The sequence below is a fragment of the Somniosus microcephalus genome, chromosome 3, assembly GCF_052327205.1.
Source record: "Somniosus microcephalus isolate GS21.2 chromosome 3, FLI_Smic_1.0, whole genome shotgun sequence".
NCBI classification, from domain to species: Eukaryota; Metazoa; Chordata; class Chondrichthyes; order Squaliformes; family Somniosidae; genus Somniosus; species Somniosus microcephalus.
Window position 1 is genome coordinate 137,608,347 of NC_140989.1, and position 144,179 is coordinate 137,752,525.

Sequence of the window (144,179 nt, forward strand, 5' to 3'; positions counted from 1 at the left end):
ATATAGCTCTATTTCCAGGCATGTTTCATGATCTGGCTACCGGCTATTGATATAAATAAACTATATTGGCCAAGAAGAGAAATGGAAGCAAACCAGGGAAGTAAAAGGTTTTAAACTACAAAAGTCTGCTTTATTAAATTAATCAGTGTAACTATGGAAAGGCTATATTCGTTATTAAGCTCAGCAAGTGAGTTCAGGTTTACAAAAGAGCACACAAATTTAATTCTAATACAAAAGCAAAATACTGTGGATGCTGGAAACCTGAAATAAAAACAGAAAATGCTGGAAACACAGTCCTGAAACGTTAACTCTATTTCTCTCTCCACAGATGCTGCCTGACCTGCTGAGTATTTCCAGCATTTTCAGTTTTTATTACACAAATTTAATTGACTGGGCTATTGTTTGATCCCTAACAAGATTGAAATGTTTTGACAGGGAAATGGCTCCAGGAGACAGCTAAGCTAATTCAAACCAATAGTTAGCAATTTATAGTGGAAGAAAGTATGTGAACCTCCTCCACATTCTTTCAAGATAACTTCACAGGGTCAGTTAAGTAATGTACAATCTTGTGTGCTTGTAGAGTAGGCTCCAGCTTTCAATATTATCCTTGAGAGCAATATAAAACGGCTAAATATAAAAGGTGCTAAAAGGATGCTTTATAAGCGGGGCATATACAATGGCCCAGAATTTGCTGGAGTAGGGCATCTCGCAGCATGCCCTATTTATTAGTTTTTTTACCTCACCCTTCAGCTCAAAATTTTTGTGCACCACAAATTGCTGGAAGTGCGAGCTGCTAACGGGGCATCTGGGACTTTGGTGAACGACGGGACCAACAATCTATCTCCTTAACCAATGAGATTTAAGGATTGAGAAAGAAACAGAGGAACGACAGGGAAGAAAATATGGTGAATTAGTCAAATCAGGTACAGAAAGAGAAATAAAGAGAGGGAAAGAACGATCGGATTAAGAGAGAGAAAAAAGAGACAGAAAGGAAAAGTAAGAAAAGAAATTTTAAAATTTGACATTTTGCATTTTAAAAACCTCTAAGAACAATTTACTACCTGCAGGAATGAGACTCCACTGTTTTAATTGTTCCCTTTCTGGGCCAGAGAGGTGGGTGAATCTTGCCATTCGAAGAGTCCTTATGTCGTTAAGTACCAGCCCTAACTTCAGCTGCGAATTTGATTGGGAATGAATGAGCAGATACTGCAATTTCTTGAAAATCACGGGGTAGTTTAGGACGAGCACCCATTTTCGCAAAGCTAACGGTGGAGCGGCGCAAATCGTCCAGCAATTCGTGGCGAATCGCAACTCACAGCGTTTCTCTTCCTCACCACAAATTTCTGGATGATTTACACATTACTAACGGCATGCACATTAAACTCGCCGTTATTTTGCCAGCAAATTCTGGCCTATTGGGGGTGATTTTAGCCATACTTGCTCAGCAGAAACCTGGTAGGTGGGCAGTTAAAATCGCCCTGGTTCTTACCTGTCCGAAAGTCGCCATGATCGCAGCTTCTGCAATTTTAACCTGCTCTCCTGAGCAGGCAGCAAGGACACACACCCAGAACCAACAGGGTCCTTTTTTACATAGGGATGTTGCAGCCCGATGACATCATTGAGACCCGACTGTAATTTTAACTCAGGCCCAAGTGGGGAATCCACCTGGAGTTAAAATTGGGGTTTACGGTCTTCAAAATGAGACAATATTAATGCTGGGGAAAGGTGTCCAACATCAGCATCAAGCATTCTTGGTAAACTACACTTAGATGTGGAGCTTTTTGGGCATGGTGAACACTTTTGAGCAGTCTCAGCTATTCATATCGTGGAAATCACAGTGGACTCCTGACCATTGCCATATTAGGTTCCTTCAAATTAGTCATGTGGAGTTTTACTTGGAAAGAAAAGATACCACGCTGCTTCTAAATTAGATTATTAAAATATCAGAACGCTGGGCTGGGAACATAGAATGGCTGGCAACTTGTACAGGCAAAACAAACCTTAAAATTTCATGCTGTGCATGCTGAATCCCGCTAACTGAAATATGTCAACAAGAGTGATGATCCCTACAATAAGATCACCTGGAACTATTGCCTCCATCTCAGATTGGTATCCCATTGATGAAGCCTACATCAATTGTTCAAATTAATTGGGAGTCAGGAGTAATCAATTTGACTTAGATATATCAAGAACATGTTACACACAAAGCTTCTTCTTTCATTGTTGGATTGGGCAAGAGTGCTCATGATTCTAACCCAGCCTTCTCGCCATTTAAAAAATAATGCTTTTTTGGTTGCTTGCATAATTATTCAGATACTTGATCCGATGTACGTTTACCAAAATGATTTGCACATCCTTTCATGAGCTGAGATGATAGAGTCAGTGCAAAGGGCGGTGTAGATTTTAATTACCTTCAGTGTCACATGTTGAATAGAAGATTATCATGAATTCTATCAGGATCAAAAATATAATACTGCACATTACAAAATATTTTGTAACGTTGCATAAGAACTTTTAAAAGGCAATTGACATGTACTTTAAGAGGACTAATTTGGAGGGTTATGGGTAAAAAGCTTGGGTGTGAGACTAAATTGGCAGCTCTTTCAAAGAGCCAGCACAGGCGCCTCCTTTAATGCTGTCAGAATCTATGGTCAAAATGTTTACATTTGGACTCACCGGTAGCAGTGGTGGGGGGGGGGGTCGGGTTTTGCCCGGTAGAGCGCGGGAAACTCCACAGTGTGCGTGTGATGACACAGACAGGTTCCCCGTCCGGAAGTCAGCCTAATTGAAAGGCTGGCTTCCAGTTGGGTGAAGAACGCTGGACAAGACGCCGCAACCCCAGGTAGGTGCGAGTCCCGACCCCGGGGGGGGGGGAGGACGGTTTAAATCCAGGCTGGGGGGTCCGATCCCTGACCCCAGAAGGTCTGATCACTGATACCGGGCAGGTCCGATCCCTAACCCCGATTGGGGGTGGTCCGATCCCCGACCCAAGGGCCAACTCACCTCCTGGGAGCGGGTTGGCTGCCCGCTCCCCCCTCCCCACCCCAATCCCGTCTCCGTTAGAACTGGAAGTGGGCGAGTTGGAAGTGGGATGGGGGTCGGGATTCAGATTTTTAAGCTCTCACCCGACCCCAACCCACCAGTTTTTTGGGGTTTAAAATTCCACCCATGATTCTATTTTATGCACATTATACATTTGACCTAAGTGGCTATGCCCCACCAGTGTGAGATGTTACATATAGAATAATATAAGGCAGCAACAGGTCAAGCGACATTGCATGGGAGTGAAGCTCGAATGGTTTGCCAATATTTTTCACATTTCACGACGTGTTACTGGTCCATTAAAGGGTGTTGTTTATTGTGCATGTAAACGGGGTTTCTGCCGCACTTCTGACGAAGTTAGGGCGACGGAGTGGGAGCAGCTTCAAGGAAATTCCTCGCCGTTATCGCAGCTTTCAGGACACCTGCCATCAACTGCATGATGTAGTTCTAATGGTCACGTACAGTCTGCATCCTAAACCCTTCATGTTCATAGACACCATTGGATTGGTGAAAGGAGTTGTGATGGCCCCATGGTTTCGTCAATAAGCCCTTGCACATTTGGGAAGCCAGTATTTCTTAAAAAATGAAGAGCCCGGTCTTGCTGATGATCATTGTCCTTAGCAAAAGTTACCGGGGTATAAATTCAACTCAAGGGCCGTCCGTTTTGCACCTGAAAATCGGGCGGCCAGGAGTTGAAAATTGAGGGGCACCTTGGCCGCCTCATTGACGTCCAAAGCCTACCTGAAGCCATATCCAGACTCGCCTGTACATGAGAGAGCAGCCTAGCGGCCTGAAACAGGCAGGCATTGCTTTACAGTGCAAATCCTACACCCACTGTAGGACCTTGCTGCAAAATTCAGATACAAATGGGCGGAGCTTGTGCAGCACAAGCTTCACTTAGTTAGGAACATAGGAACAGGAGGAGGCTATTCAGCCCCTCGAGCCTGTTCCGTCATTCAGTGAGATCATGGCTGATCTGTATCTTAACTCTATTTACCCGCCTTGGTTCCATATCTCTTAATACCCTTGCCTAACAAAAATCTACCAATCTCAGTTCTGAAATTTCCAATTGACCCCCAGCCTCAACAGCTTTTAGGGTGAGAGAGTTCCAGATTTCCACTACCCTTTGTGTGAAGAAGTGCTTCCTGACATCACCCCTGTATGGCCTAGCTCTAATTTTAAGGCTATGCCCCCTTGTTCTGGACTTCCCCACCAGAGGAAATAGTTTCTCTCTATCTACTCTATCAACTCCTTTAATCATCTTAAACACCTCAATTAGATCACCTTAATCTTCTATAGTCAAGGAATACAAGCCTAGTCTGTGCAACCTGTCCTCATAATTGATCCCTTTTAGCCCCGGTATCATTCTGGTGAATCTGTGCTGCACCCACTCCAAGGCCAATATATCCTTCCTGAGGTGAGGTGCTCAGAACTGAATGCAGTTACTCCAGATGGGTGTTAACCAGAGCTTTATTCAACTGTAGCATAACTTTCACCCCTTTGTATTCCAGCCTGCTTGAGATAAAGGCTAATGTTCCATTAGCATTTTTGAGTATTTTTTGTACCTGTCCACTCCCTCCTAATTTTCATTTTCATTGGAGTCAACGAGAATCGGGAGAGCTGTTTGACGGGTGGCCGAGCTGATATCGCCCGTTTTTCATCATCGTTAAAAGTTACCTCTTGGGTTCTGTGTTCAGTTCTGGTCACCAAGAAACAAGGGAGACATTCAAGTGCTGGAGGCACGGTGGAGAAGAACCACAAGGCTGTTCCATAGTGCCAAGATGTAACACAGGAGGCTTCTCTTCCCATGCCCACATCATTACCTCTGGTGTCCCCCATCTATTCTTGGCCCCTTCCTATTTCTCATCTACATGCTTCCCCTCAGCGACATCATCCGAAAATACGACGTCAGGTTCCACATGTACGCTGACGACACTCAGCTCTACCTCACCACTACCTTTCTCGACCCATCCACTGCCTTTGATTGGTCACGCTGCTTGTCCGACATCCAGTATTGGATGAGCAGAAATTTCCTCTAATTAAATATTGGGAATACTTAAGCCATTGTCTTAGGTCCCGACCACAAATGCTTTTCTCTAGCTACCAACTCCATCCCTCTCCCTGACCACTGTCTGGGGCTGAACCAGACTGCTCGCAACCTTAGCGTCCTATTTGACCCTAAGCTGAGCTTCCGACCCCATATCCTCTCCATCACTAAAACCACCTCAGCTCATTTGCTGCTGAAACCTTCATCCATGCCTTTGTTACCTCTCACCTTGCATCTTCTAAACTTGAGCTCATCCAAAACTCTACTGCCCGTATCCTAACTTGCACCAAGTTGAGTTCACCCATCACCCCTATGCTCACTAACATACATTGGCCTCTGGTCCAGCCACACCTCGATTTTAAAATTTTGATCCTTGTTTTCAATTGTCTCCAAGGCATCGATCCTCCTTATCTCTGTAACTTCACCAGCCCTAAAACCCTCTGATATCTCTGCACTCCTCCAATTATGGCCACTTGCGCATCCCCAATTTTAATTGCTCCACAATTGCGGCCATGCCTTAAACTGCCAAACCCTAAACTCAAGAACTCCATCTCTAAACCTCGCCGCCTCTCTACCGCTCTCTCCTCCGTTAAGACACTCTTTAAAACTTACTTCTTTGACCAAAACCTGTCCTAATGGCCCAGAAATTCGGGTCGGGGGCTTCCCGCGGGTGCAAGCCCCTGACCTACACTTACCTAGCGCGCTGGCAGTTGACCTCTTGGCCTGCGTGGAATTCCTCTCCGAGGCCTGTCCCAGAGGCCGGCGCGCTATGCTGGCGTGTCCCAGGGGTGTAGTTAGTGCGATGCGTCCCCTGGGATCATGTGAGCAACAGGCAGCCAATCAGAGCAGGGAATGCTCCATTCATAAGTCTTGACAGAGAGACCTGTCAAAACGTATAAATGCTGAGGCTGTAAAACTGTACTTTACCTTCAAATAATTTTTTTAAAAAATCACACTTTGTAAATAAACTATAAATGACATTAAATAACTATTTTAAACAAAAATTTAAATTTTTGAAATTTTTTTTATTAAAAAATGGGGCTAAAAATAAACTTACCTTGCTTTAAAGTATTTAAAAGTAAAAAACCTGTGGAAAAAATGTTTTAATTTTAAATAATTGACCACTTACCTTTGAAAATGAAGTCCTTACGGCTGCTTTTTACATTTCTAAAATGTACAGACTTACCCGCACATTAAAACCTGTAAAAAAAAAAGGAAGTTCAACGCTCATGCGCAGACTCCCGCGCGCACGCATTCGACCTCTGAACCCCTGAAGACCTTTCATCAGAACTGGAAAAAAGCAGGAAATGGAAAGCAAGTTTAGGGGCTGGGAAAAGGGGGAGGGGACGAAAGAACAAAAGGGAAGGTCAGTGATAGGATAGAAAGCAGGAGAGATTAAGAGATTTTAAGAGATATTTAAGGCAAAAGGAGGGATATGGGGAGAAGGCAGGGACAGGGTACTGAATTTGGATGATCAGCCATGATCTCACTGAATGGCGGAGCAGGCTCGAGGGGCCGAATGACCTACTCCTGCTCCTATCTTCTATGTTTCTAGGAGCTACAGGTCTAGGTTGGATGCAGCCCGTGGGAGGTGGTTCGCTCCGGCTGCCCGCCTCTCTTCCGCGGTCTTGTCCGCGTCTGGGTGGCCCTGGAGAAGGAGCACGCAAAGCCCGCTGGTAGACTTGAGGCCTTCCGTCCGTACTCACGCGTTGGGACCCGAATTTCTGGGCTAATATCTCCTTTCATGGCTCGGTGTCAAATTTTGTTTGATAATGCTCCTGTGAAGCGCCTTGGGACCTTTTACTACGTTAAAGGCGCTATATAAATGCAAGTTGGTGTTGTTGATTACTGTTTCTATTTCAGATTTCCAGAATTTGCAGGGATTTATTGTTTATTAAGACGATAAACTGATTTGTGGCAATGTTGACATTATTTCACATTTTATCCCAACAGCAGAAAACTTCTGATCTGAATATTCTTCGGAATTTAAAAATAATTGGTCATTAGGTGTATTTTCAAAATCTGCAAGGAATGCAGCCACCCGACGAACCGATTAAACTTCCCCTGTCCCACCCCCTTTCAATTAAATTGCATCTGAAGTACTACAGGTCTAGAAATAACAACAGAAAATGCTGCAAAAACTCAGCAGGCTAGGCAGCATCCATGGAGAGAGATAACAGAGTTAACATTTCAGGTCGAAGACCTTTCATCAGAACTGGAAAAAAGCAGGAAATGGAAAGCAAGTTTAGGGGCTGGGAAAAGGGGGAGGGGATGAAAGAACAAAAGGGAAGGTCAGTGATAGGATAGAAAGCAGGAGAGATTAAGAGACATTAAGAGATATTTAAGGCAAAAGGAGGGATATGGGGAGAAGGCAGGGACAGGGTACTGAATTTGGATGATCAGCCATGATCTCACTGAATGGCGGAGCAGGCTCGAGGGGCCGAATGACCTACTCCTACTTCTATGTTTCTAGGAGCTACAGGTCTAGGTTGGGTGCAGCCCGTGGGAGGTGGTTCGCTCCGGCTGCCCGCCTCTCTTCCGCGGTCTTGTCCGCGTCTGGGTGGCCCTGGAGAAGGAGCACGCAAAGCCCACTGGTAGACTTGAGGCCTTCCGTGACCGGTGGGCACCGCAGGGACTGGAGGGCATAGCGCACACTAGGGGGTAGAATTTTCGCTTTGGGCGCAATCCGCAAAGTGGATGAAAATTGCGCTTGAAATTGCGCTGGTTTTCTGAAGTGAAGTTATGGTTCAAGTTTCCGCACGAACTCATTTACATAATCACAAACGTAAAATCTCCCATGAACCAGTGCAATTGGCCAAAATAATAGAACAGAATCGTTTCTTTTCTTTGCATTAAAAAGTATTCCTTGCTATATTTAAGAGTGGTAACCTGGTGCAGTTTGATTAGCACAGCTGAAAATGAATTATCACAAAACAATAAGCATTTTTAATAAGGGTGCCCAGTCCACCACCTGCGAGTAACCCGATATTAAATCACTGAAAATGACTTTAAAAATCTACACAGAACCATTTATTAGTTTCATTGGTGTACAGTAGTTAGTTTCTTAGTAAATTAAATATTTTTTAACATTTAAAAACGTTTTAAATGTGTCCTTGCACCTAAAAAAAAGCTTAATTAGAAGAGCCGCCTCAAACGGTGCGAAAAGCGGAAACTCGCGGGCGATGATTTTGACGAGGGGTGCGCGCGTGTGGTCAGTTTCGTGGGCGGGGCCAGCTGCCAGCATCATGGTTTTTTAAGCCAGCGTTACAGATCGCCGAAACTCGATTTACGCTCGCCGTAACTTGTACTTAAAATCTCGCTATCGTTTGCACTGGTTTGGCTGATTTCAGCCAAATTGCACTGAAAGCCAGCGCAAACTAACAGAAACTCTAAGTGTAATATTATTATTTAAGTTTCCTTTTGTTTTTTTAATGGCTGAGTTCCTTAATAGTTGCTATTTTTTTTGTTTGATGACACTGGGGCAACCCAGTTCGTTAGAAAAGGCAGCTGAATGCTGAGAGACATTTACACAGACTGCATTTTTTACATATTTGAATGGCGATTTGTGCAGAAACGTAATCCAATCCTTTGCACCCTAGCTACCAGTTCAGAAAGAGCGGTGGGGGCCGGTGATGGGGACTGCAGATGCCCAGTGAACACACAATAGAAGGCATCACGTCCCCTAGCCGCTTGCAGAGGTGTTCCCGTCCCGAAGCCCTGGGAAGCGCCTCCCTCTCCACCCTCCCCTTAAACCCCGGCTCTTCCCACCTTTTCCCCACCCCAGTGATGGTTTATTTTCGAACAGCTTAAAGGTGATGAGGATTTTTCCGACTGGACGGTGCGCTCCCTGACTCTTGGGGTTGTGGGGGTGGGAGAAACCAGAGGATTGGAGGAGGTCCTTCCTCCCCTTCTGCCGCAACGCCGACTCGGCATCCGAGCAGGTCAGTGAAACCCACAAAGGGGTTAGTAGCGGGTGGTCGGGCAGAGCGGTGCGGGGTCTGGCCCGGGGTTCAGCATCACAGGAGGAGGGGGGAAATTCCTGGCGCACCGAAGCAATTGCGCCGTCAATTGTGTCTTAAATTTAAGGTGCAGTTTGTATACGTGTAGTGGGGCGGGAGGTGCAAAGATACAGAGTAAGTTTCGTGAGGAGGTGGGGGAGAGGTGCTGTGTTGTCATTTTTAGTGGGGTTTTTAATTGTCCCATAAACGCTTACTTTTGGGGAAAAGAAAGTTTCGTGATTGTTTTCTTCTTTGTTTTGCCCGGTCCTGGTAATGGGGTGTTTCTCAACAGTTTGAGCACAGTTAGGAGCTGAAACACCCTGTTACGTTCAGTTTATGGTACTGCCTGCAGTTCCATCTTTCTCTTTCTCTCAGTGGCGTCTGGCTGGTTGAAACCACAGGAAAAGGCTGCAGAGTGCAGATAATAACAGAGCCAGTGGGACACAATGGCACCTTGTGATAATTCAGCTCCACTCTTTCTGGGCACTATCAGAGCTCGTATTAACAGAAGCTTGGCTTAATGCAGGGGCAAGAGAATTATCACCTTCATGTACTTGGGAAAAGTTAGACTGGAAAAAGTTGGATCTTACCAGAGTTTATTTTTTAAAAAAATGCATTTTGCAAGTCAAAACTAATTCAACCGATTTGCGAAATTGCAGCATCTTAGTTCAGTTTCAGGGTTGTATCACTATTTGGATTGTTAACAACTCCCATCATATATAATTATGTTGCTACCAAATATGTAAGGTGGTGTTCAACTATAAGTTTGATTTGATCTGGACTAATTGACATGGGGGCTTTACAATTTGATGGTGCAGACAGGGGCCTTCGGTCATCCTGTAATACTTGGCTTCCAGACGTCAGCAAAATTGGTTGGTTAAATTGGTAAACGGTCACGATCTATCTCCTGGCCAGTGTAAACCTACACTTGGCAGTCACTGCGCTGGGAAATGATACAGAAACAGCAGTTTATTGAAAGCACAAGTTTGAGAAATAAAGATACAATTCAAAACTGTGCCTGGGCCATGGCTGGTATCTTTGTTGCATATTAGTTAACATTGTAGACAATAAATAAGTTGCAATCAGAGACAACCATAAGATAGATAGTTAGTTATATATACTGGAAATACAAAGCAGGTTGTACGCCATCTGACAAATTAATTTTTCATCAGAACTGATAAAGCAACACAAAGATGTTGTCCCATTTCCTTGGCAGGAAAACAGCTGTGAAATTCCTAGGAGCTAGCAGCTCAAAGCCAACGTGGGCAGAGGAGGAATTTGAGGCAAGGCTCAAGTTATGCCAATGCCAGGTCTCTGCCCCTTTTTTGTGGGCTGGGGGGAGGGCATGCACAATACAGCCAGACGTGCGGCAGACGCCTTTCACACCCACCTCCTTCGTCCCAATGCAGATATCACAGAAAAAGGCAAGGATTGGCCGAACAGCAACATCTGCCAGGGAGCCCATCAGCCCCACCTCCTTCGTCCCAATGCAATGTTCTCATGGAGCAAGTGAAGAGCATGCCAGGACCTGATTCTGATGCAAGTGGGGCCTGGTCCCAGTTTTTTTTTGTTAAAAGGCTGTTTTCTCCATGGCAATCTGTTGCCCCTCTAAACCAAGTGCTCCAGTTGTGCTGGAAGTGGTACAGGTGCCTGTATGCCCAAGACCCTGATCCTGGGATTTCAGATGGGGCCTGGACGCAATTATGGGATAAGTGGAAGATCTGCTTCCAGCCCCTCCCCCCTCCAATCCATCCCCAGGAGGCAGCCCCAGAGTCTAGGTTTGGTTCTCAACTTGAAACGTCAACATTTCTTCACCTTTCCAGATCCTGAAGAACCTGTTGGATATATCCAACATTTTCTAGTTTCATTTCAGACTTCTAGTATTCAGTTGTTTTTGTCTCTAATTAAGAGACAGATGTCTCACAATTTGAACCTAGTGGTTGGTGGGAGCACGGAGAGAAATTTATGGATTGAGAGCTCTTTTAGATATTCCTGTTTTGTGTCTATGGTCACTCCTCAGTGCTTTGCAAGAGCTTGAACTGCAGCAAGGATGTTTTAGTCCAAGCTTAAGGTGTGTGATGTTCATCTATAACATGTGGATCTCCTACGGTCTTGCTTCCAGTGAGTCAAAGGATATGGTACAAGTTTGTGCAAGGTGGCAGGAAAAGTTAGAGTACAAAATCAAGGAAGTTATGCTAAACCTTTATAAATCACTGGTTAGGCCCCACCTGAAATGTTGTGTCCTATTCTGGGCATCACACTTTAGGAAGGATGGCAAGGCCATGGAGGTTTACCAGAATGGTAGTAGGGATCCTTGACTTCAGTTATGTGGACAGACTAGAGAAACTGGAGTTGTTCTCCTTTAGCGCAGAGACGGTTAAGAGGAAATTTAATAGAATGTGTTCAAAATCATGAAGGGTTTAAAAAAATTAAATAAAGAGAAACTGTTTCCAGTGGCAAAAGGGTCAGTAACCAGAGGACACAAATTTAATGTAATTGGCAAAAGAACCAGAGGCGAGATGAGAATTTTTTTTTTACGCAGTGAGTTATGATGATCTGGAATGAACTGCCTGAAAGGGTTGTGGAAGCAGATTCAATAGTAACTGTCAAAGGGGAATTGGATAAATACTTGATAGGGAACATTTGCAGGGCTATGGCGAAAGGGCAGGAAAATGTGAATAATTAGGTAGCTCTTTCAAAGAGCCAGCACAGGCATGATACACTGAATGGCGGCCTTCTGTGCTCTATCATTCTATGATTATATGATGTGGTGAGAATTAGCGCAGTGGATAGTCAGTGATTTTTGGATTGGTTCAGAAAAGTGTGACATTTTTTGTGCTACATGTGCTGCTACAATTCGTGCTTTCTCCAGTACATTTCCTTTTTTTAAGTGGCTTGATGTCGCTTTCCTTAAGCAGACTGTTATCTCGTTTGAATATTAATCTGTGTCTTTTATTCTCTGGTGCACTAAACTAGTGTAGCCCAGGTCGAACAATCAACCCCAAATTATGTTAAATTGCTCACTGAAGAACATTTAAGATGCCCTCTGTCTTTTGTCAGTTTGGAAGACAAAATAGTTAGAGTAAGACCATTTATATTGGCTAAGCCACTGTCCAGATTTATTGACAAATAAGATGACGCACAGAAACAAATACATTGGCAAGATACTGTATGGCACAATCAGATATATGATGATTTTTAAAAGACAAAAGAGCTTAGCAGCTCCTTCTGGAAATCTCTTGGAAAGACTCATACACCCTCTGTAAACTTGAGCCCATCCAAAGCTCTGCTGCCCGAATCCTAACTCTCTCCGAGCCCCACTCACCCATCACTAAATACTAAGTTGCTGCTTAAAACCTACGTCTTTGACCAAACTGTTGGTCACCTGCCCCAATTTCTCTTTTTATGTAGCTCAGTATCAAATGTTATACTATGTTAAAGCTGATATATAAATGCAAGTTGTCGTTCTGGTCCTAGACTAGTAACCCAGTGGTTCAATTTAAATTTCACAGTGGCAACTTCAATAAATCTGATCATTTGTGGGCTGGCATCAGAACAAATGACCATGTTGGATTGTTGTAAAATCCCAACTAGTTCAGCTATGTCCTTCAGCACAGTGAACCTGCCAACACTAACCTGGTCTGGCCTAAAAGTGACACTAGTCCCGACAATGTGGTTGACTCTATGTGCTCCCAAAGTGGCCTGACAAGCCATTCAAGAACAACAACAACTTGCATTTATATAGCACGCTTAACCTCATAAAATATCCCAAGGTGCTTCACAGGAGCATTATCAAACAAAATTTGACACTGAGCTACATAAAGAGATATTAGGGCAGATAAGGTAGGTTTTAAAGAGCGTCTTAAAGGAGGAAAGTGAGGTAGAGAGCCGGAGAGGTTCAGGGAGGGAATTTCAGAGTTTAGGGCCTCGGCAGCTGTAGGCACGGCCGCCAATGGTGAAGCAATTAAAATCGGGAATGTACAAGAGGCCAGAATCAGAGGAGCATGGGGCAGGATGGGAGAAACCTTAAAGCCATGACAAAGAAGCTCTCCCTTGTTGTCTGGTTGAGTTTTGTAAAGTAGTCTCAATACTTGAAACTGCCAGAAGTTACCTGTATCACAAACGTCACCATAACCTCAAATGAGAACACTTCAAGTTATAGCTGACCAATTTCATGCCATCCAGACCTTCCCCAGTTTAGCCATTGGCTGCATAGATTTTATATTGTTAATACAAAATACGTGCAAGTTGTTCTGATGAATTCATTGTGCGAACATTTTATGAACAGATTCCAAACCTGGAAGTGTTTTTGCCGGACTCTCTATCCAACTTACGGGGCCCCTTTAAGGTGGGTGGAAATGTGCTTTCCTGCTATTTTAGGGACTTCCTGTTTTTCGTTTAGTAGCAAGTAAGCACCATGCAGTTACCCCTGTGGGAGACAAAGGATCAACAGCCAGTTGGCAAGTACAGTATTCATGCTGTAATCTCCAATTATACTGTCATACTCCAATCTTTTGTTAGCCAAATGTTGGGAATGCAGTGTGGTTTACTGTTGTAAGGTTTAATTTTAAATGCAGGCCTGAATTACAAGCTACAGAGCAGTTAGGGTCTGTGACACAAACTAAAGATCGGGTGCATGGTTTGTTGTCATTTTGCTGTTGGTAACTTTGAGACCCATTGAGGGGTGGGGGAGTGAGAGGGTATGATACTTTGAGTTTGTATAATGAGTTATATCTAATTGTACTTTTAAGGTGTTTTCCTGTAGTCAAACCACATTTTACTGTGGCACTGGAGTTGCACGTACCACTAAAAATTAGATTGTAAATTTGCTGATGGCACTCCATTATTTAAGAAGGGTGGGAGAGAGAAGCTTGGGTAACTTACAGGCCTGTCACTTTAACAGGGATAGCATGACTGAGCACTTGAACAAATATGAACTGATCAGAGAGAGCCAGCATGTTGAAGGTAAGTTGTGTCTTACTGATGTAGTTGAATTTTTTGAGGAAGTCATGAATAAAATAATAAGGGAGTGTCTCTGGATGTTATTATCTATATGTAACAACCAAGTTTTATATATAGTCATTTTTAATTCCTTATTTGGGATTATCCACATAAATGCCATGGGAATTTCTCTCTTCAGGCTGTCTTTTGTTCTAGTATTAGACAGACTAGAATCTACATTCAAATATATTTAAGTGCCTATAAGCAGCGCTATAAACAAGAAAGACTTCCATTTATATAGCGCCTTTCACGACTTCAGGATGTCCCAAAGTGTTTTACAGTCAATGAAGTACTTTTTGAAGTGTAGTCACTGTTGTAATGTAGGACACGCGGTGTTATGTCCGTGTATCTTAATGTTGTGTCCTTCAATAATCAGACAACAGACTGCAGGGAACGATTCAACAGGTGTTTACTGAATGAGGGTTACTCTAGAACTAACTGTACAGATCACTACTCAGGGTTTATATACAGGTGTGGTCACTGCCGGTACTACAGTATACAGGAGCTGTAAAAAGTAGTTCTCTCCCTTAAGGTATATATACATTACATACATTACAATTAATCCCCTTTTAGATTAACAGTACCATAATACTCATTTAACAATTAACATTTTTAATATACAATGTTATATGAAAATAGTCCATTGATATATTCAGTCTCTGGGGAGGCTTCCTGATTCTTTCTGGATAACGCCTTTCCCGAGTGTCTCGCTCTTGGTGCGGAGGCGATTCTGGCACCCTGTCGTCAGTTGATTCATCAGCTTCCAATGCTATTGTTTCTGAGGTAGATGCGACCTGTACGTCGGGTTCCTCACCAGGTACATATGGCCGAGACATGGGGTTGACTCGTTCCTGTGACTCTAGGATCTGGTCAGCATGGCGTCTCACGATGCTCTCCCCAACATCCACTGTGTACATTAGTGGCCCCTGCTGTGTGCATATCGTTCCTGGTTGCCATTTCTCTGTTCGGTAGTCGCGGGCCAAGACTGGTTGCCCTACATTGAAGCTCCTTGTCGGCTTCTCATTGATGAGAGTAAGCAATTCCAGCACAACATCTCTTCGTACATTTGGTCTGAGCAAATCCAGACGAGATTTCAACCTTCGGTTAAAGAACATCATGGCCGGGGCCTGGTTGGTGGCTGCATGTGTCGCATTTCTGTAGGCTAACAGGAAATTGTCCACCTTATGCTGCAGTGGAATGTCGTCATCGCACATGGCCTTTACTGCTTTTTTTAAAGGTTTGTATGAACCTCTCAGCCAATCCATTTGTGGCTGGATGATACGGGGCAGATGTGTAATGCCTCACCCCATTCCTTTTCATAAATCTTTGAAACTCTTCGGACACAAACTGTGGTCCGTTATCAGAGCAAATCTGTTCTGGCAAGCCGTTCCTGGCAAAAATGGTCCGTAGGACTGCAATAGTTTTCTCCGTGGTGGTGGAGGACATTTTGGTCACCTCAGGCCATTTCGAGTGCGCATCCACGGCTATTAAAAACATTGAGTCCATGAATGGACCAGCAAAATCAATATGCACCCGTTGCCATGGAGATGAGGGCCACTCCCATGGGTGTAGAGGGGCATGTGGTGGTGCATTTTGGACCTTCTGGCATCCTGAGCAGCTCTTTGTCAGGTCCTCGATTTGCTGATCGATCCCCGGCCACCACACTTAAGCCCTAGCAAGGCTTTTCATTTCATTTTCACCCCTCCCAGATGACCTTCGTGAAGCTCATTGAGCACTCTCTCCCTTAACTTGGGTGGAATTACCACTCGGGATCCACACATCAAGGTCCCCTGGCATACTGACAGCTGTTCTCTTCTGGATGAGAATGCTGGCAACAGTGAGTCACCATGTGCTGGCCATCCCTTCACCGTCATATCATATACCCGAGACCGTGTCGGGTCATTTCGGGTCTCCTTCTCTATACCAGCGTTAGTTACTGGCAAGCATTCAATTATAGTCGAATGAAATATTTCGACAGGATTCACTGCTGGTGCTTCCTCCGCAGTAGGCAGTGGCAGGCGTGATAGCCCATCAGCATTTCCATGCTGTTTCGTGCCCTTATACTCGATTTCATATTGGTGCGCCCCTAGAAAAAGGGACCATCTTTGTAGCCGTTGCGCAGTCATCACCGGAACGCCCTTCTTTGGATTAAAGATGGAGACAAGTGGTTGGTGGTCAGTCAGCAAGGTGAACTTCTGCCCGTGCAGATAGTGATTGAACTTTTTCACTCCCCACACTAGGCTGAGGGCCTCCCTGTCAATCTGGGCGTAGTTACGCTCGGCTGAGGTTAGTGATCGTGACGCAAAGGCTATTGGCCTCTCTGAGCCGTCCGAGAATTTGTGCGACAGCACCGCTCCAATGCCGTAGGGTGATGCATCACATGCCAACCGAATTGGTAATGCCGGGTTGTAATGGGCCAATACCTCTTTCGATGTGATTATTGTTTTGCTCTTCTGAAAAGCTCGTCTACATTCGTCACTCCACTTCCATGGCACCCCAGTTTGCAGTAGGGTGTTCAGTGGGTGTAGTATTGTAGACAAATTTGGCAAGAACTTATGGTAGTAGTTTACCAGCCCGAGGAACGACCTCAGTTGTGACACATTTCCCGGTGCTGGAGCCTTGACTACTGCCTCAATCTTCTCTGGGGACTTATGTAACCCCTCTTTATCGATAATGTGGCCGCAATACGAGATCTGTTTTCTAAAAAACTCGCATTTGGGGCGGTTAGCTTGGAGCCCATATTCCTGCAATCTAGTGAGCACCTGCTCCAGGTTGGCAAGGTGATCACTGTCATTTTCGCCTGTGACCAGGATGTCGTCCAAATAACACTGGATCCCCGGGATTCCTTGCAGGACTTGTTCCATTGCCCTCTGCCAAATAGCCGGATCTGATGCTACCCCAAATACCAGCCAGTTGTATTGGTAGAGACCTTTATGGGTGTTGATTGTGAGGTATTTTTTTTGATGCTTCTTCTACCTCCATTTGCAGATACGCCTGGGCCAGATCAATCTTAGTGAAGCGTTTCCTTCCAGATAGCGAGGCGAAAATATCTTCAATCCGCGGAAGTGGATATTGTACGGTGTGAAGGACCGGGTTCACTGTTACCTTAAAGCCCCCACAGATGCGAACCTTCCTTGGTTCCCCAGGCGTGCTGCTCAACGACTTTTTCATCACGGACGATGGGTGTAGCCCACTCGCTCCAGTCTACCTTGGACAGTACACCTGGACGTTCCAGACTCTCCAGCTCTGCTTCGACGGCTGGGCGGATCGCATAAGGTACCGGTCTGGCGTTAAAAAACATTTTGGGCTTGTGTTTTCTTCAATTTTAATCATCACTGTCATGCCTTTTAGTGTTCCGAGTCCTTGCTGGAACACTTCTTTTGCGTCAGTTAGGATCTTTGACAGTCACCCAGGTGTGACGTCGTCATCCTTTTTGTCAGCCACAGTCAGTGCCTGTATGGAATGCCAATCTAGCTGTATCTTCCAGATCCATTCATGTCCTAGTAGTGGTGGTCCTCCATCTGGCAATACATAAAGGTCCATTTTTGGTGTTTCCTTGCCGTTATATATAACGTTCACCCTTATTTTTCCTTTGGGGTTGACTTTTTGCCCCGTGTACGTCTTCAAGACAATCTTTGTATCTCTCAAGGGTATATGTGAAAATAGCCACTTGTAGTCCCTTCGGTTTATGACTGTTGGGGCTGATCCTGTGTCCAATTCCATTTTCACTTGGACTCCTGCTATCTTGAGCGTGACCCAGATAGTTTGGTGATCCTCCGTTTTGATCACATTATGTAGTTTCAGACAACCCAGCTCCTTGCTTCTGGAGTCTGTATCACTCTTCTGTTCATCTGAACTACTCTCCGTCACCTTATGTACCTTCTTGTACTTCTCCTGTGACGATTTCTTGATGCTGGTTTTCTTTCCTGACCTGCAGACTCTTGCTATGTGTCCTACTTTTCCACACTGTCTGCACACTTTGTCCTTGAACCAGCAATCATTATGGTCGTGTGCTGTTCTGCCGCAGCGATAGCACTTCACTGTTACGTATGACATTTCATTTGTGCCATATTCTTGCGGTCTCTGTTGTATCTCTGCAGCGCCCCGTGCTGCTGCTTCGTGTGATACTGCAATGCTGAAAGCCTTGTCCAGCATAAGATCCTTTTCTGATAGAAGCCGTTTCTGGGTTCCTTCACTTTGAAGCCCACACACAAACTTATCCCTTAAAGTATCTGCTAGTCCCGTTCCAAACTGGCAGTGTTTCGATAGCTTGCGCAGTTCTGTTAAATACTCAGCATTACTTTCATCTTTATGCTGGTTCCTTTTGTGAAACTTAAATCTTTCTGCTATCAGCAGCGGTGTGGGGTTTAAGTGGTCCTGTAGGATTGACACTATGTTTTCAAAATCCTTTTCTACTGGCTTCTCTGGGGTTACTAGGTTTCGTAGTAAGCCATACGTTTTTGCACCCATTGAATTCAACAATACCAGTGCTTTCTTGTCATCTGGCACTTAATTCGCCTTGCCGTATACTTCTATGCGTTCGACATATGTCGTCCAATCTTCGACTTCATTGTCGAACGCTGTGATACTGCCACTCTTCGGCATTTTTGGGTGTGGTTAGACTGGCTTAAAATGGAGTCTCCCGTGCTTTCCTTTCTTCCCCGCTGCAGCTTAAAATGGCGTCTCCCGCGCTGCTGCCAATGCTGCTCTCGGCGGTCCTCGTGGCAAATGGCGACGCCCTGTGGGTTTCGTGCGCTGCTGCCAACGCCGCTCTCTGCAGTCCTCGTGGCAATGGCAGCGCCTCGCGTTTTCCTGCGCGCCTCTCACCTCCGTTGACGCTGCTCGGCCCTTGAACACTCTCTGCGCTCTCTCGTCTCTCTCCCCCATTGACGCCGCTCGGTCCTGAACACCGGCTGCACCCTGTGCGCTCTGCCCTGTCTCTCTCCCCCGTCGACGCTGCTCGGCCTTTATCTGTGCCGCTCGGTCGGGCTCTAGCCCGCCGCTGTCCGGGAAGGGTCTGCGCAGTACCTGTTGCCAGCCCGTTTCGCTGGACCACCATGACTGGAAAGCCAAGCCTGGCTCTCGACAGCCTCCCCTGTGATGCTCAAATCTCCGCTGGATGACTGGGCGATTGCCCGTGGTCGACGCCCGTGCTTCTGGACTCGACCTTCCACTGTTCTCCAGGAGCGAATCCCTGGGAGGTGATGCAGAGTTGCAGGTAGGTTCGAATCTGCCTCGTCGCCAATGTTATGTCCGTGTATCTTAATGTTGTGTCCTTCAATAATCAGACAACAGACTGCAGGGAACGATTCAACAGGTGTTTACTGAATGAGGGTTACTCTAGAACTAACTATACAGATCACTACTCAGGGTTTATATACAGGTGTGGTCACTGCCGGTACGACAGTATACAGGAGCTGTAAAAAGTAGTTCTCTCCCTTAAGGTATATATACGTATTACATACATTACACGCGGCAGTCAATTTGCACACAGCAAGCTCCCACAAACAGCAATGTGATGATGACCAGATAATCTGTTGTTTTTGTGATGTTGATTGAGGGACAAATATTGGCCAAGACACCAGGGATAACTCCCCTGCTCTTCTTCAAAATAGCACCATGGGATCTTTTTACGTCCACCTAAGAGAGCTGTCAGGGCCTCTGTTTAATGTTTAATCTGAAAGATGGCACCTCCGACAATGCAGCACTCCCTCAGCACTGCACTGAGAGTGTCAGTTTAGATTTTTGTGCTCAACAACAACTCCTGGCATCAACAACTTATAGATTTGGTTAGATTGTAACAATTTTAGAAAGTGAATTTCTCTTCTCAAATAGTGGAATTTTGAGTGAACATGGTGTAAAATCTACATTGCGCAAGACTAAATTTGCAAAATAACTTAAATCTCCCAAATGCAGCACTAACACAAGATTGAACTGTAAATAATAAGATGCAGCTACTAAAGAAAGAAAACTTATTCTGACCTCTGTGAAGAGCTGTTTTTGAAAATTGATCACTTTTGCAAACCTGTGTTTTCTTACAACATTTTTGGCTGCTTTGTTCCACATTGCACTCTTCCCCTTTTCTTGGTTTTGTGCAGAATTACCTCTGATTCCCCATTGCTACGTGTTCACAGCAATAAATAGCCCCATGTCATTATAGCATGAGTTAGCTCCAAATTCGAGGTCCCTCTAAACTGCCCAACGCTGTGGCCCCGATATTTGCAAGAAGGGTGCGGGGTAGCGTGGGGAAAATCTGGCAAGACTGGGGACGTAGGGGCCGGTGCCAATCTTAACGGCAGGGCCTCATTAGCATATTGTAGGCCTGCCTGCCGCCCGTCGGCAGGCCAAATTGACCGCCTAGGCCGGCGGGTGGGACAGAACACGAGTGGCAGGAGGCCGCAGTCAGGGACCCTTTGGGACGGTCCCCAGCACTCTGAAAGGAGCATCCGCAATCGGGAGGGCTGGGGGAGGCCGACGACATTTTTGAGGGGCCAGGAGTTGGGTTAGGCGAGGAGCACTCCTGATCTTCCTGGCCCACAAGAAATACTGGAACAGCCACTTACTTCGTGGAGTCGGCAGCTCCCACCTTGGATCTGCTGCCAGGAATCCCACAGCTCGGGCCTCCCCCTCGCTTACTGTGAAATTTAAGTTGCAGCGCCGATTATGTCATCAGGCCATGACTTTAGTATGTTAAGTAGGTCCCTGCCTGTCTTTTGTGGGAGCCTCGTTCATAGCCTGATTTCCTACGCTTTAAAATTTAAAGGGATGGAAATGGGGTTGGGTTGTCCGATACTGATATTTGAACTCTTTTTCCGCCCCCACCCAGCCCGTCTGGGGTGGGGGCTTAAAATAGAGCCTAATAATCATGATGATTGAGTTTAGCCAATTAGTTGCAAATTGAGCATAATTCATTTCTTATGTACTTTTGAGAACTGCACTGAAATTGTCCAAACTATTTTTTCCTCAGACTCTTTTTTGAGCTTTTGGCAAAGAATTTATTGTGGGTACCTGAAGTGAAGAAATAATTCAAGTATTGTGCTATTATTTAGGAAACACTTCTACACACAAAGGGTGGTGGAAATTTGGAACTCTCTTCCGCAAACGGCAACTGATACTGGGCTCAATTGTTAATTTTAAATCTGACTGATAGATTTTTGTTAACCAAAGGTATTGAGGGATATGGGGGTAAAGACGGGGTATAGAGTTAGGTCGCAGACCAGCCATGATCTCATTGAATGGTAGAACAGGCTCGAGGGGCTGAATGGCCTCCTTATGTTCCTATCCATTTAGAAATTTCTAACGGACAAGCTTGTAATTACTAGAGTACAGCAAAGCATCAAAGAGTGCTTTTACACTTACTGAATGAATAAACTAAATAATGCTGCGTAAACCTATTGTCTGATGCACTCTATAAGTGATAACCAATACCCCCGTGAGTTTTAAGGTAATCCATTCACAGGGTTTTGATGATTAATCTAATGCATTCCTCCTGTTTATGATGTCATCCCGACCCTTTGATTGCATTACTGCCTTATAATTATTTTATTTAGAGAGCGAAAATATCACAGTCCGCACACAATGCTGCTAAAAGTACGTACGTCAGCCATGTAATTATATATGCAGGACATAGAATCTCCCTGTAATTAGCTGGAGATTATTTCTTGCCAAACCTGTAGTAACCTTGGCAAGACGTCCTACTTCAACCGCATTGGTAGATAGCGGAAACACTTTCCATACAATCGTGTACAGGCGTTCTTTTTAACACTTAACGGCTGCGTTTCATGAATGCAATCCCATCTTGAAGGTCAGATGACCCTTAAATTCTCCAACATTTTTAGATAGTGACTGCAGTTCATTGAGAGCAGATGGGGAGTTGAGTGAAATAGTATACGGTGATGTCACATTACCTGTATATATTCATGGGACAGATACCTGCACAGGAGCAAAGCAGTAATGTGGTCATTTTAGTGTATAACATTAATTATGTCCCATGACTTGGTCTTTTACTTATCTCACTTACCACAGCACAACTGGTGAAATGTGCTGTATTGCCACTGCATCTACTAAAGTTGTTCAGCCTTACAAAATAGTTGCTTTTCTTCATCAATATAATGATCGGAAGGGTTACCTTGGTTGACTCCTTTCTAGGCACTAATACCATTGTCCCGATCGTCAGGATTTACTAGCGTTTTCTCTATGTACATATGAGTCGTGCAAATTGGAGATGAAGGCTGATTTCCCCGGTTAAACTCCACCGAGGTGGGGTTTCAAGTTTTAAGAAAGTGGGCATTATCAGTAATGCTGAAAGGCTGCACATGTGGCTTGGCTTACTCAGTTACTGTCTTACTCTGTTAAAATGGCTAACTTTGACTCTCCTGCACTTATCGAAGTGCAAGATGGGATGGCAGGGGATGTTTCACATCTTTTTGCAACCAGTGCCTGCTGTTGATTAAATACAGATGGAGTTAGATCCAGACTAAAAGTTACTCTGTCCCAACAGTGTGCTTCAATGACAACAACTTGTATTTATAGAGAGCCTTTAACGTAGTAAACGTCCCAAGGCGCTTCACAGGAGCGATTATCAAACAAAATTTGACACCAAACCACATAAGAAGATATTAGGGCAGATGACCAAAAGCTTGGTCATAGAGGTAGGTTTTATAGTTTCTTAAAGGAGGAGAGAGAGGCAGAGATGTTTAGGGATGGAATTCCAGAGCTCACGGCCAGGCCAGAATTAGAGGAGCACAGATATCTCTGGAGGTTGTGAGGCTGGAGGAGATTACAGAGATAGGGAGGGGGCAAGGCCATTAAGGGATTTGAAAACAAGGATGAGAATTTTAAAATCGAAGCGATGCTTAACTGGGAACCAATGTAGGTCAGCGAGCACAGGGGTGGTGGGTGAACTGGACTTGGTGCGAGTTAGGACACGGGCTGCAGAGTTTTGGCTGAGCTCAAGTTCAAGAAACAAACAATTTCTGCCAGCTTCACTCATTCAGGTTTAAAATAGTGACCTAGGTAGGCTGGTGGGAGTGGCACATTATTTAAGATGAAAAATGGTAAGTACATTTTACAACTTTACGAATTTACTTAAGATTTTTTTTTAAAAAGTCAGTAAACTTGGTGAGAGAATCAGAAACAAGTGGAGAATCTCGGGGAAAACATGGGAAAGGGAAATAGTGACAATCAATGGAAAGTAATTCATTAGCCATTTGTAGCATTACACAGGAGAGGCAGTGGAAAACAATAACAACTTGCATTTATAGAGTGCATTTAATGTAGTAAACATCCCAAGGCGCTTAACAAAAGTGAGATCAATTATAAAAATTTTTTTTTTTTAATTTGACACTAAGCCACAGAAGGAGATTTCAGGACAGATGACCAAAAGCTTGATCAAATAGGTAGGTTTTAAGGAGCATCTTAAGAGGAGAGAGCGAGGTAGCGAGGCGTTGCTTTACCGGGGAGTCAATGTAGGTCAGCGAGCACAGGGTGATGGGTGAACGGGACTTGGTGCGAGTTAGGACAAGGGCAGCAGAGTTTTGGATGACCAAGTTTATGGTGGGTGGAAGATGTGAGGCTTGGCCAGGAGTGCGTTGGAATAGTCAAGTCTACAGGTAACAAAAACATGGATGAGGGTTTCAGCAGCGATAAGCTGAGGCAAGGGCGGAGACGGGCGATGTTACGGAGGTGGAAATAGGCGATCTTAGTGATGGCATGGATATGTGGACAGAAGCTGATCTCGGGGGTCAGATATGACACCAAGGTTGCGAACAGTCTGGTTCAGCCTTCGATAGTTGTCAGGGAGAGGGCTGGATTTGGTGGCTAAGGAACAGAGTTTGTGGCGGGGACTGAAGACAATGGCTTTGGTCTTCCCAATATTTAATTGGAGGAAATTTCTGCCCCTCCAGCACTGGATGTCAGATAAGCAGCGTGACAATTTAGAGACTGTGGCGGGGTCGAGAGAAGTAGTGGTGAGGTAGAGCTGGGTGTCGTCAGCATACATATGGAAACTGACGCTGTGTTTTTGGACGTTGTTGCCAAGGGGCAGCATGTAGATGTTCCAACCTCTCTATGGAGCATTATGGCCATCATTCCAGACTCTCAATTGCTGAAACTTTAGGGCCGAAATAATGGCACTTTGGACTCGTGTTCATGACAACTCAAACTCATTTCATGGAAGTAGAGGGATCGCCATTCCTTCATTCCTGAATCAAAGTTCCAGTGCTCTATCTACCGAATACCCAGTCCACTTTTGAAACTGTTGATTCTATTCATGATTGTGTATGTACCTTTTTAAGAGAAGAACTGATTCTATACTGCAGTACCGGCAGTGACCACCCCTGTATATAAAGCCATAGCAGGCTTCTGTATTTCAGTCTTAAGTTACCCTCTGTTCAGTAAATACCTGTTATTATTGTTCTCCTGCAGTCCGTGTATTATTTATACTTGGACACTACATTGGCAACGAACAGGTTCGAACTCACCTGCAGTACTGCATCACCTCACGGGGATCTTTCCCTGCAAAGAAGCTTCTTGGAGGTCGAAGTCAGAACAACGGGCATCGACCGCGGGCAACCGCCCAAGGATCCATCGAGTTCGGAGAGTTGCAGGAGAGGCTGTGGAGAGCTGGGCTTGGCTCCCCAGTCAAGGTGTTCCAGCAAATCGTGCTGGTAGCAGGTAGTGCGCTGACCCTTCCGGACTGCGGCAGGCTCGAGCTCGATCGAGCAGCTCTGCAAAGGGGCCGTGCAGCGTCATTGGGAGGAAAAGAGAGAGAGAGGGTGGAGCGCACAGGGCGCGGTCGGTGCTCAAGAACCGGGCAGCGTAGCGAAAATAAAACAAGGGGAAGGAAAAGTGAGACGCGCCGAAGCCGCGGGTCGCCGCCATTACCCTGCAGAACACTAGGAGCAGCGTGGCAGCAAGGGGAAGAAGGAAAAGCGCGGGAGGCGCCATTTTATTCCATTGGGGAAGAAGGAAAAGTGCGGGAGGCGCCATTTTAATCCATTGGTGAAGAAGAAGAAAAAGCGCGGGAGGCGCCATTTTAAATCACCCAAGATGCCGAAAAGTGGCAGTATCACTGCTTTCGACAATGAGGTAGAAGACTGGACCATGTATGTGGAAAGAATTGAAGTGTACTGCAAGGCAAATGAGGTGGCCGATGGAAAGAAGGCGTCGGTATTATTAAATTTGATGGGCGCGAGAATGTACGGCCTATTGCGGAATTTAATTACCCCAGCTAAACCAATGGAGAAAAGTTTTGAAGAGATTGTTAATATCTTACAGGAACACCTGAACCCTACACCGCTGCTGATAGCAGAAAGATTCAAGTTCCATAAAAGAAACCAGCACAAAGATGTGAGCAATGCTGACTATCTTACGGAACTACGCAAGTTATCGAAGCACTGCCAGTTCGGAGCAGGACTGGCAGACACCTTACGGGATAAGTTTGTCTGCGGGCTCCAGAGTGAAGGAACCCAGAAACGACTACTTTTGGAAAAGGACCTGACGCTAGAACAGGCTTTCAGCGTGGCAGTATCCTACGAAACAGCATGGAAACGCTGATGGGCTGTCGTGCCTACCGTTGCCTACGGTAGAGGAAGCACCTGCAGTGGACCCTGTTGAGATATTCCACGCGACCATAGTCGAATGTCTACCTGTTACAAACTCAAGTACAGAGAAGGAAACCCGAAATGACCCGACACTCTCGGGTCTATGATTTGACGGTGAAGGGATGGCCAGCACATGGCGACTCACTGTTGCCAGCATTCTCACCAAGGAGAGAACAGCTGTCAGTGTGCCGGGGGACCTTGATGTGAGGATCCCGAGTGGTAATTCCACCCAAGTTGAGAGATAAAGTACTCAATAAGCTTCATGAGGGTCATCTGGGAGGGGTAAAAATGAAGAGCCTAGCCAGGGTGTTTGTGTGGTGGCCGGGAATCGATCAAGAAATCGAGGATATGACCAAGAGATGCACAGGATGCCAGAAGGTCCAAAACGCTCCACCACAGGCCCCGCTACATCCATGGGAGTGGCCCTCATCTCCATGGCAACGGGTACACATTGATTTTGCTGGTCCATTTATGGACTCAATGTTCCTAATCGCTGTGGACGCCCATTCGAAATGGCCAGAGGTCATCAAAATGTCCTCCACCACCACGGAGAAAACTATTGCAGTCCTACGGACCATCTTCGCCAGGAATGGCTTGCCAGAACAGATTTGCTCCGACAATGGGCCACAGTTTGCGTCCGAGGATTTCCGGAGGTTTCTGAGGAATAATGGGGTGAAACATTACACATCTGCCCCATATCATCCAGCCACAAATGGATTGGCTGAGAGGTTTGTTCAGACCTTTAAAAAGGCAATAAAGGCAATGTATAATGATGACACACCACTACAACACAAGGTGGATAGTTTCTTGTTTGCTTACCGGAATGCGACACATGCAATCACCAACCAAGCTCCAGCCATAATGTTCTTCAACCGAAGGCTAAGATGTCGCCTGGATTTGCTCAAACCAAACATAAGATGAGATGTTGAGGATAAGCAATTCCAGCACATAAATGAGAAGCCAACCAGGAGCTTCAAGATAGGGCAACCAATCTTGGCCCGCGACTACCGAACAGAAAAATGGCAGCCAGGAACGATATGCACACAGCAGGGACCACTAATGTACACAGTGGACGTTGGAGAGAGCATCGTCAGATGCCATGCTGACCAGATTCTAGAGTCACAGGAACAAGCCAAACCCATACCACGAGCAGGTGCACCTGGTAATCAACCCAAAGTACAGATTGCGTCTACCTCAGAAGCAGTGGTATTGGAAGCTGACGAACCAACCAATGACAATGAGCCAGAATCAACTCCGCCGCAAGAACAGGATACTCGAGAAAGGCGCTATCCAGTTAGGATCAGGAAGCCTCCTCAAAGACTGAACTTATAAATGATTATTTTAGTTGATGTATATAGTACAGAGAAAATTGTAATTGTAATTAGTTATTATTTAGTTGTTAAATGAATGTTATGTACTGTTTATCTAAAAGGGGAGGTTGTTGTGTATGTACCTTTTAAGAGAAGAACTGATTCTATACTGCAGTACTGGCAGTGACCACCCCTGTATATAAAGCCATAGCAGGCTTCTGTACGTCAGTCTTAAGTTACCCTCTGTTCCAGCATTTCTGGCTGTGCAGCTGCCTCAGTCAGAAGGAGCAGCCAAACCAGGGGAGTGGAAAGTGGTGGTCTCCTGACCAGGAAGAGGAGGATATTGATAGACCACCACCACCTCCACCTCCACCATCATCACAGCAACTGAGGTGCCTGGAGAGAGAGGACAGAGGAGGAGAAGGAGAAGGGAGGCCAGCAACAACACCAACCAGGGGAGAGGCCTTTCCATTACTGCCTCCCCAAATTGGCCTCCACCTCAGTAGAGGGAGAGAGGGGAGAGAAACAGCCAACAACCACCAACTGTTTGGAAGGAGGGAAGAACAACATCATCTTTCAGGTGGGTGTTATTTGGTGCACTCTCCCAAAGACTTTGTATTTTAGGTGGGGGGAGAAAAGAAGAAACAAGGCCGGATCATCAAGGGGTGTGTGTGTGTGGCTCTTGTTAAAAACTAGGCCACACACACCACTAATAAGCACCCCTTCAATTGCCTGACCTGGGACAGCTGGAGCTGCCTAGGTGAAGTCCAATTACATCATTAAGACCTGGTGTGGGACTGAGCCTGGGGCATCTCCAGCTTTCCCAGGTGAAGACATCTTCTCCCCCTGCCAGAAGACCACCTTCAAAGACTTTAAATTCCCATCGGAGAGTGCACCCCTGCCAACACCCACCCACCCACCATCCTGAGTGGCAACCCTGCCCTTGCGACCTCCCTCCTTCCCACCCCCTCTCTCTCTCTCTCTCTCTCTCTCTTTGTCTCTGCCTATTTCACTGAGGCACCTCAATTTCATCTCTTTTTATTAATTGCCTATTGAGCAGAGGGGAGAAGGCCCCTCTCCCAATTTCAATCAATAAGGGGAGAGGTGTGTCTTCATTTTAAACAGCTCCCTCTGCTCAATAGAGGACCAAAAAATACCTGAGGCCATTAACACCTTCAGGCCTGTGACTTGGGGTGAGTGTAGCCCTTATAAAAACACCCCATAATGGCGACTGCATCTTCGCCGGTGGCGGTGCCAGCCAGGACTTATGCGGGAGTGGCAGCCACAGCCACAGCTGCTTCTGCTGCTTCTGCTGCACCGTCACCTTTTAAACTTATGACAAAAAAGCTTGGGGTGAAGGGCTACACTCACCCCACTATGACCATTGAGGCCTGCGTTAAAGCCATGGCTGGGGTTGTTGGCCCCTCAGCCATCGTCGCGGCCTCAAAAATGTATGGGAAGGCTGTGTTCTTCCTGGTGTCGGAGCGGGCGGTGTCCCTGGCCGTCGCCAAGGGGCTCACCGTGGGCGGGACCTTCCTGCCGGTGGATCCTCTCGAGGCCACCGCGCAGAGGATCGTCATCTCGAACGTCCCGCCCTATGTTCCTGGTGAGCTCCTCCTCCTCCCCCATTTATGCCAACTTGGGGAGGTGAGGTCGGGGATTACGCCCATCCCGCTCGACTTCCAGGAAGCCAGCCTTCGCCACGTCTTCTCCTTCCGGCGCCAGCTGTTTATCCAGCTGGCGCGGGAGGAGGACACCGACGGGGCGTTCGGCGTCCACCACGAGGGGACCGCCTATCATATCTTCTGGACGTCGGACGGTGTGCGGTGCCGCGCCTGCAAGGAGGTGGGGCACATCCGGAAAAACTGCCCCACCTCCAAGGCCGCCGGATCATGTCGTGCGGCCGAGGCTGGCGCCGCCGCCGCTCCTCCCCCCGGATCTGCCCGCGCGTCGGGAACGTCTGATGCGCGGTCAACGTCGGGGGCCGATGCCACCAAGGCCTCCAGCGGGGGGGAGGGAGCGCGTCCGGCCAGAAAGAAGGCGCGGCGGAAAAATAAACACCTTAGGGCGGGTCCCCCCGTGGATGGCCAGCCCTTGCCCCTTGCGCCCCTTACACCTGCGCTCCTCGCGGAGTTAATTGGGGCACATGCGAGTGGGAGGGGCTTCGTGCCCGAGCCTGTGGCCGCAACCGCCGCAGCGGTAACGCCAATACCTGCGGCCGGGCTCGGGCCCGAGGAACCTGACAAACCTGCTCCGCCAGAGGGAGCAGAGGAGGAGGCCTCTGCAGACATGGAGGTCTCCCTCGCTCCTTCCGTTCTAAAAAGAAGACGCGACCCCCTGCAAGAGGAGGAGGACCGGGAGGAGGAAGGTCCCTCCGAGCAGGGGAGTCGTCGCCCACCGCGGGTACTGCGCCCCCTTCCCCCCCCCCCCCCCCCCCCCCCCCCCGCTGTCGTCCTCACCAGCGATCGGCAGGGGTCGCCTGTCCCTCGGGAGGCTGAGGCAGTTGTCTGTCCGGCACATGACTCCTGGGGATGGGGACGAGACCCTGTCCGTGGGGGGGCTCGCGGGACAACCCGCGGCAATTGACATTTTATCGGTGCCGTTACCCCTCGCCGGGTCGGGCGAGCTCGAGAAAAATGAGCTCGCCCAATGCGACCCGGACATCTCGCAGGGGCTGCTCGTCCCAGTGGAGGCTTTAATTGAAAACACCCCATCCGCTGGGTCGGAGGCTGGTGGCGGGGAGGAGGATGGCCCTCTGGCTGCGTCTCTGGTGCCGGACGTACTGGAGGAGCTGGGAATTGTTCTCTCCCCGGTTTCTCCGGTCGTTCTGGCGTCTGAGGTGGGGGGGGACTCCGAACCGCCGCCGTCTTCTGGCCCGGCGCCCCTAGAGGAGACCAGGGAGGAATTCTCTGCCGCCGATCCTGGGGTGGGATCCGGGCAGAGGCGGGGCCGGCTGGTGCGGCCGAGCCATTCGCTGCGCACTGCGCGACGGATGGGTCGGCCGCTGGTGACGACCCCCTGAGGAGGATGGGGACTCGGTGATGGGTACGGAGGACGATTTGGACTCCACCGTCCACGAGGCGCTGGATGACCTCGTGCCCCTCGCCGAGTCTCTCCTCATTCCCGTAAGGGAACTCCGGGACTTTATGGGCACGTGCCAGGGTCGGCAAAATAAGATCCGGCTGGTCCTCGACAGGTGGTCGGAGTTGGCGCTGCTCATCGTGTCCGTCCACGCCGCCGTTAAAATCATGGGCATGGACGAGGGCGTGGACCCGCTCGAGCTGTGTCGGCTCAGAACGTTTCTCACTGGGCTGCTGAGGAAGTGGCGGCTGACCAGCGGCTGCGCTCCCTCCCCCCCGTTAGGTGTAGGTAGAGGTTGCACTATGCTTCTGACATGAAGATAACCATAGCCAGCCTCAACATCAATGGCAGCAGGGAGGCGCGCCGCAGATTCAACAACTTCTCGGTCCTTCGGGATGGGAAGTATGTGGTGTGTTTCCTGCAAGAAACCCACACCGTTCCGGGAGACAAAGCCACATGGCTCCTGGAGTGGTAAGGAGGGGTCAGCATGAGTCACCTCTCCAACAATTCTAGCAGGGTGGCTATCTTGCTGGCCCCGCATTTTCAGCCGGAGATCTTGGGGGTCAAGGAGCACGTGCCGGGCCGCTTGCTCCAGGTCATTGTTCGCCTGGGGGGCGTGCCGCTCCATATAGTGAACGTGTACGCCCCTCAGACCGGTGCGTAGCAAGTGCGCTTCTTCAAAGAAGTGTCCGCTCTTTTGGGCTCCGTCGACGCGGGCGAGTGCGTCATCCTCGGCGGGGATTTTAACTGCACCCTTGAGGCGAGGGGCCGTTCGGGTCCCCCGCGAAGCCTGGCGGCGATGGAGAAGTTGAGGGACCTGGTTGGGTCCTTCGACTTGGTGGACGTCTGGCGAAATCTCCACCCCGACTCCAGCGCCTTCACTAGCATGAGGTCTGGGGGAGGAAGGTCCAGAATCGACCGCCTCTACATTTCCCGGGCGTACGTCTCCTGCATTCCGGCGGCTTCCATGCGGCCGGTGCCGTGCACGGACCACCACGTGGTGTGGGCGGAGCTCACTCCGCTGCGCGCGCGCGGGGGGGGGGGGTGATCCGCGTACTGGCATTTTAACAACCTGCTGCTGGAGGGCACGCGGTTCCGGGATTCGTTTCGTCAGTTCTGGGCCGACTGGAGAAGGAAGCGGGGGGGCTTCCCCTCCTTGAGGCTATGGTGGGACATGGGCAAGGCTCACATCCGTCTCTTCTGTCAGGAGTACGCAAAGGGGTCGACCAAGAGGCGGGAGGCCCGGGTCGGGCGGTTGGAGAAGGAGGTGCTCGACCTGGAGTCCCGCCTCGGTCAGGTCGTCGAGGACCCGGCCCTGCAGAAGGTGTACAAAGAGAAGGGCGCGCTGAAGGACCTGCAGCTCGTTGGGTCCCGAGGCGCGTACGTGAGGTCGCGGATCCAGCTCCTGCGGGACCTGGACCGCGGCTCCTCCTTCTACTCGCTGGAAAAAAGACGGGGGGTCCGTAAGCAGCTCTTGGGGCTGCTGGCCGACGACGGATCACTGGTCTCGGATCCGGAGGGAATCAGCGCGGAGACCCGCGCCTATTACGGGGCTCTGTTCTCTCCGGATCCGTCCAGCGAGGATGCGCGCAGAGTTTTGTGGGAGGACCTGCCGAAGGTCAGCCCGGAGGGCGCCGAAAAATTGGACGCTCCGCTAAGCCTGGCGGAGCTGACCAGCGCCCTCCGCCAGCTCTCTAGGGGAAAGTCTCCGGGGCTGGACGGGCTGACCGTGGAGTTCCACAGGGCGTTCTGGGACGTCTTGGGGGGTGACTACGCGCGGGTCCTGGGGGAAAGTTTGGCGACCGGGGAGATGTCCCTCTCTTGGCGCAGGGCTGCCTAAGATGTCCTGCTGCCTAAGAAGGGCGATCTCCGCCTCCTTAAGAACTGGCGCCCGGTCTCCCTCCTCAGCACGGACTATAAAATCTTTGCCAGGGCCATGTCTGCTCGCCTTGGCACCGTGCTGGCCCACATGATCCACCCCGACCAGTCCTACACGGCCCCGGGCCAGACCATCCATGATAACATCCATCTGGTCCGGGACCTGGTCCACCACTCCCAGAGGGCTGGTCTGTCGGTCGCCTTCCTTTCCCTGGATCAGAAGAAGGCATTCGACAGGGTGGATCATGAGTATCTCTTCGGGACTCTGCGCGCATTCGGGTTCGGGACGCATTTCGTCGCCCGGATCCGACTTCTGTACGCTGCCGCGGAGTGTCTGATTAAAGTTAACGGGTCCTTGACGGCGCCCCTTCACTTCGGGAGTGGGGTGCGTCAGGGATGCCCCATGTCCGGTCAGTTATACGCCATTTGCGTGGAGCCTTTCCTGCACCTCTTGCGGAAGAGGTTGACGGGACTGGCTCTGCAAGGGCCGGGCGTGGAGGTGATCCTCTCGGCTTACGCCGATGACGTGCTCCTCACGGTCACGGATCCCGCTGACTTGCGGAGGATGCGGGAATGCCAGCAGATTTGCTCTGACGCATCCTCCGCCAAGATCAACTGGGAGAAATGTTCCGGACTCCTGGTGGGTCAGTGGCGGGTGGACTCCCTGCCGGAGGAGCTCAGGCCTTTTGCCTGGAGCACCACGCACCTCCTCTATTTGGGAGTCTACCTTAGCCCTGCCGAGGACGCCTGGCCGGCTAACTGGCACGAGCTGGAGGCCAAAGTCACCACTCGCCTAGGACGCTGGACAGGACTGCTCCGAGTGTTGTCCTACAAGGGTCGAGCGCTGGTCATAAACCAGCTGGTGGCCGCCATGTTGTGGTACCGGTTGGTCACTTTGATCCCTCCCCCTGCGTTTGTCGCCAAGATGCAGAAGAAGCTCATCGACTTCTTCTGGGACAAAAGGAAGCACTGGGTCTCTGCCGCGGTTCTGTGTCTCCCGCTTAGGGAGGGCGGTCAGGTGCTGGTGTGCCTTTGCACCCAGGCTGCGACTTTCCGTTTTCAGACACTGCAGAGATACCTGTACGTCAAGAATCCTCCGAGATGGTGTGCGCTGGCGACGTTTTTCTTCCGCCAGCTGCACGGCCTCAATTACGACACGCAGCTCCTGTTCGTGAAAGTGGGTGGCAGGCGTGCCGGCCTGTGGGAGCTGCCTGTCTTCTACCAGGAACTGCTATGGGTTTGGAACTACGTCGCTTCCAGGCGGAGCTCTCCCCCGTCAGGAGCCGCTGCTCAGGAATCTGCACCTCCACGAACGCGGTTTCGGGCGGCTGGCGGAGGGCAAGGCTGTGCCTGGCAAGGTGACCAGAGTCGGGGACCTGCTCGATGGCGGAGGAGCAGGCTGGATGGCGCCGGAGGAGCTGTCGCGGCGCCTGTCCTGGGCCAACGTCCGGCTCGCGGTCGAAGCCATCGAATCGGTGAAAGCGGCACTGGGCCCCGACTCCACTAGGTGTATCGAGGCGGCTCAAGCATGTGGGGCGATCCCGTTTGAGCTTACCCCCGTTCGGACGGAATTCCTCATCGGCGCCTGGCCCCGAAACTCCCCTCGGGAACCGGCGCCTCACAACTTGAGCCGTCTCGAGGAAACACCCTCCGTGCCTTTTCATTCCGCACGGAGGGGTTTCCTGTACGGGCTGCTCCTGCACACACTCCACTTTGCCATCTTCGTCTACCGTTCGGACACGCCTTGGCGTGGCGTCTTGCCGACTGGCGGTGGCGGAGGTCTCCAATGGAGGGCTCTCTACGCGGGAGTCCTCCCTTGTTCCATCGGGGACTTGGCCTGGAGGGTGTTGCATGGAGCGGTCCCGTGCAATAAGGTTTTAAGTAGGTTCACGGACTCCCAGGCCGCCTGCATTTTTTGCGGCCTGGAGGAGTCCGTGTTCCACGTTTATATGGAGTGTGAGAGGTTGCAGCCCCTCTTTCACTACTTGAAGGGGCTGCTCCTCGATTTTTGGTTGCACTTCAGTCCCACGCTCTTGATCTACGGTCACCCGGTGCGGAGGGGAGCGGACAGGTTGGAGGACCTCCTTGTGGGCCTGCTCCTGGGCCTGGCTAAAAGAGCCATCAATTGGTCCAGGCAGCGGGCGGTCGAGGGGGTCGTCCAGCCGGATTGCCTGCCTCTCTTCCGCGGCCATGTTCGCGCCCAGGTGGCCCTGGAGATGGAGCACGCGGTGTCCGCCGGCGTGCTTGAGTATTTTCGCGACCGGTGGGCGCCGCGGGGACTGGAGTGCATTATCAACCCAGAAAACCAAATTTTAATTTGATTTGTTAAGTTTTAGTTGAACTTTTGTTTATTTACAGTCCAATTGGGTTTTTTTTTTGGGTCCAAACAAAAAGAGTACCCTCTGTTCAGTAAATACCTGTTATTATTGTTCTCCTGCAGTCCGTGTATTATTTATACTCGGACGCTACAATGATCAAGTCTGTTGCAGTGGCAGTAAATAATGTATTGTATTGTTGTATTTGCTGAGTGGCTGTGCCATAATGCCTGATGGCTGCCCAGTGGTGCTTGTTCCCTTTCCTATGTGAGGGAAGAGGTTGCACCTGAAGGTTCACAAAGCCAAATCAGTCTTTATACTTACAGGAGTGTCTATTGACGCCAATGCATTGGAGGCGCAGTGGGACTTAACGGTAGGACTTGCAGTGAACAATGTACCTGTATGTATTTTACAGCAAACAATCTCTATTTACAGAGTCTATTTAAAAAGAATCTGCAGTAAATAGAACTCCTGACTGAAACTACAGCAACTTCTCCCGATTAAAAGCAGGGTGATTTCTCCAGCAAAATGCAGTGGGTGGAGGATAGTAACAAATTTTGCACGTAAAATCAATCCCAGTCACTCCAGGCGTGTTTGACGTGGGAATTACCCAATCATCTCCATTTTGGCCGGGAATAGTGATGCCACTATATGCAGTCTGAGCAGTGCATTACGGGCTTGTAGTCAGCCAAGAGGAGGTCAGGATTCCTTCAGGAAGTATTCAGTGTGACTCCTTGTGGTAAACCACTGTTATACCTGTCTGTATGTGTATGTGTATTCCACTAGGTACAGGTCTGGACATGCCTCGGCTGACTCCTCCCACTATTCCAGGTATATAAGTGACTACCTCCCAGTCCCTTAGTATTCTGGACGGGTCGACCACTAGAGACTAGACCTTCATTCTTTAGTTAATAAAAGCCTGGTTGTTACTCGCTTAACCTCAGTCTTTTGAGTAATTGATGGCGCATCAATTTTATTAACTAAATTTTTTATAATGGAGAAGATCCTCACACCAGCATGCCTGGACCTGAACAGTCGGGAAGCGGACGCTTCCACCAAGTTTGCTCACTGGCTCATGTGCTTCGAGGCATTCCTGACTGCCTCCACTGCGGTCGTAACGGATGCGAACAAACTGTCTGTCCTGATCTCCAAGGTGAACCACCGAGTGTACTCAGTCATCCGGGACGCGACCTCATACACAGCCGCCCTCCAGCTCCTCAAGACCCAGTACACGCGCCCTGTGAACGAAGTTTACGCCAGGCACCTCCTGGGGAGTCGCAAGCAACAACTTGGGGAATCGACTGAGGAATACCTCCAAGCACTGTCCGTGCTTGGCCGGGCCTGTGGGTGTAAGGCGGTAACGCCCACTAAGTACACGGAGGAACTGATCCGGGATGCCTTCGTAGCGGGCCACAGGTCCAACTACACCCGACAGCGACTGCTGGAGCAGAGTGACCTCACCCTCGACAAAGCCTCCGAAATCGCACTAACGCTGGACGCAGCCTACCGGGGCATGGATGCCTACTCCTCTGCACCGTGGACGCCGCGGGGAACAACAACCTGGGACACGGTAGGACAGCCCCATAGCACAGTGCCACCCCAGCCACAGCCCAACAACGGCCCAACCACTGCAGCAGTGTCCCAAAGCCAGACAGCAGTATCCCAAGGCCAGAAATGCTACTTCTGTGGCCAGGCCAAACACCCCAGAGCGCGCTGCCTGGCGAAGAATGCGACCTGCTCGGGCTGCGGGAAAAAGGGACACTACGCTAGCGTCTGCAAGGCCAAAGCCACCCCGAACGCCAGCAGCGCCGCGTGTGGGCCGTGCGAGCCATCATCTTGGGCCCCCAACAGCGCCGCGTGTGGGCCGTGCAGGCCGCCATCTTGGGCCTCCCCAGCCATGTGCGAACCACCGCAGCAGCAGCCATCTTGGACGACTCCAGCCACATGGGAATCATGGACGCCGCCATCTTGGACACCAGCCGGGACGCAGCAGGCCGCCAACCCCCCCCGCCCCCCCCCATCTGATACCCGCAGCGACACACTGACCCCTACGCTGGCCTCTGTTACGCTGGACCAAACGAGACCGCACCAACTAGCTCGGTCCAAAATGGACGTTAAGGTAAACGGCCATGCAATAAACTGCCTTTTTGACTCCGGGAGCACAGAGAGCTTCATCCACCCCGACACGGTGCGGCGTTGCTCTCTCCCAGTCCTGCCTGCGCATCAGCAGATTTCTATGGCCGCTGAGTCCCAGTCAGCGGACATTGGCGGCTACTGCGTGGTGACAGTAGTAGTAGACGGGACTGTGTTCAATAATTTTAAACTCCTGGTCCTGCCCCAACTTTGCGCTGCCGTTCTACTGGGGTTGGATTTCCAGTGCCACCTCATAAGCGTTACGATGGCGTACGGTGGCCCCCTCCCCCCACTCACAGTCCGCAGCCAGCAGCCTCCAAATTGTCCGCCGCACACCAGATGCAACCTCTCCACACTGAGTCCCACCCCCCCCCCCCCCACTGTTTGCTAACCTCGCCCCCGACTGTAAGCCCATCACCACAAAGAGCAGGCGATACAGTGCCGGGGACAGGGTTTTCATCAAAACCGAAGTGGAGCGGCTCCTGAAGGAGGGGATTATTGAGGGCAGCTCCAGCCCCTGGCGAGCCCAGGTTGTGGTCGTTAAGACCGGCGAGAAACAACGCCTGGTCATCGACTACAGCCAAACAATAAACCGCTACACCCTGCTGGACGCCTACCCACTCCCCCGCATAGCTGACATGGTCAACCAGATCGCGCAGTACCACGTCTTTTCGACCATTGACCTAAAATCAGCGTACCACCAGCTCCCCATCCACCCCGAAGACCGCCAGTATACTGCTTTTGAGGCAAACGGCCGCCTCTATCACTTCCTTCGGGTTCCCTTTGGCGTTACCAACGGGGTCTCCGTCTTCCAAAGGGAGATGGACCGGATGGTCGATCAAAACGCGCTGCAGGCCACTTTCCCTTACCTAGACAATGTGACCATCTGCGGCCATGACTTGCAGGACCATGACGCAAACCTCGAGAAATTCCTCCGCACCGCCCAACTCCTGAACCTGACATATAACAAGGAGAAGTGCATATTCCGCACAGACCGCCTCGCCATCCTTGGCTGTGTTGTGGAACACGGGGTCATCGGTCCCGACCCGGACCGGATGCGTCCCCTTATGGAACTCCCACTGCCTAAAAGCTCTGAAGAGGTGCCTAGGGTTTTTTTCCCTACTACGCCCAGTGGGTCCCCTACTATGCAGACAAAGCCCGTCCGCTGATCAAATCCACCTCTTTTCCCCTGATGGCAGAGGCCCGCTCGGCCTTCCACCGTATCAAGGAGGACATTGCCAAAGCCACCATGCACGCAGTGGACGAATCCATCCCCTTCCAGGTGGAAAGCGATGCGTCCGACTTTGCTCTGGCCGCCACCCTTAATCAGGCGGGGAGACCTGTGGCATTCTTCTCACGAACCCTCCAGGGCCCGGAGACCAGACACTCCGCGGTCGAGAAGGAGGCCCAGGCTATTGTGGAGGCTGTGCGTCATTGGAGGCACTACCTGGCCGGAAAATGATTTACCCTGCTCACTGACCAGCGTTCAGTTGCTTTTATGTTCAACAACAAGCAGAGGGGCAAAATCAAAAATGACAAGATCTTGAGGTGGAGAATCGAACTTTCCACCTACAATTACGAGATCTTGTACTGGCCTGGGAAGCTCAATGAACCCCCAGATGCCCTATCGCGTGGCACCTGCGCCAGCGCGCAGATCGATAGGCTGAGGGCCCTCCACAATGACCTCTGCCACCCAGGGGTCACCAGGTTCTTCCACTTCATCAAGGCCCGCAACCTGCCTTACTCCATTGAGGAGGTCAGGACCATGACCAAGAACTGCCAAGTCTGCGCTGAGTGCAAACCGCACTTTTATAGACCAGACAGAGCCCACCTGATAGAAGCCACTCGCCCTTTCGAATGCCTGAGCGTCGATTTTAAAGGGCCTCTCCCCTCCTCCGACCGCAATGTGTACTTCCTCAACATCATTGACGAGTACTCCCATTTCCCGTTCGCTATCCCCTGCCCGGACATGACCAGTGCCACGGTCATTAAATGTCTGAACAGCCTCTTCACCCTGTTCGGTTTCCCCAGCTATATCCATAGCGACCGGGGCTCATCGTTTATGAGCGATGAACTCCGCCAGTACCTGCTCGCTAGGGGTATAGCCACAAGCAGGACCACCAGTTACAACCCCCGGGGGAACGGACAGGTGGAAAGAGAGAATGCAACAGTTTGGAAGGCCGCCCTACTAGCCTTAAAGTCTAGGGGCCTTCCGACCTCCCGCTGGCAGGAGGTGCTCCCCGATGCGCTCCACTCGATTCGGTCACTGCTCTGCACTGCCACCAATGCCACCCCTCACGAGAAAATGTTTGTCTTCCCAAGGAAGTCCACATCGGGGACAGCGTTACCGCCATGGCTGACGTCCCCAGGGCCGGTACTACTGAGAAGACATGTGAGGACCAATAAAACGGACCCCCCTGGTCGAGAGGGTCGACCTCCTCCACGCCAACCCCCAGTACGCTTACATTGCGTACCCGGACTGGCGGGAGGACACAGTCTCCATACGAGACCTCGCACCCTCTGGGACCGCTGTAACCCACTACCCATTACCACCCCCCCCCCCCCCCCCCAACGACCCGATATCCAACCCCAGCAGCCAGCTCGCCTTGGACCGTCACCCACGAGGACTACACTCCAGTGCCCCAGCCTACACGGGACGTGACGCCGGAAGCTCCACCACCCCTGCCGTCGCCACGTCGATCACAGCGGCAGACAAGACCTCCGGAGAGACTCCAATACACGAACTTTTAATTACACTTCACCCCGCCGGACTCATTTTTAAACAAGGGGTGAATGTGGTAAACCACTGTTATACCTGTCTGTATGTGTATGTGTATTCCACTAGGTACAGGTCTGGACATGCCTCGGCTGACTCCTCCCACTATTCCAGGTATATAAGTGACTACCTCCCAGTCCCTTAGTATTCTGGACGGGTCGACCACTCGAGACTAGACCTTCATTCTTTAGTTAATAAAAGCCTGGTTGTTACTCGCTTAACCTCAGTCTTTTGAGTAATTGATGGCGCATCACTCCTAAAACCCCATTGCTCATGCTTTCTTTTGACCAGGGCACCGGCATTTCACGGAACAACTTCAGTTTGTCTTTCAAAGTGCTGTGATCTATGGTTCCATACCACTGTTTTAATTCAGTTTCTACAATTTACTCTTTCCTAGTGTGTCTCTTTATACCAAAAGCACCAATAATTGTTCCTTATTCTATGATTTACTCCAGCAATAAAGATAAAAGGGATTTTTTTATTTTTTATTTCCACATTCAAAATGGTTATTTTTATCTTGGTCACATAGTTATAGGGTAGCTGCGGAAAAATGGGCTTTAGCTCCTGAATCAGCCCTGAACTCTTAGGCCTAGAAATTCGGTATAGCTGCGTTTGGGGCGCTAGTCCTGGCGATGCGCAATGTTTAGCACCAGGTGCAATTTAGCGCCACCTAGTGCGATATTGGGTTGCAGCGCCCCTAAAGGTGATTGCGGTGCTAAATCAGGCGCTGCACGCTACTCTTAAGGCGCTAACCCGGCGGCGCAACCCAATTTCGCAGCGGCAGGGCGCAGCGAGGGTGCTGTCAATAATCACACTCTCTGAGACACAGTGGCGCCGGCCAGCTCTTAAAGGGGCAGGTCAATTGGCATCACCAGACACACTCACTGCCTTGTAGGCCTTCAAAGCGGTGGGAGCCTACCTGTGGCGCACCAACCTAGCAAGACATGGGAAGGGTGAGGTAGAGGGCGGAATGCCTCACTGATGGGGCTTTGGATGGTTTGGTTGGCGCAGTGGAATCAAGGCCAAGGAAGATGGTCGGAATGTGATTTATGTTTTGGACAGTCTCCCGGGTGTGAGAGTCAGTTATGTGTCAAGTGTATTAGTTTTGCTTTCTGTTGCCATAGCTTTCTCATGTTTGAAGAAACCACATTTTGTGTAATGAAACACTTTCTTCATTTACAATGGCCATGCCTGCTATTTACATGCATCTTGCCCTTCACAGGCTTGGGGGTATCAGACCGGTTCTGTAGTGTATGTACTTTGAAGAAGGAACTATATTCTGCAGCCCCTGTATACTGCAGTACCAGTAGTGACCACCCCTGTATATAGGCCTGTGTAGTAACTTTGTATAGTAGTTCCAGTTTTGTCTCCACTCAGTAAACACCTGTTATAACCAACTCCTGCAGTCCGTGTCTCAATTACACACGGACGTAACACTGGCAACGAACAGATCCGAACTTACCTACAGTTCTGCACCACCTCATGGGGATCCATCTCTGAAGCGAAGTTGTTAGAGTTCGAGGCCAGAAGGAAGAAAAAAAAACAGAAGAAACGGGCGTCGACAGTGGGCAACCGCCTCTGATTCATCGAATTCGAAGATTTGCAGGAGAGGCTGTCGAGAGCAGGGCTTGGTTATCCTGTCTATGGTGTTCCAGCTAATCGGGCTGGTGGCAGCTAGTACACTGATCCTTCCTGGGCTGCGGCGGGCTAGAGCTCGATCGGGTGGCTTTTCAACAGGGCCGAGCAGCGTTGTCGGGAAGAGGAGTGAGAGAGAGAGGGTGGAGCACACAGGGCGCGGCCAGTGCTCCGAAGCCGGGCAGCGTACAGACCCGAGAAGAGGGAGGAAAGTGTCCTGTAGGGTTTGCTCTGACGACGGGAACAGTAATTAAAATAAAAGAAATTAGAAGTGCAGAAAGCCGCGAGGAGCTGCAGTTTGCCACGGGGACTGCGGAGAGCGGCGTTAGCAGCAGCGCAGGGGGGGGAAGTGCGCGAAGACCATAGGGCGTCGCCATCAAGGCATAAAAACACCAGCAACAGCGCTAGCAGCAGCGGAGAAGACAAAGTGCGGGAGGCGCCATCTTAATCCAGCGGGGAAGAAGGCAAAGCGCGGGAGGCGCCATTTTGTTCAATCGGGGAAGAAGGCAAAGCGTGGGAGGCGCCATCTTAGATCTCCAAGATGCCGAAGACTGGCAATATCACTGCCTTCGATAATGCAATAGAAGACTGGACCACGTATGTGGAAAGAGTCGAAGTATATTGCAAGGCAAATGAAGTAGCCAATGAGAAAAAGGCATCGGTACTACTAAACTTAATGGGCGCAAGAACGTACGGCCTATTGCGGAACCTGATCACTCCAGCCAAACCGATGGCGAAGAGTTTTAACGAAATTGTTGATATCCTACAGGAACACATAAATCCTACACCGCTGCTGATAGCAGAAAGATTTAAATTCCACAAGAGAAATCAGCATAAAGATGAGAGCAATGCTGATTACCTTACGGAACTACGCAAGCTATCAAAGCACTGCCAGTTTGGAGCAGGACTGGCAGATACCCTATGGGACAAAATTTGTCTCGACTCCTGAGTGAAGGAACCCAGAAGAGGTTACTCTCAGAGAAAGAGCTGACGCTAGATAAGGCTTTCAGCGTGGCAGTATCGTACGAAGCAGCAGCAAGGGGAGCTGCGGAAATACAGCAAAAGCCACAGGAGTACGGCACCCATGAAATGACACGGGGATTTGAAAAATGTTATCACTGCGGCAGAACAACCCATGACCAGAAGGACTGCTGGTCCAAGGACAAAATATGCAGGCAATGCGGAAAGATGGGACACATTGCACGAGTTTGCAGGTCCGGGAAGAAGACTAACGACGACAAAAAGGCTACTAAGGAACAGTACAGGAAAGTACAAAAGATGACGGACAGTAGTTCTGAAGACCAGAAGAGCGATAGTGAATCCGGGAACAAGAGACTAAGCTGTCTCAAACTTCACAACGTAATCGCAAAAGAGGATCACCGAACCATTTGGGTCACCCTCACGATAGCACGGTCCCAAGTCAAAATGGAATTGGATACAGGATCAGCCCTGACCATCATGAATCGACGAGACTACGAGCGGCTATTCTCACACATACCCTTGAAAGACACATCCATTGTCCTGAAGACGTATACAGGGCAGAAAGTATACCCCAGAGGGAAAATAAGGGTGCCTGTCGAATACAACGGCAAGGAAATACAGAAATTGTATCTGTACATACTGCAAGATGATGGACCACCGTTATTGGGACGTGAATGGATCAGAAAGATAAGTTTAGACTGGCACTCCATTCAGGCACTGACTCTGGCTGGTAAAAAGGATGACGACGTCACACCTGGACGATTGTCAAAAATCTTAGCTAACGCTAAAGAGGTATTTCAACAAGGACTGGGAACTCTTAAAGGCATAACCGCCTCGATAAAAATAGAAGAGAATGCAATTCCCAAGTTTTTCAAAGCAAGACCGGTACCGTATGCAATTCGCCCAGCTGTCGAGGCAGAGCTGGAGAATCTGGAGAATGCAGGCGTGTTATCTAAGGTAGACTGGAGCGAGTGGGCGACACCCATCGTACCTGTCATGAAGAAAACATTAAACAATAATCTGAGGAGCCAAGGAAGGTTCGCATCTGTGGGGACTTCAAGGTGACCGTGAACCCAGTCCTTCACACAGTACAGTATCCTCTCCCGAGGAGAGAAGATATTTTCGCCTCACTATCTGGAGGGAAGCGTTTTACAAAAATTGACCTAGCACAAGCATATTTGCAGATGGAGGTTGAAGAATCCTCTAGGAAGTATCTCACAATAAACACTCACAAAGGTCTTTACCAGTTTAATCGACTGGTATTCGGAGTAGCATCAGCTCCGGCGATATGGCAAAGAGCGATGGAACAAGTCCTGCAAGGGATTCCGGGGACTCAGTGTTACTTGGACGACATCCTAGTGACAGGTGAAAATGACAGTGAACACCTTGCCAACCTAGAGCAGGTGCTCACTAGACTAAGAGAACATGGGCTACGAGCCAATCGCCCCAAGTGCGAGTCTTTTAAGAAACCGATATCGTATTGTGGCCACGTGATTGATGAAGAGGGGTTACATAAGTCCCCTGACAAAATTGAAGCGGTAGTTAAGGCTCCAGCGCCTGAAAATGTGTCGCAACGGAGGTCATTCCTCAGATTGGTGAATTACTACCATAAGTTTTTGCCGAATTTGTCCACAATTCTGCACCCACTGAACGCCCTACTACAAACGGGAGTAGCATGGAAATGGAGCGATGAATGTAAGCGGGCCTTTCAGAAGAGTAAAGACCTAATCACTTCAAGAGAAGTATTGGCTCACTACAACCCATCACTACTGATAAGACTGGCGTGTGATGCGTCTCCCTACGGCATTGGAGCGGTACTGTCACATAAATTCCTTGATGGTTCTGAGAGGCCGATAGCTTTTGCGTCACGCTCGTTAACTTCAGCCGAGCATAACTACACCCAGATTGACAGAGAGGCCCTCAGCCTGGTGTGGGGGGTGAAGAAGTTCAATCACTACCTGCACGGTCAGAAATTTACTCTACTAACTGATCATCAACCTCTTGTCTCCAATTTCAACCCTCAGAAGGGCGTCCCGATAATGACAGCACAATGGCTAGAGGTGGTCCCTTTTCCTAGGGGCACACCAATATGACATCGAGTACAAAGGAACTAAACCGCATGGGAATGCTGATGGATTGTCGCACCTACTGTTGCCGACGGTGGAAGAAGCACCTGCAGTGGATCCTGTGCAGATATTCCACTCGACCATAGTCGAATGTTTACCTGTGACGAATGCAAACATAGAAAAGGAAACACGAAATGACCCGACACTCTCCTGGGTCTATGATTTAACGGTGAAGGGATGGCCAGCACATGGTGAACCACTGTTGCCAGCATTCTCGCCGAGAAGAGAACAGCTGTCAGTGTGCCGAGGAACCTTGATGTGTGGATCCAGAGTAGTAATTCCACCCAAATTGAAGGATAGAGTGCTCCATGAGCTTCATGAGGGTCATCTGGGAGTGGTAAAAATGAAGAACTTAGCCAGAGCGTTTGTGTGGTGGCCGGGAATCAATAGAGAAATCGAAGAGATGACCAAGAGCTGTGCAGGATGCCAGAAGGTCCAAAACGCCCCACCACAAGCCCCTGTACATCCATGGGAGTGGCCCTCATCTCCATGGCAAAGGGTGCACATTGATTTTGCTGGTCCATTTATGGACTCGATGTTTTTAATTGCGGTGGATGCACATTCCAAGTGGCCAGAGGTAATAAAAATGTCCAAAACTATCACAGTCTTATGAACCATATTCGCCAGAAATGGGCTGCCTGAACAGATTTGCTCCGACAATTGACCGCAGTTTGTGTCTGAAGAGTTCCGGAGGTTCTTAAAGAACAATGGTGTTAAGCATTACACATCCGCCCCATGTCATCCAGCCACCAATGGATTGGCTGAGAGGTTCGTTCAAACATTCAAGAAGGCTATCAAGGCAATGTGTAATGAAGACATACCCCTACAACACAAGGTGGATAACTTCGTTTGCCTACCGGAATGCGACACATGCGGTTACCAACCAAACTCCAGCCATGATGTTCTTCAATCGAAGACTAAGATGCCGCTTGGATTTGGTTAAGCCAAACATCAGAAGAGATGTGGAGAACAGGCAGTTTCAGAATATGAATGAAAGGCCAACCAGGAGTTTTAAGATGGGTCAACCAGTTTTGGCCCGGGACTACCGCACAGAGAAATGGCAGCCAGGAACGATCTGCACACGGCAAGGACCTCTAATGTATACCGTGGATGTTGGAGAGAGCATTGTAAGACGCCATGCTGACCAGATTCTAGAGTCACTGGAAAACGTCAAATCCACACCACGATCCGATACACCTGGTGATGAAACCAAAGTACCAATTGTATCTACCTCAGAATCGGTGATATTGGAAGCAGACGAACCAAACAACGACGTTGATCCCGAATCAACTTTGCCAGAAGAACCTGATACCCCAAAGAGGCGTTTTCCGGACAGAATCAGGAAGCCTCCTCAAAGACTGAATTTATAATTGCTTAACTTCAGCTAATGTATATAGCAACTGTAATTGTAAATCAGTTATTTAATTATTAATCGAATGTTATGTACTGTTTAGCTAAAAGGGGAGGAATTGTAGTGTATGTACTTTGAAGAAGGAACTATATTCTGCAGCCCCTGTATACTGCAGTACCAGTAGTGACCACCCCTGTATATAAGCCTGTGAAGTAACTTTGTATAGTAGTTTCAGTTTTGTCTCCACTCAGTAAACACCTGTTACAACCAATTACACACGGACGTAACAGGTTCCATTCCTGTTCTTGGAATGGCAGCAAGCATTCCGTGAGAGGGGCCTAGAAGCTACTTCTGATCAGCCTCTGACGCGCAGCCTGAGAAGAGCCGCTCGCGTAGAAGTTCAGGCCAGCAGCCATCTTCTCAGCTGCCGACAGAGATGTCCTGCACCTTATCTGAGGCTGCAAATCTGGCTGAAGCAGCTGGCACAGATCAGTCACCACCTCCTTTCTAAATCGCAGCCTTCTGACACACTGCTCCTCCGGCATGTTCATGTAGGAAAACTGCTGTCGGATAACCCTGCCAGCGTAAGGTCTGCGACGTCTGTTGGCCCTCCTCCGTCTGGCAATGCCCACCCCCCTCTCCCAGCATCTCCGTGCCCTTTCCAGATGATTCAGCAGCAGGACGTTCCCCTCCAATGCAGCCCCCATAATAAGTGCCCACAGGAAGGTTCCCCCTTGTCAAGGCTCACCAACAGCAAGGTGATGGTCAGAAGGCTGAAGATTGTCTGCCTGCACTGGCTCAGTGATCAAATGGCTCTCAGTGTGCAGCTCAGCAACTCTTTGTAGCTCTCGAGGAAGTTGTGATCCAAAAATGGCTGCCGCTTTTAAACCACACCAGTCCCCTTTAAATAACGCTCCTCCAGCCCGAGAGCGACTTGGTAAGGCCTAGGTAAGCTGTCACAATTAGCGCCAGGCGCTACGGAGGGGGGCGCCACTGAATTTCCAGTCCGGGGCGCCCATAAGGTGTTGCACACTCAAATGACATCATAATCAGCCTGCGCCCATGAGCGGGCGCTAAGATTTAGCGCCGGCACTAAATGCATGCTCAATATGGGGCGAGGTGCTAGGCGCCTTGCACCCACCCAGAAATTGGCTAACGCCCCACTTCTCGGCCTCTTTAGGCGTTAATCGGTTGCACAACCAACCGAATTTCTCCCCCTTATTCTTTTATATGTAACCCCTTCACGGTTCTTTAGATATATGTGAGATGTGGCCTCTGTTGTAGACAGTATTCTATAGTCCAGTAAGGAGATCACTACTACAATGGCTTAATTCTAACTATCTTACTTTATAGTTTTAACATCAGACCGTATAAGAAGATTACAGGTCAATGAACTAAATTAGACATTTGCATACATTAGAATGACTCTAGACATAATAAACATACATTCTCCATTTACATGGATTCAAAGGACTGTCCCTGTGTCCAAATTCGAGTGCACTCTTTCGTTGGCGCGCTTAAGTTGGAGATCATGGTATGTATAATGTCTGCAAGACTTACGACTCCGAACCCCTTCATTGAATTCTCTTCACGATCACTGAATCCCACTTTGAGTTCTGGATGCAGAGCACACAGCAGCCGCTGGAGTTGGTGACTCCCTCTCTCTCTGCAGCTTTTCCAAGTAGCTCCCCATCAGCACGAGGCAAGCAGCTCTCCCCAGACCTCTGCCTTGCAGATCTGGGTTCAGACGACGATCCCCCGGTACTGGTGACTTGCAGCCAGCCAGTTCAGGATGCAGTGCTACTAATACGAAGGGCGGCGGCCGAGTTTGGAAGCCCAGGACGAGATGCAGCAGCCATTTGCCTCCTGAGCCCTCTTTTCAGAGCTCCTGCCCTCTCCTCTTCCAGTCGCTCTCTGCAGCTTTTCCCGCTCGAAAAACCCGACTCCACCCCTTCCTCCTGGGGTTTCTGCCTCACTGTCTGCAACAGTTGATACTGGTGCAGAATTATGGAAAGTCTGCTCTTAGTCACATTGTGTCCTTAAAAGTTCTTGCCGTACCTTCACATGGCAACTTTAACCCAGAGATTTATAACAATGATAATACAGTGTGTGTCTAAGTTAAAGATTGATAACCATACTTAGCGTACATAACATTTCCAGTGGGTATTACACTCCCCCCCTTCCCCCCCCCTACCAAATATAGGCATGTCCCCATGACTAATGAACTTTACACATAAGTGGTTGCATGCTTCCCAACCATGTATAAAGGGAGGTAACATATCGAACCGTAGGGGCTATCATTACACTTGGCACTCCTAGTCACTTTGCATGTGAAACAGAGGAGCAACTCTTTTAGGTAAAGTCTTTCTCTGGACACAACGTGCACAGGACTTGCAGAACTCCTCAACCGCAGACTTCATACACAGCCAATAGAATCTGTCCTTGACCATCCCATAGGTCTTATCTACTCCCAGATGACCTGCGTCATCATGCAAAGACTTCATCACTATTCCCCTGTACTTTTCAGGCAGGACCAACTGTGAATGACATGGTTTAGTGGGTGGGTGAGTGATTCTACACAACACTCCCTCTTTAATTTCCAAGCGGTCCCATTCTCTTAGGAGCAGACGACAGTCAGGATGTTTTGATTTGTCGATCTGTGTAATATCACCCAGATGGAGAGCTGAAAACACCTCATGAATACAGGGATCCTCCTGTTGTACTTTGGATATTTCAGATGAACACAACATGGGTAAGTTTTGTACATCCAAACTGGAAAGGTTGCAAAATGCCTGGGGAACAGCATGCATTGACGCTCCCAAGTGCTCAATCTCTCGGGCATGAAATGAATTATTTGGTCCAGATACCACGGACATCTGACACATTACTTTCACATCTGCTGAAGCAACATCTTTCCACTCTGGTTTCTGGTAGTGTGGGCGATGAGACAGAGCATCTGCATCAATGTTCTGTTGGTAATTACGTGGTGGCCCTCGGCGGCGAGGGTTGTAGCGACGGCAACGATTTCGGTCCGCGGCATATCGGCTTCCTTGAACTGGAACTCCACCTGGACCAGTGACGTTTGCCGCCTCTGCACCCTTTTCACCTTCCACTACGTCAAACTCCACAGTTTCACCGTCACCAACACTGCGTAGATACTTCCGTGGGTTATTCTTCTTTATGGCAGTCTGATGTACAAATACATCTTCCTTTGTATCATTCCTGTTGATGAATCCATAGCCATTTCGTACGTTGAACCACTTTACTGTTCCAAGAACCTTTGTTGCGATGACTTTCTTCTCCCCTCGTCTATTATTGCACTTAGCGGAACGTGTCTTAACTACAGGGACAGCAGGCCGTTCCGTTACTGTGCCCCTTTTGTAGTTTCCCGACTTCTTGGTAAGTTTTATGAGACGGTCATTTACTTTTTTTAGATTTTCCTCACCTCTACATTCTCGCTTGAAATGTCCATCCTTTCCACAGTTATAACAAAAGACTCCAGGTCTATCTCCTTCATGGGGATATCCTTTAGAGGAATCATTCATTTTGCTGTTAGACTTCGCAGGGTGTTCAACCTTTTGCACCCGCGCGTCATCCCTTTCTGTGTTGGGCTTAGACCGAAAATATGCCATCTCGGCTCTCATGACATTTATTTCCTTCTTCAGCTGTTCCATCTCAGGGTTGACATCACCCTTAGGAGTAGGAACAGTAACAGGAGTCACAAGCTTGGACATCACAGCACTCTTTGCTACATTCCGGGCCTGAAGCATATCCTCCTCCTCTCTGACTTCCCTTAGCAGCTCAGTGAAGGTAGGTGGATCTCGCAACTTATGGGTCATGCGTATGCGAAGAGCAGTCACATCTTCGAGCAATGCACCTCGCACAACCTGTTCAATGCGGAACCGATTCATTTCAGGCAACTCAATCCCTCTTTTCTGTAACATACAATGCAGCAGTTTGCCTATTCTCAGCAGATAACTGGACAGCTTCTCTCCCTCACACTGGAATGTGCTTCTGAATCTGACCATCAAATCTGAAATGGTTTCAGTAGTTCCAAAGGCAGTTTCTAGAGCCTGCATGTAGTCAAAGGAAGTAGCAGAGGTGTTCTGCGCCTTTAAGAATCTTACAATGTCAGCAGCAGGACCCTTAAGGCTTTCTACTATTCTCTGCCTCTTCACATTGTCACTGCACTGCCATTCCTCTAGCAGAGACAGGGTCTGCTCAGCCCAGGCATCGTACTCCTCTTCCCCACTGGGAGTTGGTCTCACTCCTGAGAACATACGGAGCTTACGGTATCCCTGAGCCTCGAAGGGCAGATTGGTGCATTTATCCACCAGAGAACTAATGGCACTGACCAACTGAGTGTTCATATCCAGGGCCGAAGGACCTATCAGACCTTTGACATCAGCAACAGTCTTTCCTTCTTGTCTCAAGAATGACAACAACTTGGTCTGAAACCCTTCTTCTTCCTTAATAGTAATAGGGACAAACTGAACTGGCCAGGGACCAGCCTCTTCAGAAAACCCAACTGCCTCAGGTAAACCATGACCTCTCAGGTTCTCTGATGTCTGGATCAACACAAACTGCTTCTTGGTAGCTGTATCCAAGCAGCGCTCAACTATCCTAACCTTTCCAAAGGCTTTGGCACAATTCAGAGCCCTTAGCAAGACATCATTAGGGTCATCGTTAGCAACACCATTCAGCACAATGGCATGGGTAGTAGCTATCTGCTTCCGTTTGCACCAAGCTTCAATCTCAATAACATCCATCTTTTATGCTCAAACAGCCCAGTAGAAACCACAAACCACTCTCTTAGCAATGAGCATTCAATACTGTTAGTTTACTGACATAAATAGACCACAATCCCGGACGAGCCCCCAAAATGTAACCCCTTCACGGTTCTTTAGATATATGTGAGATGTGGTCTCTGTTGTAGACAGTATTCTATAGTCCAGTAAGGAGATCACTACTACAATGGCTTAATTCTAACTATCTTACTTTTATAGTTTTAACATCAGACAGTATAAGAAGATTACAGGTCAGACAGTATAAGAAGATTACAGGTCAATGAACTAAATTAGACATTTGCATACATTAGAATGACTCTAGACATAATAAACATACATTCTCCATTTACATGGATTCAAAGGACTGTCCCTATGTCCAAATTCGAGTGCACTCTTTCATTGGCGCGCTTAAGTTGGAGATCATGGTATGTATAATGTCTGCAAGACTTACGACTCCGAACCCCTTCATTGAATTCTCTTCACGATCACTGAATCCCACTTTGAGTTCTGGATGCAGAGCACACAGCAGCCGCTGGAGTTGGTGACTCCCTCTCTCTCTGCAGCTTTTCCAAGTAGCTCCCCATCAGCACGAGGCAAGCAGCTCTCCCCAGACCTCTGCCTTGCAGATCTGGGTTCAGACGACGATCCCCCGGTACTGGTGACTTGCAGCCAGCCAGTTCAGGATGCAGTGCTACTAATACGAAGGGCGGCGGCCGAGTTTGGAAGCCCGGGATGGGATGCGGCAGCCATTTGCCTCCTGAGCCCTCTTTTCAGAGCTCCTGCCCTCTCCTCTTCCAGTCGCTCTCTGCAGCTTTTCCCGCTCGAAAAACCCGACTCCACCCCTTCCTCCTGGGGTTTCTGCCTGGAGACAGCGCAGCCTCACTGTCTGCAACAGTTGATACTGGTGCAGAATTATGGAAAGTCTGCTCTTAGTCACATTGTGTCCTTAAAAGTTCTTGCCGTACCTTCACATGGCAACTTTAACCCAGGGATTTATAACAATGATAATACAGTGTCTAAGTTAAAGATTGATAACCATACTTAGCGTACATAACATTTCCAGTGGGTATTACATATAAAACAACCTTTTTTTTAAACATTCACTTTTGTACACCAGTATATTTTGTAATGTGCATTGCGCATAAAATATCAGTTAAAATGTGAAAAGACTGTTTGACATTTCGGAGAATTGCACTCCGTTTTATATACGCTAAAGCTTGTACTAATTACAAACCCATCTACTCACTGTGATGTGACAGCAGTACTCTTTGAGGAGATTGTTTTTCTGCAGGCTTTCTATAATATGTGAAATAACAGATGGCCAAGGACAAAATACTGAGGTGCAAACATGTTCTGTTGGGTTTGTACTTTTTCATGCATCTGTGCATCAAGCGCATACAAGCCCAACACCCAAGGGTCTGTACAGTTCTGTAATGTGCTAGTGAAATTGATTATTATTTTAATGTCTAGGAAAATAGATATACCAATTTTGAAAAGCTGTGTAGAATGTTTATGAATGCAAAGCATTAAAATAGCAATTGTATATCATTACAATTACTGAATTCTATAGACATCCTTTTCTAAATAACCTTTCTCTCTCCCAAATTAGACAGACTGAAACAAATTGCAGATTTTCTGATGTTTCATATTTAAGATTATGTTTATAACTCACAAGCACCAGGCATCATATGCCATGCTTTCCTCTCTCGGCTAATTTTAACAAAACAGTAGACACACGTAAACAATGATGCAATATTCGTAGATGCGCTAAAGGACTATCAGTCTGTGCTATAATAACACCACCTATCTGTTACAAATTCAGGACTACTGTCAATCAATGTTCCCTTTAATTTTTTGGGTGCATGGCCCCTTTAAGGGGCTCCGCAGCTCATTAAAAATACCGCGCTTGCGCGGTTCTTCCAATTTAAAAGCCAGCGGGCCTGAGCTTCAGAGCACTGCCCGGCCGTGCAGCTTAAAAGGAACATTGCTGTGGATATAATTTTGCGGGTACAGGGATGTCAGTCACGCTCTCAAGTAGTCTGAGATTCTACTTTTTACGTAAGTTGACTCCCACTGCCCTATATCTACTAGTGCTGTAGAGGGACCCAGTGCGGTGCAACAGTGAAACCCACTTGAATGCTGGACCAGATAGCCACGTCTTGCACACCTTTTAAGTGCAGGCCAAGTTAACACTAGGTGAGGCAACATTTTGGTTCAATTCATAAGCTGCTTTATTATTCTAATATAAACAAAGCAGACACAACACTGAGTGTGACCAGAGGCACTAGTACCATCAGTATAACAACAACTTACATTTATATAGTGCCTTTAAGGTAGTAAAACATCCCAAGACGTTTCACAGGAGCGATTATCAAATAAAGTTTGACACCAATTCACATGAGCTATTAAAACAGTTGACTAAAGAGGTAGGTTTTAAGGAGTGTCTTAAAGGAGGAGAGAGAGGTAGAGAGGCGGAGAAGTTTAGGGAGGGAATTCCAGAACTCAGGGCCTAGGCAGCTGAAGACACGGCCACCAATGGTGGAGTGATTAAAATCAGGAATGCACAAGAGGCTAGAATTGGGAAGCGCAGAGATCTAGGAGGCTTGTAGGGCTGGAGGAGGTTAGAGAGATAGGGAGGGATTTGAAAACAAGGATGAGAATCCTTCAGTTTGTAATCTATTACAAGTATAAATAAAGAATACTCACCTGCTAACCAACTTCGGCGGGCCCTTTACTTCACAAAGGCACAGACTTTCCATGATCAGAGCAGAGGTTGTCTCTTTGCCGCCTGCTGCTGCCCACCTTTCTGATGTCTGCCCTGATTTTTAAAAGCCTCTTTCCCTGACCCACAGAGATCAAAACAAACTTCAAACATTCACTCTCTCTACCACCGGCACACTGTGTCTGCAGTGTGTACCATCTACAGGATGCACTGTAGCAAGATCGCCAAAGCTTCTTCGGCAGCATCTCCTAAACCCGCGACCTCCACCGTCTAGAAGGACAAGAGCAGCAGGCGTATGAGAACACCACCACCACCTCCAATTTCCCCTCCAAGTCTCACACCATCCTGACTTGGACATATTTCGGCCGTTCCTTCATCGCTGCTGGATCACGATTGTGGAACAGCAGACTTGCGGTGCCTGTATTTTGTCTCATGCACGAACTGTTGTGCGTAGCCTTGCTTACCCAAGAATAGTGACTGAAAGTGTAGCAACATTTCTCTAGCTTGCTGTTTCTGCACAGGGATCATCAGAGCTGCTGGAATAATTTCACCCTCTGAAGAATTCCATTTCCCCCACCATCCAAGCAGTCTATAATACCGGCCTCCTCCAGGATGTACAGTGCCAACCACTCATGGATGAAGTAAGGTTTCAGCATGATCGCATGGTGGAGCCAGTATTTACATGCTTGATTAGGTGTCCCGACAATATAATTCCCTTCATTTCACACTCCTACATTACAACAGTGACTACACTTCAAAAAGTACTTCCTTGGCTGTAAAGCGCTGTGGGAATGTCCTGAGGTCATGAAAGGTGCTATAGAAATGCAAGTTCTTTCTATCTTTATGCTCTGCGCCACTGTACCCCTCCCTTTTGAGCCTTTTAATTTGTTTCACTTCACTTAAAGTAGAATCTGGCCTACCTGATACTCAGTATTGGAATCATACCAGCTTTTCTGGCACTTGTGTGCATGCTTGAGATTCTCCTGTATGTGCTCGACTAAGCAAATAATCCGCTAATTTAGCACTTGCTCCACTACATTTCTGTCCTTGTTAGGGGTCGTCCTGTTTTGATTAGCATGAATGGACTGTGGAATTGTCATCTATTATTCAGAATTCAACAAGCTTGATTCTTAAGACACCCCCCTCTAAGCAACTCATTGGCAGGGCAATATTTTATCCCAGTCCTTGGTACTCTGTTCTGGAGATAAGCACAGCCTACAAATCAATGAGCAATTAATCCTTTCTGCCAGCCTGTTCATCTGAGGATGGTATTGAGTGAATCAAAGCTTTTTCTCTGAAACTGCTGTCTAACTATCTGAAACTATAGAATTGAAAAGCAGGGAAGTTATGTTAAACTTATATAGAACCTTGGTTAGACCACACTTATAAAAAGGATATAGAGACATTGGCGAAGGTGCACAAAACTATTCACAAGGATGATGCCAGAACTGAGGGGTTATAACTATCAGACAATATTGAACAGGCTGGGGCTCTTTTCTCTAGCAAAGAGAAGGCTGAGAGCTGACCTGACAAAGGTCTTTAAGATAATGAAAGGGTTTGATAGACATAAAGAAAATGTTTCCACTTGTGGGGGAGACCAAAACCAGAGGCCATAAACATAAGATTGTCACTAATAAATCTAATGGGGAATTCAGGAGAAACTTCTTTACCCAGTGAGTGGTTAGAATGTAGAACATGCTACCACAGGGAGTAGTAATGGTCTGTTTTTTGTGCTGTGGACTCCATGTAACTCACTGTAGCATAAAGCCAGGCCCGGATCTGAACCAAAGAGCCTGACCTGAGTAAATTTCTTGGACAGTCTGTCAGCCACAGTATCCGCAGCCATCGATATTATGGGGTCATAGAAAAATAGGAGCAGGAGTAGGCCTTTCGAGCCTGCTCCGCCATTCAATATGATCATGGCTGATCCTCTATCTCAATACCATATTCCTGCTCTCTCCCCATACCTCTTGACTCCTTTTGTGTCTAGAAATCTATCTATCTCCTTCTTAAATATATTCAGTGACTTGGCCTCCACAGCCTTCTGTGGAAGAGAATTCCACAGGTTCACCACCCTCTGAGTGAAGAAATTTCTCCTCATCTCAGTCCTAAATGTCCTACCCCATATCCTGAGACTGTGACCTCTTGTTCTAGACCCCCCAGCCAGGGGAAACGCCCTCCCTGCATCCAGTCTGTCTAGCCCTGTCAGAATGTTATATGTTTCAATGCGATCCCCTCATTCTTCTAAACTCTAGTGAATAAAGGCCTGGTCGACCCAATCTCTCCTCATTACGACAGTTCTGCCATCCCAGGAATCAGTCTGGTGAACCTTCGCTGCACTCCCTCTATGGCAAGTACAGGAAACTTTGTGCTATCCGGAGGTGAGCTATCCGGCAATCTGGAGCCACCAGCAAAAATCAGCAGCCGTTTTTTATTCTTTTTGTTTTTTTTGTTGCTTTGTTTGAACAGTCAAGCTGTGCAAGGTCTGTAGCTATAGCAACAGCTTCAGCTACAGAGCTTTAGGGCCACACCCGAGTGTTTAGAAGCTGTTGCTAAGCAACAGTGTTTGTTGTCAAATACGGAGATAAGAATCTCCGTATCTCTCAACATTAACTCTGGAGAGTACGGCAGTTTTGAGGCAACGGCAGCAGCTCGGTCCCGTGGGTGCCGGATAGCACAAAGTTTCCTGTATATCCTTTCTTAGGTAAGGAGACCAAAACTGCATACAGTACTCCAGGTGTGGTCTCACCAAGGCCCTGTACAACTGTAGTAAGACATCCTTGCTCCTGTACTCAAATCATCTTGCAATGAAGGCCAACATACCATTTGCCTTCCTAACTGCTTGCTGCACCTGCATGTTTGCTTTCAGTGACTGGTATACAAGGACAGCCAGGTCCCTTTGTACATCAGTATTTCTCAATCTATCACCATTTAAATAATACTCTACCTTTCTGTTTTTCCTACCGAAGTGGATAACTTCACATTTATCCACATTCTACTGCATCTGCCATGTATTTGCCCACTCACTCAACTTGTCTAAATCGCCTTGAAGCCTCTTTGCATCCTCCTCACAACTCACAATCCCACCTAGTTTTGTGTCATCAGCAAACTTGGAAATATTACATTTGGTTCCCTCATCTAAATCATTGATATATCTTGTGAATAGCTGGGGCACAACCACTGATCCCTGCGGTACCCCACTAGTCACCGCCTGCCACCCCGAAAAAGACCCATTTATTCCTACTCTCTGTTTCCTGTCTGTTAACCAATTTTCAATCCATGCCCCCAATCCCATGTGCTTTAATTTTGCACACTAACCTCTTATGTGGGACTTTATCAAAGGCCTTCTGAAAATCCAAATACACCACATCCACTGATTCTCCCTTATCTATTCTACCAGTTACATCCTCAAAAAACTCCAGTAGGTTTGTCAAACACGATTTCCCTTTCATAAATCCATGTTGACTTTGTCTAATCCCGTTGATATTTTCTAAGTGTCCTGTTATCACATCCTTTATAATAGACTCTAGCATTTTCCCTACTACTGATGTTAGTCTGTAGTTCCCTGTTTTCTCTCTCCCTTTTTTAAATAGTGGGGTTACATTTGCCACCCTCCAATCTGCAGGAACTGTTCCATAATCTATAGAATTTTGGAAGATGACAACCAATACATCCACTATTTCCATGGCTACCTCTTTTAGTACTCTGGGATGCAGATTATCAGGCCCTGGGGATTTATCAGCTTTCAGTCCCATTAATTTCTCCAGCACTTTTTTTACTAATACTAATTTCCTTTAATTCCTCCTTCTCACTAGACCCTTGGTTCCCCAGCATTTCTGGGAAGTTATTTGTGTCCTCTTCCGTGAAGACGGAACCAAAGTACTTGTTTAATTGCTCTGCCATTTCCTTGTTCCCCATTATAAATTCTCCTGTTTCTGACTGTAAGGGATCTATATTTGTCTTCACTAATCGTTTTCTTTTTACATACTTGTAGAAGCTTTTACAATCCGCTTGTATGTTCCTTGCAAGTTTACTCTCATACTCTATTTTTCTCCTCTTAATCAATCTCTTGGTCCTTTTTTGCTGATCTCTAAACTGCTCCCAATCCTCAGGCTTGCTACTTTTTCTGGCAACTTTATATGACTCCTCTTTGGAACTAATACTATCCTTAATTTTTTTTGTTAGCCATGGTTGGGCCGCTTTTCCTTTTGTGTTTTTGCGCCAGAAAGGAATGTATAACTGTTGCAACTCATGCATTCGTTCCTTAAATTTTAGCCATTGCCTAGCCACCATCATGCCTTTTAATGAAGCTCCCCCGTTGAACTGGAGCTAGCTCAGTTCCACCTGCCCAGGCTCCCCTGGTCACTTTGTATTCTAGAAGAAATCATGTGGGGTAGCCCCAGCTCCCTTGAATGATTCCCTATGGTTCAGCATCACAACAGCAGCAGGAATCACTTCACTATGCAACTTTGCCCCCAACATGGCCAACTGCAGACAGCACCCAGCTCTGGTGCTGGTTTTGGGACTCCCATGGTCAGTCTGTGCCTGACTCCAACTAACTTCCCAAGTTGTGTCTTCCTCATACTTTTAATTCTTTGCCAACTAATATATCCTATTTAGTGCTTTCATGGCACATGGCCTTTAGTTTAAGCCCTTCTAACTGGTGCACATGTTCTTTATCCTTTCCCTCTGCTGACATCTTAAGATGATGATCCAGGTGTCCTGAGTAATGTCACTTTTTTTAATAAACTACTGTTTGCCTTTAGCTTAATTTATTTTCAGCCATGTTTGGTTTGTGAGGAATTTTAATCCAGTTTAGCTGTCACCAATTGTTTGGATTCTGGCTTGCTCCCAATGCTTTTACTCTGGAATTGCCTTCCCCAAACCTCTCTGCCTCTCTCTCCTTTTAAGATGCTCCTTAAAACTTACCTCTTTGACGAAGCTTTTGGTCACCTGTCCTAATAGTCCCAAAACCAGCACCAGAGCTGGGTGCTGTCTGCAGTTGGCCATGTTGGGGGCAAAGTTGCATAGTGAAGTGATTCCTGCTGCTGTTGTGATGCTGAACCATATGCAGCTTAGTCTCAAATTTTGTTTGATAATCGCTCCTATGAAGAGCCTTGGGACGTTTTACTACGTTAAAGGGGCTATATAAATAACAAGTTGTTTACTCATTTTCACAACAAAGGCAACTTCTATAGGCAAGCCCACATTACCTACAATCTGAAATTAAACCTTGTGCATTTAGTATGTAGGAGATTGCACACCACAGAGCAAACAATTCTCCATTTTATTGTAAACCTGCAACTGATTTCATCCTTGCCCTACACTCTGTCACTGGCAGCAGAGCCTTGCGTCATCTTGTCCCACAGTTCTCTCTGAACCCTTGCACCCTTGTTGCATCTCCTCCTACCTTCCAAAGCCTCTGAGACTGCACTTCCAATCACATTCCCCTACCTGACATAAGAACATAAGAAATAGGAGCAAGAGTAGGCCATTCGTCCCCTCGCGCCTGCTCCGCCATTCAGTAAGATCATGGCTGATCTTCTACCTCGACTCCACTTTTCTGTACTATCCCCATATCCCTTCATTCCCTTAATATCCAAAATTCTATGGATCTCTGTCTTGAATATACTCAACGACTGAGTCTCCACAGCCCTCTGGAATAGAGAATTCCAAAGATTCACCACCCTCTTGAGTGAAGAAATTTCTCCTCATCTCAGTCCTAAATGGCTGACCCCTTATTCTGAGACTGTGACCCCTGGTTCTAGACTCCCCAGCCAGGGGAAATATCCTCCCTGCATCTACCCTGTCAAGTCCTGTAAGAATGTTGTATGTTTCAATGAGATCACCTCTCACTCTTCTAAACGCCAGAGAATATAGGCCTAGTCTACTCGATCTCTCCTCATAGGACAATCCCCCATCCCAGGAATCAGTCTGGTGAACCTTCGTTGCACTCCCTCTATGGCAAGTATATCCTTCCTTGGGTAAGGAGACCAAAACTGTACACAATACTCCAGGTGTGGTCTCACCAGGTCCCTACATAATTGCAGTAAGACATCTTTGCACTTATACTCAAATCCTCTTGTAATAAAGGCCAACATACCATTTGCTTTCCTAATTGCTTGCTGTACCTACATGTTAACTTTCAGTGATTCTTGTACAAGGACACCCAGCTCCCTCTGAACACCAACATTTCCCAATCTCTCTCTCCATTTAAAAAAATACTCTGCTTTTCTATTTTTCCTACCAAAGTGGATAACTTCACATTTCTCCACGTTATATTCCATTTGCCATGTTCTTGCCCACTCACTTAACCTGTCTATATCCCCTTGAAGCCTCCTTGCATCCTCCTCACAACTTGCATTCCCACCCAGCTTTGTATCATCAGCAAACTTGGATATATTACATTTGGTCCCCTCATCCAAATCATTGATACAGATTGTGAATAGCTGAGGCCCAAGCACTGATCCTTGTGGTACCCCACTAGTTACAGCCTGCCAACCTGAAAATGACCCGTTTATTCCTACCCCCAGCTTCTGCTCGAGTATGACATCCAACTGTGAAATGCCCTCAGATGTTTAGCTATGTTAAAGGTGCTAAAGAAATGCTTGTTGTTGCAATCGTCATCAACGACAATGGCACGATCCTTTCCCATCCGAATCAAAGCACTTTTAACATACGATAGGATACGGGCAGCAGAGTTTTGGATGAGCTGAAGTTTACGGAGGGTGGAAGATGGGTGACTGGCCAGGAGAGCGTTGGAATAGTCGAGTCTGGAGGTGACAAAGACATGGATGAGGGTTTCAACGGCAGATTAGCTGAGGCGGAGGGGAGACTGGTAATGTTATGGAGGTAGAAGTAGGCAGTTTTGATGATAGAGAGGATATGGGGATCAGCTCAGCTCAGGGTTAAATAGGATGGCGAGGTTGTGACCAGTGACCTGCAATAAAACAGAGAGAGTTGGCCATTCAGCCCCTCGAGCCTGCTCTGCCATTCAATGAGATCTGTACCTCAACTCCATTTACCCGCCTTTGTTCCATAACCCGCCTTCGCTGCATAACCCTTGATGCCCTTACATGACAAAAATTAAATAACCACTACACTACCCTGGGGCTCCGATGGGCAGTATTTCTGTCCACACAGTAAAGCAAAGATGGGCCTTATCAGCATTGCTGGACGCAGCTCTCAGTCAAAATAAGTGGGAACAAAGAACACGAGCCTGCAGCCGAAGCAGAAAGCTGGATGGGTGTATTGTCAGAGGGTAATGGGCAGAAGCGCCAACTACACCCAATTTCCTAGTCTCCACTCGCCTGAATTCCACCCAGGGGGGACACATCCCTCAACACCCCTGTCTCTAAGCAAACATATTGACTCTAATGAAGGTGTGGTGAATGTATTGTTTAAAACTACTTCAGACCTTAACTGTTACATCTCCAATTTCTTCCAGTTCTGACGAAAGGTCATCGACCTGAAACGTTAACTCTGTTTCTCTCTCCACAGATGCGGCCTGGCCTGCTGAATGTTTCCAGCATTTTCTGCTTTTATTTCAGATCTTACAGCTCCTCTCAACCCATCTTTTGTTTCTTTACTTGTCCCATTACCATCTCCTTTTGCCTTGTACCAACATCCCTTTTGTCATTTAATCTCTCCTGCCTTCCACCCAATCACAGACCTTCCCTTTTGTTCTTTACTCCACTCCCCCTTTCCCTGTCTCTGCACTTGCTTAAAACCTGTTACATCTCTAACTTCTTCCTGCTCTGATGAAAGGTCACCGACCTGAATCGTTAACTCGGTTTCTCTCTCCACAAATGCTGCCTGACCCACTGAGTGTTTCCAGTATTTTCTGTTTTTTTCATTTTCAGATTTCCAGCATCTGCAGTATTTAGCTCTTGACTGTTTTAGACTGCCATTCAAAGACTAAGAGAAAACTAGAGAAAGCATGGATAAAAAATGTGTTTCTTTGTAATATACCTGTGAAAAAAGTAAGATATTTGTTCTAAGTTCTCAAGTTGTGCAAGGCTGCAAAAAAGAATCTTGCCTTTAATTAGACAACAAGTATTTTAGGCTGTTTGCCAAATTGGTAGCTTGCAGTTAAATGGGAGACAGCCAATTCCCCTGATTATTTTTAATTCACTACTGAATCCAAGTCCTTTCAGCATGGATTGTAATGGGATTTTACAATGGAAATATATAGAGCCAATATGAATTGCATTGTGTGCTCACATACTGCGCACTGTCTAGGTGTAGGGCTGTGCGGTGCATTGTCTGCTGTGTAAACATGTTGTATGTTATAAATTTTACATAGGGTTCGAGCCCTGACATGTGAGCTAACTAAACTGCAGGGATGCAAGACCATCTGTGGAGGCCAAAACTACCTGCCTATGGTGACATTTAATAAGATTGTGTTCTCACCCAGACCATATGTTACATAGAATTACATAGAACATACAGCACAGAAACAAGTCACTCGGCCCAACTAGTCTGTGCTGGCGTTTATAATCCACACGAGTTTCCTCCCATTCCATCTGCCTCACCTCAGCCTTTCAGCATATCTTTCTATTCCCTTTTCTCTCATGTACTCGTCTAGTTTCCTTTTGAAAGCATCTAAGCTGTTTGCCTCAACCTCTTCCTGTGGTAGCGAGTTCCACATTCTAACCACTCTGAGTAAATAAATTTTTCCTTCTTTCCCTATTGAATAGTAACTATCATGTTGAGTATTGTATTGCGTGAACTAGCGAGCTGTTTTTTTTGAAAAGCATATTCCTGCATAAGCTTCTACCATGGCTTTGTCCTTGGCTATATTTAAATTCAAATATATTCGTGTCTTTTTCACCTGTTCTGTGAGATGACTTATCCTATTGATCTGAATTGCTGTCTTTTCTGTCCTTTCCAAAGCAAAATGTTGAGGTTAGTTAATGGAACAATCTAGAACTTTGATTACGGCTGAAAATGGGCACACGGGATGCATGACACATCTGTTCACGTGGGCGCAAGGACAACGTGAAGTCAGTGCAGACAGCTCGTTCTAATGAATCGAGCATGTAGCTAGCGCTACCCATGCTGTTGGCTGCGTGACTGGGGGAAATCAGACTGCACTGACGCCACTTAAAGGCAGCCAGCCCCTCTTAAAGGGGAGGTGCATTCTGGCTGCAGACTACAGTAAGTGGAGAAATGGCTGCAAGAGGTACAGAGAGGGCATCCAGGGTATCTGATGCAGTGTTGGATGCCCTGGTCTGGAAGGGATATCCTATTCCTTCCCCCAGGTGGGGCAGAAAGCCCTCCAGGCAACACTTCTGCCGCCAGTGGGAAGAGATCATTGAGGCGGCTACTCCCAGGTGTTTAGTAGCAATGTAGAAAAAAGTTCAGTGACTTCACCAGAGTTGTCAAGGTAAGAATCTTGCCTCTCACCTGAACTACTCTCTCCTAACACCTGCAGCCTCACTACTCACAATACTCCCCTCCCTCACTTCCCTTCACTCTCCTACAATCGCCACACTTCACTTCACTTCTCCTTCTCATCCTACTCACACACTCTGCACTTACTACTCTCACCACTATTGCAACTCTCATCTCCCATGCAAAATACAAACTATTCGAGCATGACGGGCACTTTCTCAAGACTGTCACTAACACACTCCCTTCTTTCTGCAGGAGAAGGACGCACACAACCTGTGGCAGGAGGTGGTGAACAGAGGAAGCCGAGCCCTCTGCACACCCTTTCCCCTCTGGCAAAGACATGTTGATCATCGTGGGCAAGGGGAAAGTTATGGCGGTGGTGCCTACAGGGACGTCACACAGGGTTTCTTCACCCCTTATCCTCTTTTTCCCTTCTTCTATCTCATCCTAGAGACACCCTACAGCTACTTTCAGCAGTCACTCATCTCTCTCTGCTCTCCCTTCACACGGAAAGCTAAACTTTTCCCCTCTCTGTCATTTCAGGTGCTGGACATGTCAAGGCCCCTGTGCCACTTCAGGAAAAGGAAGGCAGCCTTCCTAAAGATGCTGCACCACTCAATCTGACCACAGCAAATGCCAGCTCAGAGACTAGTGCCATGTGTAATGTAGAGGCTAGGCTGCAGGAGGGATCTTCATGTGGTGAATCACTGGGTAATTGTGCAGGAGCTAGGGCAGAGGAACAGGGCACCACAGATGGCAGCTTGCCAGAGGGCGCGATCGTGTACTCGCTCCACTGCAGAGGACTCCGACGCAGACTTTGAAGGCCCAGTCTACAGAAGGAGGTTGATGGGCATATGCTAGGAAATGCAAGATGCACTGGGCAGCCTGCCAGCGAGCTAGCGCACAATGGCTCAGAACATGGAGGAGTCCGGTTCTAACTTGTGTCAGGTCTTCGCACAGAATACAGAGACTATTATGCCCAACATGGAGCGAGCGGTCAGCTCCATCAACATGACAGTGGCGCCCACCATGATGGATCTTCTGCTGACGGCTCTTGCTGCTTCCATGGAATTTCGTACTGCTACCATGGAAGCTCGGACGGCTGCCATCTTGGCTTTGGTGGTCAGTGTTGACCGGGGTTTCCAGAGCGTCATCTCACCCCCCCCGCACTCTTTTTTCGCACAGAGCTCCAGGAGTGTTGAGGCGCAGTCCCAGGAGGGTGGCCTTGGCTTCATGGGAGTGTCACCTGCTGTCACCTCTCAGGACAATAGCATGCCATCTCCCTTGCAACCCACTCCACCAGTGCCCCCGTTCGTGCCGCACAGGCAGCTGACCCAGACTACCCTAGCCTAGGCTGAGAGGCTGCAGCCGGGCCCTCAAGGCCCACAGCTGCTTGAGGTCGCCCACCACGGCCATCCAGAGTACCCTCAATGGAAGCTCAGCAGCCTCCCACCTCCCAAGCTGTAGCCACTGGAGAGATGCTTCATAGGAGCACTAGGATAGGTAAAAGAGCGCATAAGACATGCACTAAGGGTTACACAATGGTGATTCTTAATTATTTCTGTTAATCAATATACACAGATGGAATAGAATTGTTGGAATTTTTGGGGGGATTTAATGTCGGTGTTACTATTTCTAGTGAAGTGAGAGCAAGACTCATAAGGCAGTACTGAAGGAAGGCAATCGGACGGTAGTGATAAGGGTTGCGGGATTGATGGCGTATCTGGGATGGGAGGGTTGGTTCACTTGAAGTGCTCTTTAATGAGTTGCTGTCTGAAAGCTCTGGCAGCTAGTGGGACTTGCTGGTCATTGATGATGCTGCTGCTCTTCCTCCTCCTGCACTCCTTGCTGCCCAAGTGGTGGTGGTAAGGCCCCTCAGTATGGCACAGTTATGCAGCACACAACCACAAATCTGGATACACGGTCAGGGTTGTACTGCAAAGCTGCTCCCGAATGTTCCAGGCAGGGGAAGCGTTGCTTCAGCATGCCGACTGCTCATCAGGAGGTGATGGGGGAAGCATGCAGGGAATTTTGGGTGCAGTCTAAGGTACCTTGGACCCTGGGGAAGTCTGCAATGTGGTTGAAGCCTAGTACTCTATCCTCCTGCTTCACTCTGTCCATTGGGAAGGAGATGTAGGTGTTCCTCTTGGTGTAGAGCGCCTCGGTGACCACCCTGTCAAACTAGGAGATGTGACTGATGTCACCTGCTTGAGCCTGAAAGCAGCCTGTTGCATAAAACTTGAGAGCTGCGGTGACCTTGCCAGGCACAGGCAGTGCAGTCCATGCCCTGGTTTGGGGCTCCAATTGTGGCTAGAGAAGGTGGCATAGCTTGGTGACAGCCTCCTTGGGGAAGCGCAGGTGTCGTCTCACACATAGATCCTCAATGACATTGAGGAATTAGAGGTACTCCCTGAAGATCTGCTGTGGGTATGGTATCCTCCACAGTGCCCTGCTCCTCCCTCTTCTCCCAGCTGCGCCTGCTCTCTCCTGTCTCATTCGCTGCTCCCCCCTCGTCCTCTGTTCCCAAAGTCAGACCTACCAGAACCCCATGACTGGAATAAAACTGTTCTGAAGGCAGACAAAAGCAGTCCCCAGCGCCAGCAAAACATTGTTAGCAGAAATCGGTTGTAGAACACTAAAAATAGCCCCAAAAATAAAGGCTTAGAGGTTAGCCAGTGGCCTAAGACAAACCAGCAACTAATCTGTATGGAGCAGGTGAGCCATTCAAATAGCAGTGCTGCAGGGACCTTGCTGCCTGTTTGCATCAAGAGTCAGGTGCTGGGGCAGACCAATTGCACAAAAGGGTCCTAAAACAAGTGTTATAATGAGCGTTTTAAATACTTGCGGCGCGCACCCTAGATGTCTCATCCAGTATGGAGGCGACGCACTTCTGGCATGGAATGAGCGCCACCCACCACCTTAGACCCTTAGGCGTCCATTCTATGCCTGCTAAACAGCACAGTGCAATCCGATTTCTAGGCCCATGTTTCTGCACCTCATCTTATATAGTGCAGAGAAGGTGGCAACTCCATTCAGGATGCCAGCCATCTCGTGGCAAGGTTTAAAAATGTTTTAATTTTATTTTTTAGATAGGACTATATTTTACAATCCTAAGTCCCTTTTAGGCCCTATCCTGGAATATTTCTTCATCCATTGTGGAGCCTATCCTGAAGTATTCTTTCAAGTTGACACAGAAAAATATGAAAATGTATCTTTAAGATATGTATATGATGCACGCCAGGTTCTTTCCTAAATATATAGGCAATCAAATTTATACATTTCATAGTTCCAGGGGTATAAAACAAATGGGATTCCAAGGATACCACTTGAGAAGCCAGCAGCACGCATGGTTTTTAGATCATAATCTTCGAAGATCTTACAGAACGGTGTCATTCATAGCGGGAGCCCAACCATCTTTATATGAAAAGAAAATTGAGGTGAATAAGGTATTTTCTAAAGCATCTGGTCAAGTGTGTCAATCCGGATCAAATCAGTGGTTTTTTTATCCTGACTTCCAGATTTGCAACATCAGCTTTTCTACCAATCAAACATCTTGGGCCACTTTTTTTTTAAATTGCAGAGCTTGTCAACACTCTTGACAGATTGAGTCTTGAGATAGTCACATCTGTGAAACTGAAATTAACAATCTTCCACCAAGACCAGGAACATCATCACATTCCCTTCAAATGTGCATCAGGGTGCCTGCAGTGCGCCGTCCTCTCCGAGTATTCATTTCTTTTTCTTCCTATCTTAGATGCCGAGCAAAGAATATGGCTAACCTTATTAAAACCACAAGGCAGGCAATTGGAGTGACTTTTTAAACCCATTCCAGCAGTTCTTTCCATTTTTGAGGAGAAATTTGTCACTAAACTATGCAGGAAGATTAAAATCGTTCCCATTATTTCCCCAGTGAGAGGGATGGGGAAGTCCTTTGATATTTGGGTATCTTCTAGCAACACAACTTTGTTTATTGTGGGAGGTTTCCACATTATTTATTGCAGGAAAGGAAGATTGAGTTGGCTGCATTATTTATGCATTCAATTGGGGAGAAGAAGTCATAATTTACTCAAAATGTCTCTCTCTAATTTTATATCTTAAATTCTAAAATAAAAGTTGTTTTAATAAAAGCCCTCTAGTTTCCTTCTTAACGCCCCTTGGCATACATCAAATGCTGTTTTATACCTGCTTACTCTCCAAATATATGGATATTATTGTTTCAGGAATTATTGTAGTCATGGTACAGAGGAGTTATGGAGTACTGCACCTCATCACTTTCGGGTCTATTGGTACTGCAATATGTCACTCAATAACTGACTGGCCAAAGAGCCTTTAGATGTCACAATCAAGTGGCCAAGTGCTCTTGAAATGTCAAGTGGTATCATTTTCAAATGAACTTACTCAGCCATCCCAGCCATCAATTTCTTTCTTCAGATTTGAGCTGCACCTTGTATTGTACAAGTTTGAAAAGAGACAGGCTATACCTCTAAGTTGGGAGTGCTGACAGCACGTAATTCTTTTTGCCAAGACATGCATTATTAATTCAGCCAGTGCCCAGATAGACTAAGGGTCTTCCACCATTAATCTTGACTTGATAGATGGTCTCTAATAGTTTGTAAAATATTGCAAAACATTTGGGTAATGATGCCCAGATTTTTAAGCTTGGTCCTCATCTGAAAGTGGAATTAGGCTGTAAACATAGGAATGACCTGGACCTTGTCCAACTGATTCTATAGCCTGACACAAACGCATGCACATTTTGCGTCAAGTAGCAGTAGGACCATGTTAGCATTAAAAAAAAATCTCCAGTTTTCTTCTCCTCCCCTCAAGGTGCAGAGTGAGCTTGGAGGACAGTTCTACAGGTGTTGGCTTTCCCAAATGGCCAGTTCTCCATATGGGTACCTACCTGCAAGTGTCAGCATTTCAAGCAATGGGGTATGGCGTGTGCTCATGTTATGGTAGGCAGAAATGCTCACCGAGTATCATTGACCTTCCCCCAACTCTTTAGTGCAGTTGGATTTTGCGGCTTTAGAGGGGCATTGCTTCACCTTAAAAGCACCTTAAAATGGCTTTGGAGCATTCACGATGCTGAGAGGGTCGTGGATAACACGTTTAGTGAGTTGGTCACACCGCAGGTAAGGGCTGCACAGGCAGAAGGGAAATGGGTGACCATCAGGCAGAGCAGTAGAGGCAGGCAGGTAGTGCAGGGGACCCCTGTGGCCATCCCCCTCTCAAACAGGTATACCGATTTGGATACTGTTGAGGGGGATGACTTACCAGAGGAAGGCAGCAGCAGCCAACTTCCTGGCACCAGGGGTGCTTCTGCTGCTCAGGAAGGGAGGAAAAAGAGTGGGAGAGCAATAGTGGTAGGGGATTCTATCGTAAGGGGTACAGATAGGCGTTTCTGTGGCCGTAGATGTGACTCCAGGATGGTGTGTTGCCTCCCTGGTGCCAGGGTCAAGGATGTCACTGAACGACTGCAGGGCATTCTGAAGGGGGAGGGTGAACAGTCAGAGGTCGTGGTTCACATTGGGACCAATGACATGGGTAGGAAGAGGGATGAGGTCCTGCAGCAAGAATTTAGGGAGCTAGGTAGCAGATTAAAGAGCAGGACCTCAAAGGTTGTAATCTCTGGATTACTCCCGGTGCCACGTGCTAGCAAGTATAGGAATAGGAGGATAGAGCAGATGAATGCATGGCTAAAGAGTTGGTGCAGGAGGGAGGGCTTTAGTTTCCTGGATCACTGGGCCTGCTTCTGGGAAAGGTGGGACTTGTACAAGTCGGACGGGTTGCACCTGAACCAGAGCGGGACAAATATCCTTGCAGGGAGGTTTGCTAGCACAGTTCGGGGGGGTTTAAACTAAAATGGCAGGGGGTTGGGAACCTGAGCAGGGAGACAGAGGAAAGGGAAACAGGGAAAAGCAAAAGATAGGAAGGAGAAAAACAAAAGTGGCAGTCAGAGAAATCAACGGTTTAAATCAAACGTGGCCACAGTAAATAATAATTCTAATAGGTCTAAGTGCGTTAAAAAAACAAGCCTGAAGGCTTTGTGTCTTAATGCGAGGAGCATTTGTAATAAGGTGGATGAATTGGCTGCGCAAATAGAGGTAAACAAATATGATTTGGTTGGGATTACGGAAACGTGGCTCAAGGATGGCCAAGACTGGGAACTCAACATCCAGGGGTATTCGATATTCAGGAAAGATAGGCAAAAAGGAAAGGGAGGTGGGGTAGCATTACTGGTTAAAGAAGGGATTAATACAATTGTAATGAAGGATATTAGCTCTGATGATGTGGAATCTGTATGGGTAGAATTGAGAAATACTAAGGGGAAAAAAACATTAGTCGGAGTGGTATATAGACCTCCCAACAGTAAGGCGGAGGTTGGGGATGGCATTAAAAGGGAAATTAAAGAAGCGTGCAATAAGGGCACAGCAGTCATCATGGGTGACTTTAATCTACATATAGATTGGGCCAACCAAATTAGTAACAATACTGTGGAGGAGGAATTCCTGGAGTGTTTACGGGATGGTTTCCTGGACCAATATGTCGAGGAACCAACCAGAGATCAGGCCATCTTAGACTGGGTATTATGTAACGACAAAGGATTAATTAGCAATCTTGTACGAGGCCCCTTTGGGTCTGAGCGATCATAATATGATCGAATTCTTCATTAAGATGGAGAATGAAGTAGTTGACTCAGAGACTAGTGTCCTCAATTTAAATAAAGGAAACTACGATTGTCTGAGGAGCGAGTTGGGTAGGATTGATTGGGGAATGGCACTCAAAGGGTTGACGGTGGATAGGCAATGGCAAACAGTCAAAGACCGAATGGATGAGCTACAGAATTTGTTCATCCCAGTTTGGCATAAAAATAAAACAAAAAAGGTGACTCAACCGTGGCTAACAAGGGAAATTAGGGATAGCATAAGATCCAAGGAGACGACATATAAATTGGCCAGAAAAAGCAATAATCCTGAGGATTGGGAGCAGTTTAGCATTGAACAAAGGAGGACAAAGGGATTAATTAAGAAAGGGAAAATAGAATATGAGAGTAAGCTTGCAGGTAACATAAAAACTGACTGTAAAAGCTTTTATAGATATGTGAAGAGAAAAAGATTGGTGAAGTCAAGCATAGGTCCCTTACAGTCAGAATCAGGGGAATTTATAATGGGAAGCAAAGAAATGGCAGACCAACTAAATTCATACTTTGGTTCTGTCTTCACAAAGGAGGACACAAATAACCTCCCAGAGATGCCGGGGAACATAGGGCCTGATGAAAGGGTGGAACTGAAAGAAATCAGTATTTGTAGGGAAATGGTGTTAGGAAAATTGATGGGACTAAAGGCCGATAAATCCCCAGGGCCTGATAATCTACATCCCAGTGTACTTAAGGAAGTGGCCCTGGAAATAGTAGATGCATTGCTGGTCATCTTCCAGAACTCGATAGACTCTGGAACAGTACCCATGGATTGGAGGGTAGCTAATGTTACCCCACTATTCAAAAAAGGTGGTCGAGAAAAAGCGGGGAATTATAGACCGGTAAGCCTGACATCGGTAGTGGGGAAAATGCTAGAATCTATTATAAAAGATGTAATAGCAGAGCACTTGGTAAGCAGTGACAGGATCGGACAAAGTCAACATGGATTTACAAAAGGTAAATCATGCTTGACTAATCTACTGGAATTTTTTGAGGATGTAACTGGTAAAATAGATAAGGAAGAACCAGTGGATGTGGTGTATTTGGACTTTCAGAAGGCTTTCGATAAGGTCCCACATAAGAGATTAGCGTGCAAAATTAAGGCACATGGGATTGGGGGCAAGGCATTGACTTGGATAGAGAACTGGTTGGCGGACAGAAAGCAAAGAGTTGGAATAAACGGGTCATTTTCCGAGTGGCAGGCAGTGACTAGTGGGGTACCGCAAGGATCGGTCCTAGGACCCCAGCTGTTCACAATATATATTAATGATCTGGACGAGGGAATTGGATGTAATATCTCCAAATTTGCAGACGACACAAAGCTGGGTGGGAGGGTAAGCTGTGAGGAGGATGTCGTGAAACTCCAGTACGATTTGGACAGATTGGGTGATTGGGCAGAAACATGGGAAATGCACTATAATGTGGATAAATGTGAGGTTATCCACTTTGGTGACAAAAACAGGAAGGCAGATTATTATTTGAATGGCAATAGATTGGGAGAAGGGGAAGTGCAAAGAGACCTGGGTGTTCTTGTGCACCAGTCGCTGAAGGTAAGCATGCAGGTGCAGCAGGCGGTTAAGAAGGCAAATGGTATGTTGGCCTTCGTAGCAAGAGGGTTCGAGTACAGGAACAAGGATGTCTTGCTACAGTTGTACAGGGCCTTGGTGAGACCGCACCTTGAGTACTGTGTGCAGTTTTGGTCGCCTTACCTGAGGAAGGACGTTCTTGCCATGGAAGGAGTGCAGCGAAGATTCACCAGGCTGATACCTGGGATGGCAGGAATGACGTATGAGGAGAGATTGTGTCGATTGGGCTTATACTCACTGGAGTTTAGAAGATTGAGAGGGGATCTCATCGAAACTTATAAAATTCTGTCAGACCTGGACAGACTAGATGCAGGAAGGATGATTATGATGGCCGGGGAGTCCAGAACCAGGGGTCATAGTCTAAGGATAGGGGGTAAGCCATTTAGGACTGAGATGAGGAGGAATTTCTTCACCCAGAGAGTGGTGAACCTGTGGAATTCTCTGCCACAGAGGGCGGTGGAGGCCAGTTCATTAAATATATTCAAAAAAGAGTTGGATATATTTCTTAAGGCTAAAGGGATCAAGGGATATGGGGAGAAGGCAGGGACAGAGTACTGAATTTGGATGATCAGCCATGATCTCATTGAATGGCGGAGCAGGCTCGAAGGGCCGAATGGCCTACTCCTGCTCCTATCTTCTATGTTTCTATGTAATAGCACATCCTGCATTATGTGGTATAATGTGATCCTTATTAAGCAACCTATCATCTGACTTAGAATGAGCAATGCCAGAGGAGATCTGTTAGTGTACATTTATGAATGGTGTCCATGTAGCAAAAAATGTACGTAGGTTTATTTTGTATCAGCAGGATACAAAGTAATGTGATTGGCTCAAATTTCCAGGAACCATTCAAAACATTCACTCTGAGTACATTTATCAGAAAATCTTTACCACGTCTGTTCATCTTGGTTCCTTGTTTACACTTGTATACACCTCTACTAATAAAATGTGTAACATAATGAATAGCTAAAATATTCTTAAACAGCTTACCAATGAGCTCAGCTGCCCCATTTTACAGTAGTTCATTGCCACAGGTGGTGGGCTCACTTCTGAAACCACCGGGGGTGCGACACCTTCAGCTAAGTTTTTTAAAACTTGCCTTTTTGACGGTGGCCTCCAGCGGTCCCTTTAAGGACCATTGGTTAGACCACATATAGACTTGGCTTTTCTTGAACACAGCAAGTCCAGCACTGGCTGCATTCAGGGCAGCCCAATTTGAGGTAGGGGGCCTCAAATACTCATTGGGCTTCTATTTGCATATGGAAAGGGCCTAATGCCTGTTTCAGGCGCAGGCCCCGGACGCCTGTACTACCGCTTTTACTAATATGGTGGGCGATGCATTTCCTGCACAAAATGTGCGTGATGCCTGCCATATTGGATGCTTAGGCATCCATTCACAAGGACTATTTAGTGGTCACTCCTACCAATACTGTTGTGGGCAGATGTATCTATGATAGGTAGGTTGGTGAGGACTTGGTTAACCTTTTTACTCCCTCGTATTAGTTCCCTCACCACCTGATGCGATTTGGTAGTTGTGGCCTTCAGAATTCAGTCAAAGGTGGTATAACCAGGCCACTTTTGGGGTTGGGCATTGAAATCCCCCACCCAGACTAAAATTCTGTGCCTTTACTTATTTTGAAGTGAGGTTTAACATGGAAAAGTACTAGTTCATCAGTTGAGGGAAATGGTCAGGATCAGCAGGAGGTTTCCTTGACTCTGCTTGACCTGAAGCAATGAGTCTTCATGGGGTCCAGAGGCAATGTTGAGAACTTCCAAGACCACTCCCACCCAACTGTGTGCCACTTTTTCCCCAACCTTTGATGGGGCTATCATGCCAGTGGGACAGGCCAGATCCAGGTATGGTGATGGAGGAATCTGTGATGTTGGCTAATAGACAGACGCTGTGAATAGAACTGTGTCAGCCTGTTTGCTTGACGACTCTGTGGGACAGCTCTCCCAGTTTTGACACCAGCCCCAAAATGTTAGTGAGAAGGACTTTGCAGAGTGTTGTTGGAGCTGCACTCATCCAGGCAAGTGGAGAGTATTCCATCACACTCCTGACTTGTGCCTTGTAGATGGTGGAAAGGCTTTGGGGAGTCAGGAGGTGAGTCACTCGCTGCAGAATACCCAGCCTGCTTTTGTAGCCACAAATAATTATTGGCCAGAACAGTAGGTATAACTCCCCTGCTCTTCTTCGAAATAATGCCACAGGATCTTTTACGTGCACCTGAGAGGGCAGACTGCACCTCCAACAGTGTGGCACTCCCTCTGCACTGCACTGGAGTGTCAGCCCAGATTTTTGTGCTCCAGTCTCTGGAGTGGGACTTGAACCCACAACCATCTGACTCAGAAGTGAGAGAGCTACCAACACCCTAGGTTGCTAGTCCAGCACCGTAACCACTATGGTAACATAGCTGCAAAGGGGGTCTTGGAAATTCCCTTTGCCCCTTTATCGCCGCTTGCACCCATTAGCTTAGTGTTGGTGTTAAATCCATGATTCTTAAAGTATGATGTTTTCCAATAACTAGACGGAGGCTGTAACTTAACAATCAACAGGTGTTTACTGGAGGAGGGTAGTCTAAAGACTGACAGTACAGAGGCATGCTCAAGGCTTATATTCAATTCAATTCAAATCGCTTTATTGGCATGACAAGTTACATCTTATGTTGCCAAAGCATCGGAAAACATTCATGTTTGTTCACAAAAATACAGATCTATCCATACAGTGTATAAACAGATATATCCCTGAGTGTATAAATATACTTTCATATAATTTATATATACTCTTATCTTATCTTTAGTGGTTGTCCCTCTGTTTATGGCAAGCTGTAACATAGTGTGCCGCTAGTGTTACGCAATTTCTCTCTTCCCCTAGTAGGTATGGGAGTTTTTGGTCGTCATTCAAATTTCTGAATTCCGGGCATATTTTTGTAAATTTTGGGTAGAAATTCTCCCTTATGCCCGGATATTTTCTACAAGCTGTGAGGAAGTGCATCTCTGTCTCCACCATTCCCTGACTGCAGTGAGAGCATATCCTGTCCTCTCTTGGTAGTCGGGTCTGCCTGTGTCTACCTTTTTCGTATACAGGTGTGGTCACTGCCAGTACTACAGTATACAGGAGCTGTAAAAGTAGTTCTCTCTTAAAGGTACATACACTACAATTCCTCCCCTTTTAGATTAGCAGTACCCATAATGTTCAAATAACAATTAACACTTTAACATGCACATTAAACTGAAATAGTCCATTTATAGATTCAGTCTTTGGGGCGGCTTCCTGATCCTTTCTGGATAGCACCTTTCCTGAGGTTCTTGTTCTTGGTGCGGAGGCGATTCTGGCCCCTTTTTGTCGGTTACTTCATCAGTTTCCACTGCTACTGTTTCTGAGGTAGATGCTACCGGTATGTCGGGTTCATCCCCAGGGACGCGAGACATGGGGTTGACTCGTTCCTGTGATGCTAAGATCTGGTCGACGTGGCGTCTCACAATGTTCTCCCCAACATCCACTGTGTACATTAATGGCCCCTGCCGTGTACATATCGTTCTGGGTTGCCATTTCTCTGTTCGGTAGTCACGGGCCAAGACTGATTGTCCTACATTGAAGCTCCTTGTCGGCTTCTCATTGATGTGCTGGAATTGTTTATCCTCAACATTCCTTCGCACATTTGGTCTGAGCAAATCCAGACGCGATCTCAACCTTCGGTTAAAGAACATCATGGCTGGGGTCTGGTTGGTAACTGCATGTGTCGCATTTCTGTAGGCTAACAGGAAATTGTCCACCTTATGCTGTAGTGGAATTTCATCATCGCACATGGCCTTTATCACCTTTTTAGAGGTTTGTACGAACCTCTCAGCCAATCCATTTGTGGCTGGATGATACGGGGCGGATGTGTAATGCCTTACCCCATTCCTTCTCATAAATTTCCGAAACTCTTCGGACACAAACTGTGGTCCATTATCAGAGTAAATCTGCTCTGGCAAGCCATTCCTGGCAAATATGGTCCGTAGGACTGCAATCGTTTTTTCTGTAGTGGTTGAGGACATTTTGATCACCTCAGGCCATTTCGAGTAAGCATCCACTGCTATTAAGAACATTGAGTCCATGAATGGACCAGCAAAATCAATATGCACCCATTGCCATGGAGAGGAGGGCCACTCCCACGGGTGTAGAGGGGCATGTGGTGGTGCATTTTGGACCTTCTGGCATCCTGAGCAGCTCTTGGTTAGGTCCTTGATTTGTTGATCGATCCCCGGCCACCACACATAAGCCCTAGCAAGGCGCTTCATTTTCACCCCTCCCAGATGACCTTCGTGAAGCTCATTGAGCACTCTCTCCCTTAACTTGGTTGGAATTACCACTCGGGATCCACACATCACTGTCCCCTGGCATACTGACAGCTGTTCTCTTCTGGATGAGAATGCTGGCAACAGTGAGTCGCCATGTGTTGGCCATCCCCTCACCGTCAAATCATATACCCGAGACAGTGTCGGATCATTGCGGGTCTTCTTCTCTATATCCGCGTTAGTTACTGGCAATCGTTCAATTATTGACGAATAAAATATCTCGATAGGGTCCACTGCTGGTGCTTCCTCCACAGTAGGCAGTGGCAGGTGTGATAGCCCATCAGCGTTTCCATGCTGTTTCGTGCCTTTATATTCTATTTCATATTGGTTCGCCCCTAGAAAAAGGGACCATCTTTGTAACCATTGTGCAGTCATCACCGGAACGCCCTTCTTTGGATTGAAGATGGAGACAAGTGGTTGGTGGTCAGTCAGCAAGGTGAACTTCTGCCCATGCAGATAGTGGTTGAATTTTTTTACTCCCCATACTAGGCTGAGAGCCTCCCCGTCAATCTGGGCGTAGTTGCGCTCGGCTGAGGTTAGTGACCGAGACGCAAAGGCTACTGGCCTCTCCAACCCGTCTGGCAATTTGTGCGACAGCACCGCTTCAATACCATAGGATGATGCATCACATGCCAACCGAATTGGTAGTGCTGGGTTGAAATGGGCCAACATCTCTTTTGATGTGATCAATTCTTTGCACTTCTGGAAAGCTCGTTTACATTCGTCATTCCACTTCCATGGTACCCCTGTTTGCAGTAGGGTGTTCAGTGGGTGTAATACTGTAGACAAATTTGTTAAGAACTTATGGTAGTAGTTTACCAGCCCGAGGAACGACCTCAGTTGTGACACATTTTCCGGTGCTGGAGCCTTGACTACTGCCTCAATCTTTTATGGGGACTGATGTAACCCCTCTTCATCAATAACGTGGCCACAATACGAGATCTGCTTCTGGAAAAACTCGCACTTGTGGCGATTAGCTCGTAGCCCATATTCCTTTAATCTAGTGAGCACCTTCTCCAGGTTGGCGAGGTGTTCACTGTCATTTTCGCCTGTGACCAGGATGTCGTCCAAATAACACTGGGTCCCTGGAATCCCTTGCAGGACTTGATCCATTGCCCTTTGCCAAATAGCCGGAGCTGATGCTACCCCAAACACCAGCCGGTTGTATTGGTAGAGACCTGTATGAGTGTTGATCGTGAGGTATTGTTTCGAGGCTTCTTCTACCTCCATTTGCAAGTACGCCTGGGCCAGACCACTTTTGGTGAAGCGTTTACCTCCAGATAGCGAGATGAAAATATCCTCAATCCGTGGAAGCAGATATTGTACCGTGTGAAGGACTGGGTTCACTGTCACCTTAAAATCCCCACAGATGCGGACCTTCTTTGGTTCCCCAGGCGTATTACTCAACGACCTCTTCATTACAGGAACGATGGGTGTAGCCCACTCGCTCCAGTCTACTTTGGACAGTACTCCTGAACGTTCCAACCCTTCCAGCTCTGCTTCGACAGCTGGTCGGATTGCATAAGGCACCGGTCTGGCCTTAAAAAAAACTTTGGGCTTGCATTTTCCTCTATTTTAATCATTGCTGTTATGCCTTTTAGTGTTCCGAGTCCCTCCTGGAACACTTCTTGTGCGTCAGTTAGCATTTTTGACAGTCGTCCAGGTGTGACGTCATCATCCTTTTTGGCCTCAACCTTCAGTGCCTGTATGGAATGCCAATCTAATTGTATCTTCCAGATCCATTCTCGTCCTAGTAATGGTGGTCCTCCATCTGGCAATACATATAGGTCCATTTTAGGTATTTCCTGGCCTTTGTATATCACTTTCACCCTTATTTTTCCTTTGGGGTAGACTTTTTGCCCCGTGTACGTCTTCAAGACAATCTCTGTAGCTTTCAAGGGTATATGTGAAAATAGCCGCTTGTAGTCCCTTTGGTTTATGACTGTTAGGGCTGATCCTGTGTCCAATTCCATTTTCACTTGGACTCCATCTATCTTGAGTGTGATCCTCCATTTTGGTTACCTTATGTAGTTTCAGACAACCCAGCTCCTTGCTTCCGGAGTCTGTATCACTTTTCTGTTCGTCTGAACTACTGTCCATCACCTTATGTACCTTTTTGTACTTCTCCTGTGGAGATTTCTTGCTGTTGGTTTTCTTCCCTGACCTGCAGACTCTTGCTATGTGTCCTGCTTTTCCACACTGTCTGCACACTTGGTCCTTGAACCAACAATCCTTCTGGTCGTGTGTTGTTCTGCCGCAGCGATAACACTTCCCTGCTCCATATGACATTTCATTGGTGCCATATTCTTGCGGTCTCCGTTGTATCTTTGCAGCGCCCCGTGCGGCTGCTTTGTGTGATACTGCCATGCTGAAAGTCTTGTCCAGCGTAAGATCCTTTTCTGATAGAAGCCGTTTCTGGGTTCCTTCACTTTGAAGCCCACACACAAACTTGTCCCTTAACGTATCTGCTAGTCCCACTCCAAACTGGCAGTGTTTCGATAGCTTGCGCAGTTCCGTTAAGTACTCAGCATTACTTTCATCTTTATGCTGGTTCCTTTTGTGGAACTTAAATCTTTCTGCTATCAGCAGCGGTGTGGGGTTTAAGTGGTCCTGTAGGATTTCCACTATGTTTTCGAAATTCTTATCCACTGGCTTCTCTGGGGTTATTAGGTTTTGCAGTAAGCCATAAGTTGTTGCACCCATGGAATTTAACAAAACCAGTGCTTTCTTAGCATCTGGCACTTCATTCGCCCTGCAGTACACCTCAATGCGTTCCACATATGTCGCCCAATCTTCGACTTCATTGTCGAACGCAGTGATACTGCCACTCTTCGGCATCCCTGAGTGTGATTTAACTGTCTAAAATGGCGTCTCCCGCGCTCTCCCTTCTTCTCCGCTGGCACAAAATGGCGTCTCCCGTGCTTTCCTTTCTTCCCGCGCTCGCCCTTCTTCTCCGCTGCGGCTTCTAAAATGGCGTCTCCCGTGCTCTCCCTTCTTCTCTGTGACTCAATGGCGTCTCCGCGGACGCGGTTCAGCCCTTGAGCCCCGGCTGTGCTCTGCGCGTTCTCCCGTGCGCCTTTCCCGTTGCCGTCGCTCGGTCCTGAACCCGGCTGCTGCTTTACCCTCTCTCTCTCTGTTTTGTTTTTCCTCGACGCCGCTTGGTTTTCAACCCCCGGCTGCGCCCTGTGCGCTTCACCCTCTCTCTTACCCCGTCGATGCTGCTCGGCTTTTTTTCTCTGCCGTCGGTTGGCTCCAGCTGCCGCTGTCCGGGAAGGGTCTGCGCTGTACCTGTTGCCAGTCTGTTGCTGGATCGTCGTGGCTGGGGAACCAAGCCCGGCTCTCAACAGCCTCCCCTGCGATGTTCACTTTCTGCCGGATGACTGGGCGGTTGCTCGTGGTCGACGCCCGTGCTTCTGGCCTCGACTTTCTTCCACCGCCCTCCCGGAGCGAATCCTTGAAGGGAAATGCAGAGTTGCAGGTAGATTCGAATCGACCTCGTCGCCACTGTTAAATCCATGATTCTTAAAGTATGATGTTTTCCAACAACTACACGGAGGCTGTAACTTAACAATCAACAGGTGTTTACTGGAGGAGGGTAGTCTAAAGACTGACAGTACAGAGGCATGCTCAAGGCTTATATAGAGGTGTGGTCACTGCCGGTACTACAGTATACAGGAGCTGTAAAAGTAGTTCTCTCTTAAAGGTACATACACTACAGTTGGGTCCTGATATTTTTTGGCCATCCACAGATGTACACGTAACTGCCCCTCAGCGCACCGTACATGAACAAACTGTCAAGCTTGAAGAGCAGCAGAAAAGCAAACGTGGACTACGTTGGAGAAATAGTGGATGCAGCTGGGAAATTAGGACTTTTAGGTTTATCGGACCTCCTTAGCTTGCATGATTCTAGTCATTGTCAAACCTTCATTGGTCACTGTTAATCACGGATGTTATTGGTAGGTTTATCTTTATTTGACAACCTCTCAGTTTTGGAATTATAGATGGCGCAGAAGATTTCTCCGTTCAACGCCTTGAAAGTGGCTGCGTTTTAGCCATCATAAGCTGTCCTTTCTGAATGAGCACAGTATCCTTGTTCACTTGAGACGCACCAACGTTTTAGATCTTCTGTTGAGTCATTAATCCCATTATTTGTTTCCTATCCTGTGCTTGTACCACAACAATTTTGACCTTTCCCAACCTCCTCCAGCTGAGAAATAACTTGCCCACCTCCTCATTTAATTCTCTGATAAAGTAAGCGTGTTCTTTTTATTTTCCTGTGCTATAGCTGCCCGTTTTACTCTGCCACTTCTCCTTTAATTGGGAGTAGATTAACTGCTAGCATAATTATTACAAACAGAAACATCCTCCGTCTTTCTCTTCGACGTAAAATGGAGCGACGCCACACTCCTTTCTGCTTTCCTGTTTTTCCTCCCCTCCCTTCAAAAAAAATGTTCGAAGGATAGACTTGTTGCATCAGCTCAACATTTTATTTGTAGATCTACCACTTTTCACATTATATTCCAATTGCAGTAATTATGCTGGGTAGAACGGACCTGTTGAAGTCAAAACCTCCTCCTCCTCCCGCACTAATTGCTGTCACGGGTTCCCTTTGTGTGACAGGAAAGTCATCATTTCAGGTCCGTGTGTAGGCTGCAGTGCACACACACAACATACATTTCAATATCAGCAGCCCTGATTTTTGTTTTGGCAAGTATGAATCACAAGTAATAACATCTAAATGTATTTTAGTTCCTTTTTAGGTCCCCATTGTTAGCACCAACCTGGTGCATATATTGTACGTCACATTTATTTCCTCAGCCGCTGTATTGGTAGAAATAACACATAATTTAAAAAAAACTTGTATGCGGGAACTTACTGTAGGGTTCCATGTTGATATTGGAAATGAGTCTGACTCGAAACAAGCTCCAGAATTTGCATAGTTGGGGAAATTCGGCAGTCAGTTTGTGTGCCACGGAATACCTGTAGAGTATCCAGTTAGAGCTCAGATCACTGAATGCTTGGGATGTGTAGTAGATATAAATCACTGAATCTCACACTGCAGTAACTATCTGGTGAAACTAGGAGTCTAATAGATAGTGACATTTTCTGCTGTGGTTACCTGTTTTTTAATAATAATTCTGTTCAGGGAGCTTTAATGCTGCAATCACTTCACCATTAAAAGCAGTCTACAGGTTGTACCTGTGTTGTAAAATGCAATGGATCTCCTCCCGGAAGGCTTTCCTAGGCGGAACATTTATAGGATGGTGAACAGCTGGGCACACCTGTTTTATTAGAGAAGGCAAGAATGAATTCTGAAAGCCATGAATCGTAAATGTAAAAACTTGAGTATTATGCTGTCACCATTATTCCGTTTATATAAGTAGGATTTATTTTTAAATATTTTAAAGGTGCAAGCAACTGTATAAAATATTAGTTACCTGCTCCACTACAATCTTAAGACTTAAACCAACTTGGAGATCTACAGTTCTGGAGCTTGTATGGTATTTGCTACTAGCAGGAGGTAGAACTGTTCAATGGAAGTGTCACTCATGAGCCTCGCTAATGGAATGGCTCTGATCATATCCTTTGCTATTTTCTCATCTGAAGCATGCTAACCAAGAAATCTGTATATTGGGATTCTTTCAGTGAGGAAAAAGGCAGCTGCTTTCGGTGTAGAAGACACTATGAACAAACTGATATTTATTGCACTAACACGTGGAAGTATATGCTGTTCAATCCCCCTTTTTAACCACTGTTGGCTTTTTGACGTATTATCTGTTAACATGACCAAGTCTCAGATGCACCCATGTACAGTAAGGGATCCTAGAATTGTGTTATTTTACAAGAGACTAACTGAAATGTTTGGGTGTACCAACATAATCTTCTTTTGAATTAGATAGTTTCTTTAAGTGAGATCATCTGAGAGTGATTCCACTAGCCACCATTGTTCTTAAACCGTACCCCTACCCTCTGCTAATTGTATATATTGGATTATTGAAAACATAAGTAAAACTTACTAATATAGATTTAAAAGAGAGTAGGCTAACCATTGTGGTTAGTGGGTGTACTCATCTTTTCATCTCCTTCAATGAATGCTCCACAAAGGAACCTTTAGAAAATGATTGCTATGAGTAGGCAAAGTATTTTAAGTAGGTCGTAGGCCACAGACCGCAAGGCTCTACAGATGGTGGTGAAAGCTGCACAACACACTATAGGAATTAAACTACCTGCTGTGCAGGATATCTACCCCGAGAGGTGCCAGGGGAAGGCCCTGAGAATCATTAAAGACACAAGCCACCCCAGCCACGATTTTTTATAAAATTATTTTTTTCAAAAATTTAAATTATTGTTTAAAATAGTTATTTAATGTTATTTATAGTTGATTTAAATAGTGTGATTTTTTTCCAAATTTATTTTAAGGTTAAGTACTGTTTTGGGCGCCCGGAGTTTTCATGAGTTTGACAGTTCTTTCTGTCAAACTCATGAATGGACTTTTCCCTCCTCCAATTGGTTGCCCAGTGCTCACGTGATCCCAGCTGACGCATCGCACTAAGTACGCTGCTGGATCACACAAGCACAGCGCGCCGGGAGCTGGACCGGGCCACAGACAGGAAATCCACGCAGGCCCAGGCCTCAACTGCCGGCGCGCTAGCTAAGTGTAGGTCGGGGGCTTGCACCCGCGGGAAGCCCCCGACACAAATTTCTGGGACATTGAGAGAGTGGTTAGCAAAGCATATGGGATCTTGGGCTTCATAAATAGAGGTATTGAGTACAAAAGTAAAGTTATGCTGAACCTTTTATAAAGCGCTGGTTAGGCCACAACTGGAGTATTGTGTCCAGTTCTGGTCACCACACTTTAGGAAGGATGTGAAGGCCCTTGAGAGGGTGCAGAGGAGATTTACCAGAATGGTTTTGGGGTTGGGGGATCTTAGCTACAAGGACAGGTTGGAGAAGCTGGATTTGTTTACATTAGAGCAAAGGAGGTTGAGGGGTAATTTGATAGAGGTGTACAAGATTATGACGGGTTAGATGGGGAAAGGCTGTTCCCACTAGTTGATGGTACAAGGAGTAGGGGACACAGATTTAAGGTTTTGGGCAAGAGATACAGGGGGAACGTGAAGGAAAACTTTTTTATACAGCGAGTGGTGAGGACCTGGAATTCGTTGCCAATGGAAGTGGTGGAAGCGGAGACACTCAATGTTTTCAAGGGGAGACTGGATAGGCACTTGACGGAAATAAACTTGCAGGACTACGGGGAAAGAGCAGGGGAGTGGGACTGACTGGATTGCTTCACAGATAGCTGGCATGGACTCGATAGGCCAAATGGTCTCCTTCTGTGCCGCTATGACTCTGTGACCTTCAACTGTTTCGCCTAAAAAGGGCAATATTCTAGGTTTCTTTAAATATTAAGGATGACTGTCCTTAAAAGTGGGAACAAAGTTTTTTGTAAACATGTGACAAACTGATAGTTCAGGTTAACTTGATAGTAAAGGACCCTCGTTTCTTAATGAGTGCCCCACAGCAATGTTGACTCTATTTGAATGGAAAGGCACATCTCAACCACCTAATCGGATGTCCAGACCTGACGGTGTTAAATTTGCCACAGGCTTTGTGTTATGAGCAATAGATGAGGGTTTGGAGTATACCTAAACCAGAGTGTCTTTTGAGACCACTCTGTCATCAATGAGTTGGAGGTGGGATTTATGACAACGTTTATTTACTCAGCAGAGTCTATTTAAGCGCACTACAGCAAACAATCTACAGAGTCTATTTAAAAAGTCTCTACACCATAACTCCCGATAAAAGCAAGGGTGATTTCTCCAGCAAAATGCAGTGAGTGGAGGGTTAGTTGTATAATACAAACCATGTGCATGAAATCGGTCCCAGTTATTTACAGCAGTGCGGTCTCCTAGCGTGAGTGACGGGGGAATTACACAATCATCTCACTTCTGGCCGGCAATAGTGGTGTCGCTATATGCAGACCTCACTTGATAGTAAAAGACCCTGGTTTCTTAACGAGTATCACACAGGGAACCAGTATGTTGATTGAGACGTGCCTTTCTAATCAGATGTGCAGACCTGGTGCAATCTTGAATTGTCACAGGCTCTGTGTTACGGAGGATAGATGAAGGTGTGGAGTGAGGCTGGTGGTGGTTGATTCACAGTGAGTGCAAGCTAGTTCGGCGGGCGATGTCCCTTTAACTGTTGGCGCTGTGCGCTGAGCCTGGGTATTTACAGTAGGTGTCAGTATAGTTACTTGCCCAGTCGCAGCCGGGGCTCCCAGTGTTGGCTGGCAGCCACTCTCTGTCTGCAGGAGGACAACCTCGGTCGCTGTTTTTAACAGTCCCCAGCAACTTCCACCATCCGACAGCCGCCTTGGGAGCAAGAGCTGGAACACCAATAGAAACTCCGCCAAGTCTTGCGTGCATGCAACAAAAACACAGAGAGAGAGAGAGAGAGGGAAGGAGTCTTGTTTATTTTAATCCGATCTGCGGCAGAACCCAATTCATAATCATTAGTAATCATCATCAGTCGGAAAGATTCCCAGCTCTGCACAGTTGGATGGACAGTACCAGCAAACAGCTGGGACCTGGATGAGGATGTTGGAGTTAAAGCTAAGAACGCGGTGCCTGACCTCGGATCACACTTGAAAAATAAAAGGGGGGTGGGCAAAGGTTTAACCTGCAGAAAACCTCGGGAGGGAGAATTTAACCCCATGAATATTTAACCCTCTATTGCCCACTGCTTCAGTCAGGTTTGCCCCTCTCCCTCTCTCTCCACCTTAGCCTCCGCGGCCGGCGATCAGATGCACCCATGGTCGATGCCAAGAGCAGGAACATGAAGTGCCTGACTTTCTTCTTGATGCTTCCAGAGGCGGTGAAGAAATCCAAGAAGGCATCGAAGGCTAGCCGGCTGCCGGTGTGCTACGAGATCCTTACCTTAAAGAAGAGGATGGCTGCCGAGATCTACAGCACCAAGAAAGCGCCCAGCCCCAGCACCAGTGTCCAGAGCTACCAGCAGAGCCTCAACAATAACAACACCATCCAGGCTGCCAACTGGCAGGGGCTGTATCCCACCATCCGAGAGAGGTAAGAAAGGGGAGGCACCCCCCCCCCAAAAAAATAATGTGCTTTACTTGCCTGCTACCTGAGCAAGCTTCCCCCCTCCTCAACTATCGCAGTTTCCAACTTTTGTCCTAATCGCATTTACGGATTGGATTGCATTTTTGAGATTTGTAGATGGGGGGCAATTTGTAAATTTGCAGTCAAATCTTGTGAATTTGCTCCATTCATCGGTGGTAACGCTTCAACTGCTGTTTTATTAACTAGCAGGTTCGGTACAGGGATACCCGAAACCTTAGCAATTGACACTTAGAAATCGACCACAAAGTACTATGATCGCTTCTACTTGATAAGGTGTTCAGTCTGAAATGGAATTTTTTTTGGGGTGTGTTACCTGGAGACCTTTTTAGGGCGACAATGAAATAATTAGCAGTAGTTGTCATAGAAACCCTGGGAGGGAGCTGTTATTTAAAGTAAATTGCTAAAACTGGAGATATTGCTGTTGTTTTTGTTCATGTATTATCATTCTTTAATAGCTAACTCAAGCGGCATTAGCTAGAAGAACTGGCCCCAGAAAACAGAAATAATAGAAAATGTGCAAAAATGTATCGCCAAAACTGGTTTAGTTCGATGTCAAAATAAAATTGCTGTGCTTTTAAAACAAATAAAATCACCTCAGGAAAAATTTAAATTGCAATGGGGAGGAACACTCCAAATGTAAGGGGTTTTGATAGAGTAGATAGGGAAAGGCTGCCTTCTCGGGCGAGTGAGTCAATAACCGGAGACCATAGATTTAAAATCATTGGCAAAAGATCTGGAGGGGCGATGAGGAGAATTTTATTCACAGAGAGTTGTCGGGATCGGGAACGCTCTACCTGAAAAGGTGGTGGAAGCTGATTCCACAAATAATTTTAGAAGGGAGTTGGGCAGGTCCTTGAGGACGAGGTTACGGACAAAGGGCAGGGAGGTGGGGGTGTGGGATTGAGCACGACTGCTCTTTCAGAGAGCCAGCACAGGCACGTCAGACTCAATGGCCTCCTTCTGTGCTGTAAGTTTCTATGATCAAGCTCGGCAAAATAAACAAAGCCACATTATCAAAGTCAGAGGAGGGAGCTCCTGTTAAGCAAATCTTTTAGAGAGGGGATTTGCAGCGCTTGAGGTTGTGAGTAAAAGGGGGCGGGGGAAAGGCTTCATCAGACATTTTTAATTGAATTAGATTAAATGCTGATGAGGGTAGTGCATTTACTGGGTGCAACGTTGCTTTTATCCGTGTAACATTTTCTGATTAAATGCACGTGTGACTTATTTCCTCCCCTAGAAATGCTGTGATGTTCAACAACGATTTGATGGCAGATGTTCATTTTGTGGTCGGACCACAAGGTGGGACTCAGCGGTTGCCCGGACACAAAGTAAGCAACAGTTGTAATGGAAGTTAACAAGCGATAGAGAGCATCAACAACCTGCACTCTCAAAAGGGGCCATTTCTTGTTTTGCCAAACTATCAATCAGTTATCCATTATACTGTAGATGTGCTTTTAAAAATCACTCCTTTTATAAGACTTTATAACATAAAGTGCTGCAAATGTTATGTCAAATATGTTTGGAAGAGTATATTGAAACCAACTGGGTTATATATGAGAATTGGTTGTAAAGCTATTAATTTTTCAGCAGATAAATCTGATGTTTGAGTGGAAATGGTTTTCAAATTTTGCACAAACTATGTCCTTAAGGTGACGTGATGGTGTTGGAACAATACACCAATGCTTGGAAATCATGGAGTGCGAGGTGAATATACACTTGGTCTAAAGGTCAGCATTTATTCTAAACCTGGCCTGGGAATACTTGATGCTGACCTTTAGTGCAATAAGTGCCCCGAAGTTCCAGGGGGGAAAATTGGCTCACGTTGGGGCGCTAATTTCGCCAGGGCGCTACTTTTAGTAAAATTGAATGGTAGTGCCCCAAGCAGCAGGTGGGGCACGACTGGAACCGTACCCCTCCCTCTTGGGGCGCTCCAGTTCAATAGAGCGGCGCCACGTGCAGCAGCGCCACGCGTGTCGGCACGTGACGCCACGGTACTGCAGGCCTCCCTCCCCTGATTAAAGGGGAGGGGCCTTACACAGCATGAACCGGGGCCCTGCTGGACCACCGGGGAGTGGGGTGCCGGCAAAAGAGCCCGGCACTCAAGAGGAGTGCTGGGCTGACAGATCACGGCCAGCACCCCGTGGGAGGGGGGCAGGTGCTTGCAGGCGGCCCACAAAAAAAATGCCCGCCCAGCACCTCCCCTTTAAATATCGCGGCAATGCATTGTCACATCAAGTATTGCTGTTACCCTGCACATTTTCTATTTCCTATTTAAAGGTAGCATTTAAAAAATAAATGAGTCCATTTTCTTCAAGTGAAAAATTCAGCTTGTTAGCAGAGATGCCAACATTTTCTCTGTCCCATTTAAGTGGTTAATTTATTCCATAAGTGTGTTTTAATTATGGCAAAAATTGATTTTTTTTTTCATTTGCTGGGGGTGGTGGAGGAGGGTTATCTATTAAATCATTTTGATAGCATGTAAGTGCTACATCCAGTGTTCCACCCAGTGGCCTACCTCTCCTAACAATGTAATCTGTTTCACACCTCCATAGTCAATGCTGAATCCTTTTACACCAAAATCTGGGTCATCATTGAGATGGTCTGTTGTGTGGGACCAATGTTCATGGTCGAATCTTAGTACAGTTTCAGGAAAATGACATAGTGCTGTAGACTGGTTTATATTTACTCCTTATAAAACCTCAGTTCCATCTGCAATGACTTTCCCGCTCAAGTCTGGGGCCCAGGAAAGAGTGTTTTTATTTTTTAGGGTATATGACCAGTGTCTTTTGCAGATTCGGGAGTGAGTATTTGTGTAGTAATGAAAGTTCTTGTTGGTGTTCTTTTTAATAATCTTACCAGATTATAATTGGTCTTCTTTCCTCCATCCCTAAAGTATGTTCTGGCTGTCGGGAGCTCGGTATTTCACGCAATGTTTTATGGGGAACTTGCTGAAGATCAAGAGGAAATTCGAATCCCTGATGTTGAACCTGGTGCCTTTCTCGCTATGCTGAAGTAAGTATTGTTCCCTATTTCATGAACTATGCTCAAGTCCCTTCAACTAAAGATTTTTTTTTTTAATTGATGTGCTATGAGTTGGGTGTGATTAAAGAGTAACTTCTGTTGTGTTAGAACTACCCAGATATCTGTTGTACTCTTGTTAAAATGTCCAAGAAAGTTTGGCTATGGGTTATTCTGTCAATACTTGTTTTGACGTAAACTTGATCTATTTTGCTGTGTCCCTATTTATTTTGCCCACCCTATCTCTGTAACCTCCTCCAGCCCTACAACACTCTGATATCTGCACTCCTCCAATTCTGGCCTCTTGAGCATCCCCGATTTTAATCGCTCCACCATTGGCGGCCGTGCCTTCAGCTACCGAGGCCCTAAGCTGTGTAATTCCCCCCCTAAACCTCTCCGTCTCTCTACCTCTCTTTCCTCCTTTAAGACGCTCCTTAAAACCTACCTCTCTGGCCTAATATCACCTTATGTGGCTCGGTGTCAAATTTTGTTTGATAACGCTCCTGTGAAGCGCCTTGGGACGTTTTGCCACGTTAAAGGCACTCTATAAATACAAGTTGTTGTCTGACAAAACACTAAGATAATTAGTAATTTGGCTTTGAACTCCCAGCAGTCCTTGGTTATGTCCCAGGTAAAATTAGTAGTTGAGTCCCAATTTTTTGCACCATGATCTACTGACCAAGAATTCATATTGCATATATTGTCTGGACACCTCAACAACAACTTGCATTTATGTAGTACCATTAATGTAGTGAAACATCCCAAGACATTTCATAGGAACGTTATCAGACAAAATTTCAAACAAAATGGCATGCAGTATCTAAATATAGAATGTTCTGATAATTACTTCCAATGTTTTAGAATGTGAAGTAGGTCAAGGATGCACTCTATTGCCTCTGTCTTAAGCAATCTCCATTCAGCTCCCAAACCCAATATGGTGCAGTTTTTTTAATTCACAAAGTGCATTGCAGTCCAGTGTTGCTGAATGCCTCTTTTTTTTTGTAATGAGATCATTCTACAAGGGATCAAACTTTAGGCAATAATTTCCTATGCAAGGATTACTGTGTACAAAATGAAGCTGCATACGTGCAGCATAAATGTCACCCAGGAGCAACTATTTGCTTTAGAGGGCTCTCGAACGAACAGTTTGAGAACAGTACTGAGAACTGGGCGTTAATGCAGTGTGTGGGTGTGTTTAAATACTTGACTTTTTTTTCCAGACGCTAGTCACATTGACAACAGCAGACTTAACTGTGCTATTCCTTTTGCACATCAATTCAGCTCTGAACGTACTAAAAGTACAGCCTCACTAATGTTGTACTTCAGGGCACGGCTTCCACTCTAGTAAAAGCTCCACGTTTGTTTTATTCTGGGGAAGGGTAGTGCAGCAAAGAAGCGATGAAGATCGAACATTTTGTAAAGTTCAGTCGCAGTGAGTATGAATGGTGGGTGTGAGCCGCACACTCCCCATTCGTAATGCTGCAGAGCTTCATGATGTATCATCAGGGAGGGGAGGGGGACCACGTGGCTTCTCTCCAGTCCTGTTCAACTAACAGCTTTAAAGCACAAAACTGGAATAATGGGGTGACTGAGAGACACCAATCATTGTACAGATGTCTTTCACTAATATTTAGGATTATGTAGCAATTCTATGGACTATAAGCAATTTAATTTAATCTTAATAAATTGAAAGAAAGAAAGACTTACATTTCTATAGCGCCTTTCACGACCGCAGGACATCCCAAAGCGCTTTACAGCCAATAAAGTACTTTTTGAAGTGTAGTCACTGTTATAATGTAGGAAACGTGGCAGCCAATTTGCGCACAGCAAGGTCCCGCAAACAACAATTTGATAATGACCAGATAATTTTTTTTAATGAATTTGATTGAGGGATAGATATTGGCCAGGACACCGGGACGAACTCCCCCACGCTTCTTCAAAATAGTGCCATGGGATCTTTTATGTCCACCTGCGAGGGCAGACGGGGCCTCGGTTTAACGTCTCATTTGAAAGACAGCACCTCTGATGGTGTAGCACTCCCTCAGCACTGCACTGGAGTGTCAGCCTGGATTATGGGCTCAAGTCTCTGGAGTGGGGCTTAAACCTTTTGACTCCGAGGCGAGAGCACTACCTACTAAGCCACAACTGACAGCTCAACAATAACAACAATTTGCATTTATATAGCGCCTTTAAAGAAGAAAAACCTTCCAAGGTGCTTCACAGAGGCGTAATAAAAGAAAGACTTGCATTTATATAGCGCCTTTCATGACCTCGGGACGCCCCAAAGCGCTTTACAACCAATGAAGTACTTTTGAAGTGTAGTCGCTGTTGTAATGTAGGAAGAAAAATGTCGTGAAGTGGGGCTTGAACCCACAACCTTCTTACTCCGAGGCATGTGGGCTACCACTATGCCAAAATGACATGGAAAACATTTATTTCCTGATGACCAAGTTTGATTTTAGACTGTGCAAAAGGTGGCCACTCTTCTTGGCTTCCGGTGCTGTGGAATTTATCCCCCTTACATTGCAAAGCAGAATACTGCATATCTGCAACAACAGATAAACAACTGCACATGCCTAATTTCTTCTTTCTGAATACCCAGGTACAGTTGTGTCTTGTAGAGTGTTTATCTGTTGAAGTTAATGGTTTTAGAATTCCTCGGAGGGAGAGGGATAAGAAAGAACTTGATTTGTCTTCTCTCAAGTCCGTAGAACATCACTTGTTTGCATGCCCAGGATTACGGCCTTGTGTCAATTCATATGGGAAAGTGACTTGATTAACGGTGAATAAACAGAGACATTTCTGTCCCTCTTTGGCTACTTTTGTAGGTTTTTCAGCTTACATACGGTGACATTGAAACACAGAGGAGTAGATTGACTGGAAATAAAACTCAGGAGAGATGTAAAACAGGCTGCCGGCTCACTATCACCTGGTTTACAGTATTACACAAAGTTGAAATCTACCCCCGTGTGTTAATAGTGTTCAAATGCAGAAATAGGTTTGTTATTGTAATATTGACTCCAAACCACTAAATGAAGCAAATAAAGTACGATCTTAATTTAACTATTGAGGCCTAGAAATTCATCTCGGGCGGCGCAAAACGGATGCTATTGGATCATTCAGTTGCATTGACTGCAATGGAACTGAATATCAGGTGCTACGTATAAGAACATAAGAAATAAGAGCAGGAGTAAGCCATACGGTCCCTCAAGCCTGCTCCGCCATTCAATAAGATCATGGCTGATCTTTGACCTCAACTCCACTTTCCCACCCAATATTCATATCCCTTGATTCGCCTAGAGTCCAAAAATCTATCTGATCCGAAGCCCGTTTTGCGCCACTGCCTGAGACGAATTTCTAGCCCTGAAACTCTTGTTTTTGCCTTGTTGTTCCCTCATCCTTCTTTCCTACTCTCCCTGCCTACTTCATTTTAATTTTACTTTTTTTCTGCCTAATCAACCTCAATCTATTTTTCCTATTTCTGTATTATAAGCTTTTTTTTTAATAACTTTCCTTTTCCTCGGCTCATATTTTGGAGGTGAGACTTGCAAAAAAAAAACTGGGTTTTATTTGGCTGGAAAGCAGCATTTAAGACTTTTTTTCTCAGCCAAAACCCAACAAATAAAGATTAAGACCATCAATTGTTAATATATAAAAGCATGGCAAACACAGAGCAAATATCCCCAGCAAGGATTGTTGCGTTCCAACATTAGTCTCATAACTATTACCACAAGTCGCAAAGGGCCAAGTCTTCAAACATTAAATAAAACGTTTTCTTCCAAAATTAATATTCACTTACCTGAGAACACAAAGGATAGTAGCAATCTGAAATTGTTTTCCCCAAAAGACTGGAGGATAATTTGAGCTTTCAAGACTAAGATGGATAGATTTTTGTTAGATAAGGGTGTCCAGGGATATGGAGCAAAGGCGGGTGATTGGAGTCGAGGTGCGATCAGCCAAGGTCTAATTGAATAACGGAGCAGGCTCAAGGAACTGAATAACCTACTCCTGTTCCTAAGTTCCTAACACAGGGAGGCTTTAATCCACAACCAAATCCATTCCTGCCCCTTAAAAGTAAACATTGTGCTCACAATCCCAATGTAAATATCAATTAACAAAGTGATACCAAGCTGCTAAATATAAACCCCTCTACTTTCTTTGAGAAAGAACAAGTTACAGTTAAATAGGTTAGAATCGGTTTCCTTTTATAGCCAAGTATATTCCCAGAATCAGGCCCATTCTGCTGGGGTAAACAAATTCATTACAGATGTTCATTCCAGGATAACACTGGCAAGGAGATGTGAGGAGCGCGCTGTAATTTTGATGAACGCAGATCACCTGCTATGGTGGATGGCCGTTCAGCTCCTGATTGTTGATGCCTTTTTCTTTTGCAGGTACATCTACTGCGATGAAATTGATCTGGCTGCGGACACAGTTTTAGCCACCCTCTATGCTGCGAAGAAGTACATTGTTCCTCACTTAGCCCGAGCTTGCGTTAACTTCCTGGAGACCAGCCTGAGCGCTAAGAACGCCTGCGTGCTGCTGTCCCAGAGCTGCCTCTTTGAAGAGCCGGACCTGACCCAACGCTGCTGGGAAGTCATTGACGCCCAAGCCGAGCTGGCTTTGAAGTCCGAGGGCTTTTGCGACATCGATTACCAGACACTGCAGAGCATTCTAAACAGGGAGACCCTCAACGCAAAGGAAATCATTCTGTTTGAGGCAGTACTGAACTGGGCAGAGGTGGAATGCCAGAGGCAGGACCTTTCCACCAACATTGAGAATAAGCGCAAGGTTCTGGGGAAAGCGCTGTATCTGATCCGCATTCCAGCTATGACGTTGGACGATTTTGCCAATGGTGCTGCTCAGTCCGGAGTACTGACGCTCAACGAGACCAATGACATCTTCCTGTGGTACACGGCGGCCAAAAAGCCTGACCTGGAGTTTGTGTGCAAGCCCCGGAAAGGCCTGGCGCCCCAGCGCTGCCACCGCTTCCAGTCGTGTGCCTACCGCAGCAACCAGTGGCGCTACCGAGGCCGGTGCGACAGCATCCAGTTCGCCGTGGACAAGCGGGTCTTCATTGCCGGCTTTGGCCTGTACGGGTCCAGCTGCGGCTCGGCCGAGTACAGCGCAACCATCGAGCTGAAGCGGCAAGGCCTCCTCCTGGGCCAGAACTTCAGCAAGTTTTTCTCAGACGGCTCCAGCAACACTTTCCCCGTGTGGTTCGAGCATCCGGTGCAGATCGAGCCGGACACTTTCTACACGGCCAGCGTGGTGCTGGACGGCAATGAACTGAGCTACTTTGGCCAGGAAGGAATGACCGAAGTACAGTGTGGAAAAGTCACCTTCCAATTCCAGTGCTCGTCGGACAGCACCAATGGTACAGGAGTACAAGGAGGGCAACTCCCAGAATTAATATTCTACGCCTGAAAGACAATAATGCTTGGGCAATCCCACCAAGCTTTCCATCATTCTGACTAGCATGATATGCACACATTTCAAAGAGCAACCAAACCGAGCCCTGTATTACAAGCTTCTAGTCTCATAATGTGCACTTCCATTCACATGGATCTGCAGCCAAATTCAGTTACAAAACTGAGTCCAGCTGTTTCTCTTTTTCAAATAGGGGTTTTATTTCCTCTGGTTAGCCCAGCTGTGTAAAATTCAGTTGCATGCTATTTTAATGCAGTTATTAATCTGAATGCATTAACCAATTCACCACCAAAGGAAATTAAACCCCTACTAGGACATTCGGCTAGTAATGAATTGCCCTAGGTGTCGGGTAATGGAATTAGAATCACTGGGGGCGATTTTAACCCGACTTGCTCAGCAGAAACCTGGTGGGTGGACAGTTAAAATCACCCTGGCTCTCACCTGTCCGAAAGCTGCCGTGATCACAACTTCTGCAATTTTAACCTGCTCTCCTGAGCAGGCAGCAAGGACACGCCCGGAGCCAACAGGGTCCTTTTTTACATATGCATGTTGCGGCCCGATGACATCATTGAGACCCAACTGTAATTTTATCTCAGGCCTGAGGGGGGAATCCATCTGGAGTTAAAATCAGATCCAGTGTATTCCCTCTCCCTGACATTATGGTCTAGCTTGCTTTTCCTTCAACACCTGTAAACCAACAGAGACAATACAGTACCAAATTCCTCCACATCTCACTATTTGCATGTGCCAGGTTAAGTTGAATCCAAAATGGCTTCTAACATAGCCTGGCTGCAGAAATGGTTGTCCACAGAAATATCTTTGAAAACAAATTCAACCCAGTCTCTGCCAGCACAGGTGTGACGGTGGTGTAGTGTAACACAGATAGAAGCAGTTAAACATAGTTTAAAAATATATGTATGCACACAATGGGAAGGACGCCCACTAGCTGAATGAGTGAGCATAATTAAGCACAATTATCCCTAGGAAAGAGGAAGTGGAATAATTCTACTCTTCTCTTTCCCACTGCTCAGCCGTGGCTCAGTGGGTAGCACTCTCACCTCTGAGTCAACAGATTGTGGGTTCATGTTCCACTCCAGAGACTTGATGCACAAAATATGGCTGATGCTCTGCAGTACTGAGGGAGTGCTGCATTGTCAGAGGTGCTGTCCTTCGGATGAGATGTTAAACTGAGGCCACGTCTGCTCTCTCAAGTGAACCTAAAAGATCCCATGGCACTATTTTGAAGAAGAGCAGGGTAGTTCTCCCTCGTGTCCTGGCCAAAATTCATCCCTCAACCAACATCACTAAAAAAAAAAGCAGATTATCTGGTCATTACTACATTGCTGTTTGTGGGAGCTTACTGTGTGCAAAATTGGCTGCCGCGTTTCCTACATTACAACAGTGGCTACACTTCAAAATGCTTAATTGGCTGTGTAGCACTTTGGAACGTCCAGAGGTCATGAAAGGTGTTATAGAAATGCAAGTCATTTTGCTCCCCAAAAAATTCCGATTCTTTTCTGTCTGACTTCAGGAGCAGTTCTATCAGACTTGCTAGGTTTTAACACACATTCCTCTGTTGCTAGGTGCACAGAACTCCTGTGAAAAGGGCCCCTCAGTTTTTCCTGTCATTTTGAGCAGTGCCGTATGCATTTTGTTGTAGTGGTGGGAGAGCAGAAAATGTCGTCTTTCTCTACACTGTTTCTAGCCCGCCCTTGCCCCTGCCAAAATAAAACAAAAACAAGGAAATAAAACTTCAGTATCTATCTCTGGGCTGGTAGTTTACTTTAGTCAGGCTGTAGTTGACCCCTGGCGTATTTTCTTTTTTTTTTTTAAGTGCTGTTGAGAAAAACTGGAAATCAATTTTGAGAGAAAATGTTTTGAATGACAGTAAATGCATCTCCTCTCTAGAACATTTCAGCTAATCAGAATTCGCCAGTGGTAGGCTTATTAAATTGTGTGGGAGGATAAAAAGACAGCTGAAATCAATGGCGGGCTGATGAACTGGAGAAGACTGTAATCATCTTCTAAAAAAGTCCTTCGTACAAAGCAAATGAACCTTGTAAATAGAAGCTGCTTTGGCCACTGCGTTTACACTCTGATAATTAAGAGTTTTCAAGGTTTCTGATTTTTTTTTAAATTGTTGCTTGTAATATGCATTTGTTCGCATAGCAACATATAGGACAAAGGGAAATCGTAATAAGAGACCGATCAATTCACCTGGTTCTTGCAGAGAGAAGGCAAATATAGACAAGCGAGTTAGCTCAGGTCATTTTCATCTACGTGCAAGTGGTCACTTTTAGACTCCGTGCTGGCGACACTGAAGAGTGTACCTGCCCACCTTTGTCAAGGGCATGCGTCTGCTGCCCAGTCTTGATAATGGAGGAATCTTGCTAAGTTAAGGGGTGATCTTATTGAGGTGTTTAAGATAATCAGAGGAGTTGATAGGGTAGATAGAGAGAAACTATTTCCTCTGCTGGGGGGAATCCAGAACAAGGAGGCATAGCCTTAAAATTAGAGCTAGGCCGTTCAGGATTGATGTCAGGAAGCACTTCTTCAAACAAAGGGTAGTGGAATCTGGAACAGTCTTCCCCAAAAAGCTGTTGAGGCTGGGGGTCAATTGAGAATTTCAAAACTGAGATTGATAGATTTTTGTTAGGCAAGGGTATTAAGGGTTATGGAACCAAGGCAGGTAGATGGGGTTAAAATACAGATCAGACATGATCTCATTGAATGGCAGAACAGGCTTGATGGGCTGAATGGCCTCCTCCTCTTCCTATGTTCCTAACAGCAAGCTGCTCCAGCATGATTGCCTGTAGATGAATTTCTCCTCCAATTACTCAAATCTTGTTTATTTAAAAAAATATTAAAAATAAAAGGGCAATATTTGGAACTAATCAGCTTCTGGCGGAGAATTTCAGCAGGTTATTGGGCAAATTTTCAGTACCACTGTCCGTTTTAGAGTCAGAAAGGTGAATTGTAAAACGATGGCATTAATTAATGAGAACAGACTGACTACTGAACCAGCTCCTCTAACCAGATATAAATAGCCATGTAAAAGCCTAATGGAGATTATGTGCTCAGCTGCCAGAATTTATGAGATTGGGATGGACATTCCTGAGGTTATTTGTAGAATCATCATGAACTCGCCTCAAAGTACAGTACTTTTTGGAACAAATATCACCCATGTTATTCAGAAAAGCTCTGCAATCCAATTATACTTGCAACAACAACTTGCCTTTGTATAGCACCTTTAACTAGTAAAACTTCCCAAGGTGTTTCACAGGAGCATTACCAAACAAAATTTGACACTGAGCCACATAAGGAGATATTAGGGCAGATGACCAAAAGCTTGGTCAAAGAGGTAGGTTTTAAGGAGCATCTTCAAGAGAGGGAGGTAGAGTGGTTTAGGGAAGGAATTGCAGAGCTTAGGGCCTTGGCAGCTGAAGGCACGGCCGCCAATGGTGGAGCGATTAAAATCGGATGTACTAGAGGCCATGAAGAGGTGGTTGTGACCACCTTTGGTTTAAATATTCTAAATCTGATCTTCGTGGCAAGATGGTGGAATCAAAGTCATAGAATGATACCGCACAGAAGGAGGCCATTCGGCCCATCATCCCTGTGCTGGCTCTTTGAAAGAGCTATCCAGTTAGTTCCACTCCCCTGCTCTTTCCCCATAACCCATGCACATTTTTTCCCTTCAAGTGTTTATCGATTTCCCTTTTGAAAGTTATTATTGAATCTGCTTCCACCGCCCTTTCAGACAGTGCATTCCAGATCATAACAACGCGCTGCATTAAAAAGTTGGAACAGTTGAGGACAGATGGGCCAACAAGAGTCCCCTCACCTAAAAGTATTGTGTGAATCATGTAACCTAGCTGAAACCTGAACATGGATTGAGGTTAATGACAAGTATCCATCATTAAACCCCTCCTGAACAAAGCACTTAAAAATACTTGCGTATTTTAAAGCAGCTGCTCTCAGTCTTTCGGATGAGATGTTAAACTGAGGTCCCGTCTGCTCTCTCAGGTGGACGTTAAAGATCCCATGGCACTATTTTGATGAAGTAGGGGAGTTATCCCCAGTGTCCTGGCCAATATTTATCCCTCAACCATTTCACTAAAATAAATTATCTGGCCATTATCACATTGCTGTTTGTGGGAGCTTGCTGTGCACAAATTGGCTGCTGCGTTTCCTACATTACAACAGTGACTACACTTCAAAAGTACTTCATTGGCTGTAAAGCGCTTTGGGACACCCTGAGGTCGTGAAAGGCGCTATAGAAATGCAAGTCATTCTTATTGGAGACACAGCACTCGGGTGTGTGTGACTGCTGATTTATTAGTTTACTAGCTGGGGGAGCCCGGCTTTGCCAGGGCTGTTTTGGGCCGGGCGGTTTAAATCGAGTGCCAGGCTTTGGGGCCTCTCTGTGTCCCTCTCTCAATCTGCTGCCGGGCAACATTTCTACCTTTTAATACCTTGAAAGATGAAAGTGAAAGTACTTATAAAACGTTTTTGGTAAATGTTATGTTATTTTTAAAAGAGATACTAACTTTTTCAAAGCTGGATGATCAAAGTAGTTTGAGCTGGAAGCTGAAGTAATGGCAGTGAAACAATGGCTGCCAGATCCCTGAGATGAAAACGATTAGTCCCGCCCACACCAACTATCAGGGGACCGTACTGTAGGATTGGTCAATCGTGACGGCACAGGATTGGTCGAACCTTGACGTCAGTCAATCAATGCTAAGTAGCAGATAATGAGTTTAATTTTGAAGGTTTTTTGCATAAGGCGCGAACAATTTTCGTCCGACCGAAAAGTAAATATGCTTACGACCGTCCCGGAAGTGTAAGCTTTCTTCGGAGGTAACGTGCGCGTAGGTACGCTCTATAACTTTCGAGCGCATAGCCGGACAGACGCACACCCGAGGACAGACAGACAGACAGATCGATTCCTTTATATATATATAGATAGATAGATTAAGTGGAAGGATGTGTACTATGTACAGTTGTTCTTCAGCTGCTGAAACATTTCTCATTTTGGAGCAACCTGGCTAGAAACAGGGAAGGACAGTCATTAGAAAAAGACTGAACCTCTGTAACCAATTAATGGAAAATTAACCATTTGACTTCCATGTTGTCTGCATTAAACTGCAGGAGCAATGGGGAGGAATGACCAGTTTAAATGTGGAGTGTTGACACCACTGTGTCAGCCAGTGATTTGGAGGTGGGGCGGGACTTACGGCAGGACTCACAGCAAACAGTCTATTTTACAGCAAATTCTATTTACAGAGTCTATTTAAAAAGAATCTCTACGAACTGCAGCAAGCAGAACTCGGGACTGAAACTACAGCAACTTCTGATAAAAGCAGGGTGATTTCTCCAGCAAAATGCAGTGAGTGGAGGATAGTAACATAATACAAATTATGTGCGTAAAATCAATCCCAGTCACTTATTGCAGTGCGGTCTCCAGGTGTGATTGAAGGGGGAATTACCCAATCACCTCAATTCTGGCTGGGAATTGTGATGTCATTATATACAGCCGTTTAAATCAGAACGTGGGCCATTCCCAGGAATAATGATAAAGCGCCATTGCGCCTTTTGATCTTGGCTTTGTTAATTGTTCTCCCAGTTTTATTCTTAAATTTAATATCTTATCAAAATGACTCCATGTTCCTATAAGTTTCAGTTCAGAAGAGCAAATCTGAAATGGACTTTTTTTTCAAATTACACAGATAAGCTGCCAACTTTACACAACAGCCCCTTGTAATAGTTGCTTTGAAGCTCTGCAGTAAATGATGCAGGCTGCTTGTGGGAGTGTCTTTATCACAAATTTGCTGATTAGTGCAGCTCCACATTTTAGTTTGATTTGTAAACCATGGCAGAGTTATATATTGAATGAGCAGCTGGCTAGACCAGTGTTCTTTCATCCGGAGGATTGAAGTGTCTGCAGACCTACCAGCTGAAATGGAATAAGATTTTAAAAAAACGAGTTGATGAAGAGAAATGTTGTTGTATTTACTTAATTTCACAGTTTAAAAAAAGTCATTTGTTACTGCGTTGTAAATTGCTCCAGTGAAAATGGTGAAGTAACAAACTATAGTTGTGCATCAGTCTGGCACTGTATGTTTCTGTGAAATCTATACATATCTATAACTAATACTGTTTCCCAAAGTACATAATTGGCACTGATATATAGTTTCATAAATTGTGCTTGGTAACTGAAGTTTTTGTGAAGAAGATCGAGTACCTCAAGCTTGAAGTCATTGTACCTTTCAGATGCTTTAATGAAGCAGTTTGAATGATGTTAGACAAATGAATGTGTATGGTATATTAAAACTTGAAAGGGAAAATAAAGAAAGCTGGTTCTTTGTTGTCTAACGAGGACTTTTAAAAAGTGTTGTTTTTTACTTGGTTCTTCTTTCTCTCTCCATGGTATTTACAAACCAAAAGACTGCCCTTTCAGTTCACTTTTTTTGGCACCTTTGTATAAAATATTTGTTTTAGATACAGTTGCAGTGGGTAAGAATTTTTTTTTAACTTATTTGCCAGAAACAAATAATACAAAGATACATAAAGAACTCTGGCCCGATCCATGGATGGTGAACCATGTACATTAGTGACATGCTTCCCTCACCGTGCAATCTCCGCGGGCAGGGGCAGAAAAAAAAAATTATGGTGCTATAGGAATGTCTAGTTCCTATCCAAAGACTGAGGTCCACTCAGGCGATCAAACAAAACCAAGTTTAATGGAAACAAACAGGTTTAAACAAGTAACTGCAGGAGAACATCGAGTGTTGGTCTGTTCAGTTCGGAGGCTCCACGAGGACTGCTGAGGGCAGTCCTGTGGTTGACGTCATCACGTTCTTCCCGCCAGTGGGGGAGCACGTGATGAACGGCGTGACGTCATCACGTTTACCCGCGCTGTTAAAGTAATCACGCTCTGTACAAGTAAACAGTATAAATAAAGATACAGACTCAGGCTGTAGCTAACATGTTGTTAAAGGGAATTATATGCAAACGATCTGGGTCCTTTAGTGGCTCCGCCACAGTGCCCAGTTTATAAGAACATAAGAAATAAGAGCAGGAGTAGGCCATATGGCCCCTCGAGCCTGCTCCGCCATTGAAGAAGATCACGGCTGATCATCCACCTCAATTCCACTTTCCTGCCCAATCTCCATATCCCTTGGTTCCCCTAGAGTCCAAAAATGTATCGATCTCAGCCTTGAATAGGCTCAAAGACTGAGCATCCACAGCCCTCTGGAGTAGAGAATTCCAATGGTTCACAAGCTTCTGAGTGAAGAAATTCCTCCTCATCTCAGTCCTAAATAACCAACCCCTTAGTTCTCAACACTCCAGCCAGGGGAAAAGCTCAGGGAAAAACTCGGGAGAAATTTCTCTTTGACTCCTTAAGGCAATCGAACAAGTTTCCAACAGACCGCAGTAGCCCATCAACTCCTCATAACCCCAGCTAACTAGCAATTTACCTTCTATAACTGGGGAATCTACTCTGTTCAGGAATTTGTTGAGTTTCCTTTTGAAGGAGTGCAGAAAATTCATACCATCACATGTTCCATGCAGCGATGGCTCTCTGTGGAAAAAAAAAACATCCTGGCATCTAACCTAACTCTTTGCCTAAAGATTTTATATGCACGCCCTCTAATTCTACAATCACAATCCATCTCAAGTAGCCTATTCAACTCAACTGTGTTTAAGCCCTACAGTTTAAAACTTCAATCGTGATCCTCCAAGACTATGGCCTCTAAAGTAAATAACCTTATCCTGACCCTCTAAGACTAAGGCCGAGATTTTTACCTTGGAGTCGGGTCGGGAACGCAATGATTTGCTCAGCGCGTTGTTCAGTGTGACTTTAACTTAATTGCCCCACTTAAAGCAGTCATGTGCATTTCCTGGCCCAATTAAATGGAATGGGTCTGATGATGTCATCGATGACTCATTTTCAGTGCCCATATTTAAAGCAGCTTTACACACAACTCATTTGAAGGTTCCTAGAGGAGCGTGCAAGGTCAATTACAAATGTCTGAGTACTGTCCCAAACATTAAATGATAGATACTCAAAGGCAGAGGGCCGCACCCAGATTTAGTGATGCATCCCTGCATATTCTGGTGGGGGCAGTGAGAGCATGCAGGGAGGTCCTGTTCCCTGCAGATAAGTGCAAGAGACCTCCCAAATACACCAAAAGGGCCTGGTTGGAGATAGCAGAGGAGGTCAGCAGCAGGGATGTTGTCAGGAGGATGTGGATCCAGTGCAGGAGAAACAATTCAATAATCTCATGATGTCAGGCAAGGTGTGTGCAATGCCACACTCACCTTCATCCTGATGTGCCTGTCACCACATTCTTATCATTCTGCCTTCCCAAGCCTACTCCTGCACATCATTCCTCACACCAACCTACCTTACAGATCCACCCATCCATCTCTATGTACACACTCACATCCCCATCTGACTAATCACCCCTCACACTCACCCTCATCCTAATGCAATCATAGCAAGTAACACCACAGAAGGAGGCCATTTGGCATTGTCACCCCACTCCTCGTCACCCCTACAGATGTAGCCCATCCATTCCTTACACTCATCCCATCACTCACACTCAAACTTCTCTTTTTTCCCTCCTTGCAGGAGAAAAGAGCCCACAACAATAGGGAAAGGGAGAGAACCAGAGTTGGCCCTCCAGTATTCACACAGTTGAGCAGAGGAAGAGGCACGAGAGATATCGCGAGTTGCAGAGGTGCTGGCAGTGGGAGATGGAGAGAGGGGGATATCCCAGCAACCTGGTGACAGAATTACATCTCGTACAGCCACATGGCATACAGCAGTCACTCATATGGTGACTGATGTCAGCAGCCAATGAAATTTCATCATGAGCATAATGGTATTGTTACCCATTCTTATAACACTTCAAAATCATCTCTTTACTCTCCCACAGGTCCATCAAAAGCACCCCACCCCGCCCCCCACAATCCAGCCAGAGGAAGAAGACAACTCCTCAGAGGAAGCTCCAGCCTCTGAGGGTGCACCGTCAGCAGACCCAAGCGCACCCAGCACCAGCACAGATGGGTCCTGTGCGAGATAGAGTAGTGTTGTCACCTGGTGTCTCACTGCACAAGTGAGCAAGAGCAGATGGTGTTGAAAGGGACAGCAGTGGAGACTCCTCATCGGAGGAGATGCTGAGCCTCGGGGGTTATCGAGAAAGAGGGTGATCTTGGCGGGGAAGCAACAATTGCAGGAGGCTCTGGCAGCTTTTGCAGCCACGATGTCTGCAAATGTTCAGAGAATGGAGGAGTCCATCTCCAACATGAGCAGCACCATGTTGCAGGTGATGGCGACAATGTGCTGTTCCATGGAAAGGATAGCCACCTACACGGAGCAGCTAATGCACCAGTCACACGAGAACATGCTAGCTGTGGACTGCAGATGGTGTTATGTATGTACCTTTAAGAGAATAACTGGTCTCAGACTGCAGTACCGGCAGTGACCACCCCTGTATAAAAGGCGCTAGAGAGCCTCTGTTTTGTTAGCTTTGTTTATGCCTTTCACCAGTAAAGTTCTGTTTGTTTCTCTCCTGCTAGTCCATGTCTCAATCATTCACGGACTTAACACTGGCGACGAGTTAGAAAGAACTTACCTGCAACTCAGCAGCAGCTCCGACGACGTTGAAGGTCGGAAAAAAAAAAGAGTCCATTGAAACTCGAGGAACGGGCGTCGACCATCAATCATCGGGTTCAAGGCTTTGCAGGAGCGACTTTCCAGAGCCAGGCTGGGTTCCTCGGTCCGTGGTTTCCCAGCTAATTGGGCTGGTGGCAGGTAGTGCTCTGATCCTTCCTGGGCTGCAACGGGGCCGGGCAGCAAGTCGGGAAGCAAGGAGAGAGAGAGAGGGTGGAGCATACAGGGCGCGGCCGGTGTTTCGAAGCTGGGCAGCGTTCGGGCCTCAGAAGAGGGAGGGAAGTGTCCCAGAGGGTCCGCTCCACGACGGGAAGATAATAAAAGAAAACGAATTAATATTTAACGCGCAGGAAACCGTGGAAAGCAGCGCTAACAACAGCGGGGAAGAAGGAAAAGTGCGGGAGGCGCCATTTTGTTAAATCAGAGAAGAAGGCAAAGCGCGGGAGGCGCCATTTTAGATTTGCAAGATGCCGAAGACTGGCTGTATCACTGCTTTTGATAATACATTAGAGGACTGGACCACGCATGTGGAAAGAGTAGAGGTATATTTCGAGGCAAACGATATAGCGGAGGGGAAAAAGGCATCGGTATTGTTAAACTTAATGGGCGCTAGAACGTACGGCCTATTGCGGGACCTGATTACTCCAGCCAAACCGAAGGCGAAGAGTTTTAACAAAATTGTTGCTGTTCTACAGGAGCACTAAAACCCTGCACCGCTGTTGATAGCAGAAAGATTTAAATTCCACAGGAGAACTCAGCACAAAGATGAGAGCAATGCTGAGTATCTTACGGAACTACGCAAGCTATCAATGCACTGCCAATTCAGAGCAGGACTGGCAGATACCCTACGGGACAAATTTGTCTGTGGACTCCTGAGTGAAGGAACACAGAAGAAGTTACTCGCAGAAAAAGAGCTGACGCTAGATAAGGCTTTCAGCATGGCAATATCGTATGAAGCAGCAGCCAGGGGAGCTGCAGAAATTCAACAAAAACCACAGGAATACGGCACCCACGAAATGACACGGGGATTTGCAAAATGTTATCGCTGCGGCAGAACTAACCATGACCAGAAGGACTGCTGGTCCAAAGACAAAATATACAGACAATGCGGAAAGATTGGACACATTGCATGAGTTTGTAGGTCTGGGAAGAAGACCAGCGACAACAAAAAGGCTACTAAGGAACCGTACAAGAAAGTACAAAAGATGACGGACAGTAGTTCCGAAGACCAGATGAGCGATAGTGAATCCGGAAACAGAAGACTAAGCTGTCCCAAACTTCACAATGTAATCGCAGAAGAGGATCACCGAACCATTTGGGTCACTCTCACGATAGCAGGGTCCCAAGTTAAAATGGAATTGGATACAGGATCAGCGCTAACCGCCATGAATAGACGAGACTATGAGCGGCTATTTTCACACATACCCTTGAGAGAGACATCCATCGTCTTGACGACTTATATGGGGCAAAAAGTATACCCCAGAGGAAAAATAAGGGTGTCTGTCGAATACAATGGCAAGAAAATACGGAAATTGTATCTCTACATACTGCCAAATGGTGGACCACCGTTATTGGGACGGGAATGGATCAGGAAGATAAACTTAGATTGGCATTCCATTCATGCAATGATGGTGGACGGTAAAAAAGATGAAGACGTCACTCCTGGACGATTGTCAACAATCATAGCTAATGCCAAAGAGGTATTTCAACAAGAACTGGGCACGCTTAAAGGCATAACCGCCTCGATAAAAATAGAAGAGAATGCAGTTCCCAAGTTTTTCAAAGCGAGACCGGTACCATATGCAATTCGCCCAGCCGTCGAGGCAGAGCTGGAGAATCTGGAGAAGGCGGGCGTGTTGTCTAAGGTCGACTGGAGCGAGTGGGCGACACCCATCATTCCTGTCATGAAGAAAACGTTAACCAATAAGTCCGGAGAGCCAAGGAAGATTCGCATCTGTGGGGATTTCAAGGTGGCGGTGAACCCTGTCCTTCGCACAGTACAATATCCTCTTCCAAGGATAGAAGACATCTTCGCCTCGCTGTCTGGAGGGAAGCGTTTTACAAAAATTGACCTAGCACAAGCATATTTGCAGATGGAGGTTGAAGAGTCCTCTAGGAAGTATCTCACGATAAACACTCACAAAGGTCTTTACCAGTATCATCGATTGGTATTCGGAGTAGCATCGGCTCCGGCGATATGGCAAAGAGCGATGGAACAAGTCCTGCAAGGGATTCCGGGGACTCAGTGTTACTTGGACGACATCCTTGTAACAGGTGAAGATGACAGTGAACACCTTAACAACCTAGAACAGGTACTCACTAGACTATGGGAACATGGGCTGCGAGCCAACCACCCCAAGTGCGAATTTTTTAAGAAACAGATATCGTATTGTGGCCACGTGATTGATGAAGAGGGGTTACATAAGTCCCCTGACAAAATTGAAGCGGTTGTTAAGGCCCCAGCGCCTGAAAATGTGTCGCAGCTGAGGTCATTCCTCGGGTTGGTGAATTACTATCATAAGTTTTTGCCGAATTTGTCGACAATTCTGCACCCACTGAACGCCCTGCTACGAACGGGGGTAGCATGGAAATGGAGCGATGATTGTAAGCGTGCTTTTCAGAAGAGTAAGGACTTAATCACGTCAAAGGAAGTATTGGCTCACTACAACCCAGCACTGCCAATCAGGCTGGCGTGTGATGCGTCTCCCTACGGCATTGGGGCGGTACTGTCACATAAATTCCTTGATGGTTCGGAGAGGCCGATAGCTTTTGCGTCACGCTCGTTAACTTCTGCCGAGCGTAACTACGCCCAGATTGACAGAGAGGCCCTCAGCCTAGTGTGGGGGGTGAAGAAGTTCAATCACTATCTGCACGGTCAAAAATTTACTCTACTAACCGATCATCAACCTCTTGTCTCCATTTTCAACCCTCAGAAGGGCGTACCGATAATGACAGCACAACGGCTGCAGAGATGGTCCCTTTTCCTAGGGGCACACCAATATGACATCGAGTACAAAGGAACTAAACAGCATGGAAATGCTGATGGATTGTCACGTCTACCGTTGCCGACGGTGGAAGAAGAAGGCCTTGCAGTGGATCCAATGGAGTTATTACACTCGACCATAGTCGAATGTCTCCCTGTGACGAATGCAAACATAGAAAAGGAAACACGGAATGACCCGACACTATCACGGGTCTATGATTTAACGGTGAAGGGATGGCCAGCACATGGCGAACCACTGCTGCCAGCATTCTCGCCGAGAAGAGAACAGCTGTCAGTGTGCAGAGGAACCTTGATGTGTGGATCCAGAGTAGTAATTCCACCTAAGTTGACGGATAGGGTGCTCAATGAGCTTCATGAGGGTCATCTGGATGGGGTAAAAATGAAGAGCTTAGCCAGAGCGTTTGTGTGGTGGCCGGGAATCGATAGAGAAATCAAAGAGATGACCAAGAGCTGTGCAGGATGCCAGAAGGTCCAAAACGCCCCACCACAAGCTCCTCTGCATCCATGGGAGTGGCCCTCATCTCCGTGGCAAAGGGTGCACATTGATTTTGCTGGTCCCTTCATGGACTCGATGTTTTTAATTGCGGTGGATGCACATTCAAAGTGGCCAGAGGTAATAAAAATGTCCTCAACCACCACTGAAAAAACTATCACAGTTTTACGAACCATATTCGCCAGGAATGGGCTGCCTGAACAGATTTGCTCTGACAATGGACCACAGTTTGTGTCTGAAGAGTTCCGGAGGTTCTTAAAGAACAATGGTGTTAAGCATTATACATCTGCCCCATATCATCCAGCCACTAATGGATTGGCCGAGAGGTTTGTCCAAACATTCAAGAAGGCTATCAAGGCAATGTGTAATGAAGATATACCCCTACAACACAAGGTGGACAACTTCTTGTTTGCCTACTGGAATGTGACACATGCGGTTACCAACCAAACTCCAGCCATGATGTTCTTCAATCGAAGACTACGATGCCGCTTGGATTTGGTTAAGCCAAACGTCCGAAGAGATGTGGAGAACAGGCAGTTTCAGAATATGAATGAAAGGCCGACCAGGAGTTTTAAGATAGGTCAACCAGTTTTGGCCCGGGACTACCGCACTGAGAAATGGCAGCCAGGAACGATTTGTACACGACAAGGACCTCTCATGTATACCGTGGACGTTGGGGGGAGCATTGTAAGATGACATGCTGACCAGATTCTAGAGTCACTGGAAAACGTCAACTCCACACCACGATCTGATACGCCTGGTAATGAAATCGACGTTCCAATTGCAGCTACCGCAGACCCGGTAATATTGGAAGCAGATGAACCAAACAATGACATTGATTCCGACTCAACATTGCCAGAAGAACCTGATACCCCAAAGAGGCGTTATCCAGACAGAATCAGGAAGTCTCCTCAAAGACTGAACTTATAATTGCTTAAACTTAACCAATGTATCTAGCAACAGTAATTGTGATTGTAATTCGTTATCATTAGTTGTTAAATGAATGTTATGTACTGTTTATCTAAAAGGGGAGGAATTGTTGTGTATGTACCTTTAAGAGAATAACTGGTCTCAGACTGCAGTACCGGCAGTGACCACCCCTGTATAAAAGGCGCTAGAGAGCCTCTGTTTTGTTAGATTAGTTTATGCCTTTCACCAGTAAAGTTCTGTTTGTTTCTCTCCTGCTAGTCCGTGTCTCAATCATTCACGGACTTAACAGATTGCAGACGTTCATAGACATCATCTCAAGGAGGGATCTAAACTTAGACTTGGGTGTACCTCACCTCACTGCTGTGCAGCAAGGTGCTCTCCAGCTCCTTGCTAGCAGGGAATTGCGGGTGGCCCATGAGAGAGATGATGGTGAGAGGGGAAATGGAAGTGGGGGCTCTTCCCAAAGCGCTCCCACTTTTCCCCCGTTGCCTCTCCCCCAGTCAGAGCCCCACATGCTTCTTCGGATCCTGATGGTCAAGTCTGCCCCTGCACAGTTGCAGGAGGAGCAGACTTTGGCGGGGCCCTCGTAGGCTCCAAAACCCACCAAAAGTGTCTAACCAGTCGCAGCAGGGAAGTGAGCAACCTGCCTCTACCTCTGCTGTTGCACCTCGTAGAAGCATTCGGAAAAGGAAAAAGACACAGTAGTAGATGCACACAGGTATGCACATGGGTGTATGAACAAATGTTAGTGATAAGTTTCAGTTATTTTGATGACACAGATAAATATATTTCTTTGCACCACTGTCCGACCTTGTCCATTTTTGCCTGCTACCTGGGAAGTGGCTTTGTCACTTGGAGTGAATGGTGAGACGTTACTTAACCTTGAGCAATGGGGGTTTGGGTGAGAGGAATGGCTTGGCCATTGTAGGGTAGCTTTATGGTGTTGTGGGGTGGGAAGGGGGAACTTATTACAGCAACTATATAGGTGCATTGTAGCAAATAAAGTAAATCTGGCCAGGATGAGGCCATCCCAGGCAGCGATGTGCACCACTGCTGGTGCCATCTCCACCTTAGGTTCCTCCTCCTCCTCCTCCTCGTGTTCCACCTGTTCTTCCTCCTCCTCCTCTGAAGAGGCTGTGCGCTCTGCGCCTTGCTCCTGCTGCAGCTCCAATCCTCGCTGCTGTACTATCTTGTGCAGCGCGCAGCATACGACGATGATTCTGGAGACCCTGCCTGGTGCGTACTGAAGGGCTCCTCCAGATCTGACAAGGCATCTGAAGCACATCTTCAGCATGCTGATTGCTTGCTCTATGACACATCTGGTGGACATGTGGCTCTCATTATAATGCTCCTGGGCCTCAGTACTTGGCATCCTCAAGGGTGTCATGAGCCACGTCTTCAGTGGATAGCCCTTGTCTCCAAGCAGCCAGCCGGTAAGTCTGTTTGGAGGTGCGAGGAGCGTGGACTGGCGCAAGACGAAAGAGTCATGATAGCTGCCAGGGAATCTGGTGCACACATGCATGATTATTTTTTTATGGTTGCACACAAGCTGCACATTGAAGGAGTGGAAGCCTTTGCACAAACACTCCTGGGTGATGGTGGGGGCGCCTTGATGGCCACGTGTGTGCAGTCAATGACACCCTGCACGTGTGGGAAGCCAGCCAGAGCCGCAAAGCCGAGCGCCCGCTCAGCAACACTGGCTTCATCAGTGGCAAAGTGTACATAGTTGGCTGACTTGTGAAACATGCCGTTGGTCACCTGGGTGATGCATCTGTGGGCAGCCGATTGTGAGATCCTGCAAATGTCTGCTGCAGATCCCTGGAAGGAGCCTGAGGTGAAGAAGTTGAGGGCAGTGGTGACTTTGACAGTCGCAGGTAAGGAGTGTCCACCAGGTTCTCTGGGCAGCAGGTCTTGTTCCAGCAAGCTCCAAATGTCTGCGACGACCTGGCGTGCCAGCCTGAGCCTCCTTTGGCACTGCTGCTCAGTCATGTCCAGGAAGCTCATCCTCTGCCTGTATACCCTGTGTTGGGGGTATCGCTCCCAGCGCAGTGCAGCCCTGTGCTGACCGCGTCTCTCCTGTGCAGCATCAGGTTGTTGAGGAAAAGGCTGCTGTTGTGGCTGCTGCTGCTGGTGTTGTTGTTGCTGCTGCTGCTGGTGTGGCTGCTGCTGCTGGTGTGGCTGGTGTTGTTGGTGGTGGGGCTCATCTTGGTCCGATTCTGAGGTTCAAGGTGAGGGAGCATAAGCGGCACCCATGCTGATGTAATAGGTGGCAGGTAACGTGGTGATCAGAGGCCCAATCCCTCAGTGTAGTGATAGTGACTAGCAATGTGGTGAGAGTAGGTTTGAGGTTTCAGAAATGACCTGCAAACTGCTGACAGCTAAATCTCTGTACCAAATGGAGTCAGCAAGAGCCTTTCCATTAGCCAAGTAATCGGGTGTAATGTGGGAGTATTTATGTGTTTTTCCCAGCTTTCAATTAATGCCCTCGCACAATGGCCACTGAGCTTCTGCCTCCCCTTCACAGGCGATGTTCCTGAGGTGCGTGAATTCCGTGCTCCTGAAGTTAAAGCCAAAAGCTGGTGTTAAAAACCCTCTTAAGGGCCTCTCAACAAGCAGATAATTACTTGAATGAGGTCACCCGCCTCTGCCGATCTGGTCCGTGGAGCACTGGGAAACGTGCCCGAGTTAAATGTGAAAATCAGCGGTGTCTTGTTTTGTACACTTTGTACTAAAATAATAACTTGCAGGACAACGGAGTATTACAGTTTAAACTCTTTTATGAAGCATCAGGTCTGTGAACTTACTCATTCAGCACAGTGGGGACAAGATGGAGTTAGGGCCGCTAGCCTGGGTCTTCCAAAACAATAGTAGTCCTTACAGATGCCTGCAGGCCAATGACAACTCAGCATGTGATCACATGTGAATATAATAGGTATTCCTTACAGATGCCTGCGGGCCAATGATAATTCAATATGCAAATGTTACATCCCCTTTCTTTTAAAAGAAAAATGTTATGCATTACTTTTAAACCTTTCTTCTACATAATGTTCTCGGTAGCATAAACATATAAGTAAACTCAGCATTTAACTAGCGCTGAAAACATCTCAACATTTCAATAACGATGTACAGGTTTTTTTAGGGCAGCGATCCGCCTACACACTTTGACAGTTCACAAGTCAAGGATAACTAGGCTTGACCTCTCGTCCCGACCTTGTGTGGTATGGAACTGAGCATGCTCCTGAATCGGTCAACAAATCAGGTTCAGGTAAGTATAATGTGTTTTGTGTATTGCTCTGTTCATCACACTCTGTTGAACTGATCCTCTCGTCGGAATGACGGTGTTGTTCCTTGGTGTTCAGGAGGTGCCTGCGGTTGCGGCGGTACACCAGTCCTTCTGGGCTGCGGACATGATATGATCGCTCAGTGTCAGCTGGCTGGATGACGACTGCTGGCTTCCAGTAGTCATGCTCCTGGAGTCTGACGGATTCTCCATTGTGCAGCAGCGGCAGTAGTCTAGCTGACCTGTCATAGTATCTCTTTTGGTGTTGCTGTCTCTGTACACGTTTTGCATGCACTTGTTTGCAGCTGATGACCTCTGGCTGCAGCTGCTGGTTGGTGCTTGGAAGGATTGAGCGAAGTCTGCGGCTCATCAACAGCTGTGCTGGTGACTTGAAGTTGTCAACCGGAGTGTTGCGGTACTCAAGGAGACTAATGTAGGGGTCTCTTTTGTCCGCTTTGGCTTTGTCCATGAGTGTTTTTGCAATCTGGACAGTTTTTTCAGCAAGGCCATTACTTTGGGGGTAATGTGGGCTTGATGTGACATGTGTGAAATCCCATTCCTTGGCAAACAACTCGAACTCTTTTGATTTGTATTGGGGGGCCATTATCTGAGACTAAAGTCTCTACCATGCCATGCCTGGCAAAGGCTGCCTTTAGCTTGTGGATCACAGCTGCAGATGTGGTGCTGTGAAGCTTGTCCAATTCAAAAAATCTGCTGTAGTAATCAACAGTCACTATGTAGTCCTCATTGTTCCATGTGAACAGACCCGTTGCCACGACCTGCCAGGGCCTGTCTGGGATACAGTGAGGTATCATGGGCTCTTTGACATTTGATGGGCGGCGTTCTAGACAAATGGAACATTTTCCGACAATGTCCTCAATGTTTTTGCAAATTCCAGGCCAAAACATAATGTCACGTGCTCTTTGTTTGCATTTTTCCATGCCCATATGTCCAGCATGAAATTTTGTCAACATCTCTTCTCTGAGACTGGTAGGAATGATGATTTTCTCCCCTTTGAAGATGATTCCGTTGATTTGTGACAGTTCGTCTCTGTGGTTCCAGAATTCAGATATGCTCTGAGGGCATTTCCTCCTTTCCTCAGGCCATCCTTCATGTATGACTTTGCTCAGCAGTGTGAGTTGTGCATCTTTCTCTGTTCCTGCTTGGATCTCCTTCAGTTTTCAGTCACTCACGGGTAAGCTGTTGTACACCATGTGCACCTGCACATCCATGCCTTCACTGAAGCTGCTGTTCTGGTAGCTAAGAGACTTTCTGGAGAGTGTGTCTGTGACAGGAATGTCTTTGCCTGGACGGTGAATGATTGTGAAGTCGTACTTCTGTAGCTGAAGGATCATTCTCTGTAGCCTTGGTGAGGCTGCGGCTAGTGGTTTCCTCATGATTGACTTGAGGGGCTTGTGGTCGGATTCCACAATGACTTGTCGGCCATAGACGTACTGGTGGAAACGCTTACATCCAAACAGAATTGCATATGGCTCTTTCTCGATTTGAGCATAGTTGATTTCACTGTCTGTGAGAGATCTGGAAGCCGATGGGCTTTCCTTCTTGCAGTAATACTGCGCCTAGTCCGTACTTTGACGCGTCCACTTGTAGTCTGAGCTCTTTGTTGGGGTCGAAGTAGGCAAGAACTGGTCCTGGTTCTCTGGTGATTAGGTCTTTCATTTTCTGAAATGCTGTGTCATGTTGTTTGTCCCACAGGAACTCATTGGATTGTTTGAGCAACTGGCGCATGGGTGTGTTGATTTCGGAGAGGCTCAGGGCAAACTTGGCTAAGTAGTTAACCATGCCTAGTACTGTCTCTAGCTCTGCGCGGTTCTTTGGCAGCTCCATCTTCTTGATGGCGGAGATTTTCTCTGGATCCGGCTTAATGCCATCAGTTGAGAGGCGATGCCCAAAATAACTGATCTCGGTGGATTCGATTATGCTTTTCTCGGGGTTGAGCCGGATACCTTTCTCCCGTGATCTTTGTGGCATCGCACGGAGGTTCCTGTCATGTTCCTCTCTATTCCTGCCATAGATGAGGATGTCATCTACAATTGCGACTACTCCGTCGAGGCCTTCATAGGTTTTGTCGATCTTCCGCTGGAATTCATCCTGAGCTGAGATAAGACCAAATGGTAAACGCAAAAATCGGTAGCATCCAAATGGTGTGTTGAACTTTGTTAGCTTAGATGACTCTTCCGTGAGCTTGATAGTCCAGTATCCTGGTCGTGCATCCATTACACTGAAGTAACGTGCTCCCACGAGCTTGGGTGTGATGTCATCTAGCGTTGGTAGAGGGTAGTGAGGGCGTTTGATAGCCTTGTTCAAATCTCTGGGGTCGAGACAGACTCTGAGCTTGCCTGTACGTGGTTTCTCAACCACTACTAACGCGTTGACCCACTCTGTTGGTTCTGTTTCCCGGACGATGATTTCTGTATTCTCCATGCTCTGCAGCTCCTCCTTCAGGTGACTACGTAGAGCAAGGGGTATCCTTCTCGGTGGGCAAACCACAGGGGTTGCTGCTGGGTCAAGGTGAATAGTGCATTCACCTGGGAATAGTCCGATTCCTTTGAAAACGTCAGCAAACTCCTCCATGACTGTCTGCTTCTCAACTGGTGCTGTCAATGATAGCACTAGCTTGATGAGGTCCATGTCTAAACATGCCTTTAGACCTAGCACTGGAGGTGCTCGAGTGTCAGCAATGTAAAAGCCCAACATCATGTCGCTTTCTTTGTACTTGCATTTCATCACGCATGTGCCTTATACATTGAGCTGCTCACCCCCATAGCTGGTCAGTCTGCATGAGGTGGGCTGTAGCTCACACTCATCCTTCAAGCTGTGATACTCACTAGAGGAATTACATTAACCTGAGCTCCAGTGTCTGGTTTAAACCTAAGCTCTGTGCCCTGTTTCCCTATCTCAATATCGGCAAAGGCTTGCTCAGTCTCTGAAATTTGTTTTTTCTGTGACAGAGAATCAATAAACAGTTCCTCTGCATTTGGCTCTCTATCTGGCATTTGGCTGTCACTCACAGTGTGTACTGCCATTCCAAAAACAGTCCTGCAAACTTTAGCAAAGTGGTTCCGTTTACCACACTTAGCACATTGCCTTCCTTTGGCAGGGCAATGCTCCTTTTCTCCATGCATCTTGTTTCCACAATATCCACAGTTTTTGAAGCGTTTTATGTCTGTGTCGCTCATTTTTAGAACTCTCTCTGTTCTTTCTGTTCTGAAACACGCTCTCTGGGTGGTGTTCTTTGGTGTGTGTCTATTAACTGCATGCACTGTCTGTTCACTCGAGCTGCTCGTGGCGCCGGTTATGGTTTTCAACTGTGCTTGGGCTATCTCGTGCAATCTAGTTATGTCCATAGCTTTGTCCAGCGTTAGCCCGGACCCAACATTCAAAAGTTTCTCTCTCACTTTAGCTGAATGTATTCCAAACATGATGCGGTCTCTGACCATCTCATCTTTATCTTCTGCATATTCACAGTCTTTCACCAGCAGTTTTAACTCAGTCACAAACTGTTCAAACGACTCACTAGCTCCTTGTACTTTCTCCGGAAACTTGTACCTAGCGAATATCGTATTTGTGTTGGGCATCACATATGCTTCAAAACGGTCAAAATAACTTTTCAATACCTTTGCTTCATCCGCGGTGAGAGACCATGTGTTAAAAATATCTCTCCCTTTTTCTCCGATCCACAGGAGTAGGTAGCTGCATCTTTCTTCCTCCCCTTTGCTTTTCAGTGGACCCGAGAACATCAACTCCACGTGTTGCTTGAACTTGCTCCATTCTCTAGGTAAGTTCAAAGATTCCCAATTCATTCGGGGTAAGGGAGCTCCACCGATGTCCATTTCAAATCCCTGTTCTTACACCATGTCTTGTTTTGCACACTTTGTACAAAAATAATAACTTGCAGGACAACGGAGTGTTACAGTTTAAACTCTTTTATGAAGCATCAGGTCTGTGAACTTACTCATACAGCACAGTGGGGACAAGATGGAGTTAGGACCCCTAGCCTGGGTTTTCCAAAACAATAGTAGTCCTTACAGATGCCTGCAGGCCAATGACAACTCAGCATGTGATCACATATGAATATAATAGGTATTCCTTACAGATGCCTGCGGGCCAATGATAATTCAATATTCAAATGTTACAGGCGGGATGACGGCGGGTTCCCGACGCGCTGGCAATTTCGGCGATTTTTACTGCTGATCCGCCCCCAAACCTGCACACTCGGCAATGGGAAAATTCTGGCCTAAGTCTCATTACGGTCATCCTTCTTCTAGAGTCACGCTATTCTTCACCATGTGTGGGAACCAAAACTGCACACAATACCCCAAGTACCTATGTATCAATGGTGTTCTTCACTTTATATTCCATGGTCCTAGCAATTTAAAACCCTATGGGGTAGAAATTGGTATGCACTGCGCCTATTACACATCCCAAATATGGGAACACAGCACATCAATTTAGCAGTGGATCGGCCTGTGTCCAATCTGCCCAATAGGCTTCTGAGCAGACACTTAAAACAGGCGACAGGGGCCTTAAATATGCAAATTAGGGGCCTAACACCCAGTGAAGGACTCCATCGAGAAATTAGTTGGCATCGAGCAGAGCAGACGTTCTTCAGCAGCCACCAACTTCAACTAAGTTAAAAAAAAACATCCTGAGGAGCAGGAGTACTCCCCGACTGCACTGGAGTCATGATCAACATGGTCGCACAGCGCCAAGTCTGGGCCCGAAAACTATGACTAATTTCTAGGCCTATTTGCCTTCTCTATAGCCATCTTTAATGAGTTATCAACTCTTACCTCCAGGTCTCTTTCTTGCTCTGTGATTTCTAATCATTTGAAATTGTTTGGAATTCTCCAAATGCCTTCAGGAAACTTAGGTCCTGCCTCACTAACCCAATTTGAATTATTTGATTAAGCTTCCAGAATAATGGGTGACTGCAGTCTTGTTGAGGTTATATACCTTGATTTCAATTAAGTATCACATAGAAAACCATTGAAGAACATTAGATCTTATTGGATTATAGGACTGATGTGATGGTGGCTATTGTTATTGTTGGGAGTGGATATAAGTGGGGTCTGGTCATGAGTCGAGCTCCACTAGGCTCAGTGTTGAAAATATGGCTGTTCACTATCTTCATTAATGATTTGGACGACAGCATTAATAGATCTATTTATAAATTCACAGAAGACATAAAAATTTCACCAGTGTGAATAACTCATTCCGGTTTTGGGCTGATTTAGATAAGTTAGATGAATGTGCCAGTGTGTGGCAGATATCCTTCAATGTGGACAAGTGCAGTCTAATACAATGGGGGTTGGAAAACTCCAGACATGTCTACACCATGCAGAGGTACCCATTAAGGATAACAGAGCAAGACAGATCTGGGACGGGGGTGGGGCGCGGTAATAGTCGATAGTCGACAACTCTTTAAAAGTGCACAGGCAGAGGTGGCTGCAGAGAAGGCAAATAGGATTCTAGGATGTATTGTTTTCCTACAACTGATATCAAACAGATGAGCCTATATTTCCTCTTCTTAAATAATGGGATCACATGAGCCTGCATTCAATCTATTGGAATGAACCCAAATCTGAATATATGAGCCAGTGGAGCACATATGCCTCATTTCATTAAGCACTTTAGGGTAAATAGAATCAGGTCCTCCAGCAATCAGCATTAAGTGCTTATTCTTAGCTGAGACCATTTCTGCAGTTATTTCCATTGAAGCAATTTTAACTGTACATCCCTGTGCTACACCGACCTTTACATCATCTTCAGACGTGGAAAGCTGTGCAAAACATCTACTTAGCTCATCATCCATATGTTATCTTCAGACCTAACCTGCCCTGATAAATCCTTCAAAGGACCAATGCTGTCTTTAATTGTTTTCTGACTTTTAAGCATAACTGATAAGTCTTACCATCCCAACTACAAATGTCGATTATCCTTTTTTCCAAATGCCTTTTTTAGATTTTCTAATACAGGCCTTTATTATCTTCAGCTGTTTTTATACCCTCTTGACAATTGCTCCTTTTATAGCTAATGAATTTTTTAAGGCTAATTTCCCTACAGACCTGCATGTTTAGCCATGTGGGCTACATGAACCTTCCTTTTTATCCTAGGGACATACACGATTTTATTATCCATCAGCATAGAATTAAATAGACTCCATTTTTCTACTGCTTGCAGTTATTCTTTTTTACCAAACAGCATACCCCAATGTACCATCGCCAAATCTTTCTTCATAAGTGGAAATTTAGCCCTTCTGAAATTGAATACTAACATTAAATTATCAGCAGGGTTAATTTACCTCAACAACTGGAATCAAAAGTATGATGTTCACACTAGCCCAGATGTTCCCCCAAATGGAGATCAGATATTGTCTAAGGATCACAGCTAAGTGGTAAATCTATTAAGCTGTCCTCTCTAGCACTCTCCCATAACATTTAATATGGAAGCAATCATTGACAAATAAAACAGACTCTCTTCCCTCTAGGGAGCTTGACTATCCACTAACAAACCACTTAATGGTTGAATAGTTAAAATCCCCCATGACAACAACAATTGTTCCATTATCCTTATAATCTGATCACACAATTTCCAGTCTTGCTCAACCTGTTTGGCTAGAGGCTCATAACAGGTCCCAAGGATCAGCCTTGTTCTAATTCCATTATCCAGTTGCACCCAAACCATTTCAACACCCTACTATTGACCAATATTACACCCCTCTATTGCAATTATATCATCTTTTACAAATAAAGTTACATCATTTCCTTTCATGTACCCTTTCAACTGCACTTCAGATCCAGTACTATTGTCCAACCCAAGTTTCAGGGAAACCTATAATATCCAAATTCTTCCCGGAAATATATTCCAACATTTTGGCACAGGTTTTTCGATTGAGAAGGTCCCAAAGCTGGCACCCAATAGTCCCATTGCAAGCTCCTTAGGTGCAATCTGCCCGAGGGAAAGTTCTGAACTTGAAAATTCATCCTGGTTCAGATTCGCTCTAGTCAGATGCAATAAAGCAAGGCACTGCCCAGCTCACACAGGAGCAGAACTGGCAGGGTAATCAACCCATAAACCTTTGAGTGCAAATTAAATTTATTAAAGCTGTCGTGGGTTTATTTGTTGTCTGAATACATTAATTCATTACAAAGAACCAATCAGAAAAGATTTACTTCACTGTCTCTGAGATCTCATACAAACTTTATTCCAGTTTCCTTCCCCCTACTGCCAGACCCCCATTCTGTTAAACCCCAAATTCCCCTGCACAGTTCTACCAAACTACAGAATCTCACAGTGATTCTAAATCCCAAGAATCCCCTTCCCAGTGCTGCCTAAACCTAAGACCAACGCCTCGGTGCTACCCACTCTCCCAATGTTGCCATGCTTAGGACCCCCACCACTGGGTAGCCAAATTCCAGGACCACCCACTCAATACTGCCAAACCTCACGAGCTCTCCTGCCATTCTGCTAAGCCCCAGGACTCCCAGCTCACAGTACTGCAAAAATCTCAAGACCTCCCACTGCAGCGATACCAACATCCAGGACTCCCACCCATTTCTGCCAAATACCAGGACTGCCAACCCAGTTTTTTCAAACCCTAATTCCCTCTCATCAATGCTGCCAGACCCCAGGATCTCCATTCTGTGCTGTTAAACCTTAGGACCTCAAACGGAGTGCTGCCAAACCTCAGGGTCACCCCCAGGACACCCAAAACCAGTAAATCCATGAATAGCCATACCCTAGTGTTGCTAATTGGCAGGTACCTAGCTCCAGCCTGGAACACCTTGCCTACTGTTTACTGTGCATCCCAGGTTTCAAAAAGGTACAAGAGACTAAAGAAATTGAGTACTGGTGTCCAATTTTCCTCTCAGGCTTGCACTCAAGTGACTTTACCAGAAATGCATTCTGCCCAGACATGCCCCAGAGTGCCCCCATTTCCAATCCGGGGTCATTTGAATATAATGGGGTGAATTGTAATGATCAATAACATGTCATTCTAGAGTGGTACACTAGATGGAGCCATAGAGCTGTTTAGAGCTGTATATTTAGTTGTATGTGTTTAAGACTACACTACCCACGATGCACTAGGCTACCCACAAGGCAGTAGTCAAGATGGAAGCCTGCACACAGAAGCACACATGCTGAATCTCTACAGATGCTGTACCTAGAGAACGTGTACTGAATAAATGACTAGCTAGAAGCTAACTGTTCATAATAAGAATGTCTAGTTATTAATGAACATAACATGGTACCAGGATTGGTGAAGATCTGCTCAAAATTGTGAAACGCGACATGGAGAATTTGAAGCCACCGGAGTTTTTGAATCTCACGGTAAATGTCGACTACAATTGGCGGACTTTTAAACAACAATTCGAACTCTACATTGCTGCCATCAGGTTTGGTACGAAGCCAGACACAAGGAAAATAGCGTTGCTGCTCACGGTTGCAGGCCCACAGGCGATAGAGGTATTTAATACATTTGTATTTAATCCAGAGGAGAACAGAAATAAATTAGACGATGTGCTAAAGAAATTTGATACACATTGTTCGCCCAAAAAGAATGAGACCTATGAAAGATACGTGTTCTGTTCAAGGACACAGCAGCAAAATGAGACTTTTGATATCTTTGTGACTGATCTGAAACTGAAAGCACAGACATGTAATTTCTCTGAGCTGAAAGCATCCATGATTCGTGACCAAATTGTGTTTGGTATTCATGATAAAAGGTCAGGGAATGTCTGTTGAGAGAAACCGAACTAACATTGGAAAATGTTGTGAAAATATGCCAAGCCAGTGAGCTAGCTCGACAGCACGCGAAGACTTTCAGTGAAATCAATAATGATGCGATTCTAGTAAGTGCTGCTGTCGGTGCTGTGTCCTACAAAGGGAAGAAACATGGGCAGAACAGAAATGAAAAGCAATCGGAGGAAGGAAATTTTAATTGTAAATGCTGTGGTTACAAACACCAGTTAAGACAATGCCCAGCGTTTGGAAAAATGTGCATAAAATGTCATGGAAAGAATCACTTTGCCAAACAATGCTTTTCAAAAGTAAAAACAAAGAAAGGGCAACAAGTCCAAGTCAATGTGATTGAGGACACTGATTTAAGTGAGACATTTTTTGTAGGAATGGTGTCATGTGACAATGTCAAAAATGATACAGAAAATGTGCAGCCCTCAGATATGGACAATGCTGAACATAACGTCAATGCAGTAAAAGAGGACAAATGGATGATCCCACTGCAGGTAAATGGAGCATTAGTTACATTGAAACTAGACACTGGGGCAAAAGCAAACTTAATCAGTATGAGTGACATTAAAAATATGAAAGAAAAGCCCAAAATACAGAAAAAGTCAGTACTACTGAAAAACTATAATGGACAGAAAATAGATAGCTTAGGTGTATGCACACGTAAAGTGACAGTCAAAGACAAAGTGCATCATCTCATGTTTTCTGTTGTGGCTGAAGGACTTGATTCACTACTGGGTGACAAAGCTTGTGAAGACTTAGAACTGGTCAAGAGAGTATACTGTATAAACTGTGCCATAAACAGACCAGATGACTCAGTGGATTCTGTAGTAAATAATTTCCAGGATGTGTTCAAAGGATTTGGAGTTCTACCATTCACATACAAGATCCAGCTAAAGGAGGATGCTCAGCCAGTGGTACATGCTCCACGAAGAGTTCCAGCACCCCTGCGTGACCGGCTCAAGAATGAACTGGACAGAATGACCACACTAGGAGTCATCAGGAAAGTCGAAGAGCCAACAGACTGGGTTAACTCCATGGTATGTGTAAAGAAAAAGAACAATGATCTAAGAATATGCATGGATCCAAAGGACTTAAATGCAAACATAAAACGTGAACACTACCAGATTCCCAAGCGAGAAGAAATCACCAGTGAAATGTCAGGTGCCAGACACTTTACAAAGCTCGATGCCTCACAAAGATTTTGGCAACTAAAACTGGATGAAGAGAGCACCAAATACTGTACCTTCAACACACCATTTGGCAGGTATTGTTTCCTCAGAATGCCTTTCGGGATAATATCTCCATCTGAAATCTTTCATAGAGCGATGGAACACATAATTGAAGGTCTGGAAGGAGTTCGGGTCTATGTTGATGACATCGTCAACTGGGGCTCCACACTGAAAGAACACAATGAGAGACTGACTAAAGTGCTACAGAGCATACGCCGGAATGGACTGAAGCTCAACAAAGCCAAGTGTCAGTTTGGCGTCCAGGAAGTCACTTTCCTAGGAGATAATCTATCTGGTAAAGGAATAGAGCCAGATATGGAAAAAGTAAATGCCATACTCAACATGCCCCGACCCACTGATAAAAAAGGAGTGCTACGCATCATGGGGATGATAAACTTCATTGGAAAGTTCATTCCTAACTTGTCAGCCAAGACAACCTGTCTGCGAGACCTGCTACATAAAACAAATGCGTTCGCATGGACAGAAAAACATGAACAAGAGTGGATGAACTTCAAAACAGTGCTGACAACCACACCTGTACTCACTTTCTTTGACCCGACAAAGAGAATCAAAGTGTCAACGGATGCATCAAAGGATGGCCTAGGCGCGGTCTTGCTACAAGCAGAGGGTGAAGATTGGAAGCCTGTTGCCTATGCCTCCAGGTCTATGACTGATACTGAGTGTTGATACGCCCAGATTGAAAAGGAATGTCTAGGCTTGGTAGTTGGATTAGAAAAGTTCCATGGCTACATATATGGATTTCCCACCTTCACAGTTGAGACAGACCACAGCTCACTGGTTGCCATCATAAAAAAGAACCTGAATGAGATGTCTCCAAGGATTCAACGACTCATGATGAAGCTGCAAAGATATGACTTTGAACTGATCTACACACCAGGCAAATACATAGTGTTAGCAGATGCACTATCCCGAGCACCCACAATGAGTCATGTGAGCTCTACTGAAGAAGACGTGGATGTTCATGTGAGTATGGTCACTGCTGCGCTGCCCGTGTCAGACACAAAATCAAAGCAAATAGCAGAAGAAACTGTAAAAGATACAGTTTTACAAACAGTAATAGAAAACATTCATCATGATTGGCCAAAAGGTTCCTGTCCAAAATACTTTCACATAAGGTCAGAATTGAGTGTCACAAGTGGACTATTACTAAAACAGAACAGAATAGTCATTCCACAGGCTCTACATCAAGACATGCTCAAAAGGATTCATGAGGGACACCTCGGAATTGAAAAATGCAAAAGGAGAGCAAGAGACATTGTTTATTGGCCTGGCATAAATAAGGATATTGAGAACATGATAGGCAAATGTGAGACATGTCAGAAACACCAAAACAAACAATCAAAAGGAACCAATGATAGTAGCTGACTTACCAACAGCACCATGGCAAAAGGTTGGTACGGACCTCTTTCATTTAAATGGTAAAGAATATCTAATAGTGATTGACTACTATTCTAACTATCCTGAGATGGTGCTGCTCTCAAGCACATCAGCAAGCAATGTCATAATGCATGTGAAATCCATCTTCGCCAGACATGGAATTCCCAGGATTGCCGTTAGCGGCAATGGTCCGTGCTTCAACTGTAAGGAGTGGCAACAGTTTGCAGCACAGTATGACTTTCAGCACATCACATCCAGTCCTTTGTATGCTCAGTCAAATGGTAAGGCAGAGAAAGTTGTTCAAATTCTCAAGCAGCTACTGAAGAAAGCGACAGAAAGCAAGTCTGATCCTTATCTCGCCCTGCTGAGCTACCGAGCCTCACCTTTAGACTGTGGTTCTTCACCTGCTGAACTACTAATGGGTCACAAGTTGCGCACCATGCTACCCTGCTGTGCAAAAGAACAGCAAAGTAAGGAACTGAGACAGAGACTTCAACTGTTAAAGCTGAAACAGAAATCATACTATGACAAGTCATCCAAAACTCTAAAACCATTGACAAGGGATGATGTTGTCAGGATTGAGGATCCAGATGCATGGAACAGGAAAGCTACAGTTCTTGAGGAAGTACGACCAAGGTCATACACTGTTAGAACTGAGGAAGGACAGATTCTCAGGAGAAACCGCCGTTCCCTCCTGAAAACACAAGAAGCTATCCAAGAGCCGATTGATGACAATGCCGCAACTGAATCTTGTCATTCACCACCAGAACAATCTCATGAAAACACATCAGACTTACCCATGCTGAGAAGACGCACACGTGTAATAAAAAAGCCTGATAGACTTAATCTTTGAGTACAAAGAAAAACTATATTGAAAATGTATTGACTGTTGTGAAAATGTTTATGTTTATAGAGCACTAACAAAAGTGTTACTGATATCATCTTTATCGTTTTTCTTGAAAGTTGATTGATATTGATTTTGTTAACCTCAAAGAAAGGGGGATGTAATGATCAATAACATGTCATTCTAGAGTGGCACACTAGATGGAGCCGTAGAGCTGTATAGAGCTGTATATTTAGTTGTATGTGTTTAAGACTACACTACCCACGATGCACTAGGCTACCCACAAGGCAGTAGTCAAGATGGAAGCCTGCACACAGAAGCACACATGCTGAATCTCTGCAGATGCTGTACCTAGAGAACGTGTACTGAATAAATGACTAGCTAGAAGCTAACTGTTCATAATAAGAATGTCTAGTTATTAATGAACATAACACTGGTGTCCAATTTTCCTCTCAGGCTTGCACTCAAGTGACTTTACCAGAAATGCATTCTGCCCAGACATGCCCCAGAGTGCCCCCATTTCCAATCCGGGGTCATTTGAATATAATGGGGGTGAAATCGGTCTGCGCCAGTAGCACGTAAGGGGTTCACACCGAATCGGCTGTCCATTTTACACTGCACCTAATTTTCCTTTCCATTGACTGGAACTAGATTACTTTAAAAAAAATTCAAATTGCTTTAGTCTCCTGTTTTATTCTTGGCAAATAAAATATCACAATGTTGAAAATAAGATTGACAACACAATGAAGACGTGAAAATGACATATCTGGTTGGGGAGTCTTGGACCGGGGGGCATAGTCTAAAAATTAGAGCCAGGTCTTTCAGGAGTGAAGTCAGGAAACACTTCTGCACACAAAGTGTGGTAGAAGTTTGGAACTCTCTTTCACAAACGGAAAATAAAGCTAGATCAATTGTTAATTTTAAATCTGAGATTGGTAGATTTTTGTTAACCAAAGGTATTAAGGGATATGGGCCAAAGGTGGGTATATGGAGTTCGGTCACAGACCAACCATGATCTCATTGAATGGCGGAACAGGCTCAAGGGGCTAAATGACCTCCTCCTGTTCCTATGTTCCTATTTCACAATTACGCAATTGATCTGACCAATACAATTATTACTTATTGTGTTTTTGAGTATCTTCATTAATGATCTTGCTCAAGTCTTGTTAAAAATCATGGGGTTGAATTCTTATTCGTCCCAGATCTATCATTCCGTCAGCTGAAGAAAATAAAAAACTACATCCATACCCCCAATTCTCAGGAGTCACAGTCTTAGCATGTGCTCTGTGGAGAAATCCCAGTATGCAGCGAGTTGTTGTGATCTGGAATGCGCTGCCTGAAAGGGTGGTGGAAGCAGATTCAATAATAACTTTCAAAAGGGAATTGGATAAATACTTGAAAGGGAAAAAATTGCAGAGCTATGGGGAAAGGGCAGGGGAACGGGACTAATTGGACAGCTCTTCCAAAGAGCCATCACAGGCAAGATGGGCCAAAAGGCCTCCTTCTGTGCTGTATCATTCAATGCTCAGTATGACTCACTCAGTGAAACAATCATAAGCATGTCTTTCCTCGGGTTATAACTGATTATGTAGTCGATTTTCCAAATTATGTCAAAATAAACTGGAGCATGAACTTTAGAACGTTTCTTTAACTGGAAAATTATTTTCAAATGCTTTTGTTTTTAACTTCAGAGACTAAGCGAAACAGACCGAGAGAAAGAAGCTGATGGCAATCTTTCAAGGAACTGATATTTTGTGTATATCAAGAACACCATGTAATAAAAATGCAGTTTAACTGATTCACTCACTGTAAATCAGTGGCTCTGATAATAATAAGACATTCTGCATTACACTGCCTAACACCCCTATTGTTATAAAGCAGTATATTCACCATAGGACAACTATTAACATAAAACGTTATGTCTAGTATGCATTTCGCCCTTGTGTTTAAGATAATTAGAGGAGTTGACAGGGTGGATAGAGGGAAACTATTTCCTCTGTTGGGGGGAGTCCAGAACAAGGGGGCAAAACCTTAAAATTAGAGCTAGGCCGTTCAGAGGTGGTCAGGAAGCACTTCTTCACACAAAGGGTAGTGAAAATCTGCAACTCTCACCCCCAAAAAGCCATTGAGGCGAGGGGGTCAATTGAAAATTTCAAAAGTGAGATTGATATATTTTTGTTAGGTAAAGTGTATTAAGGGTTATGGAACCAAGGCGGATAGATGGAGTTAAAATACAGATTAGCCATGATCTAATTGAATGTCAGAACAGGCTCGAGGTGCTGAATGGCCTGCTTCTGTTCCTATGTTCCAATGTTCCATTACACTTTGAATGTTGCACTTTAGACATCATAGCTGCATATATACAAATTTCTGTCAGACTAAGCAGTTGATTGGCTCACTTTTAATTTGCATAAAATAGCAACAAATTACAACAGAATAGCTCAGCAATCTGCCAAATTACTACTATGGAACTACTAAGGCATATAAACACAACAAATTAAGAATGAGCAGACAAAAAAGTCTATCAATGTGAAATCATTCGAAATATTTTTTGAAAATATTTTCAGCTCCCACCTTTATTTCTCCACTAAAGACGTACCACTGATAATAGATTTTGTAACATAATAAAGACATTTAAAAAAATGACTGGCAAGAAAGTGATTAAACTTACCTGTGCTTCCAACAACATTTTCCTATAGAGGCCCACAGCTGTCTGAGAGGCCTGAATCCTGAGTTCAGGAGAGTTCCAAGAGATATCGTTCTCAGCTGAAGAGACACAACAAAGTACTAAATGCAGTGCTTAGTATGTGTGTGTAAGCAGGACTCCCAGAATTGTATTCCCAGGGTTAGCAGCAAGACTGGCTATTAACAGAGTGCTCCATTCTGGTTGGTTTATCAATGTAACATTTTGAAGATGAAAAACTCCACATCAATCATTCTTAGGAGCAGTAAAAATATAGTTTTAGTGTAGGACATCAGAATAAGTTTAATTTCAGATCATAACCACTCCTCCCATTTTTTCAGACAGCAGCTGCTGGTAATGAATCTGCTATCCCCATTTACAGCCATCCAGACCCATCTTTTGTTTCTTTGCTTGTCCCACCACCCATTTTGCCTCGCGCCATCATCCCTTTTGTCATTTAATCTCTCCTGCCTTCCACCCTATCACAGACCTTCCCTTATGTTCTTTCCTTCCCCGCCACCCCCCCCCCACTTTCCCTCTCTCTGTACTTGCTAAAAACCTGTTTCAATTCGAACTTTTTCCAGTTCTGAGGAAAGGTCATCGACCTGAAATGTTAACTCTGTTTCTCTCTTCACAGAGCTGCCTGACCCGCTGAGTATTTGCAGCACTTTTTGTTTTTATTTTAAAATATGAACTCATCACCTTTTTCTGAGGTAACTTTGTAAGCAAATACTATGTGCACTATATACTATAATAAAAACGGAAAATGCTGGAAACACTCAGGCAGCATCTGTTGTGAGAAAAACAGAGTTAAAGTTTAAGGTTGATGACCTTTCGTCAGAACTATATATACTAGATACTAAGTGATTTCCCACAACTACAGTTGGAGATTGGGTGGGAAAGTGGAGTGTAGGGAGTGGTGTGGAGTGGCACGTACGCCCAGTCAGTTATGCCTCTGACTGTTTATGAGCGGTTCGAATCGCTCCCACGCCCCTGGGTTCTAGACACCGGACTTAGGTACAAGCGACGATACAGAAAAGATTCAGGTAGACAGGTGGTTTGGATGTGAGAAAACCAAGATTTTTATTGAAATAGAAATTAACAATCTTATGAAAAGTTACTAGTATAAAAATGACAGGCAAATACAAAATAACTATACTTATACAGGGAATGGGGAACACACAGCGAGGGAAAACAACTATCTTAACAATCCCCTTATCCTTATCCCACCCCCTATACCTAACTAGATTAAGCTATGAGGGGCCAGAATTCATGCTCACCAATCACAGATCTGCTGACTTCAAACAGCGGTGGGGTTTGGGGTTCGCTTTTTGTGCTCTCCGGGGCCTGCCGTCGTCACGTGGTCTCAGGGTGCTGCAAGGGCAGCGTCCAGGTACAAGTACCCCAAAGTTAAAGTCTCTGCTTGGATACTTTACCTCGCAGGGATGATGGTTCCTCTTCCTCGGCCGGCAGTTGGAGTTTGCATGAAGATAGTCGACGGTGAGCTGGATTGAAGGCCCGATTATTCGAAGCTTTTCTTCAATCGTCTTCCCATTCGTCTTCCTCACCACCTCGCCTCGTCTTATCCCACCTCGCCTGGCCTGGTTTGTCCATGTCTGCCTGGTGCAATGCCGGGCGTTCCTGATGAGATGGGAAAGGCACGGGCGGTGGCCAGGCGGTAAGCGCGGGACGGGGGAAGAGCAGGAGTGTAAGATTTGCAAAATTTCTACATTTCCCCAAAGGTTATTAGTAATAAAAGGGACCCTGCATGGACATTTTAATGAAAAGGGTACCCAAAGATGGCGTCCGCACCTCGTGGCCAAAAGCCTGCAAGGTTTAAAAGGCTTGGACTCTGTGGCACAAGCAGCCTTTGGGAAATCAGTAGCCATGAGGGCGAGGGGCCGGAGCAGGAGCCAGGAGCCAGGGCAGAGAGCAGAGAGAGAAGGTTGCCAGTGGGCCTACAATTATACTCCTTCGGATGGCCCTTATCTGCACACCAAATCAGGTTAGCTCTTTGTCCCAATCTTGGCGGGCTAGTTTAAATAATTGTAGCAATCTAAACTAACTGTTTTTAGATGGCCGGTAATCGCACCTACTGGCCCAATTCCTGAGTTGCTTTTGTTATTAATACATCTTAATCGGCCTGTCCAGCCTCGATGGCTTCCCTAAGCTGTTTCCGATTATTTATGCAAACAACTTGATAGCCTTACGTATGGGGCTCACTGGTTTTGATCTGTCTCCGATTTGACTTAATGCATAATTCAAAGTCCTGCCTGCTTTCAAAACACAAAAGTCTCTCTTCACAGAAACTGCAGCTTGGGTTTCGATTTCCCAAAGGCTGCTTGTGCCACAGAGTCCAAGCCTTTTAAATCTTGCTGGCTTTTGGCCACGAGGTGCAGACGCCATCTTTGGGTACCCTTTTCATTAAAATGTCCATGCAGGGTCCCTTTTATTACTAATAACCTTTGAGGAAATGTAGAAATTTTGCAAATCTTACACTCCCCCCTGTGATACTAAAACTTGCTTGAAGTATCATACTTTTACAAAGTGAGCAAAATTTCTCTGACCCTCCATAGTCAACCATCCCCTGTAATTACCTATCTAATATACCCACAACATATGCACTTCCCATTCCGTGAAAATGTAGTGTACATCAGCATACAGAGAGTAAATTACAGACTTTACACACATCCAAGCATGGGGGGGGTCCAACACCCCTGCACCACTTGGTATACATACATCTTTATTAAACGCGTAGCAAAAAACAACAGAAAAACCTTTATTAAAAATAACAAAACACAAAACAACAACAACCTTTAATCAAAATACAAGGAAATGGACTTAAACAGGCGTATCTCCCTCCACCTTTACATAATTTTCCTTCCAGATCTTCTGGTTTCGGAATTCTAACAACTGACCTTTTCCCTTACACTGAATGCAAACTAGATACAACACTATCCCTAACTGACAAACCACGAGAATGTGGGAAGCCAGTCTGATCCACGAAAGGACCTCTATGTTATTGAAAATGTCCCACCAGGGTGGAATCACAATATCCAATATCTTAGTCCTGATCTCTACTGTTTTCGGCTCTAGAGTGTAAAAATATTTCTGCAAAACTATAACGGCTCTGAGTATTTTGGTAAGGTGTTCAGGGAGAGGGGGACTTTCATAGCCAAAGTGGGCTACGTACTTTTGCAAATCCGTAAAATTCTCTTTCACAGTGAGGTGAACAGTGGAGGGTTCAGGGATGGGGACAATTCGCTTCTGGGCCACTTGAACTTCTGCCTCGGGTTTAAAACAGAAACTGCTGTCACTAACCAGACACCAGCTATGCTGTCCATGCTGGTAGTGGGACGCGCCAGTGGTGACACAATATGTCCCACCTCCTATATATGCTACCTGCGGGGGAACATGGCCTTGTGCCATTGCCTTCATGGTACAATTTATAGGTTTCACGCCAGCAGCTCTGAACCCACACTGAGGTTTCGAATAGGCATTCAAGTGCTGGGGACACAGGATTATGTGTGCTTCCCGGCTCCGGCACCCTGAGAGGTCAGTACCTGTCATAGCGTGCTCCCACTTAATGACGTAAGGCGGGACCGCTGTGAAACGAATGTGTGCACCCCCTTGAATGACTCCAATGTTCTCAACCCTGTATACCGGCGTGGGTCAGGCTGTCCTACACATGACCGGCATCCTAACTACTACTTCCATGATTGTGTGGTTGGACCGCCCACAATCCACGGGGACTGGGTAGGCCTCGGAGGCTAGCCGGAGTTGGCACGGGCTTAATGCATTCTCAAATGGGTGGAGGGCTGCGAGGTGCTTGTTGCTAATCTAGGAGGGGACCAAACCCTGTTTTAAATCCTCCAGATTACTGCGGCCTTCGCCCAGTAACCACGCCCCGTATAACACGCACACCTCATGCTGCGCAGCCTGGTCAGAAGCATTTCTGACCTCCCTTATGAGAGCATGTACCGTCTTTGCATGCTTTTCCAACTCCGCTATGATTTCCTTTAAATGGACCATCATGGCCTGGTCCTCATGCAACTCCGAGCCCACTACCTTGTTCTCATCCAGTAATATCTTCTTTAACTGTGTTTTTAAACCGTTTATCTGGGTCTGCAGCTCTATGTCATCTAAGCTGTTGATGACAGAGGACCCAGTATTAAACGCAGTAAAAACATCATTCCATACTCCCCTTCTTTGCCTCCCTGCATTACCCAAAAACTCTCGGTGTGTGGTGTACAGTTCGGTTTTGTCCACGTGGGCGAAATCAAACTCATAAAATTTCTTGAACATGTCCTTTAATAGGGCCTGGTATAGCTGCTCTGTTTCTTTGGGACACCACTCTGGTAAATGTACCTCGGTGAGATTTAAAATCACGGAGGCTACCGCGTAGTGTACCCCCTGGTACAGCACCTGATCGGTAGGGACTAGTACCAACCCATTCCCTGGTCCCTTGGTGGTGGTGGGGCAACCTTCCCTGTGTAACCTCGCCGCCTGCGCTGTGGGCGGGGGCTTATGGGGCCGGGTTACCAGCTCAGTGGCGTTGACTGGGATCGGGGAGAATGGGACCGCGCACGCCTTCAGGCTGGTATCCCACTTCATCCTCTCCCCGGCATCTTGCCACTGCCGGTGGAAAACGATGGATAGGCCTGCGGGGCAGACCTCCTCTGACCCCCACATACAGATATAAATCCCTTGGTCCGGTTCCCACCACTTGTCCCAACACACACTTAATCCTCCATGAGTCCCTGTAATCGTCCGGTGGGTGTTGTTCCCCAACCGTTCCCACTTGACTTTGGGGTTCCTCATATCCTTGCTCAGCTTTCTGAGCCACCACCACCTATCCAGAGGAATGTGTCCTTTACACGTTAAACATATTCACTTTCCAACGGTGACGCTGACCCTCGTGGTAAAGACCCGTACCCTGGGGCACAGGAGGGAGGTCTCCCCGTACGTGAATCCGGTTTGGCTGGAGTACTGAGATGAGTTGGACCCCAGCCATCCTGGCCACCTTCCCTCGTGGACGTAGATGGCGGTCTCCTCCGCATCCCGTTCACCGCTTCCATCGATCGCTGTGGGCGCCTTGTCTCCCGAGCAACCGTAGATGTGGAAATCTTGAACGTCGCCTCGTCTCCCGACACCCATCCCAATCAGGGCGAATAGGATCACGATCCCCTCCATCCTGAAAGTCTTCCTGTAAAAGATACAAAAAACATGCAGCCAGGTCCCCAAGAGATTCTCTGGCTTGGTGAAGCATGGTCGGGTCCCGCGACCTCGACCCAAATATACACACTCTTAGTGGATTACTTACTTAAAACTACCCATCACCTTATTTAACTTAAGCTAAAACACCCCAAACTTAAGCTAAATAATTAAACTTAACAATAAACACTAACCAAAACTTAAACTAAAACTATATACATCCGCCGCCCGTCTCCGGGCGGCCAGGCTAATCCCTGGTTGGACTGCGGCTCACCGCCACCCCCAGCGGGACCGCACCGTCCTTCACTGTTGGTCCCTCGCAGCCCGTGGCTGCTGGCTGAGGGCCTCTGTCCTTGGACCTCTCCCTGGCTCGAGGGGCGGCCCTTGATAACTGGAGGGCTGGTGACCATGGCTTTCTCAGCTGGGGTGTCCGTGGGGACATTCTGGGGGCCTTGGCGGGTGGGGCTTTCTTGGCTGCTGGGCCTTTAACCCAAACCGCCGCTCCCTCAGGCTTGACCTCTCCCGAACCTGGGCTGGTGGGAGGTAACTTTTCGCAGCCTGCTGCGGCGAGCTGAGAGTCTCCGCCCCCAGGTCCCATGGCTGGGTCCGGGGCGGGGTTTTCGACCTCAGGTCCCTCCCTCTCTACACCTGGGTTAGGGGCGGGGTTTTCGCCCTCAGGTCCCTCCCCCTCGTCTGGATCCCAGAAGAGCGGGGGAGTGTCCCAATCGATGGGCGGGATGGTCCCTCCCTTCAAGCAAGCCACAGCGCTTGCCTGTGCAGTCTGTGAACTTGCTCCTGCTGCAGGCTGAGGATCTTTATCCTCAGACCTTACCCCAACTGGCTGTTTTCCCCTTTCAGGTCTGAACAGCTTGCACTGGTTGATATGAAACCATTTTGTACGCGGGGGCATCTTCACGGCGTATACCATGGGGCTGGCTTTATCTATAATGCTGTAGGGCCCCATGTACAATGGCTCCAAACTCCCCACTCGGGCATAGTTTCTCGCCATGACCTGATCTCCTACCTCCCACTCGTAGTGCTTTCTCGGCTCGAGCAGTAATCGGTTACTCCAATGCTGCCTTCTCATGTTCCCAGCCGCCTGCTCGTGGACCTGCTTCAGGTGCTCAAAGAGGTTTCGGGCGAACCTGTCCCGGTTTACCTCCCTGAGCTGACCCTCCGTGAGCACCGGGGCTAGTACATGGGTGGGGGTCCGCATAACCCTGCCAGTCATCAGCTCGTGTGGGGAGTACCCCGTGCTTTTAGACTGGCTGGCCCGGATCCCCATCAAAACCAACGGTAGGACTTCGGCCCCTTTACGGGGCGAGTCCACTGTCTCCTTCCTTAACCTTTCCTTGAGGGTCCGATTCATGCGTTCCACAATCCCGGATGACTGGGGGTTGTGGGCCACGTGACATTTCCCCTCAATGCCTAACAGCATAAGGCTGTTCTGCATCACCTGTCCGGTGAAGTGACTCCCTTGGTCGGACTCCACAGACTGTGGTAGTCCCCACCACGAGAACACTTCCCGGACCAGGATCCTGGCAGTACCCAGAGCTGTAGCTGTTCTGCAGGGGAAGGCCTCTACCCATTTGGTAAACACGTCCACCAGGACTAGGCAGTACTTATAGCCTCCCTGGGCGGTGGGCAGGGGCCCGATGTAGTCGACTTGTATCGACTGCCATGGTCCCTCTACCCTCCTGACGTGTCCCATAGGTACCTTCCTTTTGTGGGGGTCGGGGTTATTCGCAGCGCACACAAGACAGCCTGCACAGAACTCGTGGACATCGTCCCTGAGTCCCGGCCACCATCCCGCCTGTTCCACCCGCTGCCAGGTGGTCTCAGGCCTGGGGTGTCCCGCTCCTGGACTCTCATGGGCCAGTTGAAGGAATTCCCTCCGGTGTTGCTGCGGCACAACCCACTGTTCCCCCCCTGGAACAGCATGCCCTCTCTAACGGAGAGAGTTGCTGTGCCGTACGGACCTTCTATTCCCTTTCCCTCAGCGACTGCACTTAGGATTGCTTTTAGGACGGGGTCTTGGGCTTGGACCATCTTAAGGTCCGGGGCTAACGCTACCCCTACACTCCCTTGGGTCCCGTCCCTACCTCTGACTGCCGCCATGGGTCTGGACCCAAATGGGTCCCAGAAAGTGCCTGTGCGGGCACCCTCCTTGGCGAGCATGTCAGCCTGTTGGTTGCCCTGGCTGTGGGGTTCTGTGGAGGAATGGGCTTTCACCTTGTGGATGAAAACCTCCCCTTCCTCCCCCACTGCTGCCAGGGTCTGTTCCAGTAGGGGCTTTACTGTGAGGGGTCTCCTGTCAGCGGAGGTGTATCCGTGGCGGGACCAGATGGCCAGGTACTCCGTACACAAATTGCATGTGAACATGCTGTCCGAGCAAATCGTGTAGGAGGTAGGGAAGATTGTGGGGTGTGTAACAACGTACACCACCATGGACAGTTCAGCCTGCTGGGCGCTCATGGTGCTGGGGAGCTTAACCGCCAGGGCAATGTTTGCCGCTGGGTCATAAACTCCACACCCTGTGAGCCGTTCGCCAGCAAATACCGTGCTGGAACCGGCCACATAGATCTCGCGGCCTGTGGGATGTATCCCGGCCAGTAAACCTATGTTTACTTCCCAAACCCCTTCGATGGAACACCAGTGTGTTGTTCCAGGGTATATCAGGTTGGCTGCGAGCTTTGATTCACAGAGACCCTTCACCTTCAGATCCATCTGTGAGAGGAGCAAGGTCCAGCAGGCAATGCGGGCACTGCTCACTGTTCCATCCTTGATCCTCCCGTCCAGCAGCATCTGGGTGGGTGTGTGATGGGTGAGGAGGGTGATGGGAGAGGTGCCTGTGAAGATCAATGATCTTTTCACAGCCCAATGTGTGGCCAAGAGGTGCCGCTCACAGTTGGAGTAGCTCCTCTCCACATCAGTGAGTATCCTGGAGGAGTAGACCACTGGCCGCAGCTGGCCGTGCCGCTCTTGGAGCAGCACAGCACTCAGGCTGTCCCCACTGGCCGCTACCTCCAGGAAAAACTCTTTCCCCCCATCTATGGCCCCTAGAGCTGGCGCGGTCTGCAAGTCTTTCTTGAGCCTGACAAATGCTGCCTGGCAACTCTCGTCCCAAAGCCACTCCACTCCCTTGTGTAGGAGTCGGAGCAGAGGGGCTGCGGTGGCCTCATAGTCCTCAATGAAATCTCTACAGTACCCGGTTAGCCCCAGAAATGACCTCACACCCGTTACTGTGTTAGGGACCAGTAGTTCTTGTACCGCCTCCCTCCTAGCCTTATCTATGGCCCTTTCTCCAGCGCGCACGGTCAGACCGAGGAATTTTACCTCCTGCTGGCCGATCTGCGCTTTCTTGGGGTTTACTTTGAAACCCTTCTGCCCTAACAGCTCCAGCAGTTCGGCCAATAGTGGGCCATGCTCCTCTTTCGAATCACTGAACAGGAGCAGCTCATCCACATATTGGACCAATTGTCGGGGCTGGCCAAAATCCTTCAAACTGTTGGCCATGCACTGATGGAAAATGCTGGGGTTGTTGTGGAAGCCCTGAGGCAAACAGTTCCACGTGTACTGTTGCCCTTTAAACGTAAAGGCAAACTTGTACTGATCCTCCCTCCTTACAGGGATGGACCAAAACCCATTGGAAATATCCAGCACCGTGAAAGTAGTCGCGGATGCTGGAATACTCCCGGTGAGGTCGGCAACTGCTGCTACTGTGGGTGCGCAGGCTGAGATGTTACTATTGAGCACTCGATAGTCCACCGTGGCCCTCCAGGAATTGTCCGGCTTTCTGACCGGCCATAATGGAGAATTCACGTGGGTAGCTATCGGTCTCAGAACTCCCTGCTGCACTAACGAGGACATGGCTGCTTCCATGTCCGGCTCTGCTTCCCTGGGGAAGTTATACTGTTTCTGGGGTCGGGCCATGGGGTCCCCATCTACTCTGACCTCAAACCCTGTGACCCTCCCGCAGTCGTCTTTGTGAGTGGCAAATGTGGCCAGGTGGGCCTGCACAAATGCCTGGAACTCTGGTGGGGTGTTGCTGACCATGAGCCCAAGATTATAATCCTCTTTGGGCTTCATGGTGCAGAGGGTCCCCTTCCCTTCCTTTCCCGGGATTACTACGATCTCTCCATTCTTTACTTTACCTGCCCCCCAAAGGCAGTGATTCTTCAAATCCACTAGGATCCCGTGGCCTACGATAAAGTCGGCTCCCAGGACCTCTCTTCCACCCTCCACTTCCCATTTCATCAGGACACAGGTCCACTTGGAGCGGAGCGGTCCTAACCGAATGGCGAGCGGGATGGAAAACGATCCAGCCTGTTCCCTACCCGTGAACCCCGATAGACTGTATGGGACCCCGCTGGAGAGAGGTGAGGTGGCGGGGTTAGCTGAGTAGACCACGGTGCATGATGCCCCCATGTCTAACAGATAGGTCCTCGTCACCTTCTCCACCTCCATCTCCAAAAGGTGTCTTTTCCACTCATCGTATCGGAGAGAACACAGATAAACAGGCTGCGCTAGCTCTAGTCATGGCTGTGGGTTGGATGGGGCGGATGGGTGAGAGCTCCGGTGGCAACTGCTACTCTCCCCTGGCCAGTCAATAAGGACCTCCCAGAAATGCCGGGGAACATAGGGTCTGATGAAAGGGTGGAACTGAAAGAAATCAGTATTTGTAGGGAAATGGTGTTAGGAAAATTGATGGGACTGAAGCCCGATAAATCCCCAGGGCCTGATAATCTACACTACTTAAGGAAGTGGCCCTAGAAATAGTAGATGCATTGCTGGTCATCTTCCAGAACTCGATAGATTCTGGAACAGTACCCATGGATTGGAGGGTAGCTAATGTTACCCCACTATTCCAAAAAGGTGGCAAAGAAAAAGCGGGGAATTATAGACCAGTAAGCCTGACATCGGTAGTGGGGAAAATGCTAGAGTCCATTATAAAAGATGTAATAGCAGAGCACTTGGAAAGCAGTGACAGGATCGGACAAAGTCAACATGGATTTACAAAAGGTAAATCATGCTTGACTAATCACAGAATCACAGAATCACAGAAACCCCACAGTGCAGATAGAGGCCATTTCGGCCCATCGAGCCTGCACCGACACATATCCCACCCGATCCCTGTAACCCCACATATTTAATCCCCCTAACACTAAGGGTCAATTTATCATAGCCAATCAACCTAACCCGCACATTTTTGGACTGTGGGAGGAAACCGGAGCACCCGGAGGAAACCCACGCAAACACGGGGAGAATGGAATTTTTTGAGGATGTAACTGGTAAAATAGATAAGGGAGAACCAGTGGATGTGGTGTATTTGAACTTTCAGAAGGCTTTCGATAAGGTCCCGCATAAGAGATTAGCGTGCAAAAGTAAGGCACATGGGATTGGGGGCAAGGTATTGACTTGGATAGAGAACTGGTTGGTGGACAGAAAGCAAAGAGTTGGAATAAACGGGTCATTTTCCGAGTGGCAGGCTGTGACTAGTGGGGTACCGCAAGGATCGGTCCTGTTTTGATTTCTTTTTGGGTTCAATAAAGACTCATTTCTGAAAGAGAATGTTGTTTAATCTAAAGTCTTGCTCAAGACTTTCTACAGCTTTTTACAGAACACACTATGCTGTGATGCATCTAGAAACAAAGTGAAAGTAAAAACTGTCAGCCTGCTTGTCTGGTCACATGACCTCTGCTGCAAAGGCACAAGCAATCAAAAACACAGACAAATATGCTGTAAGGCATAAGTAATCAAACACAGACAAATATCATCACTATTTGCTGATATCATTACATCTCCCTTTCTTAAAACAAAAGTATTTTACTTTTAACTAACAACATTTAATGAACTTACATCATCATTATCATGATCAAGGTTTTTTACCCTTGCTTTGTGTGTTCACATGAAATATGTCAATACACTAGAACTTGAAGAAAGAATAAGATAACATTACTTCCTTCTTTAACAATAGTCCTTAAATTTGCTCAATGAGTCTCTCAGGAGGCGTCACGTGTCTTGAGGATTTTCTGATTGATTGTCCTTGAATCTGAGTTGTTGCCTCAGATGATTGGTTCTCAGCTGTGTGATCAGGTTGTTCACCAGTATCAGTCTCTTGACCTGCTGTGGCTGGTCCCATGAGAAGATCTCGACGATTTCTTCTCAGAACAGCACCCTCATCTGTCTGAATGGTGTATGATCTTGGTTGAACTTCACTCAGGACAGTTCCCTTCTGAGTCCATGTGTTTGTTTTGTCTTTCAACCTTACTTGGTCACCAGTGTGGAGTTCAGGTAGGTTTTGTGTTCCTCTGTCATAGTAGTACTTTTGCTTTTCTTTCTGTTGTTCTTTGAACTTCCTCACTTTCTCCCCCTCTTTTGTTTTCAGGAGGTTCTCCGGGATGGGTAGGTTTGACCTTAGCCGACGTCCCATCAGGAGTTGGGCTGGTGACCTACCACACTCGAGCAGCGTTGTGCGGTATACAAGCATGCTTTGGTAGAAGTCAGTTCCACTGTCTTTTGCCTTGTATATCAGTCTTTTCACTGTCTGGACCGATTTTTCCACTAGTCCATTGGACTGTGGATAGTGAGGACTTGACGTTGTGTGGACAAAGTCCCACTCTTTGGCAAAGTGTCGGAAATTTGCATTGTTAAACTGGGGTCCGTTGTCTGTGAAGACCTCGCTTGCCACGCCATGTCTGGAGAATATGGCTTTCATACTTCTTATCACAGCTTCTGCAGTGGTGGTGTACAGTCTACAAACCTCTGGATACAGGGAGTAATAATCTGTGACGACAAGATAGTCCTTCCCTTGACATACGAATAGGTCAGCGCCTACCTTCTGGTAAGGTCTGTCTGGTGCTGGGTGTGGCTTTAGTGGTTCTACCAGATTGCTTGCTCGATATTTCAGGCATATTGTGCAGTTTGACACCTCATTTGTCACATCTTGGTTGATTCGTGGCCAGTACATCACCTCTCGTGCTCTTTTCTTACACTTTTCGATTCCCAGATGTCCTCCATGGATCTTTTTTGGCATCTCTCTTCTCAGACTCTTTGGGAGAACTATTTTACTTCCTTTGTAGATGATGTCTTCGACCACTGATAGTTCCGCCCTGCAGTTCCAGTACTCTGCTATATCAGGTGAGCAGTCTTGCTTCATGTTGGGCCATCCATCCAAGATGCTTTTTCTCAGTCGTCTCATTGTTTCATCTTTGTTTGTCTCAGTCTTTATGAGCTCCATTTTTGCATCTGCTATGGGCAGTGCACTTGTGATCATGTCCACGTAGGCATTCACTTTTTCATCCATTGTGGTGTTTGCGGGCTCACTTGGGTCAACAGCTCTGGACAACGTGTCTGCTGTATACATCAGCTTACCCGGTGTGTACGCAACATTCAGTGTATAGCGTTGCAGCCTGATCATCATTCTTTGTATTCTAAGCGGACAGCTATTTAGTGGCTTTTGGAACAATGCAATCAAGGGCTTATGGTCAGTCTCTACACTGATTGCTTGTCCTGCCACAAACTGGTGAAATCTTTCACAGGCGTATGTGATGCTGAGCAGCTCCTTTTCTATTTGAGCATATCGCGTCTCCGCGTCTGTCATTGAGCGTGATGCATATGCAATAGGTTGCCAGTAGTCATATTGTTGCAGAAGAACGGCACCGAGCCCACTCTGTGATGTATCTGATGATATCTTGATGGGTCTCGCTGGGTCATAAAACCTCAGAACTGGTTCCTCTGTGAGCAGTTTCTTTAGATCGCTCCATGACTTCTCATGTTCATGATTCCATTCCCATTCTATGTTCTTTTCAGTTAGTCTTCTCAGTGGCGCTATTTTTTCTGAGAGATTGGATATGAATTTACCCATGTAGTTGATCATTCCATTAAACCTCTGCACGTCCTTTTTGCATTGTGGCCTTGGCATATTCTCAATGGCGGACACCTTTCTGGGATCTGGTTTGATGCCCTCACTGCTAAGGATATCTCCCACGAATGTCAGTTCTGTCACCCCGAGCTGGCATTTCTCTCTATTCAGCTTCAGGTTTGTTTTCCTTGTTGCTTCCAGCACTTTTTTCAGTCTCTCGTCATGCTCAGTTCTCGTGGTTCCCCATACTATGATGTCATCCATTGATGTATCAACTCCCTCCAGGTGCTCATAGATCATATGGATAGCCTTGTGATACACTTCAGGAGCTGAGGCAATACCAAATGGTAACCTTAGGAATCTGTATCTGCCAAATAGAGTGTTGAACGTGCATAGTCTTGAACTTGCTTCGTCCAGCTTCATCTACCAAAATCCTGAGGATGCATCTAACTTGCTGAAATATTTTGCATTTGCAAACTGTGCCATGATTTCCTCACGTGTAGGAAGCTTGAAGTGCTCTCTCTTTATTGCTCTGTTTAGATCTCTTGGATCCAGGCAAATTCTGAGCTTTCCATTCTTTTTGTCCACTATGACGAGGGAACTCACCCATTCAGTTGGCTCATCTATCTTCTGGATCACGTTCAGGCTTTCCATCCTGTCCAACTCTGCCTTCAGTTGCTTTTGAAGAGCAAACGGAACTTTTCTGCATGGATGTATGACCGGTGTCATACTTTTATCTACTCTGATCGTGTGTTCTCCTGGAATGCAGCCTAGACCCTTAAATAGGTCTTTGTACTCTTTCATGAGTTCATCATAGACTGTCTCTCCTTCGCTTTCCACAATGAGGACTCTCTTTACCAGGTTCAGTCTCTCACAGGCTTTTAAACCTAGTATGGCTTGCACATCCTTAGGCACCACGATTAATGCTAGCGTATGCTCTCTGTCCTTGTGTGTTACTTTGACAATGCATTTTCCTTTCACTGGTATATCAGTACCTGAGTATCCGGTCACTTTCACTTGTATTCCATGTAACTTTGGTCTGGGTCTAATTCTCTTAAAATCGGTCTCTGATATCACATTAACTTGTGCTCCAGTATCCAATTTAAATGGAATGTGTATGTCATTCACTTTTAGTGTCAATATCCAGTCTCTTTCTTCTTTTTTGTTTTCAGACACAACATCTACATTGAATTCCTCTATCTCGCTTTCATCTACTGTATGGACCTTGCTTTGTTGTGCTTGGTTCTTACAGCAACGGGCATAATGGTTGTTTTTGTTGCATCTATTGCAAGTTTTACCATATGCTGGACACTTTCTTGGTGGATGCTGTGTACCGCATCGACTACATGACTTCCGATTGTCTCTTTCATTTTCGTTTGCTGGCCACGTCTCTTGTTTCACATTGGCGCTCTCTTTGTTAAACGGTTTGTATCCGTTCTTTCTCACTGCATCCACGTTGCAGCTACTGTCACTGAACAGCTCCTTTGCCTGCAACTTCACAGTCTCTGTAACCCTACACAGTGCTATGGCTTTTCCCAGGTGTAGATTTTGCTCTCTTAGCAGTCTTTCCCTTAGACCATTATCTGGAATACCACACACCAGTCTGTCTTTTATCAGCGAGTCTGTCAGTCCCCCAAATTCACACGATTTGCTTCGGTTTCTCAGTTCAGTCACATACTGATCAATAGTCTCGCCGATTTTCTGTACACATGTGAAAAATTTGTGCCTCTCAAAGGTCACGTTACGTTTAGGTATGCAGTAGGCCTCAAACTGTTCCATTATTTTATGTAGCTTCATTTTGTCTCCATCAACATCAAATATAAAATTATTATATACCTCCAGCGCTGCATCACCCACGACATGTAAGAACAGTGACGATTTCTGTTTATTACTTTTCTCGTCAGCTCCGATAGCTGATAAATACAACCCCACACGTTGTTTGAACCTTCTCCAATTTTCAGCCACATTACCTGTCAATTGAAGCGTCGCCGGTGGGTGTAAACCTTCCATTCTTTCACTTCGTTAGCTATTCTCTAATGGTAAGCAACGATGTTCTCTTCTGGCTTGCTAATATGTGGAGAGCTGATTTCGCTTACTTGCCACAACTGCTTTCACTGTCCCATCAAGTTGCTAACTTCAGATTTTTTCTCTTTCAGCCACTTCTGACATCATGTTTTGATTTCTTTTTGGGTTCAATAAAGACTCATTTCTGAAAGAGAATGTTGTTTAATCTAAAGTCTTGTTCAAGACTTTCTACAGCTTTTTACAGAACACACTATGCTGTGATGCATCTAGAAACAAAGTGAAAGTAAAAACTGTCAGCCTGCTTCTCTGGTCACATGACCTCTGCTGCTAAGGCACAAGCAATCAAAAACACAGACAAATATGCTGTAAGGCATAAGTAATCAAACACAGACAAATATCATCACTATTTGCTGATATCATTACAGGTCCTAGGACCCCAGCTGTTCACAATATATATTTATGATCTGGACGAGGGAATTGGATGTAATAGCTCCAAATTTGCAGACGACACAAAGCTGGGTGGGAGGGTATGCTGTGAGGAGGAGGTCATGAAACTCCAGTACGATTTGGACAGGTTGGGTGATTGGGCAGAAACATGGCAAATGCACTATAATGTGGATAAATGTGAGGTTATCCACTTTGGTGGCAAAAACAGGAAGGCAGATTGTTATTTGAATGGCAATAGATTGGGAGAAGGGGAAGTGCAAAGAGACCTGGGTGTTTTTGTGCACCAGTCGCTGAAGGTAAGCATGCAGGTGCAGCAGGCGGTCAAGAAGGCAAATGGAATGTTGGCCTTCGTAGCAAGAGGGTTCGAGTACAAGATCAAGGATGTCTTGCTACAGTTGTACAGGGCCTTGGTGAGACCGCACCTTGAGTATTGTGTGCAGTTTTGGTCGCCTTATCTGAGGAAGGACGTCCTTGCCATGTAAGGAGTGCAGCGAAGATTCACCAGGCTGATACCTGGGATGGCAGGAATGACGTATGAGGAGAGATTGTGTCGATTGGGCTTATACTCACTGGAGTTTAGAAGATTGAGAGGGGATCTCATCGAAACCTATAAAATTCTGTCAGGCCTGGACAGGCTAGATGCTGGAAGGATGTTCCCGATGGTCAGGGAGTCCTGAACCAGGGGTCATAGTGTAAGGATAAGGGGTAGGCCATTTAGGACTGAAATGAGGAGGAATTTCGTCACCCAGAGAGTGATGAACCTGTGGAATTCTCTGCCACAGAGGGCGGTGGAGGCCAGTTCATTAAATATATTCAAGAAAGAGTTGGATATATTTCTTAAGGCTAAAGGGATCAAGGGATATGGGGAGAAGGCAGGGACAGGGTACTGAATTTGGATGATCAGCCATGATCTCATTGAATGGCGGAGCAGGCTCGAAGGGCCGAATGGCCTACTCTTGCTCCTATCTTCTATGTTTCTATGTTTCTATGTCCAAAAGTGACCCGACCTCTGTGGAAAGGATCCCTGCCCCCGCCTTTTGAGCTGGGGCTGTGGGATGCTTTCCCTTGTTATCTTTCCAAGGGTTTTTGCACTCCTTCCGCCAGTGACCATCCTTTCCGCACCCGTAACAATTGGTCTTGGTGTTGGGGGGGTTACTCCCTTCCTGGTGCCACTCTTTCCTACCTGGTCCGGGTTTTACCTCATGCACCTTTCCCTTGGGTGGGTGTGCATCGGCTCCCCTACCATTTTTGTAAGCCAGAGTGAGCTGCCTAATTACCGTAAGTTCGGTGGTCTGGGGGTTTTTGGGGTCGAACCAGGCTTCCGCCTTGGCCCGGACCTGTGGCAAGCTGTTCGCCACCAGGCAACGTAGCCAATGGGCCAGGGAATCCCCGTTCAAGAACGCCCGGTCCGGCGTCCCCGGACAGGCCCTCCGGTACACCGGCCACAGCTGGTCTGCAAAAGCCTGCAGGGTTTCCCCTGAGAGCTGGATCGTCTTCTCCACATGGGAGAAAGGACTTCCCTCATCCATCCCCATGGCCTCCAGAACGGCATCTCTAAGCTCCTCATACCCGCACTGCCCCCTTTTGCACTCACCAGAGAGGGATTGGAGGAGATTACTATCCAGGTAGAATAGCAGCATCTTGGCCTTTTCAGCGTCATCGCAGTCGTTGACGCTGGCTGTTTGCTCTACTTCCCTGAAGTGGATCGAGGGGTCTCCCTTTTCGGAGAGCCTCGGGAAATGGTTGGAATCATACCTAGCACAAAGGAAGTTGGCTGTGGTTGTTGGAGGTCATTCATCTCAATCACATGACATCACTGCAGGAGTTCCTAAGGGCAATGTCCTAGGCCCAACCATCTTCAGCTGTTTCATCAATGACCTTCCCTCCATCATAAGGTCAGAAATGGGGATGTTCGCTGATGATTGCACACTGTTCAGCACCATTCGAGGCTCGTCAGATACTGACGCAGTCCGTGTCCATATGCAGCAAGACCTGGACAACATTCAGACTTGGGCTGACAAGTGGCAAGTAACATTCGCACCACACAAGTGCCAGGCAATGACCATCTCCAACAAGCGAGACTCTAACCATTTCCCCTTGACATTCAATGGCATTACCATTGCTGAATCCCCCACTATCAACATCCTGGGGGTTACCATTGATCAGAAATTGAACTGGACCAGCCATATAAATACTGTGGCTTCAAGAGCAGGCCAGAGGCTGGGAATTCTGCGGCGAGTGTCTCACCTCCTGACTCCCCAAAGCCATTCCACCATCTACAAGGCACAAGTCAGGAGTGTGATGGAATACTCTCCACTTGCCTGGATGAGTGCAGCTCCAACAACACTCAAGAAGCTCGACACTGTAGCGTATGTACCTTTGAGGGGAGAACTACTTTTTACAGCTCCTGTATACTGTAGTACCGGCAGTGACCACACCTGTATATAAACCCTGAGTAGGGATCTGTACGTTTAGTTTTAGAGTAACCCTCATCCAGTAAATACCTGTTGATTGTTCCTGCAGTCTCGTGTCTAGTTATTGAAGGACACACAACATCAAAAATACACGGATTTAACAGTGGCGACGAGGCAGATTTGAACCTACCTGCAACTCTGCATTACCTCCCAGGGATTCGCTCCTGGAGAACAGAAAGAAAGTTGAGGCCAGAAGCACGGGCGTCGACCACGAGCAACCGCCCAGTCATCCAGCAGAGATTTGAGCATCGCAGGGGAGGCTGTTGAGAGCTGGGCTTGGTTCTCCAGTCACGGTGGTCCAGCGAAACGGGCTGGCAACAGGTACGGTGCAGACCCTTCCCGGACAGTGGCGGCTAGAGCCGACCGACGGCACAGAAAAGGCCGAGCAGCATCGACGGGAGAAGAGAGAGGGTAGAGCGCACAGGGCGCAGCCGGTGTTCAGGACCGAACGGCGTCGACGGGAGAAGAGAGAGGGTAGAGCGCACAGGGCGCAGCCGGAGTTCAGGACCGAACGGCGTTGACGGGAGAAGAGAGAGAGGCGCGAAGGAAAACACGCAGAGCGCAGCCAGTGTTCAAGACCGAGCGGCATCAGCGGGGAAGAAAGGGAAATGCACAGAGCGCAGCCGGTGTTTAAGGGATGAGCAGCCGCAGCGGAGAAGAACGGAGAGTGTGGGAAACGCCATTTTGAGCCGCAGCAGAGAAGAAGGGAGAGCGCGGGAAAACGCCATTTTGAGCCGCAGTGGAGAAGAAGGGAGAGCATGGGAAAACACCATTTTGAGCCGCAAGAAGAAGGGAAAGTGCGGGAAAATGCCATTTTGAGCCAGTCTAATCACACCCAGGGATGCCGAAGAGTGGCAGTATCACAGCGTTCGACAATGAAGTCGAAGATTGGACGACATATTTAGAACGCATAGAAGTGTACTGCAAGGTGAATGAAGTGCCAGATGAGAGGAAAGCACTGGTATTGTTGAATTCCATGGGTGCAAAAACGTATGGCTTACTGCGAAACCTAGTAACCCCAGAGAAGCCAGTGGACAAGGATTTTGGAAACATAGTGTCAATCCTACAGCACCACTTAAACCCCACACCGCTGCTGATAGCAGAAAGATTTAAGTTTCACAAAAGGAACCAGCATAAAGATGAAAGTAATGCTGAGTATTTAATGGAACTGCGCAAGCTATCGAAACACTGCCAAGTTTGGAACGGGACTAGCAGATACTTTAAGGGACAAGTTTGTGTGTGGGCTTCAAAGTGAAGGAACCCAGAAACGGCTTCTATCAGAAAAAGATCTTACGCCAGACAAGCCTTTCAGCATGGCAGTATCACATGAAGCAGCCGCACGGGGCGCTGCAGAGATACAACGGAGACCGCAAGAATATAGCACAAATGAAATGTCATACGGAACAGTGAAGTGCTATTGCTGCGGCAGAACAACACATG

At 46.7% G+C, this 144,179-nt stretch overlaps 1 protein-coding gene across 2 annotated transcripts; it reads left to right on the top strand.

Annotated features, from left to right (window-relative positions):
• The first annotated feature begins 8,876 nt into the window (after nt 1-8,876).
• LOC147121428 (BTB/POZ domain-containing protein 3) lies at nt 8,877-98,772 on the top strand. 2 transcript variants are annotated; one of them, XM_085981671.1, is made up of 5 exons: nt 8,877-9,030; nt 83,679-83,895; nt 85,187-85,277; nt 86,843-86,961; nt 91,362-98,772. In XM_085981671.1, the coding sequence occupies exons 2-5, from the start codon at nt 83,759-83,761 to the stop codon at nt 92,392-92,394; spliced, it is 1,380 nt and encodes a 459-aa protein (XP_085837797.1). In that variant the 5' UTR covers nt 8,877-9,030; nt 83,679-83,758; the 3' UTR covers nt 92,395-98,772. The 2 variants fall into 2 exon arrangements, with proteins under 2 accessions (XP_085837797.1, XP_085837796.1); XM_085981670.1 differs by lacking the exon at nt 8,877-9,030 and having other exon boundaries at nt 82,270-83,895.
• Nucleotides 98,773-144,179: the final 45,407 nt, after the last annotated feature.

Coding starts and splice junctions, on each gene's coding strand:
- LOC147121428 (XM_085981670.1), top strand. CDS start 83,621: ATGGTCGATGCCAAGAGCAGGAACATGAAGTGCCTGACTTTCTTCTTG. Junction 85,278..86,842: donor AGCGGTTGCCCGGACACAAA/GTAAGCAACAGT, acceptor CCATCCCTAAAG/TATGTTCTGGCTGTCGGGAG. Junction 86,962..91,361: donor GCCTTTCTCGCTATGCTGAA/GTAAGTATTGTT, acceptor TTTCTTTTGCAG/GTACATCTACTGCGATGAAA.